The sequence below is a fragment of the Maylandia zebra genome, linkage group LG23 (genome assembly GCF_041146795.1).
Source record: "Maylandia zebra isolate NMK-2024a linkage group LG23, Mzebra_GT3a, whole genome shotgun sequence".
In the NCBI taxonomy this organism is placed as follows: Eukaryota; Metazoa; Chordata; class Actinopteri; order Cichliformes; family Cichlidae; genus Maylandia; species Maylandia zebra.
Genome location: NC_135188.1, coordinates 1,554,095 through 1,697,560, shown reverse-complemented (window position 1 = coordinate 1,697,560; position 143,466 = coordinate 1,554,095). Strand labels below are relative to the sequence as shown.

The window sequence follows — 143,466 nt, the reverse complement described above, 5'->3', positions numbered from 1 at the left end:
AAACCGTGACAACCGTAAAGACTAAAAGCAAAGAGCAGCTGTATTAAATCAGTCCAACTATGGTCGGATTTATAGCTGCAATGAGCACCTTCTCTGAAATGACGCGTCAAAGCAACAAAGTTGTTTTGGTAGTAATGTGCAATTTAAAATCAGTATATTGATTAACACTATATTTACTATTACTATTTTAAATACTGTTTATATAAAACGTAACCAGGTATCCATCCCTGATTTATTCCAACATCTTTGGCGCTTCGTTGTTGTTCTTGTATGTGTCAAACTGCTAATCTCTGCTTTTGTGGTTGTCTGTTCTGTTAAGTGCATTGAGAACAAATAAAAAACATGTGTACACATATAAGGTTGGTTCAGATTATGAACACAAGGACAATATCAGTATCTAGCGTGTGTTAGCGTGATGCTTTTTCTCATTTTTGCAGCTTGGACAATTATTGTAGTTGTCAAACCTTCTGTTCCCTGCATTTATTTAAAATAGCAACTGTTCAATATTCTTTAGATCCAAGTTCATATGCAGAAAAAAAAAGACAAGAAACAAAAGGCTGTTATTGTGAATAGGCTGCCTTTGTAACTCAAAATATTTTTAGTGAGTGGATACAGTGAACGACAAAAAGAAAAGAAAAGGGAAACACAGAATCTGGTTACACTGAATACAAAACAGAACTTCTCATGTTAGAACACAGGTGAAGAAAAAAGAAAACAAACAAAGAAATTAACAAAAAAAACACAACCCAGGAGCGCCGATTGATACTAACAAACCCTTTCCTTACAAAGCACAGAGTCAGCTGCAGCATCACTGAGCTTCATGTTCCCGTTAACACAGACACACATCAGGCCTCTGTGGAATAAGCAGAGTCAGCAGGAACATCCTTAAATCGAAGGTTAGAGAAGTTTGACAGTAAATGACCCCAGATTTGATCAAATGTGCCCTTTTGGTTCTGGATGAAGCAGTGGATCTTTTCCAGACTGAGGCACGACATGAGATCAACCACTGAACGTGGGTGGATGGGGCAGTGGCCTTCCACCTCATCAAAATGGCACGCCTAGGTAATATTCTCATCATCCTCACCCACTGTACCAAAGAGAGCAAGTAGGGGGTTGAGAGCCTTGTTCAGAGTGCAGAAAACCTCCCAAAGATTTGCCAGGGCAGAGAAAGTCCAAAACATGTGGGTAAGATTGGCACCATCAGACCTGTTACAGCGAGGGTCTAAGCCAGGATAAATCTTACTCATACTCGTACCTGCTCTGGTACTCGTAGCACAGGGGTTATATCCAGTAACCACCGTTTTCTAGCAGAGCAGAGCTTTGTCAGCAATTAAACAAAATGTTTAAGATGCAAAAAGGCTTTTTATACACGAGTCCTCACAGTGGCTCTCGTGCCTGCACATGAAAATGATAGAGGGAGGAAAATATTTACGATATGGCCTACAGCTATTTGCCATGCACTGCGTCTGCACATCCTCATGTAAGTAATGGTTTCAGTCTGGCCATCTCTATAAATACTGCCCGCCTCCACCACTCAAGACAGGGTGACACAGAGTTAGCCCTCAGATCAGCTCAGCAGAACTTCAATCAAAAGCCCGACTCAAACGTGAGACGTTAATTTGCTCCAATCAGGAAGCCCTGAACTCTGAGCTTTTGCTGCATCTGGTTTGTAATTGGGCGTGCTACTGTAAGGATGATACGAGGGGCTGAGTGGACTGCTGGAGGCTTTGTTGTCTTCTCTTCAGCCTGCCAGTGAAGGTTTATGAGGTTTATAAGTCCAATATCTGCCAGCAGCCCATCACAGCATGGCTGCTACAGCGGGGTATCTGCTTCCCGAGCCACACTCCCTGAGTTATTCTGCATCATTTTCTCCTTTGCTCTCAGAGTCATTGTTTGTTATGAATATAAATATTGGCTGGTGTTTGACAGATGCAAGAATGTGAGGGAGGAAGAAGGAAGTAATGTGGACCAGCGCACGCAGCTGAGCACGAATGGTTTCCTTCTGCTTTTATTCGCACTTTCACTGACTTTTGTGTGAAATAAGACTCGCCTCCCTCTGACTCTATCTCTCTCAGTGGATATCTCAGCACTGACCCGCAGATTATCGATCTAGCTGCTTACACAATATCAGCACGGCGCGTTAACCTGATCTCCCCACGCAAACACGAAACATCTGTGCTGCTGACTCTCATAAAGCCAGCTGACCACCTCAGTGGGAAACAGCACTCAGGATAACAGTGAGACTCTGTGGTCTGAAAGAGCTCAAAATCTGCTGGCTTTGAAGCCCTTCTCTCACTCAGCACAGATAACACCCAGGCCCCAGCCAAAACTCACATCCATCTACTTACTGCACACAGGAAATGAAGAAAATGTGATGAAATGAGTGAGGAAAGCGGAGAAAGATGAGGTTCAAACAGTAAAGTCGAAGCTGATCCTTCATGTGAGCCAAGTTAGCTGTCATATCATTTTATATATGACACACTCACCAGCCACCACACGAACTGATTATCTGCAGTATAATATTAATGAAGAAAGGTTTTATCTAACTCTGCAGCTTTACCAAACATGACATCCACCAGCCACATTATTAGGCACACCTCGCTCAGACTGGGTTGGCCCTGTTGGCTCCAGCACTGCTTTAGCTCTTCCCGACACAGATTCAAGAAGCACGCCTCGGAGACTTTGGTCCATATTGATACAATATGTGTCCATATTGACACAGTTGCTGCAGATCTGCTGGCTTCGCATCAATGATCCATGATCCTGTTACGCCACATCCCAAAGGTGCTGTACTGGAATGAGATGACAGTAAAGTCATCGTTATGTTCAAGAAACCAGTCTGAGATTATTTAACTTTGCTGTGTTATCCTGCTGGAAGCAGAGGATGGGTGCACTGTGGTCATAAAGGAACAAATATGCTCATCAACAATACCCAAAGTGTGCAGAGAAAATATCCCCATATCATGTTTATGCCAAATTCTGACGCCACCATCTGACTGCTGCAGCAGAAATGGAGATTCATCAGATGAGGCGACCTTGTGCCAATTTTCCGTCCTTTCATTTCCATGAGCCTCAGCTTCCTGCTCCTCGCTGACTGGAGCGGTGCTCATTGTGGTCTTCTGCTTCTGCTGCAGCACATCTGGGTCCATGTTTACTTGTTGTGTGTTCAGAGATGCTCTTCTCCATGCCTCGACTATAATGAGTGGTTATTTCACTTACTGTTGGATTGAAGACGTTTGGCTGTTTTCCTCTGAGGCGTTTTCACTAAAAGGATATTTTCTCTTTTCCCATCAGTCTCTGTGGACCTTAGTGTGGAAAAATCCCAGCAGATCAGCAGTTTCTGAAATACTCAGACCAGCCCATCTGGCACCAACAACCATGCCACATTCAAAGTCACTCAAAACACCTTTTTTTCCTGATGCTCAGTTTCAGCTTTCATGTCTAGAAGCCTAAATTCACTGACATGTGATTTGGATGATTAGAACTTTGCTTCACTGAGCAGTTGAACTGGTATACCTAATAAAAGGGCCAGAGACGTATAATATCTATGAACAGGTTTCTGAATATGCAGAATCAATGCTACTTTCCTGGTTTCTCCTGCAGTTCCAGTACTGCTGACGCATCATGCATGTTGCATTACAGAGGCTTGGACACCAGACGGGCTGACAAGTTAAAGCATGTAATGTGTAGTGTAAGTGTGAGGTAGGTACTTTCTTGGTGGTTAGGATGAGGCGCTGCAAAGGTATTGTTTCCACAAAGAGCGGGTTAAATGTGTTTGTAATTTCTCCGGGGTTGAAACTGTATCGCACGGTCAATTTTTTTTCAACCCAGTATTTCAGTTCAGCTGCCGTCATTAAGAGCAACAACCTCGCATCAGCATTTACACACATTATTCCCACGCAGCCTCGTGATGCAGTGTGTCAGTGATCGTTTTGTCTCAAGGCGAAGCTGCATTTTAAAGTACAATGCAGGGTGATGGTGGTGTTGCTGCTCTCTCCTTATGGCTGAATCCCAGATGAGGATGTGTTGAGGACCTGACAGGAGCCGATTCATCATCCCTCACAGCCCATCCATCACCGGCGGCAGGCAGAGGAGCAGCGCCGGGCCGGGGGTGGGGGGGACCTGGGAATGTCTGTCTGGGGAACGCTCTGCTCCGAGTACCCCACTGGGTGCTCAGTCCAACATGTGCTTCGGAGAGCCTCCTGTAGCGTAGCGCAGTGATTAGTTCAACCTGTGCAGCATCCACGTGTTGAAGTGATAGATTGGGAAAAGCAGAAAATAGGCAGAGGTTACAGAAAATCTATTAATGTCATCACACCCGCAGAAAGAGCCGGTACAATCAGAACCCAGGAAGGACTCATTCTTTACTTTCCAAAGCTCCCTAACTTTTGATTTAACAAAACGAAAAGATGTTGAGGCATTGGAGGAGGGCCCAGGTGGGGAGTTTCTGACCCATCAATGGCAGGTCAAGTCTGTTTTACTATCAAAGCTTTGTTTTATTTCTTTGCTTTTCCGATGTCATGAATCTTTTTATTGCTCCAACATACAAATAAAATACTAGATGCTCACTCAAAGAACTGGACCACAAGACCAGCCTTAAAACCAGCTCACTATTTTGGTCATGTTTAATGAAGCACTGTAAAATGTTACTATGAAACATTTTGAAATGTTACTCAAAGTACAGTGGGATGAATAAAACTGACAGCGGTTTTTAAGCCTTTATAACTGCACTACAGGTGACGGCTACGTTACATTTTTAGGGCTAAAAGACACATTTGAGCTCTGTGTCTGGCTACAGCTGTGTGAAAGAAACACAGCTGTAGCCAGACTTCAGAAATGAGTCCGTCTGTGATGTAGCATAACAAAAAAAGCATTGATCCCTCGGATCTTTGATCTGTGTTGATTTTCTGATACTTTAATGGAGAAAACTTGGAAAAGTGGTGGAGTGGGAAAATGGTTGCTAAAGCTGCAGTCACAGAGAGCTGCAGACCAGTCAGTGCCCCCCTCTGTCCTCCTCTGGCAGCTAGAGAAAAACATTTGTTCCCCACGCGGTTACCAAAAACCTGCTACGATTGTAGCTTGAATGGACTTGTCTACAAACACTGTCCAGTGAAACTGGAAAGCATGGCACAAACTAGAAATTGAGGTTTTTTGCCTTTCAAAATAAAAGGCAAAGCTTTTACTTTGAAGGCAAACCTTCTCTATTTCTGGTTTGCGGTACACTTTTCCAGGTTTTCCTGCCTCTCAGTTAGCAGTTGGCAAGTGTTTGCTGGCAGCAGTGTGGCATCTTTTGGTGCAGCACCTTCTTTGCCAACCAGTCAGAGAATAAATGTTTTGCCTGATGGCCTCTCACGTTTTATAGCCAGCCTCAAGTGGCCATTCTAGGAACTGCGGTTTTTGCATTAGCTTCATTTTCCAGGCACAGAGGCTGCTACTTGACTGAACCACCCTTCTTATGTATTTATTTAATGGCATCCACCTTCGTGTTTCACTAACTCTTCTCTTTTGTGCTCGTCTGAAGGATAAACAGGTGCAGAAGGTCGTCACATCCCATTAGAATAAAAATGTAGTGTCTGGCACAAAATTAAAAAGCTGGCAGCGTTTGTACATAAGTGTGCATGTGTACTGTATCTATATCTGTGTACAGTATGTGTGGCACACTCTTCCAGCACCTGTCTAGCTGTCCACCGCGTCCTTTCCTTTGATGCTGGGCAGTGGTGTGTCATCCAGATGTGGCAGCAGAAGAGCAAATAGTTCAGTTAGTCCCTGAGGATTTTCCCCCCTGAGCCCCTCATACAGGCAGGGCCGCTGGGAAGAGCCATGCAGCTTTTTCTCATCTGTTTCCCTGCCTGCTCACTCCTCCCTACATGGCACTTTGCTGTACACCTTTACTTCACACTATAACTACCTTTATCTCACCTCCCATTTCCTACCTCCTTCTAGTTTTTACCCTTGTCCCTTATATCTCAGTTTTTCTTTGCCCTTTCAGAGGCCTCTTAAATTCCCAACTGCTGCCGATTTATAGCTGGATCGCTAATAGAACGAGCGTATTGGTTGAAGGGTACAGAAAAGCCTCTGTGATCTGTCCCTGTGGCTAATCTGCCTCACTTCACTGCCTCTCTGTTCATTTGAAGTTTAATTTTACATGTTTACATCATCACGGAGCTCACTGTGATGACTCACTGTCATGGATAAACTGAGATGCTTAAATTTAACTGAGCCATTGTTATTGTTCTTGGTTTCACCTGTGTTTTTGCTACCATGACAAATGAAAATGTCTGTTGGCAAAAAGACAAATGAAGAAAACAGAAAAAGGTCAAAGTAAACAGAAAGTAAGTGAGGGCATTGGAAACATACACACATATGGCTGCGGTGTCTCTTATAAACTGAGCTACAGATGACCTCCTGCCTGAGAAGTATGGGAAAGAACAGAGTGAGAGGTCTGACAGCGAGCCCTCCGGGCAGCATGCATCACACACAATCCCTCTCTTTAAAGGCTTACAGCAAGAAGTCCCTGAGCTTTGGGGAACACATGTGTCGATTTTCACTCGAAACAGTTATCAGCCTCTTTCTGTTTGTGCGTGTGTGTGTGTGTGTGTGTGTGTGTGTGTGTGTGTGTGTGTGTGTGTGTGTGTGTTGGCCTCTATTCCAGTTACTTTCACTGTATCTGGCTAACAATAGAGTACAGCTGCAGAAAAGGTGCTTTAACGGTCAGTGAAATAACTGTTGCTGCAAACTGGAGCTGCACCGTGCAATATGGCCGCCTTTAACTAAACGATGTCCGTCCGATTAAAGCAAGCCTCCGCCATGCTTGAAACAACCCCAACACTCTTAGAGGTTCTGAACATCTTTAAGTTTGTACAGCCAGAAACATGCACAGGAACATACATCAACTGAAAGAGATCTGGCACAGAAGCAGAGATGATAGACTCTTTTTTAAAAATTTGATATTTCAGAGTCATTTTTCTCATGTGCTGCTGCTGCCCTGGGTGAGGAGGCGAGGTCTGGTTTGGTCTGGAAACAGGATGTGGGCTGGAGAACTGGGCATCTGCCACATGCCATGGAGCCTCTGGAGCTTATTTGCATAGGTTGTGTGTGTGTGTGTGTGTGTGTGTGTGTGTGTGTGTGTGTGTGTGTGTGTGTGTGTGTGTGTGTGTGTGTGTGTGCGCGCGCGTTCAGTGTGTAGCTGGGCGTCCACTGAAATCCTTGTATGCATGTGCCTGTTCAGTTTTTGCATTTATGCTTGCAAATTTTTGGTTCATGCCTCTGTTCAGTGAAAAGCCAGTGCGTGCATAAATATGTGTCTGTGCATGCAAGCTTGTTTCCCTCCCACGTTTCTTGCGTAGGCTTCTTTTCCTGGCACAGCAGCCTGCATGGCATCCCGGCTGGCACGTCTTCAGCCCACCCTGCTGCTGCCTGTCTCCTCTGGCCTTTCATCAGCCTCACCTCATGATCTTTCTGCCCTAAAACTGAGCAGTTCTATATCAAACCACGAAGGCAGGAAAAAACAGAAGCAAGACAATATTTTCCCTGACAAGTGAACAAATTTAAATGATGTGTCATATTTATTTTCAGCATTTGCTCAGTCACAAAACATCATAGAAAACTTGGATGTGACCTATAATTAAAATGGATTTTCCTCATTTTTAGGGATGTATGACTTGATATCTGCTACTTTATGTATTTCTTTGAAAGCAAAGACCTTAAATATTTGCTTAATTACTTAAAATAATTGTTGTTATTAACCTCTGTCTCTCTTCCACAGCATGTCTTTATCCTGTCTTCCTTCTCTCACTCCAACCAATCACAGCAGATGGCCCCGCCCCTCCCTGAGCCTGGTTCTGCCGGAGGTTTCTTCCTGTTAAAAGGGAGTTTTTCCTTCCCACTGTCGCCAAAGTGCTGCTCATAGGGGGTCATATGATTGTTGGGTTTTCTCTGTATCTATTATTGTACGATCTGCTGTACAATATAAAGCACCTCGACGCGACTGTGATTTGGTGCTGTATGAATAAAATTGAATTAAATTGTCCCACAAGGGGAAATTTGGTTGTAACAGCAGCAAAGAAAAAAGCACAAATACAAACAAACACACACAGTGTTTACAGAAACAAATATTTACATCGTGGACAACAGTTATAAAAACAGAGTACTGAACAGTTATTAAGATTAAAGTACAAATAAACAAGCCCGGGTCGTAGTGTGCAGACAGAGCAGGGTACTGGAAGATGTTTAAATAATTAAGAACATTTAGAAAAAGTACAGGTTGTGTTTTGTACCTGTGCATTAAATTTGTACCTGTGTCACATTTTAGTTAAAACATTTCTGTGTTTAATACCTTTAGTCTGGCATTATGGCCGTCTCCATTGTGGACTCTTGAATCTGAAGGAAACCCACAAAAGGTGGAGCGCTACGTTCAATTAGGTAATGCAAGCAAGCTTGATTATTATTTTTGTTTTTCTTTATTTACATGTTTTGTTTACTGTCTGGCACACAAGCTGTGTGGAAAGTAAAGAAGCTTTGAGGGTTACTTGGAGATTCAAAACTGACCATAAGTGTGAGCATGTCTGCCTGTCTGTTATTGAGTCAGCAGAGTGTTTTACTCACTGTGGAGCCTCAGTACTCAGTAGCCCCGTTTTAATTGGTCTGACACTTAATGACTGATGTTGTGCTCGCTGAATGCTTCCTCTTTGCAAACACTATATTCATGAATGGACTCGTGGCGTCCCATTGCAGTGCCACTCTCAGGGGGCTGCTTACTTGCTCAGTCCTCTTTTACACCTTGAGGAGCACACCTTCAACGGTTGGTCTCCACTTCTGTTACTGTGGCCGTCGCCCAGCAGCTCCCATCCATGTCTGTCTGCGGCATCCTCTTCTTCGCTTTCCTCGTGGATTACAGTCAACTGATTGTTGAGTGACCTTTGACTGGTTCGTCCACGTCTGTGCGATCAGCTGCCTTTGGTCCTTCTAGTCCCAGACTGCCATAAGTTCCTACTCTGCCGTCTCGCACGGATCTGTCGAATCGCTGAACGTGGAGGATCTGAGACGCGTGTTAGTGACGGTCGGTATCCTCAGGGGGTTAAACCACTCCAATTTTCAGCCAATAATGTCATCTTTGCATTAGCAGAAGTTTCTTTAAAGGCCTTAAATCTCCACAAAGAAGAGCTGTGACCAAAGATTGAGTTGGGAGATTGCCACCAACAATAAAATAAACAAAGCCCCGAGTTTTTCAGTGAAAAATTACCTTTGGAAAGAACATATCTTGATTTAAGTCACATGGGAAAACAAGAAAACTCAACTGCTTGGCACCGTGTCGTTAGCGCCCTGATATGCACGAATGTTGGTTCATGGCGTAAAAGGAAAACATTACCGTCCAATGACTTTCTTTCTAAAAGAAAACGAGACCTCATCATACAAACAATGTGAAACGTTGTGTATATACTGTAACATGGCCATGTGCAGCTAAGTGCTGCAAATCCACTCTGCTTGGTATTTCAGTAAATGTTTGGTTTCAGACTCTGAAAAAGAGATTCTGATCCCGGTCGTTCACCCTGCATCTTTGTTTTATCCTGGCTCAGTCTGCTGGAAACTCTGAATGCTTCACGTCAGTTTCAACAAACAAATAAGTCCAGTGGGAAAATATGAAACACAGAGACGACATCGGCACCTTGGCTTGAGTAACGAGCATCCATTTGTGCCCCGAAACATGTCGTTTTACGCAGAGACGTTATCGCTTCATGTATTTGTGCCACGTCTGCTTTCATCCAGTGAAGCTTTTTTCCTCAGAAATCACGATGAATGCTTCTAGTTTTCAGGCTAGATGATAATAAACTGCAGTCAGGCTTCATTTGACTTTGTCTTATAAACATTTGTACATTTTTGCCTTCACCTCAACACAGAGATTTTGTTTTACTTTTACTTTCTTTGAGCCAGTGTTTTCTTCCCTCTGAGTATCTGAAGAAAACGCTGTCCGCAGTTTGTCACCGCAGCCAGTCCTAGAGCACAGTTGGCGGCTCCTTGAATCTCTGCCCACGTGCCCTCTGATTTTTACTGAAGACTGTTTCCAAATAAGAAAATCAGCTGAGCCAAGACATTTGTAGGCAGGCATGAGGATGCAATGATCTTCCTATACTTTTGTCAGAAAGATGGAAACAGAAAAACATGCTTATCCATCTTAGGGTCACAGGGGGCTGGATGCTCTCCCAGCTGTCAAAGGGCACGATTATAGTAATAATGATGCTTAAATTGAAATATTTCTACAACCATGATCAAGTTTTCCTGTTTACGAAAAATATCATCTGAAGGCTGAAAGGCTGTGTTACTGGACTAGACTTAAATGACAACCTAAAAAAAATGAACCAGTGTGATGAGGGTCACAATAGCATGTGAGCACAATTCCCAAACATCTCTCGTGCACTTTATTGCCAGAGGTCACTCACCCATCCAAATCGTGAATTTGGGTGTTTCAGTCAATTCCATGGAGGTGGAAGTGACTGGCATTCATTCAATGCCAAGCTGCTTGAATGAAGTCAAGCAGCTTGGCATGCAGATATTTTAGCAGAAAGTTAAACTGCTAATAGATGTTTGTTGGTATTTTCGGTCACATGAGGGCAGCGAACAAAGTGATGTATTTTTTAAGTTATAGACTTGACATACTGACCTCGTTAGCAAATGCAGAGAATGACAGGCAGGCTGAGTTAACCCAGAGAAAGCCTTTATTTTGGCCGAGAAACGTCCACAATGCAAAAGTCCAACAGAAGGTAAACAGAACAGGCAGGTCAGCAGATGCTGCAACTTTCATCTGAATGCAAACCACCTCCATTAGCTTCATGTTTTCCTGTTGCTCAGCAAGTATTTGCAGACAAACATGAACAACTACAGGGAAAAACCACTTCTGTAGCAACCAGTGCTTGTATAACATGTGGTGGACAATGTGCACATCAAGTGATGTCATGTAAGAAACACACTGAGGGCTAATCAGTGTGTGTGTGCCATGAGACACAGGAAACAGGGTGAAACCAATCCCTGACAGTGAGACAAAGGACCTCCAAATTAAAACAGGAAGTAGTTTAACAGGGAGATGACGACTTTACAACAAGAGCACAAACTCATGAGAAAAATCTCTTTGTTCCAGCTGCTAAACACTGCGGCCCCCTGTGGTTAAATGGTAAATGGCCTGTATTTGTATAGCTTTACTAGTCCCTAAGGACCCCAAAGCGCTTTACACATCCAGTCATCCACCCATTCACACACACATTCACACACTGGTGATGGCAGCTACAACCACCTCCAGTAGGCAACGGGTGAAGTGTCTTGCCCAAGGACACAACGACCAAGACTGTCCAAGCCAGGGCTCAAACCGGGAACCTTCCAAGTACAAGGTGGCTGCCCAACTCTTGAGCCACGTTCGCCCCTTACTAGCTTACTACTACTTACTAGCTGGTCAAATATTAATATGGAAAAGTGCTGTATCAATGCAGGACTCACCTCAGGACGCCTCGTGGTGCTGCAGGTCAATTAAACCCTTGTTTATAGGCACCAATCACTTCAGAGTAATGTATCTCTGAAGCTAACACTGATGCACTGAAAGCCAGAAAAACATTAAAACAGCTCAGCATGTTCCTCCCATCATCGTTCAGCAGCCTTGTCTCGGGGTGCCCAAAGCCAGCGAGCAGTAGCCATTTACAGCATCGACTGTCGCAGGCCACAGAATGACAAAACGAATCACTGGTGCTCACAGATAAAATACAGACTATACTTCAATTATGAGATTGTCTCATTTTCATTGTTTCACAAAGAAAACCCAAAGTGAAGGAGTTCACGTATCTGGTGTACTTATTTCTGAGTGAGGGAGGAGGGCAGGGGGAGATGGACAGACAGATTAGAGCGATGCCCTCAGTTGTTGTACCGGTCTGTTAAGGTAAAGAGAGAGCTTTTGATTTACCTGTTAATCTACATTCCTGTTGTCACCTATGGCCCCATGGGCTGTGACACAAAGAATGAGATGGGAGATAGAAGCAGTGGGAATGTTTCCTTCCAAGGCTGGGCTCTCACTTAGATCATTTTGACATCTAACATGTCCTGGATTCCTTCTACTTGAGGTGTTTTGGGCAAGATTTGCTGGGAGGACACCCAAAGATGACCCAGGATACAGTGGAGAGATTAGGTCTCTCGACTGTCTTGGGAATACCTTAATGTTTCTCTGGAAGAGCTGAAGCAGGTGGCTGAGAAGAAGGAAGTCTTCTCCCCACAACCTGGATAAGTGGCAGAAGATGGATGGATGGCATTGTTTGGTTACTAATACAACCTTTCATAAAATTAAACGTAGAACAAAAAGTAATCCTCTACCAACTGCAACATTTCCTTGATTACTACTGTTGACTGTCCTTACGTGCTCTGCAACAGTAACGACAGCAGCCAAACCTTTGCTCGTGTCTATTTCTGATGGTGAGGGACTCCTACTGGATCACCCTGCACCAAGCACAGGAAAAATGATAAAAGGGGGTTCCCGCTGGTTTATAATGTGACTCCTGTTAAACAGTCAGTCTCCAGGTGCTGGTATAGCTCGCTGATCCAGAAGCACAGGTTTGATTGTGTCCTGAGGCAATTCCATGAGTGTCTTCCTAGTTTTCCTGTCGTATCCCAATAAAGGCTAAAAACGTCAGTCTGTGACAGCTTGAGTCAGAACATTGGTGGCGCGCACTCGAACAGCTTTACGAACCACAAACCAAATTGTTGTGTGGACGCCTGTGCAAATAAAACCTACAATGTGTGGACAGCGAGGTACAGCTGGAGGTAAATAAGAAAATATGTCTTTATGTAATTTTGAGTGACTGTCGCAGAAAACGCCATTTGGAGAAACAGAGTGCACCAGTATCCTCCTCTGCTATCAGGTCAGCACTTAGAAGAGTGAGGACTGAAAACCCCCAAACTCTGGAGTCTAATTTTGTGCAGTGAAATGACAGATTGCACTGATAAAGTATGAAATTGTGAGTTATTGTAGGAAACAGGAGAACATTGCAGGGGCTGTTCTCGTCCTCCAAACTGCTGCTGTAAGATATTATCTAACTTCAAAGGGAACACAAGAGTTTAATTAATAAATGTTATGTCTGGACACGTAATACCCTCTGAAATACTGTCTAATCTTTGCTGCTGCCCTCTAATCATTTTAGATTTACACAGGGAGCAGTTGGAGCCACTGCAAGCTGCTTCCAGCTCGGAGGGGCATCATTAGTATGTCCTTGCTGCATTTTATACAAAACGTGTTCCTTATATCTTCTTCTCAGTGGCATTAAATCCTACGTTTTAACAAAGTTGAACTATTTTGTCAAAACCTACTTTTTATGGCAGTGACTGTGCTGTAAAAACACTTCAATAAGGACAGGAAAGTTGTTTTGGACTCACTGTTTTGGGGATAAAAGTCGTGACTTTCTACTTACAAGATCTGCAGGGCCTCCTGTCACTCTGCGGTGTCAGACTGAAAGGCCACGTCCCAAACTGCTGCATCGTGCCTGCTGATGAAACACTGCCGACCCTCCGCCGGCTGAGCTGACAGAGTGATTTACTGGGTTGGACACAGAGATGCCTGGACTATAAGTGGAGGTCGTTCATTTTTTCCATGATTCTAAGTTACAAAATCGGAGATTAATTGCACATTACACATTGATTTAGGTGGATAAAGTAAACTTTGGTTTAGAGTTGGCTAGTTGTTAAATCTTTCCCTCTCAACCAATGAAAAGCTTTGTTTTCTCTGGTAGCACTTTCTATTACAGCTTGATAATAAAGGGGTAATAGTTGGGTAACAAGGTGGAAACAAGAGCGTAATAATGTGGTAATATCTAAGCAGCTGGACTCAAACCAGGAACCACTACACTATGGAGGCATCGCCTACAGCGGTAAACAAGCATTACTTTAAAAGCTAAGGGAAGGACTGTCTAAGTCACACTTTGCACAGATTCGCTCAGAGAGCAGTTAGCAGGCAAGTTGGCATCTCCTGTGGATGTGGCCACTAATCTGAAATTTGGTGGTTTGATCCCTGGATGTGCAGCAAAGGTTCGTTTTAGTTGCGTTCGTTCAGAGCGCGCAATTAGACATAGAAAGTGCTTATTTAAATGCATGTATAAGACGTGCTACATAAAGATCTTTGAGTGCTCAAGGCCCTACACATGAACTGGTCCATTCCCAAGAGAAGAAATAGCCCCGTATGCAAGAGGAGAGGCCTGACATCAAACCCATCGCTTGCTCACTACCAGTGGTTGCTGGGCCGGTGTGTAGGTGTGTGTAACAAGTTGATTTCAGTTGCAAAGCCTCAAAACCCTGTCGTTCAAGCATCTTCATATCTGGCTTCAAAGCAGCAGCCTATAACGGATTTTTTTAAAAACGTGGTCTAAAGAACTCACATTTTCACACTGTAGACTGTACGCATGCCATCAAAGCACAGTAATTGACTTCATTTTTAAATAAAATGACTTAGCATAGTCCCATTATCGAGTGAAATGAGTGGGAACAACTCATCTGATCTTTCCTTTAGAATTTGTGAAAATTTGCTTCTTAATGTTTGCGACCATAAGTGGTTAAATGGCTTTTCTGCCCATTGCTGTTTCATTGATTCAACAGACTTATCTCCTGCAAAGGCACATTAGACCATTAGTCCCGTAATAGCGGGTAAACATTGGAGACAATCGCAAGGCAAACAGAGAAACACAATCGATGCCTCTCAGCTTCCAGAAACATAATCCTGCACCTGGACTCCCTCAGAGTACCCAAGCACCTGTGTGAGGAAAAAGGAAGGAAAGAAAGACTGTGTCCCTTTAAGGGATAACTCACAGAGGAAGAAAGAAAGGCTGCAAAGAAGGAAGGAGAGGAGGTGTCTATGCATACGTGTACATGTCAAAGTGATAGACACTTGGGCGAGAGATGGAGAAGGAGAGAGAGGGGGGAGAAAGATAAGCAGAGAGATAAAGAAGGGGAGACACAACATTGCATTAGACACTAAAAGCCATACATCGCTCACTAAAGGCTAATGCAATTGCCACACAATAAGAGCGTCTCAGCGGAGGCTGTAAAAAGAAAAAAACTAGAGAGGGGAATGTAAGAGGAGAGGCAGGGAGGGAGGGGAGGAAGGAGGAGATCTGGCAGCTCTGCCTCCAGACTCTCATATGGATCTCCTGGGACAATGGTTGAAAGTCTCTCTCTACTGTAACTCCTGACTGTGTGTGTGTGAGCGGCTGAGTGGCTCGCTGTTCTTGCTGTGTCTCCAGAGTGATTTATCAGGTTTGCAGGGAGGAGAGACAGAGGGAGAGAGGGGGAGGGAGACAACTCCAGTAGCAGGCAGGCAGCAGTTACCAACCAGCTGGCCGGGTGTGTTAACTCCACATCTGACCTCTATGGGAACAGAGCGATCTCCTCTCCTCTCCTGGCTGACTGTGGGAACGAGGAGAGATCTTCATTTCCCCCACTCTCGCTGCTCCTGGCTGGGCCATCGAGCTCGGGGACAGAGGAGGACATGACAGGACAGGACAGCTTTGGGAGCGAGATCTCAAGTGGGAGAGCCGAGCTCTGAGGATTTCACCGCCGAGCAGTGACTGGACCTCGCTGGCACCGCCTGGCTGTCGGTCAGGCAGCGATGCAGTTGTCTAGTCAGTCATTAGCCAGTCAGAGGGTTAGTTAGTCAGCCGGGGAATCGGTCAGTGGGGTCCTTCCCAAAGAGTCAACTCTTAGTGCATACCCTCATCTGAACTCTGAGGTGACTCAGACTTGCCATGTAGCTAGAGCGGACCTGTGGGCATGGTGAGTGGCAAACACCCCTCTCTGTCTCTCACACACTTTTTGTCTTCCTTCCGTGACTTCGGTGCTCCTTTTCCAAATGATATTAGTTGTGCTCTCTTTGTGTTTTTCCTTCCATGCATCTTCCTTTGGCAGCTGACTTTTCACAAACGCGAGATAACACGTTTGATCAAAGCCATCGGTGTGATGTTACGGCGTTTATCCTGCCACGGTTTGATCTTTTAGGGAAGACGGTGCATCTGTCTGTGTGACAAACAAGTAGTTGGTTTTTCAGCTGGAGAGATCTCACACGGGCGGTTTAATCTGGCTGCTTGTTTCGGCTTAAATGGAAACTATCATCTCCCTTTAGTCGAGGCTACTTTAAAGCGCAACACTGTGGATTTTATGATGCTAAATCAATAAAGGCTTTTATAAAAGTTGAATAAACCTGGGTTTTATTTTTGATCCCTGCAAAGAGAAGAACAGATATTTCACACATACGTGCGTGCAGACACACACACACACCTGCATGACTTCAGGCTGCTGTAACAGCACTTTTTCTCAGAAAACTCATGACTGAGGGAGGTTTTGTACAACGCCATAATCTCAGCACTATTTGGAGAAGGAGTTTGATTTGATAAACTATCCCTAAAGCCAAGTGCACAGAACATTTTTGGACAAATAGTTCAAATATTTGAACCTGCTCCAAGGCTTTATCTGGGTCTGCTAAATCAGTCAGTTGTTCCCATGTGCAAGAGACATGTTACACAAGGGCAAGGCTAACGTGCTCAGAGAAGCTGTTTAAATGGAAATGTATAGTATTTAAATTAAATTCTGCAGTATATATGTGCGATATTGTCTTAAGTTCTTTATGGTTGATCGAGCTAATAGAAAAGAAATGAATAGAGTTAATGGAGCACTTGCAACGTTAATCGGAGCATGAATTAATACCCGACTCTGCAGCTGTAAGCATCTTTTTGTGACTTTGTGCCATTAGTTTTGTTTTCCTGCCCAGCTGAGGCGTATAATTGAGTCTCACAGCTCTCATCAGCCCTCCAGTATAAAACCAGCGACTATTTATCCAAACCAAGTGAGCAACACAGAGCCACCTGCTCAGCACGAAACAGAATATAACAACCCGGATAAATGAACATCTGGGAGAAAAAAAACACTTAAAAAATAGACATGTCTGGGAAAATGATCTCACACCAAATATTACAGATATTACAGATTTCTCACCCCCTCCGCCCGGAAACACGATCTGCTTTATGAAAGCCAAACGTTGGAAATGTATCAGGCCAGCTGTGTTGTTGCAAAAGAGTTAACTCTTAAAGCCTGCGTGACCTAAACCCGGTCAGACACAATCAAGATGCAGACGTTTTATTTTTACATGCGACGCATGGTTAAATTAAAGGACTTAAAGGGGAACCTGCTCTTATTCACAGCTCATCATTTCTTGGAAACCATCAGAGTCATCCTGATTATTCTGGGCCCTGTTCCTCCTCCTCCTCAGACATAGCCGCTAGAAAAGATGGACGTAGCTACCGTGATGTCACCCGCTGGTTTCTGGAGCCTTGAGATTGTTTTCACCATCATCATCATCTTGTTGTTTTGAAACCAGATGTGACGAGCGAGGGGCGGGACTGACAATGAAACCGCACGCTCATTTGCTAATGACTTGTCAGTCAGACGTTGTAAGGCAGCGCACGTTCCCTGAATAAAACTTTCTAAAGCAGGACTAAAACTGACCAAATGACCTCAACGTTTTATTCATTCTGCCCAAAATGAGCGACTGAGCTCATAAACCCAGCAGGAAAGTTGAAGTCTGCAGACTTTTATACGCTTTTTGAAACCGACGCGGTCGCTCAGTTCCCACCTTGGCTTCACTTTTCAGCCCTCTCCTTCTTGCGTCCTTTTTTTGTAAAGTCTGTCGACTCAAACAGGTTTCAGCTCCTCTTTTTCTAAGACCCGCCCTCCTTTTATGCCAACTTTCTTCTGATTGGTTGCACCTCAGAAACAAAAGATCGTGAACAATAAAGGGGTGGGGCTTCTGTCGTCACTGCCATAGCTGTGCCCTGAGATTACCATATTGAGGTTATCGCCTCTTTGTGATGTTAGGCCATGTTTACTCTGAGCAGCCACCTTTAACAGCTGTTTGTATACTATACATATAATTTGTATGTGTGTGATTTTAAATCCGGCCTTCAAACTCATTATCTGACTTTCATCTCCACAGACAAACGTGTCAGTAAATATTTTCATTCATCGGAGTCAGATGTGTGAGCAGATGTGTGAGTGCTCACTTAACGTTTGAGCAGCAGGAAATTAGGAGAAACCACTTGAACTGAAATTACATGCAAAATAATCGGGACTGAGATTTTTACAAAAATGCAATCAGCGCATTTTCCTCTCGTCTCTGCCTCTGAGCGCGGTTTGTGACTCATTGCCAGAATAAGGACAGAGAAGTCTGAATGATCCACGGCTCCTGGCAACATTTGGACCATATTTCTATGCTGTATTGTTCCAAATATTTCACTAGAAGCATCAAGTAAACGCCGTCCGATTGCCTTGAATGACAACTCTTGGCTTAATGTATCCATAGCATGAATTAGTATTTGTTAAAGTGCTCTGATGGGATGACGCAGAGACGCGTCAGAGATGATTGTTGGGATTGAGCCATAAAATGAAGTTATTGCTGTGAATCATCAAAAACTAGGCTAAACGTTGTATAACCTTATATTAGGCCAAGTCACCGACCTTTTAACCATTTTTATTACATTCAAACAAGCGTCTGTGTGTGTGTTATGCATGCAGCTTTACCGTTGTTCCTGCTCTTTACTTGAACATCGGCCTGGCCTGGTTAGCTGGTAACTCCCCAGGGGTGTTACAAAGGTGGCCGCTTGGTAGCCAGACTTGCCTTTGAGGTCTTAGACGGCGACGCTGTAACTCGAAAAAGGCCGAACAGCTCAGATTCCTGCTCGAGGCAGATGTTGACATGGGCATTGTCTCCTGAACAATGAGCAGATGTTTGTTATTTGGGCTCAGCTGCTAATTTTGTTGTCGTTTGATAGAGTCTGTGTGGGAGTGGGAACACGCGTGTGTGCGTGTGGTGTGTTTTCCCCTGCAAATGCACTCTGGTGTGATTCCACAGTAGTTTGTTGTGCACATGTGTGTGTGTCCGTGTGTGCAGCCACATGGTCCTTCTCTCTTCTCTGATGGTTTCCCTGCACTTTGTGTGCCCGCTGCTTCCCCTCAGATCAACTGCAGAATTTTAGAACGTACAGGACAGCATGGTTTCCCTCAGCTCTTTCAGCGCAGCCGTTCGCCACCACAGAGAATTTCTGTCTGAACCGAGGCAATTACAGCGCACATCCAAAGCCATCTTAGCCAGGAACCAAATGAAGGAGCCTTTGATAGCGCTCCGACTGATGCATATTTACATTTTATGACCAACCAAGTAGTAAACAGCTTGCCTTGTTGGCGCTGGAGCGAGACTTTAAATGCAGGCCTGTTTGCACACAAGCGCACACATCGGCGCGGATACATCAGCGCGCACACGCGTGCTTAAAAGCTTGTGCACAAACTGACAAAGACTTTTCAAAATATCAATTCAGCCATTTCCTCTTCTGCCCAACGACTTGGCGACAGCGCCAGCTCCATTTGTTTGCTGGTCACTGATTTCATAATCAGTTTTGTTGTGCTATGCCTGGCTGCTGCTGCTGCTGTTTTTTTTTCAGAGCTGCAGGCGCAGCAGCAGCGGCAGCAGTAGCCTTCAATTGAAGCCATGTGTGGTGGAAAAACAGGCCTCGGTTTGTGGAGGGATCGCATGCTTGGAGTGGGAGGGAGCTTGTCGGTTACAGAGGTCACAATCCAAACACGCCAACTCCTCCTGGCCTTCTCACACGCCATGCTGACGGATGCATCTCAGTAGTCAGTCGGGGCTCGCTCCCAAGCCTCCTTCGCAGTCGCACAAGCAGCTAGGTCAGGATTTTATTCTTCGAGCTGTCTAAAAGTACAGCGAGACCACTTCTAGGGTGTGGCACAAATTAAAATAGTGAGTGGTTTAGCTCGGAGCAGTAAGAGGCTTTATTAGAGTTAGCTTTATTAATTGCAGCGATGATAAATCCCGCCGTCCTCAGACGAACCCGGCAATCTAATGTCACCATGTCTGCGTTTATCTCCCCGAGTGCTGCGTCACCTGGCCTCTCTTCTTCCTCGAGCACCACACTGTGCCATCATTTGTGCGTCATTTTTTGTCTCAGTTTGCACCGATGCCTCCCCCAGGCTTCAGCTCCTCTCAGGTTCTTGCTGAGAGTCTTTCCCTTCCAGTCAAAATGTTATCAGTGCAGCCACAGCTATTAGCTAATAGCTGAAATAGCTACTACTATCAGATTCAGAGAGGCTTTAATGCAGCCGTGCCATTTCCGTTCATGCATTATAATCGATCATGTTCCTTTCAGAGCAGAGGACCAGATCTTTTGTCTTTTTCATTTCTGCTGTGTTCTTATGAGGTGAGTGAGCTCCTCTTTAAAGACAGCACTCATGTGCTTTAGCACCAGGTACTTTTTAACGTATAACTCCCAAATCTGTTTAGTCTCTGTCCTTTTTTGTTGCTTTTCCAAGAAAATGTCGGTAGTGATTGATTTTGCATGAAATTACATCTCTGCCAAATTGCATTAACGCTATGCAAAGTGGATTATTGTTAATGGGACATGTGAAAAAGCTCCAGCTTGATGTCTGCTCCTTTCATCAGTCACATGTGAGGGCTGGTTTATTGAGAATGAGTGATCTAATGAGCTAAATAATGAAGCCCAGACCCAACGAACACTGGTAATGACTTTTTAATGCCCGTGGGGTCTTTAGTTACCTACAGACGATAGATTGGTTGAGCTCGGAGGGGGGGTTACCTGTCAGCTGTGTCCTATATGTAAAAAGGGGTTGGAGATAATGGTGGTGGAGACTAAAAGCCAGCGGTTACTGAGAAGGACAAGTTGCGATAGGTGTTGAAACGCAAGAATAACAGCGATCTTTCCTCAGAGGCGTTCACAGGATGTGGCTCTTGTTTGTACACAAAAAACGACACCGTTTCTTTTAAAGACGGGAAAAAACCTTTGGAAAGATTTCACAGCCCGAAGCTGCTTTGCTCAGCGACGTTGACCAGTTCCTGAGTAAAACGAGGAAAGTTACCGACACCTCTAAAGCAGAGGCATACTTGAAAGGAAGTGTAACATGTCAGATTACAAGTATTTGTTCCAAACAGCGACACTTGAAAGGAGAGGGTGAAAAGCTTCGTCTCAATGTTGTCGAAAGGCGGGAGCAGCGGCATCGTTTCAATATGCTGACAGTGATACATATTTAGGTCAAGTCACTCCTTGAAGACAATGGCAGCGTTTCTCTTGGTTGCTCACACGTGAAGTCGTGTGAGGAATCGAAAAAAGAAGCTGAAATCTGTGACTGAGTGAGCTCGGTGTGGTCGTCAGTTCTGTAAAGTTGCACAAGTTTTAGATGGGGGGGGGGGGGGGGGGGGGGGGGGGCACACAGCACGCACTTTAATCATAGCTTAGTGGAGACAACAGTCATATTATAGACTGCTGCATCAAAAAGAGCAAGGGTGGAGCTTGAGCCTGACTATATGGCATCCATAAACCAAAACGTTTCTAATGCAATCTGTTTTATTTGCTTGTATAGAGAAAGCTTTGTAACATGAAGCATCCCAAGACACCGCAGCCATTAGAGCCTGAGCAATGCTTGGGAAGCCTGTCTGCAGATGGGCTGCTAAAATATGCCTTCAACACTTATGCAAAGGTTAGTTAATCTGTAGAGAGCACAGATTGAAGAGTCCTGGGAGAAACTGTAAGTGCACGACTGCATGACTGGTCTAAAACGACCCCACTCAGTTCATGTTGTGTGGCTGAATTAAAAAAGCTCTAAGAGGAAGAATGAAGTCACCGAGTACTCGGTAAAGGTGATCATGCAGGCAGTCTTTTCAGAAAATGTCAGTTACTGGCCTTCTGTCCAGCATTTTATTTGCTTGGTCGTCCACCACATGGTGCTGGATTGTTGCAGATGCTACTTGTGACCGAGTGGTTACACGATAAGGAAACTGGCAGTTTGAAGCTGTTTGCAAAATGAAATGACAGACAGTCAAAATTTAAAGCTGTTCAGCTGCTTGTTAAGAAATATCTAATCAGCCAATCACACGGCAGCAGCTCAGGAATTTGTAGACTGAGCGTCAGAATGAGGGAAAAAAGTGACTTGGAACGTGGCACAGTCGTTGGTGTCAGACGGGCTGGTTTGAGTGTTTGATGAGCTGCTGCGATTTCCCCAAACTAAGGTCTGGAGGGTTCATGGAGGACGGTCGTAGCTCTCTGGGTAAAAAGACCTTCCTGGAGTCAGAGACAGAAGAATGTCCAGACTGCTTCAAGGCCAAAGAAAGGCGACAGTAACTCAAATAACCACAAGTGACAACCAAGACACGAAGAAGAGTATTACTGAACGCAAAACACGTCCTGCCATGAAGCAGATGGGCTACAGCAGCAGAAGACCACACTGGGATATTTTCAGGCACTTTTAAAAACTTTTTTCCAGCAGTTCGAGTCTCATGGTGAAAAGTGAGCATTGTTTAAATGCCGGAGCCTTCCTGAGTATTGTTGCTGACCATCTTTATCCCTTCTTCTACTGGACAACATGCCTTTTCACAAGGCTCAGGTCATTTTAACCTGGATTCATGAACAGGACATGAGTTCAGTGCACGCTAACGCCCTCCACATTCACCAGATCTCAATAGAGAAGTGGTTGAATTAGAGATTCAAAACATGGAATCAAGAAATCTTTTTCAAACCATGTCGATATGGACCTGAAGAACGTTTCTAATAAAGGGGCAAATGTAAGTCTAATTATAAATAAAGTCACCACTATGCTGAAAGAAACAGCGATATCCAACGCTGCACTTTCTCACACGATTCTTTCTTTCTTGTTTCCATGTTTCGCTCTCAGCACTTTGTCTGCGTTTTATAAGAGAAGGCTGACAGATGACAGCGGCACCAGCGTGTGAGATGCTGGGTGACGTCAGCTCAGCGTTCACGTGTGAAACTTACACCTTTGGTCACCACATGCATCACGACATCTCCCCTGCAAAAACAAAGCCAACCGACAGAGTAGAATTACCCAACAAAGTGATTGTTTTTAGCAGATGCTGTGGATTTTTTCATGTCTGCATGTTATAGATAAAGTGTGTGTGTGTTCCTGTCTAGCTATCTTTGTGAGGACCAACAGTCACTTGTGAGGACACACAACCTGGTCCTCACAAATTTGGAGACATTTAAAGGCCTTTTTGAGGCTCAAAATCTGGTTTTAGTGTCAGGGTTACAATTTGGTTATGGTTATGGTTAGGCATTCATTTTTAATGGTTAGGGTAGGGTTAGGGAAAGCATTATGTCAATGAAGGTCCTCACTAAGATAGCTGAACGGGGTTGTGTGTGTGTGTGTCCTCACCTGGCTCTCGAGCTCAGCGTTGCCTCCTTCAGCCTTTCGCCCAACAAGCAGATCGTCTAAACTGCGTGAATGAGGTCAGTTTGTTCGGCTGAGAGTGCACACCTTGCGCTTTCTAAATGCGGTGACTGGTTCACACCTCCAGCCTCACGCACAACGAGAAGCTCCTTGAGGCTGTGAATTATGTTTGTGGACACTCACACAACGTGGAGGCATCACATTTACACAACAACGACGATGGAAAGCAGCTGTTTTTGAGCACCTTCTAATGATTATTTTTGAGGTGACATTTTATTTTCACCATTATCGCGTCTAACTTCCGCGTGCCACCCTGTGATTCGGCCCGCTTGTCAGAAAATATATCACCAGTAATTTAAAGCTGACAGTAACGTCGACAGCTATTCTCACAACTCGAGCTTCACACCCTGCAAACAAACCGTGACTCACATTTGTTAGAGGACGTGACCACTCCCTTCATTCACTCGCACTCACTGTTTTCTCCTTTTCTCTCACACAGATGCACGCAGACACACACAGATGCACGCAGACACACAGACACACAGACGCGCTGCAGCTCATGCATGCAAATGAACGGCGCGCGCGCACGCACGTGCAGAAAGACAATCCCTCATTCCACTTTACTGTTCAGTGAAGCACAACTTTATGTTCAACGTCTCACAAGCTCGACAAACATATTTATTCATGATTCCTTAGCAGGGAGGGGCAGAGTGTTAACTCTGCCTGACAGGGCAGACATATTTCTCTGTCTGGAAGGATTCGACACGCCTTCGTTAGCTGCACAGCGTGTACTCGGGCTCCGCAGGCCATTTTTAAAAATGTGTACAGAGGCCTTTGGGGTCCTGTAATGTCTTTTGTTAGCCGTGGGGTCATTCTGAGACTTGTGGCGCAGATATTTTTAACCTCTGGTTAGGCTGAGCCATTAAAACAAGTACAAAGTGCTAAAAAACTACATTCATGTTTTAAAGTTCAAAACGGTTCCCATGAAACGTGGCATTCCCAAGTGACCTGTGCAGGGCTGGACTGGTCATCGGGTGGCCGCTCGTGATTTTTCGTTTTTATGGGCTGATGGTGTTTTATTTCTTTTCTTTTTTTTAACGGTATAAATGAACGGTGGTGGATTGGCCAGTTGGTCATGGTCGACTCTGGGCTGGACCAATTACAGCCGAGGAGGTCGAACTTTAAAGTTGAGGTGAAATTCAATCATGAAACTGATTAATGATCAGCTGATCGGCTTTTCTCTCTGCACCAGAAAGAAGAAACCAGCTGATGTCGCGCTAAACAGCAGCAGCACGTTTGATCAGCTGTTGTTAGAATTGATTTAATATTAATTTCTAGTATCAGCTGATGTTTGCTGGAGCCACAGCTGTAAAGCTGCTGGTCATGATGTCGGTTTGGATATGTGGTGAGAGGGAAACATGAAGATGAAACCAGGAGATGTCCTTACTGAACCATCAGAGCTGAACAGGTGATGGAGAAACAGGTTTACCTTTTAGGTGACATGAATGAGTTGAAGTTATGAACTGTTTCTGAGAGACAAATAACACCAGGATCCTTTTTTAAGCAGCTGACATCTGGTAACTGTGCAGGGGCGGGTCTAGCAAAGTGTTGCCAGGGGGGGCAGGTAGGGCATTAACAGGGAGAGGGGGGCACAAAGAAATACTTTCTTATTCTCATTTAAAATGTCTAGCTTTTGTTAAATAATTATCTGAATCTTACAAACAAAGTTTTTATCTGATGTAAAATGAAAAATTTACCGAGTGTATTCAGTAAATATTAAGTCTAGTATATATCCTAGTAAGTTATAGTATTCTTTCCTTTGGGAACGTACCATCTGTGCAGGCTGCGATTCTGCTGAAGAAATATGTTGAATCTATTTAATTGCTGGAGAAAAATAATTGATTTCTTTGCATTTGTTTTATAAGTGCGTTAAATTAAAAACATTTTTGTCAGTTAAGCATCTCGAGGCAGAGGTGGGGGAGTGGTTCCCTATTTTTTTTCTTTTCTTTTTTTGCTGGGAGTTGGCAACCCTATTAGTGAGGTATATGTAATTATAAATTAGGTTGTTTTATAGTTTTGCTAAGTACTGTTTAGAATACCAGAATAGGGAGGATGGTGTAGGTTTAAGTTTATTATAAAGGCTTTATGGCTTTAATACCATGGTGGGCTGGTCACTAGTCAAAATGCTCGGGCTGATCTTTTGTCCCAGTCCAGCCCTGCCTGTGGGCTCATCATTTATTTATTTATTTATTTATTTATGTAGCACAAACTCACAAAACTCACCTGAAGGTGCTTTATATTCTAACATAAAGAGCCTACAATATCAGGAAGAAACCCCAACAATCACACCCCCCTCCTATGAGCAGCACTTTGGCGACAGTGGGAAGGAAAAACTCCCTTTTAACAGGAAGAAACCTCCAGCAAAACCAGGCTCAGGGAGGGGCGGGGCCATCTGCTGCGACCAGTTTCGGGTAAAGTTGAATAATTATTACTGATTAAATACAGTGGTGACGTATGAACGCAGAGTGAAGAAACGCAGTGCATCATGGGAATCACTCCGCAGCCTGAGCCTGTGATGGCGTGCCTGATCTTAAATGTAGAGAAAGTGTCCGAGGCTCTGTCTCTCATTCTGCTTTCATTGTGTCTCATACTGAGACTTATATTACACAATGTGTACTCAGCAGTGCAGGTTATCATCATCTCCAATCAAACACTGCAGCTTGTGCCCTTATCTAAACGGCGATTGCAGCATCTGACTGCGGGTGTTTTGCAAAGATTTAGAGCTTGCTGAGTGTCTGACCCCGCCTCCTCTACACAGAACAGTTTGTCTCCATACTCCATGCCAAACAAACAGTAACCTCATGCAACAGTGGCATGTGATTTCATTTAACATACTTGTGTTTATTAGTTGAAAGCATCTTGATTGGTAACTTTGGTAACACTTTTTTCTTGGTTTACCGGAGGCGGTTGGGGTTTGGGTGGGTCACCTAGCAGGATTGAGTAAAACATGTTCCACTTTTGAGTGAAGGAAGAATTAGAGACTGTAATGATTTACTTTTTTATTTCTTTTGACTCATCGCTTGTTTATTTAGTTATTTCAGAGTAACGAATTACTTAATTTGTTAGTGTTTCTTTCCCCCGCGTGTCTCTTTTGGTCTGATCAGTCACTTTATTGGTAAGTTTTACTCTGTTTCTTACTTCTTCAGCTTTTTGTCTCCATTACACATTCGAGTTCTGCTTACCTGCTTTTACTTAAACATCCATTTAACCAGGAAGTGAAACTCCTGGTTAAACAATCTCTTTTCATCAGCTGCGTTAACCTATCGTGTCGTGTCCCTGTGGTGGGAGAAAGTGGTTGGCGTGGTGCTATCATCATTTGTCATCACTGGGTAAAAGAAAACCTGCGTTTAAAAAACCCAGCAGTCCCTCAACAGTCCGCCTACTGTGAGGGAGAAATTTCTGAGAATTTTCTCCCTGAGAAAATTAATTGGACGGCAACTGTTGAAGGTGTGAAGTGTGCACTGTTCCACACTCAGGCTTTGGATCGTTACGGGTAAACCACACAGGTTCTTGTGGTGACCTTTGTGCAGCTGTGCTTGCAGTGTGCGCACATAATGGTACACAATTTGAGGCACAGCAAGTGTCTTTTATGTACCTGTGTTGGACTATTTTTCTTTTTGTGGCTCACCCTTTCACCCACCAGGTACTCCAAGAAGTTGCCAAGATGTAGTCTGACCGTAAAAGTGAGATTTAACAAACCAGCCATAACACGTTAATCAGCGAGGCTTAGAAATGCCTCTCCGTGAACTCGCTGCTTTCTTTAGCCTGAGAGTTAACGATCAGACACGAGGAGTGGCTTCAAGCTTCTCATCCAGCTAACAAAGGGAATGAGCATGAGACAATTGGGTTATATCGCTCATCTGATCTGGATTAGCATGATGGAGAAAAGTCTCCATGGTTTCGGCTCTAAAACTGAGGGAGAGGAGACGGCGGCGACGTACGAAAAGCAATAAAGCCGAAACTGTTGAGACTCTGCCCTAACCTCCCCCTCAGTGCTGCTCAACAATCCTGTCATTATTTCTTCCCCACCAGGGTGGGCCTGGAATTTTCCCTGAAAAACAGCATAAACAAGAACAACAAAGGATAATAATACACGGTGACGTTATCATTTTGCAAGAATAATAAAAAAAATGTTAAAAAAACAAGACAAAAAAACTTTTTTCTTCTCCTTTGTCTCGTAATCTGCACTTGGGGGGGGGGGGGGGACCAAACCCTCCAGTTTAATTGGACACAAAGCAGAACCGAGTCCCTTTGCTGTACTTGTTGTTGTTCTGTTTAAAAAGGAGCAGATTTCCTTCTGGTGCCTGTTATCCTGAGCTGACATTTCACGGTGTGTATACTGACTCCAGGAGGACCAAACGCTCTGTGCTGCCTTTGCCATTTCAAACAAGCGATGTTTTATTTTTGCCCTCCAGTTCCTTTAAACAAACTGACCAGGTAGCTGGCTCTGCATGTTCCGACTAGTCTCCACATCTGCTGCTTCCTGCTGATCTGTGCAGCAGAAAGTCTGCAGAGTCATTCCTCTCACCCCGCAAATGTAATCTTTATTTCTTTGTCACAGATAAGCTGCATCATCTGTCACTCCAGGGTTACAAAAGCGAGATGAAGCGAATCACAGATTATCAGATCAGTTCAAGCTCTGATATACAGCTTTTATTCCCCAGGAGTATCTCAAATCTTCTTTTTCCCTTTCTCCACCTTTCTTTTAGGTCACAGGTGCTTCACAGCTGCTGTGGGAAAAAGGCATCTGGAGCCCACGAGGACGTAACCTTACAAAGGGCAGGGGAGGGCGGATGCAGCCTCTCTATCTCGGCTGTGGTGGGGAGGGTTCCTGGCACCGTGATTTGATGCACAAAGAGAAACAAAAATCACATTGCCAGGGATTTCCACTCCTTCACAGCTCAGCTGGTGACCCACCGCACTGTTTCCATCGCGGGTTGCTTTTGTGTAGCCGTCCTAGCTGCTCTGATTGGATTCAGTTGATTTCTGATGCTGGATGTTGCTATGGAGTCAAATATGGGTGAAGTTAGATACGGCGATCAACTCTCAGCAGACTTCTCACAAGGAGAGCTGTGACATAGCACAGAAAGTGTCGAAACGCTCACGAGGCTGCCGTTAAACGTGCAGCTGTCTGAAATTCAAACTCTTCACACGTCTCGTCTTTCAAATACGACAGGAAGTTGATGTAAATGCACGTGAGGGCCGTGCAGCTTTACGTGATAGAACTAACTTTTGGAGTCAGCTCACGTTTCAGCTCTCGGATTTTAGATTTAAACACACAGGGAAGCGGCCCTGATCCTACACCGGCAGCACGCTCCGAAACACAAAAGCGAACCTCAACATCCGAAGCACCGCAGGCGCTAAAGCCACCAACTTTACCGGTGAGCAGTCACGTAAAGGTCTGCGTGAGGCTCTGGTCCCTCGAAAGCCTGCCACCCACTTGCTAAAGGCACAGAGCTTAGCTAATTGGTGAGCATTGATCCCTGCTATGTGTTGTTCACAGTGGCTAAGTTCAGTGCCTGAGGTGAAATAGTGGATTCGACGTTGGGGGATTTGTTCCGCTGAATGGAAAGAACCTGATGATCTCGGATATGAGGAAAGAAGGAGGGAGGAGAAGGGGGGAGAGATTAGGTGGGAAAGGGAGAAGCTCGGCTCACGGCTCTAATGTGGGCTCACCTGCTTCTGTGGACCAAAGGCAGCGTGCTTGTGCAATATGGTCCAGAGGTGAGACAAGCTGTACTGTTTCTTCATTTGCCTGCAGCAACAACTGTCTTCTTACCTCTAACATCTGGCAAGAATCATGGTGCATGCCAAATATATTTGAAATTGTTTGAGCGAGGCCATGTGACCCAGGTTTAATGTGTTCTTGCAAATGCCTCAGATTGCATCTGGATTAGGAATGTGGTGCTAAATGTCAACTGTACCTGGGCGTGCCACTTCACGTCCGACTGAGGTAGCTTAGGACGTCAGTGCCAGTGTTTAGCACTAACCTTCCCACACTTTATCACCCTTAGCTGAAAGTCTCCCAGCTTTTCCTACGATAAACTAGCTGATTGATTTCATGTTGGTCTGAGCTGTCGCTTAATTTTTCTTGGGTGGATTTTTAGCAAATTAACACCAGTGCAAATTAAGAAGTAAAACCCTTTTTTCCTGAAATAAAAGTGTCTTAAGTGATCACAAATTCTCCTGCTGCTCACTGTGAGCTGCGTGACTGCAGTAAATTTGCCTATTGCTGCGTAATTCACCCCGAACTTGGTGCTGCTGTTCTAACGCTGCGTGCTGCTATGATGTGAGCAAAAATAAGCTGCAGCACTCAGTTGTTTCTGGGCTTTGCCCTCCTGTGCCTACTGAACTGGTATCAGTGTTATACCTGAAAACTGGCTCAGTTCAGCAGGAACAGGAGTGGAGCCTACAGACATGCGACAGCTTCGAGCGACAGCAGCGAGACCGAGATTCAGCTGTTGTTGGTTGCTGTGTCAAACTGACGTGATGCTCGCCTCGAGTCAAAGGCGGTGATGAAATCCAAACCAGAGTCCCCGAACCTGTCAGACTGAAGCTTGACGTCTCCGTGGAAGTGCGTCCCGACTTAGACGACTGTGCTTTCCTTCGTCGACGTGTAAATGTTTCATGAGCCGATGGGTTGGTGTTTGTGAATACTCGTACATGCTAATGAACCCAATCCTGTTGTTCTGTTCAACCTTCATCTTTCTCCTGCATTCTCCTCCTGAGACGCCTGCAGACACGCCCCTCGAGCTTCACCTGTGTCGTCTCTCTGTCTGTGCCATCAAAGGCCAGACTGAGACTAGGGCTCATTGTGAGCTAATCCCAGTGAAATGTCTGCTATGTCTGTGTAATGGATTTCAACCAGCAGCCCCACATTGTGAGCGAATGGGAGTGTGTGCAACTTGGAGCCACAAAAGGAAAAGTGCTTGAAAATTTCATATCCAGAGGAAAGTGGAAGCTCATCAGTAAGCGTGATGAATTTGCTCTTATCCGGCACCTCCACTGATCCTGGCTGCCGCCATAAAATTATGTTTCCATTACTTGAAATTTCTGCAGATAAATGTTCCATTCAGACCTGGAGGAGATTACCCAGTGAAAAGGTTAGAGAGGGGTTTCTCTCTATCGGTGATGCCGACTTCAGGGCATTGTTTCAGCCCGGTGGTACCACTGACAAGTTGGCTATGATTTGTGTAAGTGTTCAATTGAACAAAGTGTTGAGTAGAAATGATGCATGAAGTGCATTCTTCTAAATGTCAGCATGTTCATTTAATGCATGATTTATTCTGATGTTGCAGGTGTTTCGTTCCAGCACAAACCCAGCACTGACTGAATGCAATAAAGTTTAAATGAGCCTGAGAAAGAATTCTGGCATTGCTTTATTTCTATTCAGTGTCAAAAGATAACATCGCTTATCCCCGGGTACAAAAAGCATGTTGCAGCAGGAAAGAACAAAGACGAAGACAATAGCGGCAATCGGGAAGGAGACGAGGCGAGACCTAAGCCTAACGGATGACAAGAAGAGGTTAATGGAAGATAATTACAGAGTTTTTAAAACAAAGAAAATAAAAAAGACGCACAATGTTTGGATCAAAGTTATTTCTGAATGACTGTGAATATGAAAGATATCATAGTCACGCTGATGCTTCTGAGCATTTTAACCACGTTGGGTTTTATAGAGAGAAAAGTGACCAAATTCTAGCAAGATGGCGAATTTTTAAGTTATTAGCTGATGATAGCATCACATGGATATCTGCTACTTAGTCCTGAGTAACGTACAAATATAACACAAGCATAAAAAGTGCAGTATGGGCTTCAGCACAGCAAAGCACCGACACCACAAACACGGTGATAATGCCTCTGGCTCCAGCCTCCTGTGTCAGCGTCGACCTGTCAGTCAAAGCAGGCCTTCCCTCAGTAATGCATGCCTTTAAAGCTTAAAAGTGTAGATCATAAAAAATATAGCTGGTCTTGTATCAGGCTGTAAGACATTTGAGTTTCCTTTCAGCCTCAAGCGGTTGTTGGAGGAACTTTTTGCCACTTCAGCACAGATATTATTTTTGTTGACACCCGGCCTTAATCTTACGCTGCTGAGTCTCCCACTCGTTCTTCTTCCTCATCAAATTGCCATGCCAGCATTAACCCACAACGCACCTCCACCACTCACAGCTCCCAGAAAGCAACGGGCCGAAAGCAGACCACATCTGCTGCTCGCTTAAGAGCCACATATGGCCTTGACTCATGGGCTGGACTCGGGGTGAGTGTAGCTGTGTCACATAAACCACAGCTTCACCTTATGTGGTCCAGATGTCAGGTGTGTCCTGACATTTGAGCCACATCTGTCCCACGCAACATTTTCCATCGTCGTGACGGCGTAGCGAGCGCCAGAAGTCACACGAACGTGTCTGCTGATTCAGTCAGAGGGTCAGAAATGTTATTCCTGTGGTGGAGCCATGAGTCGCACGCCTGAAGCAGAGATGTGTTAGTGCTCACCGAGGCCTGTGAATGAATCCACCTTTAGTGATTCAACGCTGTGTTTAGGTTGTGAATACAAACGTCGTCAGTAATCATTTTTAAACAGTACCGAGCTTTTAAACAGAGGAGAGATTCTTGATTTCGCCGTCTCAGGAAACACAATTTAAATGTAAAGTTGACTTAATAAATAACATGCTGTAAAAACAACAGTTTACATTTTAGCTCATCTTCTGTTACAACTTCCAGGCTTTTTACATTTCACATCAGTCCAGGTTCAACTTTCCGTCTGAATTAAAGCGAGTTAAAACGGCTGCTTCAAAATGAAAAACATGAAAACACACAGGAAGTCTCAGGCACCCAGACCGAAGCCGCCAGCTCTCCTCTTAGTCTCCATAGCAATGTCAATATCCCTTTTATCTTCAGGCCTCAAAGGCTGACCAGATTTCATGATGTGGCTGCTTTATTGAGCCTGATCTACTTTTCTTGCCCCCTTCGCCATTCAATCAGCGTCTGTGTGGTTCTGGCCCATGGCTGCGAGCGCGGCTGGGTAATTTGGTTTAAAGCTGAGCAGGAACATCTGTTCTACAAAGCTTTAGCTCCTTCCGTTCCTCGGGCCTCATGGAAACAAACGACGCCAGCGGTCAGCTCGCTGCTACGTAACATCAAACCTGCAAGTCACCGCTCGGAGCCTCAACCCTCTCGTGAGATGAGAGAGTGACGATTCTTTGAAACACGACACCCAAATCTATGAAGTCGCGTAGGATTTATTGTTCGACTGACTAAAAACGCTTCATTGTTTTCACATGTGCCACAGACAAAGTGACACTCAGAACACGTCTATTATGGAGCTGCAGCGCGTGCACGGTTACAAACATGTTTATCACGGATGTAAGTCCATAAAAATGAGCATACTTGTGCAGGACGTCAGCCACCTTACAACCAGTGCTGGGGTTGTTAACGCAGGATGTTTCTCGATTACTCAGCGCAGAGAATCGTTTGCTGCACTACTCGTTACATTTCATTTGACGTTACTCCATAAACCGGCCTTTGCGTTAGCGTGCAGTTTGTGTGGACGCTTGTAAAGTTGCGTTAGCAGCATAGCATGGCTGCTTATTAATTTCACCATTGTACTTTTGTCCTTTCATGCACTAAAACCAAAGTAATGCTCATATCTCCACTTGTCAAAGCTGTCGACCACTAAACCATTTCCTTCTTCGTGTGCACCAGACTGACTCTGTTTTATTTCCATTTTTTAATCCCCGTCCAGTCAGCTGACTGCAAGTTTTCACAGATCTTCAAAGCAGCCAAGGCAACAAGTTCACTGCACGTGTGCTTTCCACCATTTTCCTCAGTCTGACTGTAGTCCTAGTCTAAAAGTAAGCTTTGCTGTCAGGAAGCCAGATATACAGAAACGTTGTGTACAAGTGGTTTATGTAACTGTAACTGACCTCTGACCCTAAGTAGCGATCCTCCTCTCACAGTCGTCACATATGCACCTTTGTTTAAGGCATTAAACTCTGCACACGATTAACTCCGTAGTATCGTGTGCAGAGTTAATATTGTAAAGGAGGGGTGTTGTGAGCCAACCACAACATTTTCCTAAACCAAACCAAACAGCAGGACAGCAGAAGTTAATGTCACGTACGAGAAGGGCGACACAAAACTCAACATGAGCAACTTGCGACTCGCACGTCTGTGCATCTACGTAAGGTTCTCGTGTCAGCCTGTCAGAAGCTAAAGATTAGGATAAGGTTGCCTCCCTTCACAAGATTAATCCATGCTTACCTAGTTCTTTAAGTGTGAGCCTTTGTGAGCATCTATATGCGACGAGTTGGTTGCTGTGAGAAACTCACAGAGAAACTCAAAGCCTGTGAAACCACTTTGGCATAACAGCAGTATCTGTGCCAGCGTGTAGCTCATATCCAAGGTTTTTGGATGGTGTTTGGAGTACCACGATATGTAGATCACACACTGATGAGGAGGAGGAATTGCAAGCCTCATCATCAAATCAGTATTTGCCTAAATCTGCTGCATTAGAGCAAAAATGGTAGCTATTCAGCGATGGATCGCTAAGGTTACCTACTCGACATCGACATGTTGAGCACGTTAGCCTCACTAAGCCTCAGATTGTTTTCCACATTTCCAAAGGAGTCTCCCGCAGAGCCCTCTTCACGTCCTCTCTTTGGAAACTTTAGGAAACCGAAGCCAAATCATCACCCTTGGAACATCTTGCACAGCACAATTAGTTAAGTGGTCACGCTACTCCGCCACAGCACAGCGAGGCCGAGAGAGAGGATTAAGAAAAGGGAGTAAACACGCTCACATATATTCCCAAGGTTGACGACAAAGTCAGCGCAGATGGCCGACATCCAGCACCTGAAGAGAGAACGGTTGTCTTTGGTCATTTTATTCCACACTAAACAAAGAAGGAAATTTTTGTCTGAAATTATCAAATTAAAAAGAAAAAAGTTGCTTAATAATTGCCTCTGTGTTGTCAGTGTGTGTGTCTGCATTCATTCATATCTCATAACCTGGAGCCAGTCTCCTTTGTGTCCGCTGTCCAGCTATCCAGAGTCTGATAAAGAGGAAACAGCTGGTCTCGGAGCGCCGTCCACATGTTGCCCATATTGGCATCAGATTAGATCTCTCCACAATGGCCTTTTCTCTTACTTATTATTTTGTTATGATACAGCGTAAAATGCACAATGAAGACAACATGCAGCGCATTCCCCTATAATTAGGAAGCAACTGAACACAATTTGTTGTTTAGGCGTCTCTTTGTTCTCCCTTGTTCCTCTTCGTCTGCTTTCTTTCCCAGTTTATAGTGTGTGGATGAGCTACAGTATGTTTGTGCTCAGCTACAGACATGATTCATTAAAAAAAGAAAGAAAGTTGAGCGCATTATCATTGCAAGATCCAAAAGTGTTCCCGGATTCCTCCGAAAAGAATTCCTCAGCCAGGTGCAGTCAACAGAAACCACCATGTGAGGATAAAGAGGGCTGTATGCAAATGTTTGAGTTTTCCATCCGGACATGCAAAGAATACGCCCGTCGTCTTTGTTCTACTTGTTGACATGCCAAAAGGAAAATGGCAAGCACCACTGATTGATTGATAGCTTTACTTTGTTGTGTGGGTCAACTTTTCTTGCGAGAGACAGAGAGAGGCGTTGAAAGGCTGCTCCAACGGAACTTATTGTTTTCGGGGGGAAACAGGAACACGGTGTACAGTCGAGTCTTAACAGCTTACTTACAGCTGGGCTCGTCAGGCTCTCTTCTTGGCTGCAGTGGTTATTATTATATTTACATGCTTCCAGCTCCCGTTTTTCCTCGATGACAACTCGTACCTTTCCACTCCCCTTTTTCTCCCTCCTCGCGCTCACAGACCCATAACGTGTATGGCAGTCCATTCTCCCTGCAGCACGGACTACACTGCCCGTGATGCTACATTCTTTAGAGCTATGCTTGTAGCATTCTGCCTGTTAGCTTAGCACAACAACAACAACAACAACAACAACGAAAAGGCGCTCTCTCACCCAGGAAACACGCAGTCGCAGAGAGAGAGAGCGTCGCCCTGTAACCATGGCAACCGTAACGCTGCCGCCTGGAACAACAGACCGTAGCTGTCAAACAAAACCCAAACAGTCCTGACCCGCGACAATATGAAACAGGAAAGTACCGCAGTGTAATCCATTTATTTCAACAAAGTAACTGTATTCTGAATACCACCTTTTTAAACGGTAACTGTAACTGACTTTGGCAGCGCTGCTTCGCTTCATTGAGGTTTGTGGGCATTTGCACAGCTCATTTCAACCTGGCTGCTGTCAGGACTTTGACAGGGTCATTGCAGCACCTCGATTCTTCTTTTTTCAGTTATTCTGGTGTCGATTTGCTGCTGTGATGATCATTGTCCTGTTGTGTGACCCAAATTTGGGCTAAGCTTTAGCTGTCGGACCGATGACCTCACATGCGATGTACTTTGCTATATAAAGGAGTTTATGGTTAACTCAGTGATTGTAAGGTGGCCAGCTCCTCCACCCTCCTCCTTTGGACATCCCATTTCATTAGGAGCAGCTGACTGAAGCAGTCAGGGTGTGTTTAGTTTATCCTGTAAAAACTTTCTTTTCACAGTGCAAATACATGCACTTTGACAATCCATCAAGCACAGCAGACAGGCATGCTGCTTTCAGGGATGCTGTGTTTGTAGCTGAATATCTCCTTTGTACTGGTTGGTGTGTGGATGCGGAGCTGGGAGCTTTCAGACCGTGTGGCACAGAGATCCAGTGGAACGAACATAGAAACTCTTTTGAATCATAAAAATTATTGAAGCCATAATAAATGATAAGAATATTTTAGAAAGTGTGTCACAGATAAAGGAAACGCTATAGGCACCATAAACCCAGATAGAGCCATTAAAAAGTATTCCTCTATAAAGTATAATGGGCACATAAATGATTTCGGTGCAGCATGTGCGATACTCCAGCCACTGTCTCCTGTTCTAAAATGACTTACAGTTTATTTGTCAGCAATAAAGCTCAAACTGTTCTGATGTGAGTACAGAAGTGGGTTAAAAAAGCTGAACGTGTTCTGCTGCTTAAATCGACTGCCAGGTTGCGATTATGCAAATGTGTTACGATAGCAAAACAATGAGACAGTTTGACCGTCTCCAACTGGATTATCTCGAGTATTCTGATGTGATTTCCCTCCATATTCAGCCAGAAGGAAACAGAACAAGATTTTGTGGGTGTGCATGACAACATATCAGCACAACAGGAATGATAATCCTTCCCCCTCTCAACAGTGAGTCAGTTCGTTCCTGTAATTTCAGACATTTATTACATTAGAGGCGGATCCCACCCTGTCTTTAAACAATGTGCAGTGCTTACATGCTGCTGTCTGGACCGAAGCATCAATACGTCCTCATGTTTCTCTGAACAGCAGTGAAATCATATCTCTGAAGATCCTTTTCTGTAGCTTTGAAACAGCTGCTACACGTTTTTTTTATCCATTATGGGCTGAAATTATGGGCTGTAGGACGACAGAGAGAAACCGGACGGTGCAGAATGTGAACCTAAACTCTGACTTCATGTACAGATTGGGTTCGTCGCACGAACACAAAGACCACCTCTGTTTCAGTCACACTCACTGATCACTCTATTAGGTGCACCTTGCATGCGTTTGAGGACGGTGAACTCATCGTCATGTTCAAGAAACCAGTCACATGGTGTGTTGTCCTGCAGGAAGCAGGTAAACATATCTTACATATCTATACTATTGCTAATATATATTGTAATATATCTATATCACTAAAGCACTTCTGGATGCATGCAAACTGCATTTCGTTGCCCTGTACCTGTGCATGTGCAATGACAATAAAGTTGAATTCTAATTCTAATTCTAAACAGGTGAACACCAGCAAAGTTACACAGGAAGGCTGTGACATTTAAACCATGCTCAGCTGATACTAAAGGGGTCCAGAAGTGTTGCTACAGACATGGATCCTTGCCTTTGTTACCTGGGCCAGCATGCACGCAGCTCTATCATCACTAGCTTAGCGTTAGCATGCTGTCAGAACAGATGCTTGCAAAGAGTTGCATTCACTGTATAATGCAGTTATTTCTGTCCTGGGTGCAGTTTGCACTTTACCATCGTGCTCGTGTCCTTTTGTGAAATAAAAATAACAGTAACATCCACATTTCCTCCCCTCAAAAGCTGCACCACTCCACCAGTTTATTTTTATTTATTATTATTATCATTATTTGTTTTTATTTGTTTGGCATGGACTTGCTGCCATGTCATTGGCCGATAGTGTATGCTGCTGTTTTTCAGGACTGAACTAAACTCCAAACTTTGTCTTGCTGGGGCAGAATGCATGAACTGTGCATTTCATCATATTTGGGCAAAAATGCAGGACTGGTTTAAGAGTCGATAAAGATATTTTGGATAATATGAAACTGGACTGATCTGCAACGTATCTTAAAAAGCGCTGACCTAGTGGAGCATGCTGCACACTTCTTAGATCCACCCTTGAATTCTATATATGACCTGTGACTCACTTTCAGAAGACGGGCCTTTGGGTGGAGTATTCCTTGATATTGATTTCTGTATTAGTCAGCCACGCATCTCTGCAAGGAAACTAGAAACGTGTCACAGAAATGACGTCAAGGCTGAAAATGAAAGACAGTTTATAAAACGGTGTCATTTCCCTTCAGCAGTACGGCTGTACGGACATGTAGCAGGATTGTCTTTACGAGCACATCCCGAGTGAGTTCCTGTTTTTCTTTTCTTTTCTGGGCTCTTCTTACACCCAGTCCTTCTGCACCACATGTGCCACCGAGTTGTCGCAGTGCTGATAGCAACCAATCACAAGCTCCCCCGTGTAGCTTTTTTGCCTCACCCGCTGCCTTCCCCTCTCCTCAGACAGTACATCATTAGCTGTCTGCTGAACACCTGGAGGCAAAGCCAGCAAGGTAATTATTGAGGGCATAGCCACGTCTGCACGCAACCGTCATTAACCCATCGTACCTCATTTAGAAGAGTGAAAAGGCCTTGTTGTTGTAAGAGGAGAACGAGAGAGCAGCAGCATGGATTGGTGATCAGCCCGTGACACGTTACAGAAATGATACAACAAATGTCTCTCAGGCTCGAGCTAATAAAGCCTGGAATTTGCTGTTGCTTTTTCATCAGGCAGCCAGACCTGGAGCCATGCCAGGACCAAGGATGAGGGAGTTTTATCCCCTGCACTTAACGGCAGAGATGCAGGATTTCATGAAGAGGGGGGAATCACACAGACACACACACACAACTAGCTATAACTTGCTCGGTTCCCCAGCCACAAAAACAAAGCAGACGAGAGAGCTTAGGGTATCTGTGCATGTTTAACCTTGAGCGTGTGCACGTGCATCTTTTATGTGCACGACTACATGTCATTATTGGTCATTTTACATTGATTTAACGCTGAATAATGAGCGTGTGTGTGTGTGTGTGCATGCTTCCTGCATATTTTGCCACAACACAATCACCTCAAGCTCTGCGTGGGCGAAAGCAGGATTCTTCCTTCCTCACCTTCACCACTACATTTCCAGTCGACGCTGACGAGCCCGTGCAGCTTTCAGATGTCATGAACGGGAATGCCTGCATGACAGACTGCCAGGAGCCTGGAACATCTCTGAAATCGTTATCGATAAGCAAATGTTTTTAACTTCAGGAAGTCGTGCCAGGTGTGTGAAACAAAGAAAGACGAGGCAATAACTCCTGATCGGCCTAATATCACCCAGCATGAAATGTCTTTGAAAGACCGTGTGCTGGTGCAGTAACTACTTCAGGTCATTATTAGACAATAGACAGAAAATCCCAGTATCATGTTTGAGCTTTTAAACACACTTCCTGGGGAGCCTAATGGAACTGAGGCTAACTCTCGGGGTATAAGGCTTTATTGCTCTGGCCTACGGGGACACTTTGAGGCATTTAATGTCTGCAAAATCTAGCTTGGAAATTCTAGGAAAGGGATTAAGCCTATTTGCCATCTTGCCTAATCTTTTTTTTATCGCCAACACGGGTTTGTGACTCACTTACCACACTGGCTCTTATCAGTGCACCAATCCACTTGCAGTAATTTGTAATAATCCATCGTTCCTACTGTTTCAATAAGTCGTTCACTTTCTAACGCTGTACCCGTTCCATTTTTAAAGAGGTTTTTTAAATGCAATTTTCGTTTTAGCGTTGCAGGCAGACGGGACATGCTTCCCAGCTGCACCAAGAATGTCATTTTCGTGCAACAGTTGAGTCACAGCGTGATGACTGCATGTAGTCTGTGCCTGCTCAAACAACACCAGCCTTCAAACGATTAGCAGAGAATTGCTTGATAAATAATAACTGGAGATGCTTCTTTCCTGGTCATTAACTTTAAGAGGACTTATCATGTAAACAGGTCTTTCTTTTAGGATATACTTCAAAAACCTGAGAGAATTAACCATGATCTTATATTAAGAGTGGGAACTTCCAAATCTTTTGAACCACAGATCGCTTTGAGTTTTACAGCTAGTGAGAAACCCCCTGTCGCTTGGAGTGATTGCACTGATTCTTTTGTAAAAACAAATAAAGCACTTGCTGGCATGCTGCGCCTTTGCAGGACGGCAGACGACTACTTTTGATTTGTAAAAATACTTTCCTCCATCTCAGATCAGTGTGCGTCAGCAGGAGAAATACAGTACAGTACAGTAGCCTGTATAATTTAAGGGTACATACTATCTGCTGAACCTTATCTCCTCGTGCTGCCAGACAGTCATAATGAATTTATCAATTAGCCCTGGCTGCGTATGCCCTTGGGGCTGCAGTCCCAGCCCTCACCTCCTCCACTGAACTCCAATCAGTCATCCTGTCAGAAACGCAGGAAATGGCGAGCAGGCTGGAAATGGCCTCTTGAAAAGCCTGTTAGGAAAAGCTTTTGAAACTACAGAAAGAAGCATTACATGTACAGCGACATGCCTGCAGAATACAGATTAAGCCTTCTTTAGGCAGACTAAAATAATCATTTAAACGAGCTGGAATTTGTATATTTGGTATATTTAGTAAATCTAGAATTGATATTAAGGTCTGTATAATGTCCGCTTTCAGTCTATGAAGGTTTAAGTGATACTGAATCATCTGATCATTTGCAGGAGGGGGTCAAAGCTCTGATGAGGTGCCTCCCTCCAGAGGTAAGCAGAGGTACTATCCTACTGAAAAGAGCAGGCACGCATGGATAAAGCAAAATAAACTTTATTTATATTTCTTACACAGAAGAAGTACAAAAAACAACTTAAACATACATATTTTATATTCACATAAACAATAAGTGCAATAATAGAAAAGTACGGTGAATGTAAAATATCATTTACAGTTACAAAAGAATGCATTGTTATGCAAAAAAAATAAAATTTCTTGTAACATTGTTGCAAACTGGAATATTTTGAGGATATTACTGGAGCGTTTAGTCAGCAGTGCATGTGCATTTCATGAAGCAGTGAACATTCAAACCAAAACTGTGAGGAAACGGTTAGATGTGTATCAGTGCACACAGGTTGGTTTACTTGGGAGGGGAACGTTGTGGTTTAACCACTTGAAACTGACAGGCAGCTGGTGGTGGTGCTCAGCCTATATTTTCTAGGTGCCCTGCGAGTTTTGCTTGGGGTGGATGGCGGGGAGGCCACACTCAGGTTCCTGACCTTATTAAAACTGTTCCTCAGACTGTCCCTCCTGCTCTCTGAGGTGCTGCTGGTCTCCTTTGATGTGAATGTGTCTGGGTGGCAGAAGCCAACCCTCAGGCAGCAGCAGCAGAGCAGCTCAGCGATGGCTTTTCTCATCTCGCTGCTGCCCAGGGCGTAGATGATGGGGTTCAGGCCCGAGTTGAAGACGGCCAGGGAGATGCAAAATTCAGCGCTGAACAGCAGTGCGCACTGGCGGGAGACACAGAAGAAATCTACCAGTAACAGCATGAAGAGCGGCCCCCAGCAGAGCATAAAGACCCCGACAATGGTGATAACAGTCTTCAGCAGAGCTAAGGAGCGCTTCCGACTGCGCTGGGGCGCTAGCTGAGCACTCTTGTGCACGTGGCAGTAGATGGCACCATACAGCACACCGATAGCCAGAAGGATGAGGAAAAAAATAATGAGAGAAAAAAAGATGTAAGTCTTGGAGTAGAGAGGAAGCAGGGTGGAGCATCCATCCAGGCTGCACACACAGTTCCAGCCCAGCAAGGGGAGAAAGCCAATAACCAGCGCCAAACCCCAACAAAGCGCCACCAAGCCATAGATTCGATAGTAGGTCTTTCTGGTTGACTTCTGGGGAAGTGGCTTCATCATAGTGGTGTAACGCTCCACAGCAATCAGCAGCAAACTGAATATGGAGGCTGCCAGGGCCACAAACAGCATGCCCTCTCTGAAGAGCCACAGAGCAGGCGTCAGGCGAAAGGTCTGGCTGCCAGACAAGCAGATGTTCACCAGGTAAGCGGCTCCGGTGAGGAGATCGCTGAGTGTGATGTTGGCAATGCAAACATATACCCAACGACGGCTGCGGCGGATGCGGGAGATGACGGCCACCAGCACCAGGAGATTCTCCAGGATGATGATAATGCTGAAGAACAGTAAGACGGCCACGGAGGCACTGATCTGGTTCTGGGAGTTCGCGATGGTCCTGTTCTGCAGACGGCCGGTGTAGTTGTAATGCCTCAGGATCACGTGGTTGATCCCAGTTGCAGCGCTGGTGGCATTTGGTGCCGTGCTGTTGCTCTGGTAGGTGGGGATGTTGTACATGTGAGGGCAGGAGGAAGGGGACGTGAGGGAGGCCAAGGCACACATGATGGGAAAACTGAGCCGGCCGGTCGGATGAAGGTTTTGGGTGAGAACAGGCTGAACCGAGCTGCACGGGAATTAGTGCGAAACTCCTGTGAATAAACAGGCTATGGGCGCACTCTAACCACTGGAGCTCGCTGCCTGTGAGCAACAAACACCTGAGAATAAAAGCAGAAGAAAACAAAGAAACAATAGTGATTTCTGTATGAAAATCAAAGCCATGAACGAAATTTCCCTCACTCTCAGTACTGCACTCTGAGACGCTTCATTGCAAAGTTTCAGTCAGTTTAAAAGGCCTCATTTAAATGTCTCCCGAACGCTACAGTCTCCACCTATCTGCGGTTAACACAGGATGAGTGAGAAATGGGGGCATTTAAATCACCACATGAAGGAAAAACATGGTTTTTCTTATCAAGAATGCAAAACAATAATTGCTTAAAATTCCCACGTTTAAAATTAGCGAAATTATAATAAATAATTACCAACAAAAAAAAAGTTTTTTTTCTTTATATATATATATATGTGAATATATTCAAAAATATTTGAAGAAATGCAGCTTTGCCGTTGTGTTGAAATTGTATTCAATAATATCTGAGTGGAAAAAATATATATTTGAACATTTTACACCAAGTTTAATCTTTATAGCAAATGTTATAATTAATGAATTGACTGGCGTTTAATTGGAATTAATGTTTAAAAGTTATGGGTGTAAATTGATTTTTTTTTCCTGTTATAATATAAATTTGATTCGATTTGAATTTGACTTCACTGCAGAGCTGCAGTGAGGTGAAGGTGCAGTGGTGAGTGCTTACCTCTGGCCGTTCTTGGTGATGCTGAGTGTGTGATAGTGCAGCTGCTGTCGCTGACTAAAGAGTTTTTTGCAGTACAGTCTTACTTACATGGGGAAGTAAGCCCGACACACCCAACACACACACACACACACACACACACACACACACACACACACACACACACACACACACACACACACATTCACACACACATTCACACATGCATAACAGAGAGGCTGCACATGTTCCATCACTGTGTAATGAGAAAAAACAAGTGATCATTTACTCGTCTCCAACATTTTTTTCTGGTTTATTAACCTTCTTATTTATTGTTTCCCAGGACGTCGCACATTGTTACCGCTACTGCCAATCAAATCTATTGCTTAAGTCGCTCTATGGCCTGTAACGGGAAAGACGGTTTCAAAACCCGTGCCAGTTGTAAACTAGTTGTAAATTTTTGCTATGCAATAAGGATATGGGGAAAGACCCACTTGCACTGGCCTCTTGCTGAGTTATGACAATTTCTTTTCTCAAATATAAGTAAGTAAAATAAAAGGGAAAATACAAGAGAAAAACAGGAACTCAGGTGCCCCTCCCTGTAGATAGTGAGGTTTCATACTATATATCTTCTCTTGCAGCTGGGGCTGTTGGCTTGGGTGTGCAGGCCGCACTTGCATTGTTCACACATAGCCACCACGCATGAAACCCTTGTCTTCAGCAAACCCCCTACCATGCACCAGTGGGCCCCCAACCACATGCCACGAGGCAGACATTACTGCTGAAGCTGTGACCATTTTCAAACCATAAACACACAAACACAAGAGACGCCCTGCAAGAAGCAGAAAGCAGAGGCAGACCCCAGAATTAAGAAACCAAATTTCAGATATGAGCAAAACCAGAGCTCGTGGCCGAACACGAGTGACGTTTTCAAAGAGCTGTTGTTGTACATTTAATGCTCCAGAGCCAAGCAGGCTGTAATTGTGCTGCCAAAAAAAGTCAAATGATACCAATCATACTGGCGCCCAATTATTCTTATAAGCAGATATCTCTTTTCATTCTCGCAGTCGCCTGCGTCTGCATGAATTATTCCAGTTTGCACGGTTTCTTTAACAAACGGCGAGACAAGGTCGCCCATGCATATATATTTGACCTACATTGTGTGTACTGTAATTAACTACATCATTTCTGTGCTGTCCCCCTGCGAGACTAACACAACTTCTCCTTTTTTAGTGTTGAAGACATGTCCTCCATCATGGTGGATAGAGGACTTGTGTTACTCTGTATAGATCTAAAGGTGGTGGCGAAACTGTTATTGTGAATAAACTGAGGAAAAAGAAAAACACCCGGAAAATGTACAACAAGCTACAACATCCTGAGGTGTCAACAACACCCACGACTGTTGAAAACGCCCTTACTCTGAAAATACAACTTCAAAGCACTCCATAACCACAATGTGCATATCTGGCCACAACTGCATGAGTGTGTGTTTTTTCTTCTTCACTCATAAGCAGTCCAGCTCTGCAGGTCTCCACTTCAAGGGATTTAAACAAAAGTGCGTCCTCAACTATGACCAGCGATATTACTGTGTTTCCAGTGACAGCCACCAAATTACTGCCAAGCATCTTTTACTTGTGTGTGTGCTGCCTGTGCAGCAGACTCAGGCCTGCAGAGGAAAACCTATACCAGCATGCAAACTAAAGCTAAGGTGAAAATGCATGAATGCAGAGGAGAGCAGCTGATAGGGAATCAGTTATTCTAAAGAACAAGTCACCATGTTGCTACAATATCGTACTCACGAAATTTGTTCTTGCCAGGTCTTTGTTTACGGATTTCAGACTTCCTCTCTTTCTTCATGAGAAAATATAATCGACGGTGAGCACTTTCATGCCTTAAACACTTTGCAGAGTTAGGAAATCCACAACGTCCTGAAGGCCTATTTTTCTATGGTGAACTTTTGTGCATTTTTCAAGTTTTCTGTTGAAATTAACACAAATGTGGAGTTGTGCACTTTGGCTTGTTTTTGTTGTTGTTTTTTTCCTGCAGTGGTTAACCAATGAAAGATTAAAAAACCCAGAAAATTGCTGTTGTGCCAGTTTTTACATCAGATTATTGACTGTTTTCACCACAGCCAGTGTCACTGACATCACTAACCTTTGATGAGTGATACGAGTGATTGAAAACACCTGCGCTTTCTTTGCTGAAGGCGTCATCACACGTGAAGCATTCTTAAAAGCAAAGTAGTGATAACAGCAGTATTCGTTAGTAAGATGCAAGTTCACCCAAGGAAGGACTTGGAGTGCAGTTTCAAGACAAGCAATGCAGTGTTTCCATTTTATTTAAGTCCAAGTTCTTTTGACAGAAACCGACAGTAGAAAAGTCGTTTATAGAGTCACTGCACAAAGGAAGACAGACTGGTCCACAACACGCACCCTGTGAAAGATGTTTCTGTAACCGGCTGACGTCACCTGCTGATTTGAGAACACCTGTTGTGAAAGCTCGAGCTGAACATTTTACCATCAACATTTCGGTATTTCTAAAGTGGACCTGATGAGGAAGGAGCACATCTGCCTGTGAAAGCAGTGACACTCCATGCTTATTGGCTAACAACTTCTAATCAACAAGTCACAGCTGATGGACGAAGCCTTGACAGTCTCCCGTTTTGACTCCATTTATAACCAGAATATAAAAACTTATATTCACTGTTCCCTGAAACTAGTGACAGAGTCCAGCAATACATCAGGTTTATTGAAGTCACGGGTGGAGGGGTGGGGGCTCCCATCGATTCCTGTGCAACTACTAATCTTTTTGCAACCAGTCGCTCGCCTGCTGACCATTTAATAGAATGCAGGGGAAACGGGCAGTGCACACAGGAAGAGATTCACAGTGACGTGACCACCAGACACTATAGTGAGTCGATGACACTCGGCAGCTAAAATAACCACCTGTGATACAAACTGGGCAGGTTCCAAGTTAAGTGGATAGACAGTCTGTTGTCTAGCTGTTTATGTCACCCATCTCATTAAGTCCTGATTTGACCCTGATATTTGCTTCATCACCATTTTGGCTGTAAAAAAAAAAAAGGGGGGGGGGGGGGGGCATTTCTTTATATTTTGCTAGGAAATAATAAAACCTGTTCTTTTATAGCACTTTTCTACTCATCTGAGCACTCACAGCACAACTTGTTCATTCACCCATTTGCACAAGCACTTTGTCCTAACTAACATTCACACATCATTCATACTACGATGGATATTTGGCAGGTAGACTGGAGCAGACTAGGATCAGACCACCAGCAGTAGGTGAGCTGATCGACCACCTGAGCTACAGCCAGCCCACAATGGGAAACAGGTGCAAAAATACATGGAAATGCAGTGTATGAGGCAAAAATATAGTGTGAACACTTCGACTGATCTTGAAAGTCAGTGGATTGGGTCAACTGCAGGGCTAGATGCACGTCTCAGGTAGAGATGGACCGATCCGATATTACGTATCGGTCTGATACTGACCTAAATCACTGGATCGGATATCGGGGAGAAATAAAAAATGTAATCCGATCCATTAAATATCAGAAAAGCACCTCACAAAACTTGCAACACGGCGTAACTCGGCTCATAACCGTAGCACGTTGGAGCAGTGTGGTCACGTGATAGAGCGGCTGTGTGTATTTGTAGTCTCGCTACCAAACCAGCATTTCATCTCTGAGGACGTGATCCCAGAGAGAAGTAAAGCAAGTGTGCAAGTTCATCTCTGAATGTTTGTAAAGCCCCACGTTAAGCTTAACAACCGATATATGGAGCGACTGCCTCTCTCTCTCTCCTGCTGCTACTTCAATCATGAAACTGATCAATGATCAGCTGATCGGCTTTTCTGTCGCGAGTCCGTCTCTCTTCTTTGTTTTTGGCTCACTTTGCGCCAGAAAGAGGAAACCAGCGGCTGAACAACAGCAGCACGTTTAAGCTTGATCAGCTGTTGTTAGAATGTATTACTTTCTACTCCAGGATCTTTTTCTACAGCTGACGGCTGTAACTGTGCAGGGGCGCATCTAGCAAAGTTTAGCCAGGGGGGCCGATAGGGCATTAACAGGGAAAAGGGGGCACAAAGACATACTTTTCTTTCTTATTCTCATTTAAAATGTTGAGCTTTTAATAAATAATTATCTGAATCTTACACCCAAAGTTTTAATCTGATGTATAGAAGTCCATTACTGTATATAAGTCTAATATACCCTAGTAAGCTATAGTACTTTTTCCTTTGGGAACCATCTGTGCAGTCTGCAGTTCTGTTGAAAAAAGATGTTGAATCTATTTAATTATTCTTGAAAAATAATTTATTTCTGTGCATTTTTTTCACACTGCATCAAATTAAAGTTGATTACGTCGAGTAAGCATCATGAGGTGGAGGGAGGTTCCCTATTTTTTTTGCTGGGAGTTTGCAACCCTATTAGTTAGGTTGCTTAATATTTCTGCTAAGTACTCTTTAAAATACCAGAATAGGGAGGATGGAGCAGGTTTAAGTTTATTAGATTGATCAGTTTTGCTGAACTATGAAATATTTTGTTGTATTTTTTGCATACAGGTATAACAGAATAGCTTTAGTGTTGTTGTTTATTTAAACTTGAGTATGAACTTATACAAAATGCAGCAAGATATAAAAAAAAAACAGTTTTATTGATTAAAAAACACCATATCATATCGGTATCGGCAGATATCAAAATTTATGATATCGGTATCGGACATAAAAAAGTGGTATCGTGCCATCTCTAGTCTCAGGTCCCGCGTCAGGTCTTTTTCATACTTCCTTGGAACACGACTCTCATGTGCTGTTTTCTGCCTCTGTAAAGCACTTTGTGGTTTTATCTTGAAAGGTGCTATATAAATAAAATTTTACTTCACTTTTACTTTATCTGCTGTTGATCATTTTTAGGGCTGACACCTCTTTTCTTCTCCACTTGTCCTGTTTCCTCAGTTTCTGTAAGAACACACTGCATCAACATATGCTGAGTTTTCAGCAAACAGCTGATTGGGAATCACCTTGTTGGTGCAAAAATACCATTTTGCGCCTGTCAGACTGTTTTGGCATTTTCCATAGATTCAGCCAGAGAAATGGAGACACATCATGTGTTTTTGCAATAAACAGTCTAAACATTTTAAAATGTGTTCTTTGCAAAGTTGTCTGTTATGTGCACTCACAACACTGATTTATCCCTTCAGTTAGGTATTCACAGTTACTCACGGCAAACATTTCTTTGAAGATAGTCAGGTCCAAAGACTGTCTAAAGAAAACTTCTCCAGAAAGCTGAAGAGCACTGTAAAAAGATTAGCAAAATATAAAGACATTGGGTGGCTCAAGACTTTTGCACATTAGTGTAAATCTGCACAAGATAAAGCGCCTTGAGGCGACTGCTGTTGTGATTTGGCGCTGTGTAAATTAAATTGAAGTGACTTGAACACGAAAACTTCACACCGTACTGCAAATTTGGATTAGCTTAGATATTGGTTAACACTTGCCTGTAACCTGTAGCACTCCACCAGCTAGTTCAGATCACATACTTGAATCATTGTTAGACTCTACAAACTGACTGAGACCTGCCATCCTTCTAATTGTTGGGTCTTTGATGTCACCTTTGACATCTACGAGATAAACGTAGAAACAGCTTGATGGTGCAAAGAGCCTGAAGGAGCAGAACGGTGAGTGTAATGACTCATGGCCTTTATTTGTCACCATAGATTATGAAGGTGACACCAGCTGGTGTCACAACAGATGTTTCAGAAGGTGAACATGACTGTTTGGTGTTGAGAGAGCAACATCTGGTGGTGGAAAAGCAATGTTCCTGCTAAGAATAAAAGAATCCAGGAAACGGCTGGACTGTGTGAAGAACTCTTATCTTAAAATCTAATTTTATCATCTCAGAATTTTGACTTACTTACTCAAACATCTGAGAAAAAAAACTCAAAACTGAGAAAATAACAGAAAAGTTTGAATTACCAAGTTCAAATTTTCAGATAATGAGCCACAAATTTGGCTTTTTGTTGTTGACAGAAGCAGGTTAGCACTGGACTGTTTTAGGATGCTGGAGTTATTTAAGCTGTGGATGGCAGATTTGGTTTTGTTTTTTAAAAAGGTCAATTTTAACTCACAGTTTCACATCTGTATATTTGGAGCAGTGGTTTCATAGTAAACTCAGCACACTTTCTATCACACTGTGGGAAAATCCCCCCACAAACCGCCACACTCTGACAAATAAAACAAAAAAACAATTAAAACAAATGCACAATAGAGCTATGCTAAGCATATTCCCCCATAAAGACTTAAGGTTTGTGTTTAAAATCTTTGTTAGAGACAGCGATAAAATGGTAAAAGAAAGGATGGTCACAAGTTTGAACAAGTTCAAAATGGGCCTGTGGAACGGGGACAATACATCTGCTTTAACTTACTCAAACGAAGTCTGTGCATTTTTCATTTTGTCATTTAAGTGAGGAAAACGTGTATTTTGTGCTTTTTTTTCTCGTGTGCATTTTTATTCTGGTGATTTTCCTTAATCTGGAAAATCTCTGTGCTAATAAGAATGAGGTGCCTGCCAAGTAAGCTAAAGCAATGAATAAAGGAAAATAAAAATAAATGAGTTTTGTTGTCCCTCCTACCAGGAAGTAGCAAGCAGAACAGAACGTACACAACACTGTGTTTAATGTCAGTCTGTTGTGAGTTGGGTTTTCAAGCTCTTCTCTAAGTCTTCTCCAGCTTCTGGTGTTCCTTCTTCCTGATGTTGCTATCACTTGGTATAGCTGCACCTTGGTAGATCCCACACTTGATGGTGACGTCTGCTATTGGCTTGAAGTCTGAACAATTGCTCTACCAGCAGCTGGTTTTGGCCCCTCTGGTATTCCTGCAAATTCCTTTCTGTGCTGAGAACTGAGCCACGTCCGTCTTAGCTCGGGTCCTATGCAGAATACAGTGAACCTGGGCTCTCAAACATTAGGCCTGGGAGCCTGTGTCATTAGACTCAAAATGTGTTTTTCAAGAGATATCTGGCCAAGAGAGCAGCAGGAACTGAAACAAATATAGCATAACAGTTTATTAAAGATCATTTAAGTGGACTGAACACAGAGTAGGTACAATAACCTACATGTGATAATCTAAAAATAAATTTATTATAGCCACTTAGCCATGTTGTCCTGTTCAGCCCTCTTATCACTTTTAATTAAATAGTCATAAAAGTTTTTCTTAACTCACAAGAATTGAATACAGCACCTTTGCATAAGTGTGAATTATTATATGAATAGTGTATTTGGGCAAATATATGAAAATAATTTTTTAAAACTAAAGTGTGTGGTTATTGAAAAGATAGAGTTTAATATTTAAAGTAAAATGTAATATAGAATAAAGAAATTGTATTATTTATGTTTTATTTTTATTTTATTTTCTCATTTTGTAACCGGAAGGTCGCCGGTTCGATCCCCCGGCTCTCTGTCCTGGTCGTTGTGTCCTTGGGCAAGACACTTCACCTACCACCTACTGGTGATGGCCAGAGGGGCCGATGGCGCAATATGGCAGCTTCGCTTCTGTCAGTCTGCCCCAGGGCAGCTGTGGCTACAACTGTAGCTGCCTCCACCAGTGTGTGAATGTGAGAGTGGATGAATAGTGGTATTGTAAAGCGCTTTGAGGGTCTCAAAAAGCGCTATATAAATGCAATCCATTATTATTATTATTATTATTATTATTATTATTATTATTATTATTATTATTTAACATTGATATTATCCTATCTCTCTCCATATATGTTTATATATATGTTTGATGGATTTATCATTAAAATTATAAAATAGAGGCTCAGTTCAATTGTATTACTATTATTTATTTATTTAATAAAATTTTTGAAGCCTAAATTGTCCTCTTGATCCTTGAAAGGTTCTGCTATGTGAGCAGTGGCGGTCCTAGCCTGTTTGGCGCCCCGGGCAAATAAAATAAAATAAAATTCAATAAAATTCAAATAAAAATAAATAAATAAATTTTTTTTAAAAATCAGTTAAAATGACAATCAATCTAATTGAAACAGTTGCATGTTATGGACTTGGCCTCAAGGATTCGTAGTTTAGATTTAAAAGCACTTAATGAAATAAATTCAGTCATTTTCCTTCTGCAGTTTGTTCCAAGCCGAGGGTGCTAAATGGACAAAAGCTCTTTTACCAAATGGAACAGAAAGCAACAAGTAACCATGCGGACGAAGAGAATACCGACCAGCATGTTTCATTACAAGCAGGGAACATAGATAAGAAGGCAGCGACCCAAGAATCGCCTTATATTTAAAACTGTATAAATGAGAGTTCCTCCGACTTACCAAAGCAGACCGTCCTACCTGAGAGTATAACTCACAGTGGTGAGTCTGAAATTTACGGTTAGTGATGAACGTCAGAGAAGCCGTGATGCCGCCCCCCACCACGACCGTGTCGCCCCTATCAAAACCCGCTACTGTATGTGAGGCCAGGTGTAAAGGTTTTGGAATAATAGTAAACGAAAGATCACCCAGCAGCAGATACATACGGACTGTACAGAGATGACGTCCAAAGAATCCTGAGTATATTTATTGGGTAAAAAAAATCTGACGCTGTTGCTAGGACAACGGAACGCTCCACTAAAACTAGTGGTGTCAGAATACAAATAATACAAAACAAAGTGGAGATTAGCTATTTTAGCTGCTATTTAGCTGCTATTTGCTATATAGCTGCTATTTTATGTAGCTTACGTGAACTAGTCAATTGTGCCTCCTCCCACTGAGGCGGAAAAAACAAACAAACAACAAGAAAACGCGGGTGAAACACAAAGCCTTTGTGTGACACCTGTAGTACCACCGCTAACCCAGCAGGGGGCGCTGCTCTCCTACAAACCCCTGTGAGCAACAGGGTGTCTTTATTGTATAGAATCTGGTGTGTGTGCCTTTTCCCTCAACTTTTTCAGCTCAGCCTGCCGCTGCTGTTATTTAGGCACAGAGAAAGGAAGTAGCGACAGGCTAGCTGGTTAGCCGGTCTGAAATCACACCGCCTGCGAGGAAGGAGGAATTTTTATCCCCCCAAACGATTCTTTGCTGTTTAATGAGCGCGTTTAAGTGGTCTTCGCGTTCCCCTCTCTTTCATTTCAGGTTCTTTTCTCCTCGGATTGAAACCTTCAAACTGATTGAGCTTTGTCTGTTTGGGACTTCACCGTTCTTAGCCTGCGTGCTGTAAATCAGCCTTATTTTCACCAGAGGAGAAAGGAGAGGGGGAAGAAGAGTAGATTATTATTTTTGTTTTATTATTATTATTTGTCAGCAGTTGGTTGAATCGCGGGGAATGCTTTTGAGGATTACACCGCGACGATGAGAAAAACAGACGGCAAAGGTACGTTAAAGTCAGTTTGCTTGAGCTCGTAGCTTTTTACGAGCTCCTTCTTTCATTTTGTTTAATGAGAACGTTTTTACAGTAAAGTCCTAAATGTGTTGTAGTGTTTTTACTTTAGTTGCTGTTGCTATGTGTTTTATTTTTAGGGTTACCAGGAACATCATTGACGGAGCTGTTATAGGAAGTTAATGTGAGGCGGCTCATAATGCGTTAACCCTTTCACCGTCCCCCTTCAAAGCCCCATTTTAAGACACGCTATCAGGCAGTATTCCCAGTTTTTGGACCGGTTGTGGTGATAGCAGCATGTCTGTTTGTCAAAGCATGTCAGTGACACCCAGTAGCGGAGCTGCATCCGTTGTGTGAACGTCCGAGAATCGAGGCAGACTCGTTGCAGTGCAGTGTCCGCGGGCCCGGTTAGGTTTCTGTCACCGGGCTTCTCACAATGAAAGGATCCCACTTGTTTTGTGTTGGGTGACATAAATCTAGCCAGAATTATCCAGGAAGTGTCAGCTGTTGTTGCAAACTGTCGTGCATGTGGCACATGAAGACATGAGAGATTGTAGCCCTAATTCATTATTGTTGCACAATCAAAGGTGACGTCTACTCGTACACAGAGCTGTGCTAAAGCTCGAGTCGACCCTCGTTTCTTGTATTTTGGTAGGAAAACGAAGGAAAAGTTGCAGCGATTTATGGAAAAGTGCAACTGTAAATCTAAGTCCGTTATACAGGGCAAACCACAGATGGCCCAATTTTCTAATGAGCCTGAAAACCAGTGTTTGGTATGATTTCTTTAAAGTAGTTTCAGGAATAGTTCTGGAGGCTTGTTCAGAGTTCGTCCTTGGATGCTGATCGCTTTTTATTCCGTTTTTGTCCCGCGGTGTTTCAGTAATGTTCAGGTTCGGGCTCTGGGGTGGTGATAGTGGTTTTTGTGACTCACCTTGTTGGTACAAAAATACTACTTCATGCTTGAAGAAATGGGACCAAATGACATGTTTTTGCAACAGGCTGCTATCAACAAGTGCCTAAAGACACAAACGGCTTCTTTGCCAGGTTTGCTGTGTGGGGATGATACTGATTCATCTTTTGAGTTATGTACCTTTTTTATGCTTTAGTGATTCATAGGTCAGTGACACAACAAAGAAACAATAAGAAGATGGTCTGGTATGAAGGCTGCAGGCAGCTCCAGAAAACTTTTATTTATTTATTTATTTATTTAGAAATTGAAAGTCTAGCTCCTTGGAGACAAAATATAAAGAAATGGGAGATGACCGCATACTTTTTCTGTAGTATTAAAGTATTCTGTGGTACTTTTATTTTCATATCAAGCTTAAATATTGCCTTTATCTCAGGACTGCATTGCAGCGAGCCAAGATTCAAACAGTTAACTGACTGTCTGGCTTAGTAATATCACTAATCACAACCCCTGCATAACTTTCCCACCTCTCATTTGCATCTGCTTTGGGGAACTACTGTTAACTCAGTTTAAAGGAAATGCCTGGTGGTGTTATCTGGGTAACATTTATAAAGAGGTTTCCCAGTATTGTTTAAGTATAGTCATGTCCAAATGTGTGCAGAACCTTAATGAATCCTTTCAGATCACTGCCTCTGTGACGACTGCTACCGTCTCAGTGGTGGGAAAAAGTAATCATACAGCGCAGTATTTACTCCCTCCTTGTTTCTGTCTTTCCATTTCTCATTTACTGAATTGTGGTTTAACTAGAAAGTCCTTTGCTGCAATTTTGCATTCACACTTCCTTTTGACACGCTGGTAATCACATGCTCAGGAATGGGTTGAAATAAGGGGACAGACCAGAAAGTGGAAAATTATAGCTGTCAGCTGGTGTAGGGGTGCACAGCTTCAAGTTGTTACCTTGTGACCCAGGCGTTATAGAAGTGGGTGGGGGAAAAACTTGTTGACAGGAGGCTTTCAGTGCTTTCATTGCATGAGCAGGTGTGTCACAATTTTCACATGTTGTTAATTAAAAGGTTTAGTATAGAAATATTAATAATGTTGCTGTACGTGTTAAATGACACATTTGGAAATGGTCCCAATGACATGTGTGAGTAGCTTTTACTCGCTTGTATAGTATCATTAGTATAGAAGTATGAAGCTTCTGCATGCAAAAAGAAAGTGTCAGAACAGCTCTTGGACCCTTTAAGAATAGACTTTATATTTATTATTAGTTTTATTATTTAGATAAATATCTGTCTGAAGTACAGACTGTGTGGGAACTGCGGGGTCTTGGATCATTATATTTGAAAATTATTTGGGGATAGAAGGAATCATGACTGGAAGATGAGCTTTGTATGAACATGTGGATTTAAAAAGAGAAATGGAGCCCTTTCTTTATCTCGTATTGGCTGATCCCACATAGACCTGTGACATTATCTCCAGTGAATTATTAAAACAGGTCCAACATGCAGGGGACTAGTGCTTGTTTGTGTTAGTCTGCATCACCTGGTTAGCTGAAAATATAAACTATAATATTGAAGCTCAAAATTGATTACAGTGCAGTTTTTTAACCCTGTAAATTTCATCTGGTTAGGTCCTTTACGAGGCCACAAAAATGCTTTAGTGACAGCCTGTAACCAGTTTTCAGAGTAAGATTACAACAATGTGCACGACTTCATTAGATTTAATGTTGTTTATTGTGCCGCTCAGCCGATAAACATCACCTCATAATTTTATTCTGTGCACAGTCACTGCATGTGTAATATTTTGCTGAAACAAGGTGTTAACCACATTCTCCAGCTGTAATGGGAAGCTTTTGTGGGTGTGTACAGCAGATCTGATTATATGGGACCTGCTGACCGCGCAGCGATGCCAGTTAAACATCAGGATATCGTCGGTGTCCCCGTCTGTCGCGTTCAAAATTAAATGAACCCCCCGATCCCCGAGAGAAAGCTCAAAGATTCGATTTGCATTTATTAAAAATGCTTCCTGTTTTATAGCTATTCATAGAAATGTTGGCTATTTCCAGAAATGGGATGAATGCCATTGTGACTCAGATGTGAACACACCGTGCTCTTTATTCTCACATAAATCCAAAGCAGAGATGCAGTATTACTCGGACTCTTCCCCCACTTTACCCAAATTCCCACCAACTTAAATTTTTGCAAACGGCCAAACCCCCCAAAATTATACAGACCTCCTTAAAATGCATGTAAACGTTCAGCCAGTCCACAGAATGGCCCTCTGCCATCCTTTGAAAGAAAAGAGCCATATGGCCCCCACTAATGGTTTGTTGTCTCCAAACCCCGCTGCAGATCTGACAGTGGTTCAAAGATGGGGGAGGGGACCTAAAGCCAGCCACATCTCCAGATCAGCCTTCAATTTTAATTGTCTAAACATCCTGTTGGATGTAATTGCGTAAAATTGTGAATGTAAAAGATTTGCTTCTATATCGCTGAGCTGTTATTTCTCACGGACTGCGGGAGAGCTAGCTTTCATATTCGGCTTTGACTGATTAAATGTCACTCGGTGTGTTAGTTCTTCCCACAGATATCAGTTTGTAAACCGATAGAGCTGTACAAAGTCATTGGCCTACTTATTTTAAATGTATGTAAAATAAATGCAGAGCTGTGGCTGATTGGGATCATTAAAGTGAACCACATTACAGGAACTTTTGTTGTTTCTAAACGCTGCGCTTATCAAGCTGTTTTCTGCAGCGACACCACAGCCAGGAAGTTGTTTTTCAAGGTTACGAAGGGGTAGAAAGCAAATACAAATATACTGGTATATTTTTACATTGATGTGATGTAAGATTACTTGTGGTTAGCTAGTTACTCATAATCATCTTATTTTGAACTGGTGACTTGAGACGTGTGAGGCTATTTTCTCTTGGCACTCGGCTAAAGCGGCAGTGTAGCTTGCAGAGGATCGGCCAGCACCTCTGCCTAGTATATCTTATCTCAACTGTTTTCATGGTCACATGTTTTGGGGGAGGGTTTCTAAAAGTGAATTACTCAGAAGCTATTTGGTTTCTCACACTACTCATGATCAGAGTGAGAAATTGGGTTAAAATGGCCACTGCATCCACTGCGTTTTCAGTTTTTCAGAGTGTGTCTGCATCCTTCTTTTACTTTTAAAGTTTTCTGACAGAATGAGGACAGGAGAACAGGTTGAGCTATAGCGGGCTGTGGTACCGCTGTGTTTGCTAACAAGTCACTGTTGCAGCATGCGTCGTCTGTGCATGCAGCTGGTGTACTGGCATATACAGGCTACCTGTGAAATGATGCAGACACCTGCAGTCCCGTGACACTGCAGAGCAGCCTCAGTAGGTCGAATAGATCAGCCACCGCGGCGATCTCTATATCCTGTAAGCAGTGGGCAAACTTGAATTGAACCGAAAGAATCACAGATTTATTTTGGGGACTTTTACTGTGGATAATAAAACTGTACTGTACAAACTGTGATTATATATAGAGGAAGTTGTTGCACCCACAGCAGATGTTCCTCACAGGAAAATCCCTTACTCTCTCCTCATAAGTCGTAATCAAATCTCATTACTGGTTTTGTTAGCAGGGATTTGATTTGTTTGAGTATAATATCTGTTCATCAACAGGTCATGAATAAAAGGAAAATGCACAGATTTCTGTTAAATGCGCTCACACAATCACTCTTATTCTCTAGCTGTTGAACATGCTCGTGCTGTGTGTTGTCACCCGGTCTACATACTGCAGCATAGTCACGCAGTATAAAACCTGAATGTTTTATACTGCGTGAGGTGTAGAAGGCACTGGTAAGGGCTTGGCCAGGAGAGCCTGACATGTAGAGACGTGCGTGCGCGGGCGTGCGTGCGTGCGCGGGCGTGCGTGCGTGCACATACAATGCTACTGAAGAGGACGGGCTTCACTCTGACTCTTTGTGGGCTCAGGCAGTTTTATAGCATCATCACTCAAAGATGACATACCAATCAGCTGATTGTGATGAGTCCGACTTTCTGATTCCCTTTAGTGTTACTTTTTCACTTGGTAAAGCAAACTGGGAGTACGAATCCATGCAGAAAGAAGAACTGGGACACCAGCATGTGCCCATATTTGTGCTTTCTGTGCATTGCAGTCTGTTACAGAAAAGCTCCGGCCTCTCTGTGGCAAACATCAGGCAAAAAGCTTTGCTTTCTGCAGAAACTGTTAGCTGACATTTGTAGCATGCAGTCATGGTTTTGTTGAGACTGAACTAGGGAGTGAGTGAACAAGTTGGTTTATGTAAGCAGCCGAAGAGACGCAAAATGAAGGCGAGTGGTGGAGTGTTTCAATTCCAAAAAGTCCTTGGTAACTCTCCTAGTCTGCTCTTTCAATGTGGTAAGCTCAATTTATGGGCTTTATAAATAGTCCCAGCTGTAATGATAGGGTACAAGTGAGGAAAAGGCAGGCTGATCGTTTATGGATGGCCTACTTACAGTGCATTTGTTTGCTGCGACTTATTCTTCTCTCAGTCATCACTGCAGCTGTCAAACACATCACGTCAAGATGAGAAGTCTAATTTGGATTATTATGATTATGACGAATGTGCCAGTTTATGTTCTAAGTGTAGGCGCAGTAATAATCTGTTGGTTTATCCAAAATATACAAATCAATTTTCCATAGTAAAAGTGCAAATTGGTCTAAAAGGTGCACTTAAACCTCCAGCAGTTCAAGTACAGTGATTTCGTATGCCATTGGGTTCAAGTCAACGTGCTGCATCACGATTGTTTACATTCAGAGACTGTTTGCGTCACCATGGCAACCATGCGACCAGGCTTTTAGAGACGCGTCAGCTTTTTAGCCCAAACCCGGATCGTTGTCTTAACAAACTTCGTAAATTTTAATGACAATTTGTTAAGTTCATAAGGTGATAAAAGTGATGCAACTAAGGAAAATAAAACCCTGTGGCTTCTGGTGTGAGCAGAGAAATGATTCATGCCATCAAATGTGGATCTTTTCACTCTCTGAGTAGAAAACATACAAATCAATAGATTAGAGGCTGTGTTTCTCTCACAAACTGCTGTGAGGCTGTTTTGTTATATTAGCCGGCTTTCTGATTTCCAGTCTGACATGTCTGGCTGGAGTCTTTCTGTCACTCCTTCCTGTGTAGGAGGTTACTGTCAGCCTGACTGGTTGATGGCTGCGGCGAGCTGTAACCTCTCCCTCCATCCTCTGCGTGGTCACTGATCCCGTCCCTTGGCTCTGGATTATGGGCGACAGGGACACACCCTGAGGCTTTATTTGCTGTTGCTCTGCGCCTGAGTGTCAAATGTTATGGTTAAGCACGGTTAATAAAAGCCAGTCGCATTCTGTGTTGAGTGAATCTATGGTGTGTTCACAGTAGGGCTGCCACAAACGATTATTCTGATAGTCGACTAGTCACCGATTATTCGACTAATCAGATCATCATCCATTGGACGTACAGCATACACCAGCAGCATCTGCTCTTATCTAACTATCATTAGCTTACAGCTTTAAGTGTTTACGGTGCTAACTAACAATAAAGACAAGATGATAGTTTATTAAATTTTAATGAAATTTGCAGATTGTTTCGGTGAAGTTTAATAAACTCCTTGCTATCTAAAATATAACAGGACACCGGAGTAAATTCTGGAGCATCTCACACTTCTGATGATCAGCTGTCTGCTTGACGTTTATTCAGCTGTGTAAAAACTATAACTTTAATCTCAGCCAAACCGATTTACTCAGGAACAAATAAAATACTAAAAAAAAGCCAAACAATAACATTTTAAAGTTATCTAAGTGACTCATATGTCATGTTTAACCTGAATAGCGAAAGACGGCGGTGGGTTTGAAAACGATTTGCTGGGAGTCCGGTGTTCTCACGGCGCTAGTGACCTAGCCCCCGGCTAGCTATCGAGCTAGTGGGTAACAGACGTCTCCGAAAACGTCGGAGCGCTTTTGAAAATATGCGGTGTCTTGATAAACTGAGCAGATATTTGAGGTTTACACAGCTACATTCTCGCCTGAAAATATGTTAAACGTTTATTTTGTGACCCAGAAAGAATAATAAGAGTAATATTAAAACTAACTAGCTGCCGCCATTGTTGGAAGCTGAGCTGGGCTGCGCTATGAATTCTGGGACACAGCTTCTTCTTCTTTGGTGTTTAACGGCAGCTGGCATCCTTGTACATGCAGTGCTGCCATCTTCTGTTTCAGTCCGTTATTACACTCTTAAATCCTGCTACTTATTCCTGCGTCTTTTGTGATCTTACAAAGCTTCAAACGACGCGTCGACTATTAAATCAGTCGTCGACGATTTTGATAGTCGACGTAATCGTGACTAGTCGACTAATCGTGGCAGCCCTAGTTCACAAGGTGAAATCTTAGTTTTTCTACCCGTTTGGTTCTCCTGTATGCTCACCAGCAGGATCACCTTTGTCACAGATACATTTGACTTAAAAATAATACTTAAATAATCTTAATTGCTGTTTCCAAAAAGCACGTTTGTCCCTTATCTCAAGTGCTAAATGTGTGTCTATTGCCCCTGTTGTACTGAAGGCACCTCTGTAGTTTAGCTACCACGAAAGGTCAGTTTAAATTGTTTTTCTTTTAGTTTACCATTTTAAAAAAAGCTCATTTTAAACAACTTCACTCAGATTCTTCAAGTTTCAAAGAGCAAAAAGCAGAAACTGGGTTGGACTTGTTTATATGTTGGTGGAAGAGGACGTTAGCATCATTCCTTAGTCATTCCTTTTGGAATGACCTGAGGGGAAAAAGAAAAGGATTATTTCATCCAGGCTGGGCAGTCTAGGTGACAAATCATTCCTGTTGCCTGTGCCAGGGTAGAAAGAAGCCAGTGTTACAGAGGACATTGGGAAAAGTGGCACAGATTGAGACTTTTGCTTACAGCTTTCCTTACAGCACCAGGTGAAGCACGGGGAATTTTACACAAGTAAAATCCCGTTTGTTCAGTTTGAGCAGATGTCCATTTAAACATGACGTAGTTTGATCTTTGGAAAATGCAATACCACATATCAGAACTGCATTTATTTTTTGGTACAGCTTTTCTTACGTTTGTTAGCTTTTTATTTCATTTTCGTGTGTGTAGCGTGGACGTGTTGGCACAGCTTTGTAGTTTAAGGGTTGAACTGTGTGTCCCATTGTGCCGACTGCAGCTTAGTCTCACCACTGGATGCCTGAAGGGCTGTGGAGAGTAACAAGAGAGGGGAAAGAGAAAAAACCAAAGACAGAAGAGCACAGACGAGGGAGGCATAGAAGAGCCAAGAGATGGAAAGAAAGAGCCGAGCCGAGGGCAGGAACAGTAGACCTCGGCTACGCTATTGGCTGAACTCCAGTCTGCCGTGTTTGTTTTTGCTCTATTTTTACCGTGCAGTCTGACACTGGTCACTGATGAATGGCTCTATATGTAAGTTGCATTTCATCTCACAGAAATCATTCAGGATGTCTGGCTCAGGTGGGAGTGTTAGGAGACATGATGCGGTCCATTAAGGATGGAAGACGAGGACTGGAGAAGAACATGTGCTGTTTGGAAAATAGCTTTAGTGTCTCGTCAGTTGAGCGTAATCCGGGGTTCTTGTGGCAGTGGTCATAAATTTATGTCGTTTTGCTCTTACGTTTGTGTTCGTTAAGCTTTGCGGAAATGTACGTGGGTTGTGTTTGAACAACACGATTCTCGAAGTTGAAACTGAGGTCAAAGCGTGTACGAGACACTGGATGAGTACTGTTAGTGGCTTTAAGGTGCATCCAAATGGTTTAAACATGCTGTTGTGAACCACAGACACTACATCTCACTTTCTTTCCTGCTGTGTTGTTTCTACTATGATCAGCTTTGTAGTACGTGGCATTGTTCCCACCTGTCTGGCTGTTTAAATTTCACCTGATGAACAAAGGCATGCGTCTTGAGTGTGGCATGTGAACTGGCTGTGGGAGTAAGGGATTGTACATATAGTTGGTGCAGAGCAGCGACTATTCTGGTGTTACAATGGAGTCATGTGTTTGGGAGGTGTTTTTAGTGCTGGTAGCCCACATGAGTGAGCGTGTACAATAATCCCCTCTGTTTGCCGCCTTCCCTTTGCTTCCTTTTCTCTCCTTCCTGATTTCTGTCTGCAGCTGCCCCACATCTCCAGATGACATACTGTAGGTTTGTGCTTGCGATAGCAGTTTATTGCGCTAAGAAGGGGCGAAGCATTTCCTATCTAATAAACACAAGCGAAATGGTCTTGTGTAAACCAGGTTGCATCCAGAAGGTGGACACAGCAACACAAAGCAGCATATTTCACACCAGAAAGCCCCTCAGAAAGATGCTAATGATGACTTCCTATTTTAAATGCGGAAAAAGTCCAAATAGAAACTTTTATTGTGAACTCTGGTGAACTCGGGGTTTTTCTAAGTAAATCTCATTAAATGCTCAAACCTTATAAACCGGTCCATGACATGGGACACAGTACAGTAAATTCATGGAGGTCAGCAGATATTTTCATGAATGATTCGGAGTAATCAGATTATTAATCACTTGGTGATTCAAATGTCAGCAAATGGTGAATAATAGCTTCTGAAATCAAAGTTGCATCTGATCAAATGAAGCGAGTGTTTGTTTTTTAATAAATCACTAAAAATGTAACAGAGTGGAAACATTTTAGCGCGATCTTACTTCATTATTAGTTATTGACCATTTTGTCAAATGTAGAATATATTCAAGGATTAAAGGAGGTTATGCTGGTATTTGTTGTTCTCTTCACCGTAATAAACTTTTTTAGTCTAGGAAGGAGAAACAGCCAGCATCCTGGAAGAGTTCACTGCCGACCAAAACTGGTTTATTAGTCGTACGTGGCTCCAATGACTTGTCCGGAAAGCCCTCCGGAGTAACGTGTCGCCACCAGCCAGCGTGGTTCCCACAGCAAGCCAATCGCACCGAGCAGCAGCTCCTGGGTTGCATTATGTCAGACATGCAACAGCCTCATTGCTCTGGTGTACTTCATGTGCATGCTGCTGCTTTGAATCTAACGTTTCGGCTCATCGCGCTGATCGGAAACATATTTCTCCATCCTTTCCTTGGATTAATCTCTAGGTGAAACATCCTTGGGATTGGAGGCTGTGCAGTGCACACGTCGAAAGCTGGGATACTCTTTGCATGTTTATTTGCATTAAGATCACGTTTTCGCTGTTGCAACTCAATGCCCGAGGTTTGAAAAATAAAAAACACTCCTAATATTTTGTGTTACATTCGTAACTGTTTTGTTGACCTTTCTGCTTCACTCGCTGGTGCTTGCCCTCTGGTCTGACCCGCCCGGGTTACAGACTAGTAAAGAGGCATTACATGTAAATCAGAAACACCTGAACACTGGCTTTTTATAGTCCGGAGCGCTTCCTCAAGCTCGTCCGCTCTCCTCTACTCGAGGAGACTTTGCATCTGGACCGAGTTAAACCAGCAGCACCAAATATTAGACGGTGGGGAGCAGAGGGGGTGACCAGCAGGGGGTCGAATGGGAGGAGCTGGAGGTAACTCTCTGACAGACAATGATAGGACGGAGGCAAAGGGGCACAGCAAAGGGAGCGGTTACAAACCCAGCAGTGCAGATCAGGCTGACGGTTGGTGAGACGAGGGGGAGTGTAAGGCCGTGGCCTGGGCCTCCTGGATTATTGCGGCGCTGTGAAATGTACATGAAGTAATAGTTTACAAATGTCAGCTCTCCTCCACAGCACAGGACGAGAGACGAGGAACACAGCAAAGACTGTAACGTTGTTTTTAAACCTCTGTGGGGGATTTGGGGTCATACCTTCCTCCGAGGGATGTCAAATGAACAGCTGCCCGTTTGTCAATACATGACTCAGACACATGATATTGGGAGTAGCAGATCAATGCGGTGCACTCAGATGACCATGTTATAATTGATTAGCACCGTCCATCACAGCTGTGGACTGCTGGCTAACTCTCATTTGGTTATGGTTTTGAAGAACTGGGCGCTCGCTGTCATGTTAAATATTTATCATCTCTCAGCGGAGTTTGAGTTTATCATCTCTAATAATGTCTTCCTCTTCTCTTCCGTGTAGCGGGGAAGATGACTGTGACCGTGAGCTCTGTTGAATGAATGGGATAATATCATCAAGTCAAAGACTGGATCCCTGTGGCTCCTCTCTCCTTTATCCTCCTCTTTAGACGAGCAGCAGATGCTCCTCGGCTCTGGTTTTATTGTTTGTGGCTGGCCAGCCTGGGAGCTTAAAGACGGAGGGGGAGGAGATGAGCTTTCAGTGCCCTTTTCTTCTTCTTCCTCCACTCTCTCCACAGTTCTCTCTCTATATCTGTGCTTGTCTTATTCAGCCCAGTTGGTGACTGTTGGATGAGTTAATTCCCTGATTGAGGTTTTTGGTCCCTTTAAACAAAAGGCTGTGTCTTTGAATAGACCACATGGCTCTAATAGGAGCCATTCACTGCCATTTTGGGTGCAACTGCACCTCCTATAGAGCCTCAGCCCTGAGGCTGATTTACCACCACTCAGCAGCAGCAGGAGCAATCTCTGTCTGTCTTTCTGAGTGCGTCTGTGAGCATTAGCCAGAAACCACATTCAAAGTTACAAACGCACACACACACAGTGAATCTGAGCTTCCTTTTCGTCGGTGTCACAGAGCACAATGCTGCCTCGCTTTGGCAAAGAGCCAGATCCTCTCATCCCCGTTAGGTCATGCAGAGACAGCGTAGCGGTGATGGATACCTCGGCGGCCCCAGCTCCGCTTTCCCTCGGGACAGCAAAGGCACTTTTCTCGACAGCATGGAGGCCAGCCGCGCAGATGCTCCCCGTAACGGCTGCACGTAGACTCGAGAAGATAAAGTCATTAGAAAATCATCGTAAAACTAATGATTACATTTAAGTTCAACACAGATGTTCAGATTGTTCAACAATTTCCTCCACTTCACAAACACATCTAAAAAAAAAACAAAACAAAATGCAAAGCTTTATTTAACGTTTTGTCGAGGTTTGGGGATTGTCAGGATATCTGTATCAGAATTATAGATGTCAAAAATAAAGTGGTCGAAGTAAGAAATCAATGAACCTGAAAGGAGAAAAAAACTCCCACCAGCAAACTATACAAACCTAAAGTACACAGTCACGGTTTTGTGGAGGGGGTGTAAACGTGTGCAGAGCTGTATGCAACGTTTTTACAAAACTGCAGAAAACGTTTCATTGTGCTTTGATTGTTTGAACCTCTCCGACCTTTCATGAGTTTGGTTCCACTCTGAAACGTAGACGTATGAATCTGCCAAAGTCTCGTTACACTGTCACTTGGTGAGTCACATCCACAAGCGTCTGCTTTTGACACTCACGATGAGCAGTGTAATCTTCGCTCATTGCAACAATCACTCAGTACGTTTTATGAAGCCAGTAGGTGTAGTGTGAGCAACTCATGGGTCTGCACACGGTGCGTTCGAGCGCAGCACTGAGCTGTAGGTCTCGTATGTTCTGGTCATCATACATATAAGATGTATGGAGTGCAAATCTGTTACAGCGCCACTGAAGCGTGGCGTCACTACATCTGTATAAGAAGATGCTAAATCTCATGGGTGTGTGTGTGTGTGTGTGTGTGTGTGTGTATTTAAAAAAACAAAAATCCCAGATATGTAAAGCAAATATCTTCTCAACAAACAAGAATAGCAATAGTAAAGTGCTATGTGTGATAGACCAGCATAAAAAAGATAACGGAGACGATGTAATATAAATATAATGTAAACAACCTGGTTGTTCCAGCTCTGAAAAAGAATCCTAAGGCTCAGCTTCAGTTCAGTCTCCTCTAACGGTCATGTCCGTGGAGCGTCATGTCTGAGGTGGGAGCTGCTTGCAGCTATGACTCATGGGAAGCATCAGGCATCTTCTCATGGCGCTGCAGAGGAATGTTGGGAGTCCACACACACACACTGCTGACATCATAGCCTGCGTCCTTGTGAGTCCCATAGTATTTGAAGTTCATGAGCCTTCTGCCTCATCATATGTGTCATTAAACCATTCACTTCCTGTCAGCTCGTGTGTTGTTACTAATTGGCTGAGATGTGTGTGTCCTGTGAGGGTGTGTGTTGGTGTTTGGAGCTCCATTAGGGGTCAGGTTTACCGTCTGTAGCGCAAAGAGCACAATGTCCACAAGTTTCCAAGTAGGATTATAAAGGCTACACTAACTTTCCATATAAAGGCAAAATATTTATTTTCTCTCTTCACTAATCAGCGTCGTTCCTCGTCTTCTCTGGGTGGACCTTTCTTTGAATGTGGCTGAAGTGGATGGAGGCAGGCGAGGGACTAAGACCTGGATGGCTTACTTCACTTTTCCAGCAAAAATTCTTGTTTTACTGCCAAGTCTTGCTTCTGTTATGATGAAGTGCTTGTTTTATTAAGCTATTTGGTCTCTGTGCAGTCTGTCACAGGGGTAATCGACTTCTTCTGTACTCTTTCCTGGATCGTGTTTATCATCGCTCTTTTAAAATCGTCTGAAACATGACGTATTAGAAGAACCGAAATATTTAGTATAAACAGCGTAGCTCAATGAAATGTTAACCACACAACTGACTTGAATAGTTGTGCAAGCTGTGCATGAACATGTAATGAGTGGGCGAGGAAAATAAATATATCAACATTAGAAAGCCTCTTGGCTTGAGATACTGTAATATCTGCAGGAGGTGGTTTATTAAATAGATGTTCCCCTGGATGTCCAAACCTTTGCACCTGCTACAATTACTTATGAATTTCTATTTGTTATTTTCCCATGAAATGAAGATTATTGGGCTCCTTCAGTTTTTAATATGATACTGATACCTTGGCTGTGAGTATCTGCAGATACCAGGGTTAAATGAATGACTTAACCACTGCTTTCATAATCTTTGTTTAAAATTAAACAAAAGATAAATGCATTGAAAATTAGAAAATGTAGAGTTGTTTCATTGGTCTAGTCATAAGGCGGTTGTGTACTGCTGTCATTTACAGACATGATAGCTTCTGCTTTTGGATGTGACAAGAGATGGCTGAGGTGAAATCCTTTTAATCGTCTTGACAACCGAGGCTTCGATTCCACTTATGTTACCATAAGTGGAATCGAAGCTTCCTGAAAAGCATGTAAAGGAGCAATTGAGCAAGAGGGAAGTGTTTTTGAGTACAAAGCTGCTGCAAACAACCAAAGAGCTCTTTGTGTAGCAGCCTGAAATGTCTGCTTTGCTGTTGGCTTCCTCCGCTGCTACTGTAGCTCCTGCTAACACCTGAGGTAGTAACCACAGGGCCCACGTTAGCCTGCCTAGCCTTCTGAGTCAGGAGGGCTGCATCCCTATTATCAGCATTTGATGCGAGCCTCCACTTAAATGTCTGCCGGCTTCTTTTCACTAAAAAAATGGGTCACTTCTCCTGGGTTTCTCATGCTTTTGCATGCAAACAAATCAGCTCAGTCACATTTTGCTCGTGCAGCTGAGTCAATTTACTGCAAGCCCATTTTCAAATTTTATTTGTGACATACACAGTCATACACAGTACTGTATGCAGTGAAATGCTTACACTTAAAGTTAAAAATAAAATAACTGTACAACAAAATACACAATATAGAAATATATAAGAATATATGAAGAAATATAGAACAATAACAGCAGCTGTACGAGTAATAAATGGAAATGAAGAAATATACTGTCCAGGGTTGTGCAGTCCACATGTGTGTCTTGTGCAGTGCAAATATGCTTAAAGTGATTTATTTAAGTGACTTAAGTGATAAAGGGATTCAATCAGATGACCACGCAGTGTAGTTGTGCAGCAGCCACTAGTGTAAACAAAGTCCAGAAAGTCCAGTGTGTGTGTAAGAACCACATGTGTGGGTCAGTACTGTGTGGTGGTGTGATTGAGAGACCGTATCGCCTGCGGGAAGAAGCTCCTCCTCAGTCTCTCTGTGTTGGTCTTCAGGGAGCGGAATCGCTTTCCTGACCTCAGCAGAGAGAACAGTCTGTTGTTGGGATGGCTGAGGTCCTTCACCATCTTCCTGGCCTTGGTCCAGCACCGTCTGCTGTAGATTGAGTGCAGGTCAGGGAGCTCGGAGCGGATGGTGCGCTCAGCTGACCGCACAACCCTCTGTAGAGCTCGTCTGTCCTGCATGGTGCTGTTCCCGAACCAGGTTAAGATGTTTCCCGTCAGGATGCTCTCTATGGTGCACGAGTAAAAGTTCCTGAGCACCTTGGAGGGCAGTCTGAAGTCTCTCAAGCGTCTGAGGTGGTAGAGACGCTGTCGGGCCTTTTTCACCACGGTGTTGATGTGACAGGACCATGACAGGTCCTGCGTGATGTGAACTCCGAGGTATTTGAAGCTGTATTTGGTATTTGGCTGGACAATGCAGAGGTGGGGGTGAGCGGTGTCTGATTTTAATTAGCAGCAGAGCTTGTTATTACTGTGTTCTGCTGCCCACAGTAAGCAGGTAAAAAGCCCCTCTCTATCAGCCCCTCGTAAGCAGCTGAAGTGCCAGGCTAAGCCTACGCAAAGCAGACGCCCCACAGTCTTATCTGAGGAATGCGTGGCATCGTCACCGAGGATCTCCTCTGCAGGGAGGAAGCTTTATTATCTCAAAGCCTCTTTCTCCTTTGATTGTACCCTGAGACCACTCGTAGATGTTTACTTTTTCCTGCCTGTGTCTGCAGATTTTTTTCTTCTCTTTTTTCTGTCACTACCTTTTTATTTTAAGATATATTTGATTTTCCTTCTGTGCACTGCTGCTCAAATTGAGCTGCAAATCTTCGTGCCTTGCATACGGATACTGTAGCCGTGTGCTTTCTCTGTTAAAGCTAGCGTAGAGAGAGCCGCTCAGGAGTTATTGAAAGATTCAAACCAGACGGAGCTCATGATGGAGGATAATGATTGTGCTGTCCTTTGTGGTCTCTAAAGTTTTGCATGCCTTGGCATTTTACAGGCTTGCATGTTTTTGGGACTGTGGTCAGCAAGCCTGGCAGAGCCACAAGCTCATGAGTCTGAAGTTGCTCTCCTTTTCCTCTAATTCTCAACTGTGGCCTCGATAATTACAGACTTGGCTTCATGAAGATGTCTTTGTTGTTGCATTTTTGTATTTCTCCATTTTATATTATGTAGTTTCTTTTGTACGTGTTATAGAGTTAATCCCTGCTGTATGTTTTTTTTCCAGTTAAACTTAAAGTGAACAGATGATGCTCATTTATCACAGAGGCAAAAGAAAACTGCAGGAAACACAAACGACCAATGAAGGCTCCAGATTAACTGGTTAGAACACATCAGTTGCTGGGTAGCCTCGTGTGGTTTGCTTTGCTTTCTTAGTTAATCCAAAACATGAATTTCTTCATGAGATGCTAATTGTTGTGTAATTATTCTTTCTTCAGCAGATACTCCTGCAATTAACGAGTCAGGGAAAAGCCAGAACATTGGCTTTGCTACCGTTGCACAACTGGATTTTTGTGCACATGAAATGCGATGTCATCTTATCTGAGCTAGCCAACTATCTGCAGACTGACTCTGTATTCACAATTTTTGTCATTCACCAAAGAGTTTAATTGAAAACAAACTTTATGATGGGGAAATTAATCATTCATAATTGAGAAACCTCATGTGTCAGTGCCTCCTTTCTGTAGCGGTGCTTAATTTGGGGATTTCTGTGAGTAAAACTTTCCCTTTTTTTGCGTCTGCTTCAATGACAGAAATGATAAACTATCCGTCTTGGTACTTACAGGACTCGAGCCAGGATCGGTTTACCAAAGCCGGCTGTTCACCCTGCAGCGATTTAAGCCAGGTTCACGTTTCCCCAAGAGGGGGCTCGCAGCGAGCGCAGCGTGCATTACTGATGCACAGCCACGCTACGTGATCCATCACCTGCAAACTTTACCCAGCTGCTTCTCCTGTGATTCACACTCAGCTGACCTGTAGATCACTGTTCTGCATTACGTTTGTGATAGACAGCATTAACTTGGATTATATTCTTTGGCTGTGACCCAGCTGGATGTTACAGTGAATCAGTGCTCAGCACTACTTCAGTTCTGCTCCAGGTGACTTCTAATGAATCTGCAATAACAGCCAGACTTTGAGTCAGTGATGTAAAGCTGTCATCGTGCCAGCCTGAGATACTCATACATCTCCAGAGTTGTTTTAGTCTAAAGTAAACAGATTCAAAGAAGTGACACTTTACAATGATTCGGATGCAGTTAGGCTCTGCATGAGTCTGTAACGATGCTGTTGGGGCGTGGGCGCTGTTGACTTTAACAGGGGAACCGCCAATAGAAAACCCGGGTGGCAGCACGTGTGGTCCACCAACTGGAGAAGTGCTTAACTTGGGGGTGGGGTTAAAATAATGTCCCAGCTGATGTCATACAATTCACTTCAAGATACAGCTAAACACACACAAATAGATTTAAAGCCATACAAAGTTTATTTAAAAGACATCAAGGAACCAATAAAAACTCTGACTGAAAACCTCAAACTTTAAAGAAACTTTATTTCTGAGAGAATTCAGATCACCATCTTTTCTTTTCTTTTTTTTATGATGGTCACAGCGATGTTTGTCTCCAGCAGCAGGAGTAATAATGTTGTTTTTCTCCTGTTCCTGTTTGCAGTCACGCCTCCCTTCATATAGTCTCACACATGGACACTATGTCACTTAAATAGTATTTCTTTGCTTTACGGGCGATAAAGCCCATGATGGAGACAGAGTTTCCATTAAAAGACTTAAACTGCCAGAGCACTAAAATCATCATCATCACTTCATGGTGCAACAAGAAGTTGCAGAAAGTTCCTCTCAGGGTCTGCTGTGTGGGCAAAGCTGTTGCTTTTAAATAGATTTTAGATTGAAACATGTTAATGCAGGTAATAACCTACCTCCCATACTTACAGCCTAAATACACATATCTTCTGCTGTGATAAAAATAGGCAGGTTTCACTGGTTAATATACTGGTAACCTGAAATGAGAGCGTGGTTTCTTCTTTTCTTTTTAAATAAACCTTTGGAACGATGAGATGATGCTGTTGAACTGCAATATTACATCTAAACGGTTTAGCCGATGCTTTGAAAGAGCCGGTGTCTGACTGTGTTGCAGTTTAACTGCAGTAAATGTTACTGCAGTTGTGCCAATCATGTGATTCGTCATGAAGACGTTTGTCCCTTACAGCATGAGGGCGAGTCTGGGAGCTTCCCCGTGGTGATGAAGTCAGTCAAGTCCATAGTAAGGAGTGAACAGCTCTCGGTGATCTGCTGGAAGTTGTGCAAAGACTGTTTTGTGTTGGCAACATGTCAGCAGTGAAAATCAAGTCATTGGCAGATAGAGATGAGTCGTTGTGGTCCAGAGTTGCTTAACTTAATTAGACCTGAACCAAGTGGTGCAGCATACATTACTGTAGTTGTTTTTTAAGACTGAATCATGTGCAGTCATTAGCCCAGTTGTGGCTTGCCCTAAGTGCTCTCAGCATTTGTGTCTTTGTTGCTATCACTAAGCGGAAGGGTTGAATTCCTGTGCAGCGTCTGCAGCTGCAACTTATGGTTTCCCTAGCAAGGCCGTGTGATGTAAGTGATGTGACAATAATATGCATCTGATGCTTGACAAACGCGTCGTTTTCTCTCTCGTTGAAATGGATGTGTCTGACCTACTTAGATGACTGAGCTGTTTTTAAAGACCGCAAACATGGAAGGGCTTTTTTTTTTCAGTCAAATATATTTAAATCAACATATATTGACCTACCAAACTCTTACATTTACTTATATAGAGCTGTCTGCTAGGTTAATCAGCAGGATACTTGGAGTGAAATTCTGTGGGTGAAATTCCACAGATGAAATCTGATACTGAAGAGAAACTATTTCACTTTGTGCTTGATTCATTGTTTAGACCTGTGAAACGCTAAAACGATTTAAATTGGAATTCAAAAAGTCATGTTCGTAAATAAGCTCTGGACAATGTGAGAAGAGTTTTTATTTTAACATGTCACGTGTGGGAGGAGGTGGCCTCTTTCACATACTTTGTGACTATACTGGAAATACTTTGACTCCTGTGTGAAGGTGTGCAGGAGGCAAACTGAAGATATTTGCCTGCCACACTCAGATTGAGGCAAATGGATGCGTGCAGTTGTGACCATATGATTGGGTTGGACACATGCACCATCACCTGTTAATGTCTGCAAAGGTAGTGTCACTCCTTTCATCCTTGCACTGGAACATGCCTCAGCTGCACAAGTGTAGTCTTATTCTGTGGGAAACTCAGCACTGTCTTCTTTAGGCTTGACACCAATGTTTATCTGTAATCTGTCTTCTTCAGGTGCTGCGTAGTGAGAGAGAAGCGGTGTGTGCGGCATGCTGAGGCCACACCCCCTGGCTCAGAATGAGTGTCAGAGATGGCGCTGCCAACATGGCAACGACTGCAGGTGGGGGAGGCGGGGGAGGCGGGCAAGCTAACCCTGTCGATCAGGATGGCCGCTCATACACGCTCCAGATCTATCCGAGGTTGGCTGCTTACCCATCCACCTGCTGCAACCTCAAGTGAGTATCTCACCTGGAAAATAAACATCAGCATCAACGGTTTAGTTAGTTTGTCGTTGCTTCATTTATTTTTATGCGCACAAACTTATTGCACAACTTATTTATAGTTGTTTTTTTTAATCTGCCCTGCTTCTATCAGAGTGCAGAAGGATGCAACGGCTGCTTCGGTGATCGCGGACGCCGCTACGGCACTGGGGCTGGACCCCAGACGCCTGTACGTGCTGGCAGAGGTGAAGGAATGTGGTGGGGAAGAGTGGGTGCTGGAGGCCGGAGACCTGCCGGTACAGAGGTTCCTGCTGTGGCCTCGAAAAGCACAGGAGCAACACCCTCAGAGCCTTGGCTTTTACTTCTTACTACAGGTAGAGTTGACAGCACACGACACGTTACAGTCAGCTCAGTCAACGTGCTTCTACTCTCTGTTTCTCCTTTAGTGAGAAAAAACAGCAAGTTGTTAAACCCTAGATACAAGTTTGCAGACTATTTATGGAAAATGTAACAGAAAAGGCGAGAAAATCATTTTTCCAGCACATGTAACAGCAGCATGTGTGAGACGAGTGCTGTTTGGCCCTGGCCTTGATGATTTTGGCCGGTTTGAAGGAATGCAAACAGCCCGGAATATTTTTAACAGTCTCAAGAAATCAGTGTGTCAGTTTGACGAGTAGACGGCTAATACGTGCTGTTTTTGTCTTTATAATTTAATCCAGGAGAGGAATCGTGATGGCTCAATCCGTTATGTCCACCTCCCGATGTTGTCCAAGGAACAGGAGGCACAGCGGCTCGCTGCCAGGGGCTTCCTTCCCCCTCCCCAGGATGATTTTGCAGACCTCTGCAACCTCCCCGTCCTCAATGAGGACAGCATATTAAACAACTTGCGCACACGGTTTCACAAGAAAAAGATCTATACCTATGCAGGGAGCATCCTCATCGCCATCAACCCCTTTAAGTTCCTGCCCATCTACAACCCTAAGTACGTCAAGATGTACGAGAACCACCAGCTGGGCAAACTGGAGCCTCATATTTTTGCTATCGCAGATGTGGCCTACTATGCTATGCTCAGGAAGAAGGTCAACCAATGCATTGTCATCTCTGGGGAGAGTGGCTCAGGCAAGACCCAAAGTACCAACTTCCTGATCCACTGTCTGACTGCTCTCAGCCAGAAGGGCTACGCCAGCGGGGTGGAGAGGACCATCCTGGGTGCTGGACCAGTTCTGGAGGTAAGATGCTATGTGTGATGGCTGGGTCTGTCTCTACTCCAGTGGACAATTTAATTGAACTGTAGCTCAGCTAATTTGAATTAGCCTAGCCTTGCCATGCCTTAAACCTTAGCTGATCCAGCTGCAGGGACTAAAGAAAGTATATTAAAAATGTTTACATAGACCCACGGGTGCAGAAAAAAGATGGTTTGGACTGAGAGCTGAAGTCCACACAGGTTGCCACATCATTAGGCATACGCTTCTTTGTCATTTTTTAATCTATATTGGACCATAATTTACAAAATGAGCATCAGTCTGTATTGAAGAAGACCTGAAATTAGTAATCGAGACTATAAACTCGTTAGGAAAGTGTTTACCGAAGTAATGGGTCACATAAGTTTTCCCATAGACTTCTACACGATCTCACTTCCACTTCCTTAGAACCACTGCAGGTTTAAGGTGCCTCCACATGGGCGTCGCTCCTCAGAGTGCCATACTTATTTACTGCACTGGTTTCAGTCAGTTGCTCTCTTGATTAGGTCACATCGAGTGGTGAGAGCACTTCCTCAGAAGTGACTCATGATTTTGCTTAGACGTACAAAAGCACAGACACGAGATGAAAAAACTGCAGCGAGCTACATTTGGAGATATTTCACAGGTTTATATGTCTGTAGTTATGAATGGTGAAAACATCTGAGCTCATGTCGAACTGAGGAAATCTATTTTCAGGCTGCTGCGTGGGCTAACATGACAGAGCCTGTTTTTGTACAGTGTAAATGTCTGTGGCATAAAGAAAGAAGCAGGTAAAGAAAGAAGAAATGAAAAAAAGGGAAGTTGCTTTATTAACACCATCATGTTGCTTCATTGCCTTTGAAAATGCTGTGGGAAGCCAGGCAAGATAAAAGGCTTTGTATTGGTTTCCTATCTGCTTTTGAGCGCACAGATGATTTTGATTACATTTGCAGTGCTGGTTTACGTGGCTGAAGGTAAAACACAGCTTTTCTCTGACTTCTGTCTTTGACAGGAGAAATATGTGCCCGTTTAATTTGGACCTAAACGTTTAACCAAACGGACTTTTGTCAAAGTTTCGGTCAGGTGACCGTACGTGTTCCTGCTTTCTGCTGTGAGAAACTGGATACTTGTACTGACTCGCTCTACAACCGCTGACAGCTGAGACTGAACCAAAACGATAAACAAAGTGAAACGTAGCACTTGGTGTAAGTCGCTGGTGGGTAATTACGAATGATTAAAAAAAAGAATTTTCCATAGTATAAAAACAGCACAGAGGCGTGGCCGGGTCTTTGAACAGCGTGTCTCAGGACAGGAAAGGGCGGTGCTAATCAGATGAACTGCACGACATGCATGCACATATTCAAATGTCCACTTTGGAGCTCATTACACGAAGTCTTCTGTCCGTCAGGCTGCTATCACAGTTTAAAAAAACAACATAAAAAACATAAATCGTGCAAATATGTAGGTAAACGCTAACAGCTGCCTACTTTTACATTGTTTTAACAAAGCGCTGCAGCATAACGTGCAGCTGTTGCCTCTGCTCGAGCTGAAACTCGGAGCTACGTGGCAAAGAACAGAGTCGACTTGGTTTTGTTTATTTTTCATCGGCGTAATGAGAAACGGGGTCTCCTCCACTTTCACATATGGAAGAATTTACCTCTGGTCAGACCTCGAGCAGCATTATTATTGTCAAGTCATTTTCAGCATTCACATCATCGTCTCTTTGTACTCTCTTATAAGCAGTGAGTGTTGTCTTACATTGTATTTTGTAGATTAAGTCAGCTTTGAATATTTTCCACAGTGTGTTAGCCCTGCAGCATCGACTGAATTCACCATGATGCTGTGTGCAGATGATGACAGATAAAAAGCTTCTGTCTGCGGCTGCAATGAGATTTCAGGCTGGAAAGCCCTGCTGCACATTCACCTAAATGCCAAGTAGACAAAAAGCAGAAATCCCACTACTTGTTTTTAGTTTGATAGCCTTCGTCAGAGTGGGGAAGCGATTACTCTCGGTCCTGATTTGGAAGTAAATCTCTACATATTTTTCAGTTTTAATGTTGCAGAAGTGGGGCTAAAAATAAACCTCTAGTCAGAACAGCCGCATGTGGAATGTGGTTTATTCAGAGCACAAAATGGTGCAGAGAAGCGAACCCCCCACCCCGATCTCTGAAAGTAAGTCTGTAGAGCACGCACTGCTTGGAAACAGAACTAAGTAAAAAAAGAAGTTTAACAAGAACTGGCCACAAGCTGTTGGCTGAATGGCAAGAACAGAGGGTTTGCCATAACTTGCAGTAACTCAGTGTGTTCATCTATCATCTGTCCCATCTCTGACACCACCCCTGACTCAGTATTCGAGCTCTTCCTCACAGAACTGCTGCTGCTTTATTCAGATGCATTTGAATGAGCGCAGCCTGGGTCCCTTGATGTGTGTCACTCTGTCAGAGTCTTTGGTTCTGGATGGCAGGTTGAGGGAAGAAGGGGAGGAGGCAGCAGAGGCTTTTCCCCTTCAATCAGCAGAGTTCTGGTCCCTCTGGCAAACACAGTGCCTCTCTGCCGTTTACTCCCAGAATGCAATGGGTGTGTGCTATGTCAGTCCAGAGCTGTGGTTGCAGGGCCAGACAGGGAGACGAGTTTGGCCTTTACTGGCCTGGTCAGCGGAGGAAATGGCGATCGGGTTGGGTTGCATCTGGGACCGGTCACACAATCGCCCGGGATATTGACCAGCTGTGCATTTCCTCTTGGCATCATTACAGCAGCTAAAGATGGGTTTTACTTAGAGACGTGGAAACTTTAGTGTTTTTAAGGTTTGCTCCTTAGCGTTAGCCTGCTGAAAGACTCTTCATGTGAAAACGGCTGAGATGGCTGACATGAGGCAAATGTTCTTTACTCAGAAATCAAATGTTCCCTGTATACCAATACCACACAAATGTAATGGGAACCCTTTGAATTTCTGCAGTATTTACTTATTAAATATGGGCCAAATGCCATGCATCCATTTTTCTCCTGCTTATCAAATTCAGGGCAGGTGGCAGGATATGAGGCTAATAGAGGAAGGCGGCCAGTTTCAGATCACCTGTTACCTTAATGTGTGCGTCTATAGGTTGCAGGCGTACCAGGCACATGGCGAACATGCAGTCCAGGCTGAATTGTTGAGTTGATCTCTGTGCTAACGACTTCTCTAAAAGCTTCTTGTAGTTGTTTGTTCCAATTAAGGACATGAGGTTGAATGTGTGAGGTGTGCTGGCGCAACAACTTAGGAAGGGTCTTAGAAAAAGTGTTACAACGATAGCTGAAACTTTTCTGTAGAAAATACAGTTAATTTGTAAGAAGGTGTTCTTTAAACATGAAAAACCTCATGAATAAAAATATCTGCAGCTTGCTGAAATACTTGTTGGTCTGGCCAGTATGGAAAAAACACTGGTGTTAGGAGACCACAAAGGAAACCACCGTGGCACAAACGGCCACCTGGCTGTCCCGCATCACAATTCTCTTTGGACAGATGAGACAAAAGTCGAACTTGTGGCAAAAATGTACAAAGATGTTTGGAGGATCTCACCCAGCTGTGAAGCACGGCGGAGGCAGCATTGTGGTTTGGCTACTCGGGCTCTCCTTCTACAGACTTGATGTCTCGCCGTCTTTCAAGGAATAAGTATTAAAAATTGCATCCAAACTAGAGCTGGGCGATATGAGATTTTTTCATATCGCGATATGTTTTTTTCATTTCAGGCGATAACGATATCTATCACGATATAAGCCAAATAACTATATTTGTAAGATCTAAATGTGCCGTTGCTCACAAGTAAAATGTGAAATAACCAGCAGCTTGTTTTTATTAAAATATTTATTTCCCATAATAAGTTCAACAGGGTAGATGTACTTAAGGAACATGAGACTTTTTCAGATAAATAAAGGCAAATATTGCAAACTATACAAAAGGCAGCCGCTAAAGCGTTTAAGTTTCAAAATAGAACAAACGAAACAGACTAAACTGTCAATTCCACTTAGAAACAAAATATTAATTCTAAAAATAAATCTTAGTTTGTTTTACAGAAGAACAGACAAAACTGACTAACTTTTGTCAATATCAAATAAACTGAGAACTAAAAGGAAATTCTCAATCTCTCCTTGTTGTATAGCTGAGCTTTTCAAACAGTTTTAACAGTTACGTTAGTCTGACAAAAGCCGAATGACGAATCAGCGCTTCCAGTCAGAGACTGAGCTGCACCGCCTTATTGTATTTCCAGACTTGCTTTCGGCACATTTACAGTGCACGCTGCTCTGTTTTTTGTCAGACTTGAAATAGCCGAAACACCTTCACACTACGGGACTTCTGTGGCTCTTCCGTTCGACAATCTCTCCGGCGTTGGAACCATCATCTGTTTTCTCTTCGGTAACCTTAAATCAACCGAGAGCGTGACCGTTCTCTAGTCGGCGCACTCATTTCCTCCATTACCCGGACGCCACGGCGGCTGGCTGCTTCCCAAACAAATACGCATGTGCGGCTTGGCACTTGTCCTGTACGTAACAAATCACGTGACGTGACGCTGCGGCTGTGATTGGTTCGGCTCTGCGCTACTTAATTTGGATTGGCTGTTCTTCTTTTTAAGAGGACAAGAGCGATGAGGCCTATCGCAATAGTTACATTTTTCTATCGAGAAAAAGTTATTTCGCAATGCATATCGTTATCGTTCTATCGCCCAGCTCTAATCCAAACATTTACAGATTGTCAGAGCAGCAGTCCAAACCCAGAAGCTTAGGAGTGTTTGGGTGAGTCACCAACATAATGACACAAAGCACAGAAGTAAATCAATAAGGTGATTTTTGACAAAGAAGGCGACCCAAAGACGACCGTTCATCCAAGAATTCTTAATAACTAAACTGTCATAGCATAATAGTTCCTCCTCTTTATTGTTTTACAAGAAGAATCTGGCCTCAGTAATCTGACTGGTCACTCACCCTTTCAGCCTGAGTGATTATTCATCATCTCTTTTACTTTAGTCAGGTTGTGTTTGAGCTGGATGAACCTCCTAAGTAATGAGTGTAGAAGTTCTGGTCGTTTTAAGGTTCGTAGCGCTCACGGCTCTGTCGACGTCGTTAGAGGGTTCTATACTATTTTTAGTGTTTTTGCCCAAATGGAGGAATTTTTACAAAAGGATTTAATTTGGTTCCTTTTTTGGAGGCTGGTCAGGTTACAGCAGTGGAAAGTGTGTGACTGTGTATCTGAACACGTGTGTGTCATCGAGCTATAGGGGAGGCCTAAAGGTCCGGCCCACATTTTGACGAGGTGAGATCATCATGTGTGGTGCTGGCTGCGTGCTGTTGCTGGCAGAATGAATGGCCACAACCTGAAACCATCTGCAAAGCTCCTGTCCTACTTAGCGCCCCCCTTTTTCTATATGCTGCTCTGTTCTTTAATTTTTCAGCCTCTGTCCTGAAAATAATGGAACAAATAAAAGCTTCAAGCTGCAGAAAAGCAATAAAGCTGTGCTTCCACTCGTGAACCGGTTCGACTGGTTGAGCCTCTCTTACGTGGTTCTTTTGGCTTCTTTGTTTTCTTTTGCCAGACTTTAAAGCCATCTTTTTCTTTTTTTGCCAGTAGGGCCTGGCTCTGTTTAAGCAAGATGGCTTTCATATAGGAGAACTGTGCGTTTGAAAGCTGTGGTTAAGAATGATCTTATACTCCTGAGAGGGTGAAATATGCAGCTTTAAACTTTAGAACAGACAAAATATTTTGATTATATTCTGGTGCAGATTCATGCATGCTGGAAAGAGAATTAAAGTCTCTCAGTTATTTAAAAAAAAAGTGATAATACAAACAGTTTCTAGTCCATTGCAACACTTTGCTGAATACTTTTCATTTCAACAACACAAGCATATTAGCAGTTAAGCAGCTTGCTCAGGATAAAAGCATGATTGAGTCAATCGTGGTCCCGCAGACGGATGCAGAGAAAGCCAGGCAACGCTGTGCAAACAGTTTGTTTTCTCATGCAGATGAAAGCTCCTGATATGAGAGACTCCATTATTCCTTAGTTATGTCATAAATGTTGTTTCTCTAATGGTCAGTCCACTAGTGAGTGCAAGATCCTAATTTTTAATGCTAAAATAGAATTGTTGCCATCTGTGAATTTATAGAAAAATAGTAAAGCACATTGTTATTTTTAGATACCAAATCAGTTATTTACTTGCATTCCTAAACAGAAAAATGTGTTTTTATGGCAGGTGGTCTAATGAATATGTTCAGCACTGTAAGTAGCAACAGGATGTGTGCCTGCTGTAACACACAATGGATAATGAAACCAGCAGAACTTCAGTTCTTCTAATTGAAGCTGCCTCTGAAAGTGAGTGAATTCCTACAGACGCACAATGCTGCACCGCTCTGTCATCACACTAATAATCATACAGTTATTATCGTGGAATATGTGCTGGCTTAGCTTGTATTGGACCGTACGGTGTGGACAACAACTGGCAGTTATGGCAAATAGCTGTCTTTTTGTGGCCTCGGTGTCTTTTGATGCAATTATGTGATGAGTAATGTGGGTCGTTGTGCGATTAATCGCACAATCAGCCCGTCTAAGAAGGGCACAGATCGGCGTTCGAGTGGAATTCTAGTTTTTTATTTATTTTAAGTGAAAGTACCAGCTGAACGTTTCACCTGTCACTCTCTCTTCTAAATGTGGTCGTTTTAAAATGTGACACATATTCAAAGAAATTAGTTGAGAAATGTTGAACAGTTTGAATAAAGGCGTGAATATAGGTGGCCTGTTGGTTATGTAATATAAAGCTCTGTGCTGGAAGCTTAACATCTTACTCAAGCACATATGCCTTTTTCAGATCCTAAGCCTCCTCCTGCCACGCTCACTCTTTCAGACAGGAAGTTCCTGTTATCCCGAAGCACCAAACAGGAAGTCGCTACGACATGGGAAGTAGCAGCAGTAACTCTGTCTACTGTTAGCTCAGAGTCTTGAGGGGTGTGGGCAGGCCAGAGTATTGTATTGTAGTTCAGGAAGTGCAGAGGAGGCCATAGCATCTGCTGATCCATTGTTTATCTCTTGCTTATGAGTAGTTATTCAGGCTGGGTGGCATTGTGTGTGAGTCTGGGGAAAGCTGGCATTACTGTGATTAAGTCACAGTGCCAGCCCATGAGTCAGCCGTCCTATAAACGCACACGTATGCAGAGGCCTCCTGTAATCATACCGTTCAGCATCTTGCTGAAAAGCAGAACATGCTTCGCCCTGCAGTCCGCACACAGCTGACATGTAGCAGTACATGTCAGCTGTGCCACTTCAGGGTCTATTCGTGTGTTGTGACCACACCACAGGCTGGGGTTTGATGTGGTCCCCATCTAGACATGGGTGGAGTGGCTTAAAATGACTCCAATCTGGTAAAACACCAAACCACAAGAGGAGCAAAACTGGTGCATGAAAACTTTAACATACCTCTTGAACCTTTTCACTTCATGTCCTGCTTAATGTTACTTTTCAGTCCGATGAATCAGCCTTGCCGACTCACATCTATTGTTTTAGATGGACCCAAAAAGGCTCTGAGGTGGGAGCAGCACTTTGGCTTTAGCAACATTTTTTTTCTGCAGAGTGCAACACTGGAAAAAGTTTTATGACCATCAAAGATGATCATCAAAAATTATTCAGCCTGAAAAAATAAGGCATGTCAGAAATCTGATGGCTGCAGTGGGAGGTTCCTCTTGAACTCGGCGCCGAGGCTCTGGACCAAAGGCCTTCCTTCAGAAGCTGCAGATGCGTTATCAGTTATGACAGCAGGCTTGATACCTTCTGTGCAAGGTCATCACACAGACTGGACTGACTGTGGCATATCGGCCGTGATTATCAGAATGAACTGCTGTGGGTTTAGATTGTCTCGTTAAATAAAAGAGGAAATAGTTCTGAAGTCTGTGAACCCTAAAAGCGCTTTAACTTACATCCTGGATCCAGGATCCGGCTCTGTGCAGATCTTTGCGTCTGCCGTCCAGGACTGTAGCTCTGTGATGGTGGAGCTGTCATGGATTTCAATATAACCTTCTGCAAAGGGCTGATAGGTTTCTGTGCTCATCAGTCATTGTACCCTTCAGAGGTTTGAGAACCTTAATTAGGTTCTCCAGTATCCTTGACATAGTTTCTGTGCATGAGACTCTCCTGCTGTTCTACATAGCGCTCCAGCATGTCACGTGCTTGTGAACAGGCCATTCCAGCTTCTCCTGCTCGGTTTTCAGGGCACGGCTGGCTGCTGTGCTTCAGTGGACAAACAGGAGCCTGTTTTACTGAGACACACAATCTGACGCCCCAGTTCAGCTGCTGCATTGATTGCATTTGTTGTGTTGTTGTTTCGTCTGTAATAACAGGGATGTGCTTTTGCCCTTCATTTCCATTCCGTCACCGTTTGTCGGCGCGTCAGCGAGACGCTAACGTGTGTGGCCGAGCCTGCAGAGTGACACGGTCCATCTCCGCTGCGATGTAAACAGAAAACTCAGTGGTTCTGCAGGTTAGGGTCAGAGGTTGCTTTAGTAAGAGCTCCACGTGGTGTGGTAAAAATTCCTCATTGTGTCTTTTCTGAAGCGTCATCTGGAGGGGATATTGTTACTTCATTGATACCCTGAAATCCTGAATGCTTTGCAGCAGCTTTAGGCTGCATCCTCAGCTGTGAAACCTCCCACACTCCTGCTTTGGTTGTAGCTTTTAGCCCTGACTGTTTAAAAGCTGCAGGGAGTAGACGTTGTTCTTTCCTACCCGGCTGTCTTCCTTGCGCTGCCAGTAAACACACCGTGGCGATGTCTCCGTAGGTGCCGTGCCGCCAATAGCATGAGCCCCACGTGTTGCACAGTGGTAGCGCGCTCAGTTTATCCGCCGTCATCTTTGGAGAGCACAAAATGCTCCCGCGCAGCAGACTGAAACGATGTTCCTGCTGATGCATCCTTTAACTCTGCGCCTCCTTCATCACCACCGCTTGTTGCCGTTTCCACGACCGACTCGGCAGCTGCGCTCGTCACTTAACCCTAGTTCAGACTAAACACACTTCACAAAGATCAGAATTGCTGACATTCTTGCACTAAATGAGAATCGGAGAAAAAGTCGTGTGTGCCCGTTTCCTCCTTCATGGATTGTGCAGAATGACTCCTCGTGACCCCGCCGGTTGGTTCCTCTCGTGGTAGCTGTTCCTGCTTGCAGATTCAGTATGCCTGTGCTTCTGCGGAGGTGCCAGTATTTTTAGATCCTGTTCCTAAAATATAGACAATTGTGCAGTTTATTGTGAAACTTAAGTTGGGCGCAGATGGTTTAGAGTTAAAAACGACTTTTTACACCAGAGCAAAACTCCATCATTTAGCTTTTAAGTTGGTTTCTGTCAGTTTCTGATTTGCTTTCCAGGCTTTGCTAATAATAGGGAGAATTTGTTACAATCAGCCTTTGCATACTGAAGCGATTACTTTTTCCCCTCGACCACGACTACCACCACCGCTTTATTACCACCATGCATCCAGGAATTGATTTAGTGCTGTGTAGCTGCCAGGTGATAATTGCCCTACTTTTTAAAAGCATAAGTTGCCATTTCTGTGTGTGATTGTTGTAATAATCAATAAATCTAATTAGAAAACTCCCCAAAAATTACTTCTACAACTTTTCTCTGTCCAAACCGGCATCATTGTGTTTGTTTTGTCTAGAAAGATTACAGGAGATGGAAGTATTTGTTTCTGACGTCGACGGCGTTGTGATGCTTGAAAGAATCCGTTCGTTGTCGGCGGTTCAGACGAGCTCGAAGGGTTTAAGCGTAGTCAGTGGGATATATTGGCAGCCTGAAGCCAAGCTTAGAGCAAGAACTGTGCAGAGATGTGGTTGGATTCAATCGCTGCCAACATCATGTGATCTCTCCAAAGCATTTCTCACATTCATGTCAACAACAAAGCGATTATTTTGTCTCTAAGCACCGATCAGCCTCGCCTCAGCGTTATGCCAGCGATGATATAGATCCCTGCTGCTTGGTTTTCCAATGTAACCGGTAATAGATGAGTGTGTCTAAGGCTTCAAAAACATGACAGATATAGTTTTTAGTTTAAACTTTCTGCTGCCAAACGAGTAAACATGTCCACCTAGCACTTTGAGTCATTTCTGCATGAGTGACTGCCGTTGTCCGCTGTGAATGTGGGAACTGGCAGTTGCTGTAGCGAGGTGTCGGTGTCAGGGCCTTGGCAGCGCCTGTGGAAACTTTAACTGAAGCTCTTTTGAACTGTAAAACCTGAAAGGATGCAGCGATGCTCCGGGACACATCTTCACTGATTACAAAGTTGTCTTAACGTTCCGCTTTGGCGTCAGTGTGCACGCTAAAACTATGCAGAAAATGGGGAAATACAACAACTTTCAGGGCAGCAAAGTCACAAAACATCCAATCTTGTGCAAAATCAAACTTTCCCTCCACGCTGGGTTTTCTTTTGTTTTGGTTTCTTCATGTTTATGCAGGCTTTCACTACATCTCATGTTTAAGCTGTGTTTAAATTATATCATGTCACACTCGCTTGTTGAGACAAACTGCTCATAAACTGCACAGTGAAAGACACTCCCCCAGTGTTCTTTGTAAGGGTGTGTGTGTGTGTGTGTGTGTGTGTGTGTGTGTGTGTGTGTGTGTGTGTGTGTGTGTGTGTGTGTGTGTGTGTGTGTGTGTGTGTGTGTGTGTGTGGGGGGGAGGAGCTTGTCTAAATAGGGATGTGAGTCTTCAGACTGGTAGATCTGGCTCTCTGATAAAGTGGGAATGTACGGGGAGTTGGATACCAGTGAAACCGGCTCTCTGCAGGTCGAAATCAGTGAGAAATGTGCGCTGTGTGATGACACGGTCTCCCGCGTATGTTTTTCATTTTTGAGGGACTGTTTTAAAATTCCATTCCTTATGGAGCTGATTAACCTTTAAAGGTACCTGTCTGGCTCTGCTGAAGCTAACATAGGATAAGTCCCAAAGATATTTGATGTCCAGTCACTGACAGCAGATTTTGCGGCCTGTCGAAACCACATGTTTTTAAACGGTTCATATCAGGTGGATCGTTTCACCAATATTAAAGCTTGAATGTGAGAAAGGACAAAAACACATCACAACCACTCTGAATGCTTATCTAAATGTCTGTCTGCTTCGTCTATTCACATTTGGAGTTCATACTTTGGATGTGGGCTCATTTAAAATAAATGACTAAACACACAGAAGTGGGCTGAAAGCTCTCTGTATGCAGCGCGTGCACTCGCTGTAGATTGCCAAGGTCCCTTTCACCTAGTTGTGCCTTTTTTCCACCTCGTTCTTTTTCTGCTTCTTTTATGAACTTGTTGAGGGCAAACCATATTGCGTAAGAGTTCCTATTAGGCCTCGTCTTTCCATAGACAACGTGCACCGAAACGGCTGCTGTATTTCCTCATACCTGCTGCGCTTCAAACCAATCAGACGAGCTGATGAAGGGCATGTTTGAATACGAATGATGCTGCAACATGTTTAGAATTCCCTCCGTGCAGCAGCCTGGGTCCTGCACAGATTTCCCAGGGTTTGGTGCTGGACACCGAACACATTTACTGACCTTCATATAGGGAATAGAAGAAATAGAAAGAAAACCATTTAAGCAAACAGAATAAAAACAACTGCATGGTTGATCTGAACAAGCAGACAGCTTGGATAAATTGTGTGCAGAAAAAAAGGGGAAAAACCTTCGTGAGTGGGTGAGTGGAGGCCCCGTCTGAGCAAGTTCAGAGCTGCAGACTGTTCTGGTCTCTCACACACACACACACTCACGTGCACACACACACACACGCACGCACGCACGTGCACACACACACACACACACCTCATGTGAGCATCTTTCATCATCCATCAACAAGTAACAACTCTTCCCTCACTTCCTTCAAGGCAATATTAAAATCACATTTTGAGTTCTTTTTTTGCACTAAAACATAAAAATTGATCAAAGTTGTTCTTGCTTAAAGAACAAAAAAGAGCAGATGAGCGTGCACGGACAGAGCTGAAGCACAAGGGGTGTAAATATGCAGGAGAAAAGAAAATGGGTCAACGGTTCATCCTAAGGAATCTCAGTCGTGTTTGTGCGTGCGTGTGTGTGTGCGTGCGTGCGTGCGTGTGCGTGCGTGTGTGTGCGTGCGTGCGTGCGTGCGTGTGTGTGCGTGCGTGTGTGTGCGTGCGTGCGCGTGCGTGCGTGTGTGTGTGTGCGTGCGTGCGTGTGTGTGTGCACTTGCAGTCTTTTTTCCAATCTTCCCCGACACCAGTGTATCAAATTCACCCTGCGACCGCCTTACAAAACAGAATGTACTTCCTATTTAACATGCATTGAGTCAACTTCCCCTGTGGTGGCCTTGTTTTGTGTTTGTGTGTGACCATGTGAACATCTCATCATGAAGAGGGGGAAAACGTGCTATTCTCGTAACGTATCCGTGCAATAAACAAGGCACCTCAGAGAGGCTGGGTGAGCCTGGGGTCGTTGCGCCTCTGGCTGGGTTGCAATTGGCCCGAGACCTGGAGAGAAACGTTGGTGTGACACGGCCGTACAGAGGGTCTGCCCCAGCCTCATTTATCATTTCTGACCTAAGCTTTCTCACACACATTGACCCCGAGGAGGTGCAAAGAGCGATTCAATGAGAGTAAGAAAAGGGCAAATTCAGATGAGTTGCAGATGCTTACCCCACTCACTCCCACCCGCTTCTACAGTTTCAGCTTCAAAACAAGGTTTAACCCAGGACTGTGCAGCCTCTTTGTAGTTACGGAGGGTTGTTGTGACTTCAGCAAAGGTCCTGATTCCACTGATGGCTTGAAGGTTAACAGTTTAAAGAAAAGCTGCAGAGGTTTAAATGACTTTGGTAGTGCTGTGTGTTCTGATGTCTTCTCCTGTACACAAGCCCGACTGCAGTTTTAACCACTTAAATTCATTTTTTCTCATTATTTGACCAGAACATTGGGCTAAATTGTTGATTGGTTAGATCGATGCGCTCTGTGTAGTTGACTTTAATCCTCTTCTCTCTTCCAGGCCTTTGGGAACGCCAAGACAGCCCACAACAACAACTCCAGCCGCTTTGGCAAATTCATCCAGGTTAATTATCTGGAGAGCGGCGTGGTCAGAGGGTAAGTAACACCGTGTGTGTGTGTGTGTGTGTGTGTGTGTGTGTGTGTGTGTGTGTGTGTGTGTGTGTGTGTGTGTTCTCTACAGTGCTGCGTCTTCCTCTTTACTTTTCTACCGCGTCACATGGGCCTTCCTATGTTCACTGTGTGTATATGGACTGAAACTTGCAACCACTAGCATGTCCTTCCTTTTTCTCAGCAGCCAGACTCTGGTTAGGAGCTGCATCAAAGTCTGGTCAGCCGTGTCACTTCCTCATTTCCTCATCAAGGCAGAGGAACAGATGCTCAGCGTCTTTAAAAAAAAAAGGCAACACGTCGAGCTTTAACAGGGCTCTAGACTAACTTTTTGCCATGGGCGTGCCGGTACGCCTAACTTTTTAAAGTTAGGCGTACCGGCACAAAAGTTAGGCGCACACAAATTTTCTAATAATTTATGTAATATAATGTGTTTGTCTGGATACACTGTGCTTTTTCAGCATTCAAAGATTGATGACACCGTGTCAGAGCACTGGCTATGAATTTCAGAAGGATCAGGCCTTAACAGAAAAGTGATCAATAGTTCTTTTCCTATTACAGCTACATCCACGTCTGTCGTGCCTAGGCTGCTCACTAGGGCTGGGTATCATCACTGATTTCTATAATCCATTCGATTCTGGTTTTCAAAGTCCCGATTCGATTCAACTTAGCCAGAAGAGTCAGAAATATTATAATTCTGATCATTTATCAGCACTGACTTCATCAGAATTGTGAACATCACAGCAGATGCCTTTGTGTGAAAGTAACTGAGAATAAAACACAGAAAAACATGAAGGAGATTTTCCTGGTCTGGCTTTTTATAGCAGAAAACCTTAAAAATATTCTACAATGTTCTGCATATAAAGTTTAAATTTCTTCAGTATTGAACAACAGAAAAATAGGCTTTCTTGTCCGAGGTCATTTAAGTGAAAAAGAAAAGAAAAAGACAGCAGCCACAGCGCTGTAAACAACGGTAGACTGGTGGGTAATAAGCCAATGAATAATACAGAAAACAGAGATTGGAGACGGAAACTGTTCTTGAAGTACAGAGAGAGAGAGAGAGAGAGCTAGCTGTGCATGAAGTGTGATTTTAATAGTCGTGGAAGCAAAACAGCAAAATTCATGACGACATTGATCAAATGTGAAGCGCAGTTTGCTGCTTCTTTTGCTGCTGGCTCGGTGAATTTTGGCTGGAGAGACAAAACCTGCAGCTCAGAATCAGCGCAAAAAGACGTGAACACAGCGCGGACCGGACGCATCAGGATCGCTGAGCTCCGACAGCGTGTCCGTCTACGTCGGGTGAGAAAGCCGAGAAAGACAAAGTTGATTCTGATGCGTCGGTCTGTGTTTACGTCTTTGTGTGGAGTCCGTGTACCTGCTCTCATCTGCTGTTTGGTTGTTGTTGAAATGGTTTTGTGAGCTTTAATCTGAGAATCTGGCGTTTCTGGCAAAACACAGTTATATTTAAAAGTCAGGATTTAATGAATTGATATCGCTTTATTCAAGCTACTCACCTCCCACTTCCACCTGCACTTTCAACTGGACCACGGCCAATCAGAGAGGTCCCGCCCCTTACTATCTCTGATTGGTTTAGTCCACGATAGGGGCAAAATGTGTGTCTGTTGACCACAGGGAAGGTTACAGATTTTTATTTATTTATTTATTTATTTATTTTTTGCTACCCGAACATTTGGTCGCACAGGTGCAACCAAATATTTTTTTTTTAGTCGCACCACTGAAAAATTTGGTCGCATTTGCGACCAAATTGGTCGCACTCTAGAGCCCTGTTTAACTGCAGCGAACATTTAGTACAGTGTTCAGACTAATGACTGACACAGTGATTAATTCTCTGGTCCTAAAAATAGGCGGTGAATAAACACGTTGATGCCTGTGCTGACGATGTTCAGCTCCACACTAGGTGGGTATCCCCAGCCTGATAGCACCAGCTCTCGTTGCTCAGCCTCAGCTCTGTAATTCGATCCGAGGAGTCGATTTTAGCAGGCTGAGGCTTTTCTGTGATTCCCACCAAAGATCGTTATCTTGCAGAACATATCATATCTACTCAAAGCACACCGCCCAGCATATTTCACCACCATTATTCTTTCTAGTGTAGACTCTTCTAGGCGGTTAAGGACTCAGGAGGCCACCACAGCTCTGCTCTGTAGACTTGACAAAGGCTGTGTGTCTCTCCGTCTCCAGTGGAGTGGATCAGCAAAGAGGAAGCTGCTGCTCGCCTCGGCTCTCTGAACTGACCGACAGTCTGCATGTTTTTATGCTCTCCGTCTCTCAACCTTCTTCAGCTCACGTTCAGCAAACATCAGCTGTTCTCAGATCAGCTAATGAGTAGGGATTGTTATTGATGCAGCATCTGTTGTATTGCTTGGACACCCCTGCATGCCTGTGCACATTCAGACGTTTGCAGAAGCCTCTAACAGGTTCAAGTGCAACTTACCTCAGTATCTGTGGGCAGCGTGATCAGGATTCCCGTCAGACGATCTTGTTTGTTACAATAATAATGATAAACAGTTTTTTGTGGTCATGATGGGCACAACTGATTACACCCCGACGTCACAGAGCACGTAAGCTAGCGTTTGAACTTTACGTTGTCTGTCTCTAGTCGAAGCTGCAAGCCGGTTTCTCACAGCACAGCTCTATTCTTAGTGTCAGGACTGGCGTCAGTGCTGTTTTTGCTTGGCTACTGAAAAACCAACTTTGACTTATAAAATCTGATTTGGCAAACTTTATGGCCTTGGCCTGGTGCAGCAGGTAAATAAAGCTGCGTATCTGTCGACTGCAGTGAAAACACAGCCTGCTTTTTCACTGCCCTCCGTCTCCTATTCAGTCAAATACATGAATCCTAAGCTGTCTGCGGCTGGCGTGTTGCTGTGTGATGACACACGTCCAACCATATCTGAGAGCTTTGTTCCCTCTTTGATTGTTCTGACCATCTGCCCTCACTTCCCCTGCTCCTCCCCTCAGTCTTTATTAGCAGCCCACTTTCACAAGTGACCTGGGAGACACAGACACAGCCGAGTGACCTTTTTTAGATCAGATGATTCATCCTCCTTCTGCTTTTTCTCATCCTTCCCCCCTCACTGTGTTTTTCTCCATCTTGCAGGGCAGTGGTGGAGAAGTACCTCCTGGAGAAGTCTCGTCTGGTCTCTAGGGAGAAGAATGAGAGGTGAGGAATGACGGGGTCTTGACCCTCATGAGGTCGTCTTATATAACCAGGACCTGCAGTTGTGTTTATTTGCAGATAATAAACACTGAAAAGCAAGTTTTGACCAACAGTTAAGAAGATTCGTTGCTGCACATTGAAACCAACTCGTCGCCTTGACGCTGCCTCTCGTGTTGCTCACTGCACTGTTTCCTACCAACTAGACTGCTAGTCTGTCGCTGCTTGTGTGACTAATATGCAAACAGTTATTTCACTTTGGTAACTTAGAAACGCAGTCAGAGCGACGTAATCCTGCTTCATCATTCTGTTTTCTCTGTGGGATCTATCAGTGAGTCAAAGGAAGAGGCCGACTGTCACAGATAAACTGACATTAACATCAGTGGTTCCTGCTGAATGCTGATGATGATCTTTAAAAGAAACACAAGATTAAAAGAGTATAATCTAAAAAGTGGGACTGACACTAGTTTATCCTTTGTGTATATGTGTGTCTGCCACATGGAGGTGTGCGTATCTGTCCTTAAAAACACACTTTAAACTCTGGAGCTCAGCTGATGCTTCGTGTGTGTAGAAAAGCCTCCAGTAGCTGTTTTTAGGTGGGAGACGAGCTTCCTGTCGAGGTTTTCACAGCTAGTTTTGGAAAATCTGTTCACCTACTGCTGCCGATTACGTCACGTTACCCCCCGCCCACTGCCGCCTGCTCCGTGTGCGCCGTTAATCACATAGTTGCAGTTGCAGTTGACGGTGCGTCTGCTGGGTGGTGTTATTGTTTCTTAGTGATAAGTGTGGAAACTCATTACTCCCGTGTGCTCATACAACAAAGCTACCTGCTCGCTGATAGCGCCAGTGGAAAACTTCTGTAAACAGCACCGAGCTTCAGACTTTATAAAGTGTGTTGACTCAGTCTGTTTGTGGCCATAAGCTCGTACATCTACTAATGAACAGCAATGGTATAAAAATGAAGGGAACTTTTTCCCTCAGTAATAACTTGGTGTAAAGTTCATGTTTTTTTTTCCTTTTCCAGGAACTATCACGTGTTTTACTACCTGCTGCTGGGCGCTTCAGAGGAAGAACGAAAGGAGTTCAAATTGCTGCCGCCTGAAGACTATTTCTACCTCAAGCAGGTACAGAGTCGCTGCTCCGGCGCCACAGGGGCCTCAGTCGCCCTCCTCCAGGGCCGCCTGTGACAAATGTGATAAATATGGAAATGAACAACATTTATTTATTTAAAATATTTGTCTGGTGTTTTGGCCCACAGCATCTGCTCGATCTGCAGCTGGGCTTTAGCTAAGATAACATTTAAAGCAGGTTTTATTTAGGAAGCTGCCTGCATCATTTTAATGTTTCATAGCAGGCTCACGTTTTGCTTTTGGTTTTTTCCACCAGCAATGGAAATGTTTCTTAAGTATTAAGGAATCAGATTTGAGTTACACTCATCAGGACGGCTGATGAGCTCATTTATACCTAAAATGAAGCATTTTCAGATAAAGTGTGACGTCTCTTTTGATAGATCAGGAATCAGCAAGCTTTCCTATCTAAACTATTTTCTCCATTTAATTTCAGTCTCCTGTTTTCGGCCCACCAAATAACTTTCCTGTTGATTTTTAACCTTTGAACCTGGTCATGGGCGTGGCCTTTACAGCAGGGGTCGGCCACCCTGAGCACTCGAGTTAATCTGAGAAGGTGCATCAAAAATAAATGGCCGGGCCAGCGGTGCACATCGCAGATTAGCTCGCGTAGACACGTTAGTTGTGCCGCTTCTTAATGACGCTATCTCAGCTAACAACCCCAACTACCAGATTCAGCTTGTAATTGGCTAAAAATCACTCCGCCTACCGGTGACAGAGGCGTTGCTAGCTGGCAGTTTTTACGCTTCAAACGCATCAGGGATCTGTCTGCTCAGCATCAGCACCATGGAAATACACACAAACACAACCACTGATATAGAGCGTTATTACATGTATTGCTAATGCCACGGTTGCTATGGCGCAGTGACGTCTGAGGGAACTTTAGACGCCACTCGTCATCAGAAAGGTGGCCGACCCCTGCACTACAGTCACACCGTGCTTCCCTTTGAGTGACCTGATATATTCATGAATGCAGCCAAGCTGCAGTCCGTGTGTCCTGCATGTTAATGAGCCGCTCTTTGTTCTCTCTCGTTGTTATTCCCCTCTCCTCCACCTGCTTTTCACACGCCTCCGTCCTTCACCCATGTGTCCGTTTTGCGCTTCACCTTTTTATTTCCATCTCCAAACACTCGATAACTGCCTCGTTCTTGTTCCTCGCAGCAAAATTTTAAGATTGAAGATGAGGAAGATTTGCGTCACGATTTTGAACGGCTGCAGCAGGCGATGGAAATGGTCGGCTTCCTTCCCGCCACCAAGAAACAGTAAGTGAAGTGAAAGCCTCGCTGTTCCACGCAGAAGCATCTTTGCCTTCAGTCCTGTAAACACGAGTTATGTTAGTGTGAGCACTGAGTCACATTACCAGCCCCAGATTACAACAAAGATACTTTTCAGAGCCTGGCAGTCTCTGCAGCTAATGAGCCAATCAGCCAGTTTATTAGAGACGGCGTGCAGCTACTACAATGGCTCTATTCAGTTCACAGCTCAAAGGGACGCTCGGGCTGAAGACCAGCACCACACGTGTCTCATGTTTGTCTTCTTTCTAAAGTGTGTCATTGTTATTATTGTGTCGCAGGATCTTTTCTGTGCTCTCCGCCATCCTGTACCTTGGCAACGTGACCTACACGAAGAAGGCAACGGGCCGAGATGAAGGCTTGGACGTGGGCCCACCAGAGGTCCTGGCAACCCTCTCTGACCTACTAAAGGTAACTTGAATGTGTGTTTGTGACTCCGTGCTTCAGTTTGTGTAGGTGTGTGCGGCTGCCACTGTTAAACTGCTGATGTCACTCAGGTTAAAGAGGAGCTGCTGGTGGAGGCGCTGACTAAGAGGAAGACGGTGACGGTCAACGACAAGCTGATCCTGCCCTACAGACACTCTGAGGTGGGCTCAGGAGCATCAGTGCAGTCTCTCATTAGCGTCTACTTCCTCTTTATTCGTGCTTTGGATTTCTTCTTCCTGTTGGTGTGTTCTGGGTTTTTCTGCCTCTAACGCTCTGTGCATCGCCCCCTCTTTTATCTCCTATCAGGCCATCACAGCACGAGACTCTATGGCCAAATCTCTGTACAGCGCCTTATTTGACTGGATTGTCCTGCGTATCAATCACGCACTGCTCAATAAGAAAGACATGGAGGAGTCTGTTCCAGTAAGAAACACACACATCAGAAAGTGCAAAGACATGAAAAGTCCAGTTAGGTCGCCTCCCTTTGTTCGCTTGGCGCTGGCGTTCACTTGGCGTTCTGGTTGTTTTCCAGTGCTTATCCATCGGTGTCCTGGACATTTTTGGCTTCGAGGACTTTGAGACCAACAGCTTCGAGCAGTTTTGCATCAACTATGCAAACGAGCAGCTGCAGTATTACTTCAACCATCACATCTTCAATCTGGAGCAGGTGAGACGTGCAGTGGACGCTGCACTGTCAGGAGGTTTGCCTTCGAGCGCCTCAGACTCTCTGTTTATAATAACGAGCGTGTGAAGGATGACTCATCCAAACATTACCCGATCTCCGCGGAGGAGAACCGTTATGTGGGAGTTCGTGCTGGTTTATAAATCAAGTTATTGTAATAATATTGCATTTTTGTAGTCAAACATAACTTTGCAGTCACACGATGGTGCAGTTTGTTTCTTTTTGAGACTAAAAATCCAGATATTTGGGTTAAAAGAGCAGCGGTGACACGTTTAACCTCTTAATGCTCTGTCCTGTCGCATCCAGGAGGAGTACCAAGCAGAGGGCATCACCTGGCACAACATCGACTACATAGACAACGTGGGCTGCATCCATCTCATCAGCAAGAAACCCACTGGCCTGCTCTACCTCCTGGATGAGGAGAGCAAGTAAGAAAAGTTTATTTTAATCGACGTCGATTTATCCTGATTTTCTTTTTCCCTAATCTGTGCTTCTCTCATCGTTCCTTCTTCTCTGTGTCTGTGACCCAGCTTTCCACATGCCACAGATGAGACTTTATTAGCCAAATTCAAGCAGCAGCACCAGTGCAACAAATACTTTGTCCCCACGCCGGTCATGGAGCCCGCCTTCGTCATCCAGCACTTTGCTGGGAAAGTAAAATATCACATCAAGGTAGGGAGTGGAGACAAAAGGACGATTGGACCTCGGTTTGAGTGCGAGGGTTTGTGTCTCACTCGTAACTGCCTCTCACCTCACCAGGATTTCCGGGAGAAGAACACAGACCACATGCGCCCGGACATTGTGGCGCTGCTGCGGAGCAGCGACAGAGCGTACGTGCGGCAGCTCATAGGCATGGACCCGGTGGCCATGTTTCGATGGGGCATCCTGAGAGCTACGATCAGGGGCCTCGCTGCTTTCAACGAGGCCGGTCGCACCTGGGCAGCAAAAACTGCAGGTGTGTTATTAGTGTGAAGACATGCCAGATTAATTATTTAGCACATGATTAATCTTAATAACTGAAATGAATCGTCTGCAAAATAATCTGAATTCTGCAGATGAATTAATTGTTAAGCTGATAATTATAAAAGACTGCATTGGTTTCAGTGAAAGTAAGCGATCTGATGACTTTCACTGCTGCAGTGTCTCTGCTCCGTCATTGTGCACATAGAAGTAATGCAGCCTGCAGAGTTGAGGCTAAAGTTTCTCCAAAACTGTTCCCACAAGTCTGATTTGCTGCCTTTTTATTTGCATTATCAGGATTAAATATACTAAACACACAAAAAAGAGTCATGTGACTTTGATAACACCTTTTTCCTGCCAGAAACTTTGAAATCGAACGGCTTTCCCGATGTTAATAATGATTTTTCTCTCTTGTGTTTGTTCGGGGTGTCAGGTGTTATCCGTCCAGTCACCAGAACTCCTTTAGGAGAGCTTCAGCGGTGCAATACCGCAATAGAAAGAATGTACAAGTAAGTAACGTAATTCAACACGAAACTATGAAACTCGCCTTCTGGGTGTCGTGCTCGGGCTGGTTTTTTAACCTTCAGGCTCTTCTGGAGGAAATCTGTGCCTGTGGACGTGGCAGCTAATAACGGTGTTATTGTCACGAAGCACAGACTGATTATTTTAAACGGGATCAACATAATGTTCACCCTTCATGAAGCTGCCACACACACACACCAGCTTCCTGTTGGAGGTGAAAGATCTGGACCTCCACATTGATCCTTTCTGCTTTGTTACTGTCTAATTTGAATTGAATCCTCAGCACTGGCACAGACGCATCTCTCACCAGCGCCAAGATAAATCCTCCTTCACTTTACCTCCGTCACCCATATCCTCTGTGTGTGCGGTTCTCTCCTCTCCGTTTCCCCTCCACAGACGAGCTTCTATGCTCGATTTCTACTTTGATCACTCAGAGGAGCGCCCTCTAGAGGCCTTTGAAGACATCTTTGCTAGCTTTGACAGTAAGAAGTAAGTGAATTTGTTTGGCCAGGGGAGAGACGTGAGACACCAGAGAGCACGAGGCCAAACACGAAGGAACTGCGTTTTGTTTTGTGCCGTTTTCTGAGTTTGCTCTCGTTTACAAACAAAGCGATCATCCGAGCTGTCCAACCACAGCACTCGGATACGTTACATGCTAAAATGTCTGCTCCCTTAAATATGGAGTCAGCCCAGCACAGCAGCCGAACTGAGCTCAGCAGAGTCGTGCTTCGTCTTCCCTCACTGTAAACCCCCAGCTGCAATAATCCCTCTTCCTCGTATTTATTCTTGCTGTAGAGCGCAGGACAGTGTTTGAGCTGGTCCGCTCTGATTAGCCACCTGGATTACTTGCATCAGGAAGCGCTCGCAGACACTGGTGCAGGTGCCGACAGCCCTGCTCTCACACACAAAGACGACTGAGAGCTTTCAGAGACTGGAACAAAACCATAACAGATATTTTGGTCTGCTGAGACCTCTGCCTCCTGCTTGCAGGTCTGAAATTATGTTTCAAAAACACCCTAAATTCAGTTTTCACCAACATTCAATCGCCCGACGCTTTCCAGATGTGCAGCAGTGAGCTGCAGAGGTTATGTTTCACTGGCACATTAATTGTTGTTCCTTCACTGTCTGACCTCCTGTTCTCATGTCCAGTCGTGGTAAGTACTGCAAAAGTAATGCATGGACTAGATCTGAGGCACGGAAAAGCCCCGTGTACCATTAACCTCACCGGCCTCTGTTGAAGTACCAGAGGACGTCCAGCAGCCACACAGCCAGTAACAGCCGCAGCATGGAGACAGAGGGAACAGCAGCTCTGCATGTGATCTCACCACAGTGTGTGTCCCCGTGTGTTTGTGCGTGCGTGCATGTGCATGCGTGAGTGTGTGTCTGTGTGCGTGCGTGCGTGCGTGTGCGTGCGTGCGTGCGTGCGTGTGTGTCTGTGTCTGTGTGTGTCTGTGTCTGTGTGTGTGTGTGTGTGTGCGTGCGTGTGTGTGTGTGTCTGTGTGTGTGTGTGTCTGTGTGTGCGTGCGTGTGCGTGCGTGCGTGCGTGTGTGTCTGTGTCTGTGTGTGTGTGTGTCTGTGTGTGTGTGTGTGTGTGCGTGCGTGTGTGTGTGTGTCTGTGTGTGTGTCTGTGTGTGTGCGTGCGTGCGTGTGTGTGTGTCTGTGTGTGTGTGTGTGTCTGTGTGTGTGTCTGTGTGTGTGTCTGTGTGTGCGTGCGTGTGTGTGTGCGTGCGTGTGTGTGTGCGTGCGTGTGTGTGTCTGTGTGTGTGTCTGTGTGTGTGTGTCTGTGTGTGCGTGCGTGTCTGTGTGTGTGTCTGTGTGTGCGTGCGTGTGTCTGTGTGTGCGTGCGTGTGTCTGTGTGTGTGTGTGTGTGTGTGTGTGTGTGTCTGTGTGTGCGTGCGTGCGTGCGTGCGTGCGTGTGTGTGCGCGTGTGTGCGTGTGTGTCTGTGTGCGTGCGTGTGTGTGTGTGTGCGTGCGTGTGTGTGTGTGTGCGTGTGTGTGTGTGTGTGTGTGCGTGCGTGTGTGTGTGTGCGTGTGTGTGCGTGTGTGTGTCCGACGCTGTATCTCCCGACCTCTGTGTCCTTTTTTTTGCTCTTATAGGGCTTCATAGCTTCCTGGTTGTGTGTCTGTGTGTTGTGGTTTCCTTCTACATGAACACTAAAGGTTTTGTGGGTCATTCTTCACAGTGTGAAAGCTGACGTTTCTCCTGAGTGTGTGTTTTTGGTGGTTTGTTTTCCTAACAGAGATGTTTTGTCACACCCCGCTTTACTTCTTTTCCTTCCCTCCTTCTTTGCCCCTTCTCTGTTTCCCCCCCACCTCTCCTGCTTCCCCTCCCTCCCCCCCTGTTTACGCCGATTGTGCGTGTGCGTGTGCGTGCGGTGTGATCAGAAACATGCATGCAGAGATCATCAGCTCCATTAAGAACTTGCAGCTGGATGGTGAGGACCCTCGCAAACTGCTGCAGTCCTGGGGTCGCCTCCGCTTCCCGCGACACGTCCTTCAGTGAGTCTGCAGACAGACCTGGCATCAGCTCCTGCTCAGATCAGTGCAGCTCAGGCAGACCATGCTCATGTTAAACTTTATTTAAATAATAAAGTAGATCACACGTGTTTGGAGCTGGAGTCGATATTTCCAGCAGTGACTAGTTTCCGCGGTCACATTTAAAGCCAGATGATTCCAGTCTGATGTGATTTGATCAAATAAAATATTCATTATTGCGTTTTCATATTGTTAGCTCTGGTGTGTAGGTGCCGAGGTTTCTTGAAGGCTGAAACGCCATGAATACTTTTGCTGCTGCATGAATTTCTAGACTGTTGGCATGCAAGGTCCTTCAGAGCATCTTGTGACGTAATGGCCCAGCAGCCTTGCAGCATGTTACATTTTACAGCAGAAGCAGCGGCGAGGATTTGAAGTTTAGGGTTTTGTTTTTATGCAGTGATGAAAGAGAGAGTACGTCTGAGTACGAGCCTCTGCTGGGCTCATTGTGTAGAGTTACATCCCGTCTCCTGCAGCATACATCCTCTTCCTCTGTCTGTCGTCCTTCCCTCGTCACTCACCTTCTCTTCAGTCTTGCTTCTCGCGCTCGTCATTCATCCGATTCAGGTCCAAGCCTAATGTTCATCACTGTCTGCGCATGAAGGAGTCACCCATCCATACTAACCTGGCCTTCACGTACATCATCCGCTTCCTCATTAAGTCGTCAGGCGTTCAGCACTTCTGTCCGTCAGACTCAAAGTTTGTTTCTTCACTTTTTGCAGGAAAAACAAGGGCATCAAAATAAGGCAACCCATCCCAAAGGTAAAGTGTAAAGGCAGATAAACCTGAGATTGTGCTCTTCCTCAGTTTGAAGATTGCAAGCAAAGGAATTCATCTTCCATTTATTGCTCTGCAGAGTTTGCTGGATTCTCGATCTCTAAAGTTCATCGTGAGCCTGACGTTGCAGGATCGCACTACCAAGTCTCTGCTCCACCTGCACAAGAAGAAGAAGCCTCCCAGCATCAGTGCCCAGTTCCAGGTAACTTTACCTGTAACCTTATCTGCACATTGTGCTTGCAAACAATCGCCTCTGCGAAGCTTCGGCAAACCGCTGTTTTTGTTGTCCTCAGACTTCTCTGACCAAACTCTTAGAGACTCTAAACAGAGCCGAGCCTTTCTTCATTCGGTGTATCCGCTCCAATGCTGAGAAGGTAAGCGCGATTCTTTAGTCGTTGATGTTTTCTTTCCTTTTAAATGCAATAACAGCGTAAATTCTTGGTGCTTTTAATAACAAGAACTCGTCACATTGTTACCACTTTGTAAATGAGGATCGTGGGTATTTATGTCAAACTGAGCAGAAGGAGATGCATCTGGATGAAGCCTTGGTGCTGCAGCAGCTGCGATACACGGGTATGCTGGAGACCGTTCGCATCAGGAGGTCCGGCTACGGAGCCAAGTACACATTCCAGGTATTGCAAACGTGCCCTTCCTTTGGGAAATTTACTTCAGGCGCGGAGTTCATATTTTCATGTTGATTAGATGTTAATATTCTGGTCTGCGTCAGGGCACATGTGAAAAACAGAAGTGGAAACTGCTCCACCTGCTGTATTCATATGCTTTTCTGTTCCTGCAGGACTTCATGGAGCAGTTCAGGGTTTTGCTGCCAAAGAACGCGACTGCCTGCAAAGAGGACATCTCAGCGCTGCTTGAGAAGAAGATGGGCCTCAACCCGACCACATACCAGATAGGCAAAACAAAGGTACAACCTGTTACGCTCCTATAAACGTGATCCTGCAGACACCAGCATCCACATTCGTGATGCCACCCTGGTGTGTTTTGTCCTTTCAGGTGTTCTTGAAAGAGCTCGAGCGACAGCAGCTGCAGGACGTGCTGCACAAGGACGTAATGCGCAAGATCATCTTCCTGCAGCGCTGGGTCAGAGCTCACCTGCAGAGGAAAGAGTTTCTAGAAATGAGGCAGGCGGCTGTCACGATCCAGGTAAACACAGACCCGATTCCAAACTCTGGGAGGTATTTTAAGAACGGTGCTGATTGTTTTCACCGTCGCCCTCTCTCTCAGCGTTCATGGCGTCGGTACCGCAGAGAGGAGCAAAGACGGCAGGCGGCCACTCTGATCCAGGCGGTGTGGAGAGGCCACAGACAGAGATCGGCGTACGCCAAGCAAAGACGAGGCGCTACCAAAATCCAGGCCCTGGTCAGAGGACACTCTGCACGCAGAAGGTAGAAAACACACTCGGCAGGGCTGCCTGTGTAATCTGCTGCGTGAGAGGTGACGCTGACAGTCTGGTGTCGCATTATCTGCTGTGCATTTCAGGTGCCTTTCAATCCGTGAGGAGAAACGGAAGAAAGAGGAGGAGGAAGAAGAGGCTCGGAGGAGGGCTGCAGAAGAAGAGAGGATGCGAAGGGAAGAGGAGGAAGAGGCAAGAAGAAAAGCAGAAGAGGAGCAAAGGCGAAGAATGGAAGAAGCAGCAAGGAGAAGGGCAGAAGAGGCAGCCAGGAAAGCAAAGGAGCAACGACTTGCAGAGGAACCTCAAACGAGAGAGGACTCGGATATAGAGCTGGTCACTGAGGAGATGCTGGATAAAAACCTCAATGCACAGGGTTTAGAGGAGGAAGAGGAGGGTGAAGATGTTAATAGAAGTTCAAATTCAGAGGAAGAACGTGGCAAAGAGAAAGAGCTGGAGCGTGAGGCAATGCATTCGGAAGCTTGCAGTAACCAAGCTGAGGCTGGACCCCAGCTGGATGAGGAGGAGGAGGATCTGGAGAGCCAAACACTAGAAGAGTCAAAGGCTGATCTGCCCTCTGATAGGCTCATCTCCAGTGCACTTACGCCCACATCTCCAGCTGAGGGCGAGGATAAAGAAGCTAGCACAACCTCCACACCTCCAAACGCTGAACAAAAGAGACCACAATCTTCGACTGTTAACAGGGGCCTGTCAACCAGGAGCCAGGAGAAGAGGGAGCAGAGGAGGCAAAGAGGGCTGGAACACAGCCGCAGAGAGTCCGAGCGAGTCGCTTCGTCTTCATCCACCAACAAGGATCCCACGACCACGCCGAAGAGCAAAAACCAGGAGCCATCGAAGCTAAAAGAGCGCTCAGACAGCAAGGAGCTGGACCAGTACACCTTTGTGAACTGGAAAGTGAAGGAAGACAAGGGAGCGAAGAAGGAGGCAAAAAGTTCTCCTCCCTCCGCCGGTCCTGTCCGTCCGTCTTCATTACCTCTGGCGCCCGCCGACTCTTTGTCGGAGAGAAACGGCCTCAGCGAGAATGTCGGCGCGGTAAATCTGCAGCGTCGGCCTGGGGCGATAAAGGAGAAGCCGGAAAAGTGGAGGGGGAGGAGGAGTAACGGGGAGCTCTCTGAGAACATCAGCCCTTCTCCACCTCAAAGCAGAGAACAGACCAAAAAGCTGTACGTCTCATTCTGCTGGCTGAAGCTACTTTACAACAGTTGGTTCAGTTCGGCTTTTCTTTAATCGATCTTCCTCTTCTGTCTGCGTTTCAGGAATGAAACATTCTCGTCGATCGACAGCTTGTCTCCCGGCTCTGATGCCGGCGCTTCCATCAAAGAGGTATTTTCCGTCGATTCAATGTAAAGTGACCGTTATAGAGAAACGTTTGTCAGTTTGTGGAAACATCTGCGCTCTGATGTCGTGTAAGTAACTGGATATTCTCTGCTGAACAGCTTTCCCCGACTGACAGCTCTGGTGATGTTTCAAAGGGAGGCTCCGTGAGAAAGAGACAGCAGGAGGCTGCCGGGTACCAGGATTCAGCCCACTCAGTCGCATCCACACCTGACAGGTACCACAGCTGCTGATGGAGTGCAAACACATGTTCTGGTTGCATAAAAAGAAACGAATGAATGTCAGGCGTGTCTGTGACGTGAACTAATGTGTGGTCGTTCTTATGTGTTTTGCTTCTGTGGATCGCAGGCCCAGCGGTTTCTTCAGCAAAATCTTTAAAAAAGGCAAAGATGCCCAGACTCCAGACAACGGGGAGCTGACCTTCGCTCAGACTCTCAACGAGAAGTCGACCGCATGGGAAGGTAAATCGCACAAGAGGAGTAGCTGAAGCTGCTTTGCTCACCTGCTGTAGTTTCTGGCCTTAACGACTCGGGACGCATTCTCTCTTTCAGCCCCGATATCCGGACACGCGCCCCGATCTCAATCCGGTGACCGCGGCGGCAAAGCTATAGGCAGAAATCCCAGCATTAAAATCAGCCGAGCCACACGAGTCTCTGAACAGTGGAACGCCTCGCTGGATCGAGAAATCACCAACGCCAACGAGCTGCGGCACCTCGACGAGTTTCTGGGCAACCAGGTGAGCGAAAGGCGACAAGATGACGGACTCGATGAAGGAAATGAGATTCGCACGTTTCTAAAAGGGTTTTATTCCTCTGCAGGTGAACGATTTCCGCTCCAGGAGCAAGACGCTGTCAGAGACGGAAAACATCTTTGTGACAGCCACCATGCAGTTCAGAGAGAACATCAAAGCCATGTATTCTCTTCCTGTAAGTCTCTGAGCTGCCATCAAAGCAGCTTCATCACACGATCAACGTTCACCCTCACCATCGTCTCTTCTTCCTCGTTTTCCCTCCCGTCTCCTAACAGAAACCCACCATCGGCTACAAAGGTCTAATGTCAGGCTACCAGAACAAAGTGATGCACCTGGCAGGGAGCAAAAGGAAGGAAGAAGTCCAACTGGTGGTGAACCTGTTCCAGTCGGTGCTGGATGGTTTCATCAGAGGAGAGATGAAGAAGGAGGAGGCTGAACCTGCAAAGGTAAAAACAAAGCAACTCGACTTGTTCAGCCTCGTCACTGCGAATAAGAAAAGCAGTGTTCACACCTGTGATTTGTGCCTGTCTGTCGTCAGCCCGCCAAAGCGAGAAAGAAGAGGAGGAAGAAAGACAAAAGTGTAAGTGATGCAGCGTTTGACGTCTTTTATCACAGTAATGATTTTGTCTTTAATTGATTGGTTGTCTTTTCAGGTGGAAAATCCGCTGGATCACATTTTCAGTAACTATCAGGTCAACATTATGCAGTCATGTGACCAGTGTACTTCCTACATCTGGGGCATGGAGAAGGCCTACATGTGCAGCAGTGAGTGAGCCCGACGAAGCGTTTTCAGCACAGCATGCTGTAAAAGACTCAAGTTCAGCTTCGACTGAGTTCAATTCTTAATCTTTTCTCACAGATTGTAAAATGGTGTGCCACAAGAAGTGCATCTCCAAGATAAACATCGACTGCTCCACCTTCTCTGCCAAAAAGGTGGGTTTTCATCATAGACTGTAAGTAAAGGATGGCTGGTTTGCATTTGCCCACCAAAGGTTAGACCTGCACACTCCTGCAGCATGTCGGTGCAGTGGTTCTCCTCCTCCCACCGTCTGCTAACATTCACATCTGGTTAATCCGTGATTTGAAGTCGTGGATGAGAGGAAGACGAAGTGTTTAAAGTTTGTGGAATACTGTAAACGAGTTAATCCAGTGTTTTAAATGATTCTCATCTACTTAAAATTACCTGCTGTTCCTGTTAACTCAATTTAAAAAACACAAACATAATAAAAATGATGTGCTAGTTGACATTGTGTGTAAATGTATGTTTAAAGGTGGTGTGTAGTCTAACCTGCACGGAGAGGTCAGGAAGACTACGAAATGTCACTCCCTTTCATGTCATAGCCACAAAGTAGCCACGCCCAGAATCAAACCTCACTTTGTTTTTAAATGTAACCATAATTTCCTATCATCATGAAGAAGTTTGAAACTCATGTTTGGGACCATGAACTCATCACGAGACGTTCACTGAACTAAAGTCGAGTCATTTTTCTCTCCAGTTGAGGTTTGTTACCATCAGCGTTGCCCTCTACTGGCCATTGGAGAGAATGCAGTTTTAAGAACATTGGCTTCGATTTGCAGTGGTATCCATCTTTTATATACAGTCTGTGTTGTGCATTAAATAAAATACAGGGCTGGGTTAGTGATTAGTCATAAACACTGTGCATAAAAAGTTTTCTAATCCAGCCCCTGTTCCACTAGCTTTGAATAAAAAATAAAATTTTCTAATCAAGTAATTTTTTTTCTGCTGGTCTTTTTAAGAAGCATTTTTGCACTGTCGCCGTCGGCTGCATATTTATCTTTGATCATAGACACGCAGTGTTTGAAAACGTTAAATAAAGTTAATGAAAGCGGCCCTTCGGGAGGAAGCAGCTGCCTGGGAAGCACGCTTCCACGTGTTCAATAATATTTGGGAACATGTTTTTATATATAACAGCGCAGTGAAGTTTGTAGTGAAGAATGTGTGATTCGGATGTTGTGGGTGGATCATGGCGAGGTCCGACTGACCGCTGCCGTCTGGTGACTCCACAGAATGATGACGAGTTTACCGGGCAGCACTTCGGGGTGCGTGTGTGTCACCTGCTCAATGAAAAGAATCCGGTACCGATGGTGCTGGAAATGATGCTGGAGCACGTGGAGATGCACGGCCTCTACACGGAGGGCATCTATCGCAAATCGGGCTCTGCCAACCGGATGAAAGAGCTTCACCAGAAACTGGACACAGGTCAGACATCAACTTGGTTTCTGCTTTTTCTGACTCCTAAAACGACATCGCTGAGCTGACGACGACTTTGTGTTTAGACCCCAACTCGGCCTGCCTCGAAGACTATCCCATCCACACAGTGACAGGCTTGGTAAAGCAGTGGCTGAGGGAGCTGCCAGACCCACTGATGACCTTCACACATTACAACGACTTCCTGCATGCAGTCGGTGAGGAGGACGTTTCTCACTAGTGCGCTCGTGTCTTTGCATTTTTGTCTGTTTTTGAAGAATTGATTTTTGTTGCATTTTCCTCTCGTCAGACCTTCCAGAGAAGCAGGAGCAGCTTCATGCCATCTATAAAGTGCTGGACGAGCTCCCGACTGCAAATTACAACACCTTGGAGAGGCTCGTCTTCCACCTCGTCAGGCAGGGATCCTCGTTTGTTTGATTCTGATCACTTCTCCTGCGCTGAGATGGCTCATTGCGTCCCGTCTTATTTGTTATGCGTGTATTCAGTTAAACGGCGAGGTGATCATTTACAGCAGTGTGTGATTCTCCTGCAGGGTGTGCAAAGAAGAGGCTCACAACCGCATGTCTCCCAACTCACTGGCCATAGTGTTTGCACCGTGCATCCTCCGCTGCCCGGACAGCGCAGACCCACTGCTCAGCATGAAAGACGTTGCCAAGACAACCACGTAAGACCGCCAAGAAATCTCATGAATGTAATATGAGGGTTGAATTGGGTGGGTGTGGGGTCTTTGTGTTCACTTGGACTCTGAAAGAGGAAATATTTACATTTTAATTTGTTCGGTTAAGTCAGTTTATTTTATATAGAACCAATCCTCAAGATGCTTTGTATTGTAATGTTAAGCCGCTAAAATAGTAGAAAGAAGCCCCACCAATCACATGAGCCCCTCCCGTGAGCCGTCTAATCGGTCCAAAACCTCCCAAAGGCTGGAAGGAGTGTGGGTCCTGATCGCTCTTTTGTTTGCAGATGTGTGGAGATGCTCATCAACGAGCAGATCCGGCGCTACAACGAGAAGATGGAGGAAATCGAGCAGCTGGAGTACGCCGAGGCTCTAGCCGTTAACCAGCTGAAGCTCAAGAGGCAGAACACGGTGAGGAAGAGAGCGCCGCTCGCCTCTGTCCGCGTCCTTGTCCATTTAGACAAATTAAGTCGACACTAAGAAGCTGGATGAAGGTCACGTAATAAAGTCGACCCCACTGTCAGAATCTGATATCTTTAGCTTCCGTGCGTAACGTGTCCAATGTTCCTTGTCTCTCTTTAGCACTACTGGCGTTTACCGCTCAGGCTACCAGCTCCTTACAAAGGAGCGGTGGTACGTATCATCGATTTCTCTTGGTAGAGTCGACCTTGTAGTTGTAGTTTGTAGTGGTCTGCCATGTCGAGGCGCCTGTGCATGGCATGTAAGATGTGGGTCAAACTTTGGCTGTCGTGTGTGTGTTTGGGGGTTTTTCTTTCCTTAATACTGTTTATTCTTCCATACTAACTGGGAATAGACTGCATGTTGCTGTTAACTGGTTTGTGCCCTGCTTGTGATGTGAGAGCACACCGTGGTTCTGGGTTTAAAGGACTGTTACTACCTAAGAACAGCTGTTTTGTGACTGATTTGTTCAACCTTAAGAGGAAAGAAGGCCACAGAGCTCTGAAGGTGGTGTTGTCTACAGAGCAATCACTCGGCAGCACATTTTGGTGAAAAGAGTAAAAGTGTGTATTCACTTGGATCTCTTTGAATACTTTCTGTAAGAATTCATATGCAGGTGCATGAAAACCTCCCCATCGACCTCACTAACACCTTTTGGTTCAGTTTCAGGTTTGGGTTAAAGTCCTGTGTGTCTGTTTCTTTAGCGTTTGTTATACTGTGGACGTTTTCAGTTTGGGTGAAGGTGTGATCCTCTGTCTTGTGCAGATGCACGAGAAGGTCAGCACTGATCTGAGCGTGGTCCCCGAGAACGAGCCTCTGGATTCGGACACGGAGGCCGAGAAGAACCTGATGGAACGTATCAAGTCCATCAAACAGGAGAAGTAAGATTGCGCTCTCAGCACTTTTCAGTTCCTCAGGTGTGCTGTCTTCATTGTCCAGTTCCTAATGCATGTGATTTCCTCTTCATCTCACCTTCAGAGAGGATCTTGCCTGTCGCCTGCCAGAGATGGAGCAGCCTGGTTCAGACCAGGAGAATCTCGACTCCGAAGCCTCGCTGAGCTCTGAGAGCCTCTTGGACGAGCAGCAGCGCTCGGCTCACAGCTCGGAGCCTGAAGGTCAGTAGTAAGGTACAGTCTGGACTTCCTACCTGTTTCTGTCTCCTGCGGGTTTCTGACCAGACCGCGGGGCCTGCTGGGCGGGGCCCTTCCTGTCTTTTGTGGCACAGGTCTGGACCAGTGATGGTGAAGGTGGGCGGTGACGTCTGCTCTGTAGCAAAGCAGGTCGGAGGAACGGCAACCGTGTTTTTGTGTGTTTGTGTGCATGTAAATGCATGTGTGGCACGGCTACATGCTCACGTTTCACCCAAAGTTGATTTGCTGAACATTTGGCGTCCACATCAGATCAGATGCTTGTAATTGTAACTCACTGGGTGCATTTTGATTTTTCTTCTTGCCTAACATGGTTGCATGATCTTCCTTTTGGCTTTCACTCTGCTGTGAGCCTCTTGGTTAAATATTCCTCATCCTTCCTCTATCCTCTTCTCTTCCAGGACGCGGTGCTCATCAGCTGAGGAGATCCAAAGCGCTTTGTCTTCCCAAACCTTCAGATCTGACCCAGAGGCCTAAAGTCCCCGGTGGACGCATCTCAGTGTCGACCCTCACCCCTGCTAGCTCCACCTCTTCTTTGGCTAGCTGCACTTCTTCAACTTCTGAATCCTCCAATGCCTCCTTCAGGCATCCGCTTCAGCGTCGCAACCCCATCATCCCAAACACGGTTAAACTCCCGCAGGGAGTCTGCTCCCAGGCGCCAACCTCGAGTCCACCTCAGTCTCACGCCCCTCCCGGAAGCCGAGCGCCTGCCTTCTCGGCCAAGAGACGAGAGCAGCCTGGCCGCCGTAAAGACAGCACCCAGTCCCTTTACCTCGACGGGTCAGAGTGCGACTTGCTGCTGCGTTTTTCTTCCTGTCCTCCTTCAGCCGCCTCTTCCTCTTCTTCCGTCTCCACGGCTGCGCCCACTCCTCAGCTCCAGCACAGCGACATGAAAGTCTCAAACGTCCACAGACGGTTTTCTGACCCAGACATCCCGTACATGGATGATGAAGTCTGAGCGGGGAGGAGCACAAACGACTGGAACGGTGAAGAGGATTAAGGACGGCGACCCGCAAGCAGACAAACAAAAGGAATTCAACCGCTCTCGGATTCGACGCAGCAGAGCGCTCGGACAGGCTGGAACTTGATGTGTGTAAAGGAAAGGAGAGACGCGACGCAGGCGCAGCTGCTGCGGCTCCACATGCATGAACCCAGCTCGCACAAACTGCAGCTGCTGCTGTCTGAGGGAACTAACGTGTCGTTAGTCAAAAGGACTGGACCACATGTTGCCAAGCACCTTTTCAATCTTTTTAATATGTTGTCCTCACTGTTGATTACTTCAGTGGGACCAGAGGCAGTTTCCTCCCGTAGCCTCATAATGATTTTTTTATTAATTTGTGCTAATTCAAGAAAATATTGCAGGTTTCAGTCGCACTTTTCATTTCTTAGTTCTCCCAGTGAGTGAAACCCGCTCGCTGAAACGTTAGCTAGTGCCTTGATGTTGTACATTGACTTGTTAAAAAGCTCATTCTCATGTCACGATGATGGAACGGTGCTCGCAGAGGGAGGGATGTGTTTGTCGTGGAAAACAAGGACCTAAACCTGCACATTGTGACTGTTGCACACACACAGCATTCTCTGTTCGCCTTCATGTTTTACCCACCGCACAACACACCAAATAGGAAGTCATTGCATTCACGCAGCAAAGGGAACGGGAGCAGCACACGCCACTTTCTCCACGGAAACCCACACAAACCCAGCCACGATCCAAGAGCGGTGCCACCGCGTGTCCTTGAACTTCCCCTCCTCTAAAATCACTCGGTCCCATTATTAGAAAAGTCTGCTGAAGCACAGCTCCGGCCAACTTTGTATGAGATGTAATACTAATGTTCCTCTCTGACTGCTGATGATGATGATGTATGATGATGTTAGTTCGTCTGGATTATGAGGAAGATGTTCTGATGTGTAACAGAGTGCATGGTGACTTTGACTGAATGAGCTGTAATGTTTCTTAGTATTAACATGAAAATACAGTACATGATGCTTGTAACGTGCACTGCTCTGTGTTTCCATCACGCACAATTAGAACGATTTTCTTTTACGCTGGAAACAGAAGCTGGTGATAAACAAGAGTTATTAAAATAAAACTGTAGGACGTTTATAAACTCTCCAGGAGTTAGTCTGCTCCAAATTAGGTTCATAGGTTGACTTGGACCTTCAGCACAGACAATATGTAGTAACATGAAACTAGAAATACTGCACATCATGGCATTACATTAGGTACATGTTGCTAGTACTGGGTACAGACCACCTGGTGTGGTCTCCTGCTGGTGTAGCTCATCTGCTTCAGGGTTTAACATGTTCAGAGATGATCTTCTGCACTCCTATAAGCTCCAAGCCGTCAGGCCAGCCTCTGATCTTTAGCATCAAACTGCCGCTTGCTGGATATTTTCTCTTATTTGGATCTTTATCTGTAATCCCCAGAGATGGTTGTGTGGGACAATCCCAGCAGATCAGCAGTCTTTGAAATCCTCACACCAACAACCAGCCCTGTTCAGTATCACTTAAATCCCCTTTCTTGCTCATTTTGATGCTCATTTTGAGCTTCAGCAGGTCGTCTTGATTATATCTGCGTGTTTAAAAGCACTGACTCGGCTGATTTGATATTTGCATTAACCACTAGGTGAACAGGTGTACCTAATAAAGTGGCCGGAGTGTGTATGTTTAACATTTTGCTTTAAGATGGCTAAAACTCCCAGAGGTGGGTATAATTTTACAGTCTCACGGAGCCATTCCTGCCTTAAACAGTCATTACAACTCGGGTCAGGTCTTCTTAAATGAGCCGCTTCTTTGTCACAGTAAACTGCAGCCGTCTGCACAGACCTCGCTGCTTTTGATTTTGTGTGGAGTGGAATTAATGCACCTTGAGCACACAAAGGCTCCACAGTTCAGGATCAGCTGCCACAATGCAAGATCTGTTTTTCAAGTGATGTCATACGAGTCATTTCTTCAGACTTCATAAAGCTGCACCAGAGCCGCGCACAGGAAATTACACCAACATGAGTTTTAACAGTGTCACGCAAGCGCCCCTTGAAGTGGTTACATTTATTTTTGCCGTTTTTACGCCCTGAGCTGTGGTCAGCATTTTCCTTCCTGGTCATGGGTGATTTACCAGCCTCGCACACCATCCACTGTTAAGCAAATTAAAGTTTATGTTGTTTCACGTACCTCCATGCGGGTTGGGATACGTGAGTCTGATAGATGATTGTTCTCCTCTCTGCACCACCCACACAGCTGGGCATGCTCAGGTGGAAGGGCGCTGCAGTGATAGGTATGTGGGGTCTTTGAACTAGGTTAACAAATCATTAAACAAAGTCCTGAACAGACTGGGACTATTTTTTTGACATGAAGACTAAAATTGTTGCTCTGAAGATTTGAACAGGCTGTGTCATGTGACCTGCCGGATGACCTCCTTCTTGGACTTGATCCACAGATGCCTCATATCTGGAAAACGCAGCTCCAACTTCAGCCCGTTGGTGGTGCAGAAGTTTCCGGCTACAGATTAAAACTTTGGTGAGAAGATTCAGTCAACTGTCTCCAATCGGTGCTCCACGTTGCAAAAATAGTTATGATTCTAGGAGCTGTAGATGATGTAGACCATAAGAAAAGGTCTAAACACTGAGTGCCCTGACTCATCTTTGCTGCGCCACTAAATAAAGTGATGCAGACCGTGCACTAAATGGGCTATTATACTTTACGCACTGTAGTGTAGTGATAAGCACAACATGACTTTATATCCAGTGCTAATCTTTCATTCCATCTGTTTACATGTAAAGCAGTTTGAGTGTCATAGATACCGTACAGCAAAATAACCCATGTATTATAAAACAAAACATAATCAATACAGTCAATATAGGCATACATGGATACTTGATAAACTATCAGGCCACCACCCAGTGTAATGTTTATGCCACAATTACCCTAAATTAACAGTACTGAAAATATCAAACTCATTTTCTATGTTTCTGTAACGACTGAGACGCCAGTTTGTCCAAGCTTGTCAGTCAAAACTCATATTTTTAATTTTATTTATGTAATCTTTTACAAAAAAGCAGAAAAAATAGGAAAGCACATTATTATTATTATTATTATTATTTACTGGCATTGCGTAAAATAAAAAATCGTTGTGCTTGACTCTCAGAGAAGTCCAGTATGGCGCCTCAAATTGGCGTATAAAAAAGTGAATTTAGTGTTTTATTTGCCCAATAAATAAAATTTACAAACAATATTTTTAACTTTGTTTTCTTTTAGTGTTTTTATGGCAGTATTTTTTTTTTAAGAACTGTATATAAACACATGCAAAACATACATAAATAAAAAAGTACTACATACAGACATGTTGTGGGTTTCGTGCCAGAATGATGTGTTTTATATTTATTTTATTATTTTATTTCTCTCGAATAGAGAGAAATCGATTAAGATAAAACTTTGGGATCTGGCGAGATTATTATTATTAATATAATTAATATAATAATTAATGTATTATTATTATTATCATTATTATTATTATTATTATAATGCAATTATTATTATTTTTAAAGTAAAATTTTCATTGACAACGTAAAAAAAAAGAGGCGGGGCGACGCTCCGCCCATAACGTCTGCGCCGCTCGGCTTGACGTCAAACTGCTGCGCCGCTGTGTCGGCTTCAAACCAAACATGGCTTCCAGACTAGAAATCAATTTCATCAGGTTATTGTCTCGCTGTGAGTCTTTGGCGTCGGAGAAACGGGGAGAGACGGAGTGGAGGCTTGAAAAGGTAACCCGGCACGGCTCGGAGCGGCTGTAACGACCGTGTCGTGATGACGTTAGCCTGACTGTTGTTGTTGTGAGCCGCTGTTAGCCACGTCGTCGCGCAAACCGCTTTCTGTTTTTGTCGGGAGGCACATTTAAGCTGTTCGCCCCTCAGGCACAGGTTCAATCACAGCCGAGATGTCACTGTAGCGACACACGGCGAGTCTGCTGCAGCAGATTTGCTGTATTTTAGTGTTTAATCTCGTTTCCGAAGCTTTCCTTTCACCCATGTTCCTCACAGAAGATCCTCCATGTGTTCATATCTTTAACAGTAACTGTATTTATTTATAGCTTCTTCTTTTTTTAATAAGAACGATCGGCTGAGAATCAGCTGCAACCCGAGTTTTCCTCCAGCCGTCCAACCCCTGCTGCCTCATAGACAGTTAACCTAGTCAGGAGCTGCAGACTCAGCTTATGCGCACCAGCGGGGTGTGATGCAGCCTTTAAATTACATCGCGATATTTCAGAGAAATATTTGCGACAATATTTATTATGCTATGGAAAATAGTGCGCATCATGTTGGGTGAAGGACATCCATCCAGCCATCCTTTCTTCCTTTCCAGTGAGCTGGTGACCTTAAAGTGTGACTAAGCAGCAGTGACACAGCAAAAGTCAAATGTAAGCACACAGGTGCTCTAGCTAGTCCCAGAAAGCTGTTTCTGTTCATCTGTTTGTTTTCAGTGGGAGAAACATTTCATCACTCACCTGTGACTTCCTCATTCTCAGCTCACTGCAGTTTCCCAGCCTTTTAAACATTTGCATATCAGCCAAAACTAGCACCAGCCAAGTTTCATGATCTTCAATATACTGTTGTCATACTCATTGATGGTGGGCATGAGAACCATTCAGAGGTCACAGGGGAATGGCTGCAATCACAGCATTGTAAGAAAGTGAAAGACGTGCTCTTAGGCCCCCTCCTCGGTTCAGAGATGGACTTTCCCTTTTCACATAAATGACCTCCTTTCCTCCTCACTCCTTTGAAAGCCGCAGAGTTGCAGTGAGATACTCTGGGTCGAGTTTTCTCTGGAAGTGTAGTTTTAGTTTTTGTTAAACTAAAGTAACTTAAACTTGTAATTCTTAAGTATCTGCACAATCCATCAATATTCCTCGGGGGGGGGGGGCGCTAACCTTAACTGTCAAAGGATGAGGGGGAGGGTACATCCTGGCCAGGTGAGGTGTGTCACAGGGCTTACATGGAGAGACAGATAACCACTCACACCCACACTGTTGATCTGTGGAACCAGCACCCCCAGTACAGGAAGTCTGGATCGACTCCCTGTCTAACTAATCTGATCTCTGAGTCTTAACCAGTAGGCAGTGGAGATCTTAGAGCCGATGGGTGAGGGGACTGGCCCGATTTAGAATCACCAGTTAACCACAGATGCATGTCTTTGTGCTGTGTAAACTCCACACAGAAAGGCCCCACACTGGATTCCAACCCGAGACACCAGCTCCTGGCGTCTCCTCCTTCGGAGTATTTGTGCCTCTAGAGGTGAAACATGTTTGTTGTTGCCATTTTCATCAGGAACAGCTCTTTCATGTTTTGCAGAGCAGTGAGGTTGTTGAGTAGCTCCCTCATTAAGTCCTCACACTGCTCTCGTACTCAGATATGCTTGGGCGGGGCCTCAAATCAAAACAATTGAACATTTTACCTCGATTAACATTAACGAAGGAGTTTCCTTTATGTACTTGTTCTTGCCCCGACAGTTTGCTGGCAGGGTTTGACCTGTAAATGCGCTCGTCTGTAAAGCTGCGATATTGTGATTGTGCTCCAGCTGTTGAAACAGATTGGTGGTATTACGTTTGGACGCTGAAACTGTGTTGAGGTCTTTTTACATCATGCTTCATGTCATGGAGACACGTTACTGTGTGAACTCTCATTGGGTGAAATGTTAACAGAATTTAAATTTAAAACAAAGATGACATGGACCAGATCACATCTGTTGAGAGTTCAGAACATCAGTTTTGATTTATTTTCAATTAATTACGCGGCTCTCTGTGCGGCTTATGTGCTAGGAAACACAAATGCATAGAGTTGCTATATGATCGATGTCGTGATGTGACACTTCTGTAACGTAGAGATTTGTACCACCGTTTTCATGGACGATTGTGGTTGTTCGGTGATGGGAAATTACGGCTAACTTTTGTTACTAAAACTTTGACCACCAGGGGGCAGCACTGCTAACAGTTTTCTTTTTAGTAAAGAGCCTCGTGAGATCTCGTCTTTTGCCAGGCTGTCATATAAAACAGCGCTCTCCAACCTTTTCTGCGCCATGGACCGGTTTATGCCCGACAATATTTTCACGGACCGGCCTTTAAGGTGTCGCGGATAAATACAACAAAATAAAACTAGTACCGGTACCGAAAAAAAGAAGATTTATTCATAACACACGTGTTACCAAGTTAACGATAAAAACCCTGAAAACCACACATTTCACACCCGAGCCTCAACTCTCGCGGCCCGGTACCAAACAACTCACGGACCGGTACCGGTCCGAGGCCCGGGGGTTGGGGACCGCTGATTTAAAATACACAGGTTACGGTGACACACTGCACTGCACCCTCTTGTGGCGCAAAGTGGTCTTACAACAAAGTGCAGCTTTTATCTTTGACACACACGTGTTTGGTTAAATTCAGAGCATTTGCCTGTTTAAATTCCACTGAAAGCTTTAATTTAGTTTATGAGGTTTAATATTTTTTACACCCAAGAATGAACAATAAGCAGCTTTAAAGGAACAGTCGCTGAGTTAAACGTGTGACCTGTAGCTTTAACGCAAACGAGTAACAACAGGCGTCGCCAGGCCACTTGGGACTGAATAAATCAAGACGCCTCTTCTCAGTGACCTCGTGTCACGCTGTACCGAGTGGCTCCCTACAGCTGAGCAGTGAAGACCCTTTAATCTGAACCAGCAGGATGAACCAATCAGCTGCATGGTTTTTACTTTTAGAGTAAATGAAAGGTTAGAGTAACTAAAGTAAGAACAGTCAGTGCGACTCTGACAGCTGTCAAACACGTTCATCTTGCACTGCTTCCTCCTTATTACATTTGTCATTAGACCACATGCACACTTGGTCTGATGTGGTGAGAGTCTGTTTTGTTTCTCTCAGTGAGCCGACTCGCTGTGACAGCAGACGTCACCAAATCAACAATTTGACTCATCCGTGCCAGCGTGGCTGGAAACTGCAGCTTGACTGGTTGGTGGAGATCAGCAACCACTGGGCGTTGGTGGGAGTTTGAGATACGGTGCATTTTGCCGTGACTTATTTTCTAACAGCTGCAAACTGAAGGTGTGTTCAGTGTGTGTGTTAGTGTAACCTCAACGATGCTTTGCTACAAACAGGAACTATTAAAGATAAATTTAAGGAGCCTCCACTTGATGCTGTTTACTGCACAGAGTCATTTGCTTTTCTCAGGAACCGTCTCTGCAGCGTCACAGCTGTTTTTCCGCATTATCTGTGTGTGTGTGTGTGTGTCGATGAAGACTACACTAGTGTCCACCTGCAGCAGTGAGTGTGTGCTGTCATCAGTCATCCTAAGCTGGTCTCAGTGGCTTCTGTGTGGCTTTGTGACCCACCCTCTGTAAGAAACTCAGCCTACTTTTACAAGAACCTCGTCAGTTAAACTCTGTTATTTGGCCCAGTGTAGTCTATGATATACAGATGTTTATTTAACATTTGTTACTTTGAAATAAAGATGTGATTGATGAGATGAACGAGAGCATGTGAGCAGCATCACTGTTTCTGTTTGGTCTCCTCCAGTATGTGGGCGCCCTGGAAGAGATGCTGGTGGCTCTGAGGAAAAGCCCGAGGTAACACCAGCCTCCACTTTTCTGTCTCAGTGTTTTTCTTTTTTTGCCTGAAATGTACATATATTACTAAGAACCTATTTTAAACATGTTTGGTGTTTAGGGAAAAGAGTATATCTTCTAACAGGTCACATCAGGCTTACGTGTTATGAGCGCAGATGTTTGATCTGCTCGTTGCAGCTTAATAACACAAAGCTTTGTCAGTAAGCGGTTGTGTGTCCTTGCAGCAAACCAACACCAGAGGTCCTGGCTGAATACACGAGAAAAGTCAACTTTCTGAAAGGAACTCTAGAAGCAGAGAAGCTGGTCAGTTTTTCCTGTTTTTAACACGACACAACTGTGTTTTCTTTATTTTGAAGTGAAGCTTTGAGTTTTCTGACTTCCTGTCCCTCCCGCTCTGCTTCAGTCTTCACCAACAGAAAAAGCTTTAGCTAATCAGTTCCTCGCCCCCGGTCGGACGGCCACGATGGCCAACGAGAGGATGTCTGTCACTAAAAAAGTCCACACGCAGACGAAGGCGCGGTGCACGGGAGAGATGAGGGACGAGCTGCTCGGCACGGTAGGACGCTCTGACCGTACTGCAGACGTGACCTCTTTGTACGAACTGCAGCGCGCCTCCTAAACTACCACAGTGTGGTAGAAACATCTAAATAAAACGTTTCCCACATTTTGTCTTGAACTCATAAATGTTCTTTTCTGTCACTGCAGGGGTCGTCGGGAAAAGGTACGAAGTACTCGGCCTCTTGGATTTAATAACATCAGATGGAAATATGACGAATTATATTTCGATAGGATTGTATTTGTTTGTTTTTAAGACGAGGTGATTTTATTTTTCTTTTCTCTTCTCACGTTAGACGGAGACTTGAGGAACCGAAGGTAAAGTCGAGCTTTTCTAAATGATCTCGTGTGTTGGACTTGTTTTTGGGTGTAAAAGCTTCAACCTGTGTCACCTCTGCGCAGATGTTTTCCTCTGGACGAGCGTCAGTCTGCCGCAGAGCTGGACGCCGTCCTGCAGCATCACCACAACCTGCAGGAGAAGCTGGCTGAAGACATGCTGAACCTGGCCAGAAATCTGAAGAACAACACTTTGGCTGCGCAGAACATCATCAAACAAGACAACCAGGTAAGCGGACAGATATATGGAATAAATAACTCACAGATTTGATGCAAAACTGTTTTTGAGTCTGTGTTTGTGGAAAAAAAAAAGTTTAATGGCAGATTTGTTTCCAGATGAAGAAGTTGAAAAAATTCACCTTTTAATTTGCATCTTTAAACCGAATGCATGCACAAATCTAAACGCACAAAATAGTTAGCAGTTCAAATAGACGCTTTTCAGACCACAACGAGCTCTTGCACCTGGCTAATCGAGCCAAAGCCCGCCCCCAAGCTGCAGCGCGTTCAGCCGAAACAGTGCGAGTCCTCCAAGAAGGAAATGCAACACATGTTGTTTGCTCCCAGTCAGCTGTGTCTAAACTCAGGAGCAAAATGGGAAGACTGTGGGAACATATGGTCAGAACAGTGAGTCAGTGTGGCGCTGAAGCTAAACAGGAAGTCAGCTCCCACACTTAACAGTAGAAAACGCACAGTGGGCTAAAGAGAAGCGTCCTGAATGTGCAGATGATTCTGGAACTTTAGCTGTGTCGAGGTGAAGCACAACCAGCACAGTTCTCATTTAAATATATATTAAACTCGCCGATCGTGACCAGTTCTGACACTTTGAGCTGCTTCTGTCGATTTCTGTAGGACACGGGGGCGACACATTCAAAGCCTTTCTTCCTGATTCACTTCTGACTCTGGGAACAAACTTTTATGATGGTTGGGTCGGTAAAAGATATGGGAATGATTAGCTGAGGTTTGGCCACTTTCCTCAAGTTGTTTCAGGGTGATCATGCATCCTGCCCAATATAAATACAAGCTGAAAGTGAGAAATTAAATCCAAATAAAGTGAAGTCAGAGTATACAAAGCCCAAGCAGAGGGGTGTGCTATGAGGGGAGGTTAATGGTCAGAAGGACCTTTCTTTTTACTAAATCACAGAGATCACTTGTGATGAAAATCTCTGTGGGAGCAGAGGATGCTGGAAGGGCCAGATTTCCACTGACTTATTATTTACAACAGCCATTTAGTGCAGTATAGACCCTCTGCTGTACCCATATACATTTTGTGTAGGTAGGCTGTTAAGCCAAAAACTGTCTCTAATCTGCTGCCGAATCTCTTTTACGCTGCTGGAATTGCAGCTGCTGCATCAGGTTGCAGGACAGGAGCAACGTTTAAGCTGTAATGCTACAAATAAGCAGCAGCACTAAAAGCGCACTCAGAATAAATCTATTAAGAAGAACAGCTTTTGGGCTTTTTTTTTAATGTTTGACATAGATTTTTATCATAATTATCCGCTAGCTTCCCTGATTGCAGTAGGGAACACTCGTAGGGATCGTTTTGTGCAGAGGAGTCACATGATGTTTCATGTGAGCACGCCCAGAGCCTGAAGAAGAAAGAGGCGGGCTTCCAGCTGCTCCCAGGTCCTCCTGCAGAGTCTCTCAGCAGCTGGGGATCAAAGCTAAAAGCTGCCCTTTCCAAACCTTTAGTTACGTTAATAAGAAGATTTGTGCTGAAGGACCTGATGTGGCCGCCAACCGGCCCAAATCTGAGTCTTATGATGGAAACTTGGAAAAAACTTGGTCCATAACAAAACTTGTTTTAACTGCTTATCGGGAAAACTCGAACCAGCTTAAATAAAAAATAGTTTTCCATGAGTGAAGCCCACACTTAACGAATTCAGGGCATCATAAAAAGGTGACAAAGTGCTAATTGTGATATTTTTATTGAAGATCCTTTTTTCCCTCCTCTCGTGCTGGCAGTATTTACATTTATTAAATCTTTGAAATCATTTATTTTAAGATTTATTTATTTATTTGTTAGAAAGAAAAAAAGTTGTGCCACCTCTAGAGCTATTTCTGCCTCTCTTTGAGAAACTTGGAGGAGTTTAACTGATTCTGGCCACAAGGGGGCAGTATAGGCCAGCTAACAGCCTTTGGAGCCACACTGTGCATAAAGACTCCGAGTGTTCCCGTCAGCGGGCTTGTTTGTCTGTGGTTTTGATGTTTATATCGGCGACGTCTCCCTCTGCCTCCAGACTCTGAGCCAGTCCATGCGTCAGGCGGACCTGAACTTCGAGAAGCTGAAGACGGAGTCCGAGCGGTTGGAGCAGCACACGAAGAAGTCTGTGAACTGGCTGCTGTGGCTGATGCTCATCCTAGTCTCCTTCACCTTTATCAGCATGATCCTCTTCATCAGAATCTTCCCCAGACTCAGATGATGACCGTGATCATCCTCTGAACTCTTAGTCCCGACACGCTCCCGTGTTTACAAGAGCAGAGTCTTCACAGGCCTCCGTAGAGCTACAGCGATACAGATCAGTAGCTGTCAGCACCAAAACAAATCAGTTTCACGGACTGTCACTTTACACTTTTGAAACTGAAATCTTTCTCCTCCACATTAAAGTTTAAATCACGACTCGAAGCGCCAGAATTCTCTTTTTTGACACAGCAGAATCTGCTGGGAGCAACAGCAAAGTCTTAATGCACGGACGGCAGGACCTGAGCCTTAACTATTTTAACCCTCATCAGGACGGCTGCGAGCCAATCAACACATGTATGCACTTTGTCACCAAGTGAAACTACAAACACACACACTCGTCTTTGGTGGAGCATCTGTTTAGTACCCGTGCACACTGAAAGGCGTTCATGGACCGTCGCCGTCAGCTGTAACTCAGTTTGTAACAAATGTGCCATCGTTTGCTAATGCTTTACCTTAAATCCCCAGTTTAGTATATTTGATTTAAACATCAAGTTTGCTCTCACATGTGGTGGCTTCCAGTCCAAAAAACAACAACGTAGTGATGACCAAAATCACAAACCACAGGGTGATGTTCTTTAAAGTAAAGCATCACCAGCTGTTCACTGAAAGCAGCTCGGTAAACTCGCACTGGTGTTTATCACTTAAATGTTTAAACGTCGTTAAGGGTCAGAGCCAGCGTCGTCAGCCCTGTTATAGTCGGTTTCCTGCGTCAGGTGATCCTGTTTGTTCACGTCCTGTTTGACGGCTCACGTGTTGTGCGTAGTATCACTAAAATGTCATCAAGAGAGAAATAAAATAATTTAATTTCCCTCCGTCGTTGTCATTGTGAGTCCAGAGTGCGTTTTCCTGATAGATGCCTGAAGGCGTCCTCTTGTCAGTGTGGAACTAACTAATGCAGTGGCATCACACGGCCAGTGTGCGTCAGTCACGAGCTTTGAGTATCAACGCACACAATGACCTCTGTGACCCCGGTGGCCCGAGCGAGCGGTGATTCCCAAATTAAACCTGCTACTCATTTAGGAGTGCCCCAAGGATGAAGTAAAGCTAAATAAGAGCCGCTGGCTGCGGAGGGGAAAGCACACGGCGATCGTGTGTGAGTCTGTGCGTTGTCAGCTTTTGTTCCTCCTTAATTTAGCCTGACAGCAGCTTCAAGTCTGAACGTTTCTCACAGGTTAAAGTTGCTCTTGTCAGCCTGACTCTTGTTTGAGGTCTGTGAGGCTGCAGCTCTGCCCCTAGCCCTTCCTCTCTTCCCCTCCCAGCCTGCTGCTGAGACCTGGCCTGCTGTGTATTTTAGGATCCCTGGGGGGCATTTCGCCTGCTGGAAGCCAAGGTATGCAGGCCACCGGGAGACCAAATGAGGCTGTGTCTCAGCAGAGGATCGTCATCCCTCAGTTTAATCACAGCTGTTTGCGCCTCCATTCTCAGGCCTTCGCTAATGCTCTTGGCCGTGTGATCAGCCCTGCGAGCGCGCGGTGCCGCTTTTGAACCGAAACGGCAGCGCATGACTTCATCCTTGGTGCGGTTTCCCATGTTCATTATGGTTTTACCCCGACGGCCGAACGAGACCGGAGGCTACGTAGAAAACCAAAGTTCAGCAGGGACCGAGACGTGTGAAGTTCCTAAAGTCAGAAAATGTATCTCCTGTGACGCCTGTTGAGGGCGCTTTTAACCTCTGACCCAGGAAAGCTGAATGGGTTCCTTCCTGGAGTCTTTTCCCACAGGGATGAGCTGAAAATAGTGTTGGACTGCCTGCACTCACACATGTTTAGTAAATTTAGCTTAATTCAGTGCCATTTCCTAATAGGGTGCTCATTACAGGGGCTTAACCAGCAATCCTTTAAAAAAAAAGCTACAAAACACAACTGCTTCACTTTTCACCCTAATTTATATACTTCCCTTTCAAACTCTACAAAGTTCATTTACAAGTGCAGATAAGCATCGACGGCTGCAGAAGCACTGAGTGATTTAATGGCCACGCGCTACCAGCAAAAGCTACTTTCTTCATGGGTGTTAATGGGTCACGCATTTCAGACTTCATTTCAAATGACTGTTTCCAGTCAGCTTCCAGCAGAAGGAGAAAAGCAAACGACAGTGAGCACAGCTTCTAACCCTGCAGTTACTTTCTGATATAAACTCTCCAGTCATTTGATTACTCGTTATTTTATTTTGTTAGTCGCTGGTAACGTGTTGGACCCTTTGTGCCCCTGGAAATGCTTTGAATCAAAGGTTCAACAAGGTGCTGGAAACATTTCTCAGAGATTTTGGACCAGTTGACTCAACAGCATCACACAGATGCAAATCTCCTGTTCTCTACTAATCTGTTGGAATGACATCCGGTGAGTTCATAAAGGGACAGACACGGTTACCAACAGTAGTCAGGTAGTGTGTAAATGATGCTTAACCCCCCCCCCCCCAATTATTACATCATCACCAGCAACATGAACCAATAAAACAGGCAGGATGGATCCAATCTTTCTAATCAGATTCTGACCGCACCATCCAAATGTTGCTACGGAAACCAGGACTCATCAGATCAGGAAGCGTTTTTGTGATCTGTAGCTCAGATTCCTGTTCCTAGCTGACAGGACCCAGTGTGGTCTTCTGCTGCTGTGGCACATCTGCTTAAAGGTTTGCCGTGTGATGAGAGATGCTCTCCTGCAGCCTGGTTGTGATGTGTGGATTCTCAGCCAGAGCTGCTGCTCACTGGATATTTCTTCCAGGGTGATTCACAGATCACGCTGCGCTCTGGCAGCGACGGTGTTACTGTCCAGTTGATTTTGGACTCTGCTGGTGGGTCTATGACGATGTTTTCTTATCAAAATCTGTATCTGAGGTTTACTTTGTGTTGCAGTATGGTTGTCGTGTTGCACGGCCGATGAATTGTGGCTTTTATTTTGGCCATTACATATTTTACAAGCGCTTTATAAACCTTGACGCCAACAATAACTCCTGAGCCGCCGAAATTAAAACGAAAGCTGCTTGAGCTCAAACAAAAGCTTCACACCCTTCAAAGGGCTGATTGATATCTGTGACTCGGTTCTGGGTTAAGGTTGGAATTAGCTGGGAATGCGTCAGCGAAAGTCCTCACGGAGACACGAAAAACGTGTGTGCGCTCGTTTTTCTTTTAATTGGTGTGAAGCCCCTAAAAGCCGGAGAGCACGGGGACAAATGGCGGGACAACCTCCGGCCGCTCAGCTCAGGGCTGCGCCTGTCAAACATCCCAACACTCCGGTCTTTTTAATTTGGCTTTTGGCCGCAGCCTCGGCGAGGATTTGGGTTGCCTACAGAGATGAAGGAGCTTTTTATTTCATTCTCTCTTTTCTTTTTTCCATGCACTTCCTTTGAGGGAGCAAAAGAGGTTAAGAGGGATTTTTCTCCCCCCTCCCACCAGCACCACCACCACCCTCCTCCTCCTTTCTGCCAATGCTTTGAATGTGCTGTAACGTTAATGAGCTAATGGGAGCGCAGAAAGCTGCACTTATTAAGCTTATAAACTGACTCACTGCCTTGAACACACACACTCAGCTCCAGGCCTCGGAGCTGCAGAATTTATACATTTTATAGCGGAACCTCCACCAGTCAATAAAGCCCTTCAATGTGTGTTTTAGTGATTGTTTGTTTTTATGGTTTCATTTCCCAGCTATTAGCGTTAATTTAGTTGTATGTATTTCTTAGATCAGACATGGGAAGCCTGTGTGAGTGTTGATAAAGGCTGGTGTTAAAACCATGACAGTAGTTTTCATCGTTCTGTGGCAGAAAAACAAGTTGCACGAAACAAATCTGTCAAAAAGCCTGAATTTGGTAAACGTGCATTTTTGTAGAACAACTTTTCTTTTCCACACCGTGTCTTCTGATGTGAGGCGCGCTGATTACAATCTCATAATCTCTCGTCTACACAGGTGTCGTGGAAGTTTGTGTGCTTTCATTTTGCCGTTACTGTTTCCCTCGGCAGCACCCGTCTGACTGTGTGGTTGTGTTGTGTCTGTGGCTCTTCCTCAGTCTTAACAGCCTAATGAGGGTTCCTCTCTGAGCGAGCGCGCGCACACACACACACAAAGCTGTGTTGTGGGTTTAGTACAGAAAACATCTAGAAGGACACTTTCACCTACAGTAAGAGTTCCACAAGATCACCCAGACAGACATAACCTTTCTGCTTTTGGTCTGTTTCCGTGCATATGCACATATGAATTGCAGCCACACGTCCTTCCCTGCAGCCACCTATCGCCCTCCGTCTCTCTGCTGCCAGCGTCAACATGTGGGTTAAAGCGCTGAACCTGGCAGCGCTGAGCAGGGAGGTTTTTCCTTCCCGGCTGGTTTCAGCCTTTGATGTAAGGAGCTCAGGTAGTGCTGCTGCTGGGAGGCTTAATTTCTTGTTTCTTTGCTCCTTCTCCTTTTAGTGATTCGGGATCTCCCAGTGGGAGTGCGGCTGCTGGTATTACTGGTGGCTTTGAGGCTTGAAGCAGGCAAGACAAGCTTGTTGGCCACAAAACAGCAGATTTCATTGTTAACTATCCAGGGAGAGAGATTATTATCAACTTGCCAAAACAAAGAGATGAACTAATACAATTTAATAGGGGACTACTTTAGATTAGCCTAGCAAAAAAACCAAATCACAAAGGGAAACTGCTAGCTTAAGTTAAAGCTTATTTATTAACACGTCTCTCATTTATTCATTCATTTTGAACCAAAGTGTAAACACAGCAGGTTTGTTATCTTCACTAAGCTAGTCGTTTCCCACTTTGTCCAGTCTGCAAGCTAAAGTAAGCTAACAAGTCAACCGGTGGACCAAAACGTCAACCTCCAGACCAGAAAATGAAGCTGAACGTACCAAATGTACACAATATAGACACAATATCAACACAGACACGTGTTAAAAAGCAGAAACCCACACATAAATAACAAAGGCTCGAAATTTTGACTTATGATTCGCATGAACTGTTTACGTATTGCTATGTAAGGATAAAAGGATCTAACAATGTACTGTGTCTGAAAAATAACGAGTAACTAAAGCTTTACAGTAATAAATATGGTGGAGTAGAAGTAGAAAGTAAAATATTACTCTGTAAAGTATTCCTGGTCCATCCATGCTCTCATCCAGTCCGTGGTTTGGGGTCAGTCATATTTGGGGGGGGGTCAGCCTTGGAAAGTAGCATAAAGTGTAAAATAACAAAAACAAGTTTAGTTTTTTGTTTCCAACATTCGATGGTACCAAGTTTACACAAAACGAAAACGTTAGCCTTCCTCTGTAACTCTCGTAGGAAAAAGACGCTGTTTCACAATCTGGTGATTTTTTTCCTTCAAATCTAGAAGTAAATGCGGCAGGAAGTTGCAGTTGGCTCAGAGTTATGGGGCGCCATTTGTAAAGTGAAACATGCTGAAATTAACGGCAACATTTTTCCACATTTAGCTCAAAACCTTACAAAAACATATTTTTTCGAGTAATTTTTTACAACATTTAGTAAAATATTTGTAACTTTTCATCAAATGTTAAATCCATCCATCCATCTTCATCCGCTTTATCCGAGGCCGGGTCGCGGGGGCAGCAGCCTAAGCAAATGTTAAATATTAAATCTAAATGTTAAATGTTAAACCTAAATGTTTAGGCTAATATGCAAATTTATTGTACGGATCAACGGAAATACCAAAATAAAAGCTTCCCGAAAACCTCCGGTGCAAAATTGTGTCTGTTCTCCTCCTCACTTCTTCCCGCCATGTGCTGCTTCACTTCTTGCCTACGAGCATGTCCAGCGATTTTGCTGGACATGTGCTGCAGCGATTGTGAAGTGGAGACTGCAGCTGCTAAGAGTGCACTACTGCTAAACCTTTGGATGGCCGACAAAACGGATCTTCCGATGTTTTCAGCTAAATCGCCGGACGTGCTTTTTCATGGCCGGGTTATGGCTGAATTCCAGTGGAATGACGGTCCCGCCATAATAGACGTTCCAGCCAGTGGCGTGTCTAGAAAATTTTTGTTGGGGGGGCCAGGTAGGGGCACAGATTTGGAGAAGGGTGGCAGATGTAATTGGCAGATAATGTTAAAAACAATTCTACCAACCGTTAACCATAATTCAATAACCCTGTAAACCTAATAACCGTAACCTTATTAGAATGAGATTTTAACCACTACGGTGCAAAGTGTTTAGATACTGTGTTGATTAAGTACAAGAGATACAATCAGTCAGTGTTTATTCAGCATTCAAGGACATCAATATTTGCATAGTATTTTTACTGACATGTAGTGCACATGTGTTTTGGGCAAAAACATTTTTGAATATTAAAATACGAACATTTTTAACATACAATTGGCAAATTAGCCAATGCCAATGCAAAACCAATGCCTGTTAAAAAAAAAAAAAAGAAGATAATCTTCTCACAAACTGGTGTTTGATTTTGAAACAGGAAAAAAGTGGGGAAACAAATGAAAAGACTAACATTTGAATGAAACCTGAAAGCAAGTAAATACTTTCTATGCTGCCTTACTTTGGTAATATTGAGAACAACACTGGCTGATGATGAAATACATTCAGCTGGCATGGTGACACTGCCAGTATTAACCTGCAGGGCTGGACTGGGACAGAAAATCGGGCATTTTGACTACAGACCGACCCACCAGGTATTAAAGCCATAAAGCCTTTGAATGAAAACAAACCCTGTTGTGACAGTGATGTACAGTCTTTTTGGTATATGTATGATTTCTATACATTTTACGTCAGATAAAAACTTTCTTCGCAAGATTCAGATAATTATTTAATAAAAGCGAGATATTTTAAATGAGAATAAAAAAGAAAAGTATTTCTTTGTGCCCCCCTCTCCCTGTTAATGCCCTACCTGGCCCCCTGGCAACACTTTGCTAGACCCGCCCCTGCACAGTTACCAGCTGTCAGCTACATAAAAAAAGGATCCTGGTGTTATTTGTCTCTCAGAAACAGTTCATAACTTCAACTCATTCATGTCACCTAAAAGGTAAACCTGTTTCTCCATCACCTGTTCAGCTCTGATGATTCAGTAAGGACATCTCCTGGTTTCATCTTCATGTTTCCCTCTCACCACATATCTAAACCGACATCATGACCAGCAGCTTTACAGCTGTGGCTCCAGCAAACATCAGCTGATACTAGAAATTAATATTAAATAAATTCTAACAACAGCTGATCAAGCTTAAACGTGCTGCTGCTGTTTAGCGCGACATCTGCTGGTTTCCTCTTTCTGGCTCAAAGTGGGTGATAAACAAACAAGAGAGACGATCAGCTGATCATTGATCAGTTTCATGATTGAAGTAGCAACAGGAGAGAGAGGAGAGATAATGAGAGGAGAAGAGGCAGCTGTGCAGCGTAAACACACAGAATAACTCCAGTTTTGTGTCTTTTTCCATTCTAGCTGAAGTCCGGGACAAACTGCGTCTCTTCTCAGCTCAATATGAAACGCGTAATATTTTCTCTGAATGAGGGACCATTCCATTTTTAAGGAGCTGTTGGCAACTCTACTAACTAACCTTATGAATAAAATAAAGTTCACTATCAGTAACATCATAGCAACCGAACATCTGTATAAACTTGTCATGCTAGCTCACACAGTATGAGGTATTGTAACTGACTGTAAAAAGTCAGCACAACGAAAATAAACTACACCTAAACTTAGTTTATATCTGACCCAGATAGACTGCAGGTCATAACTTCTTACCTGAAGTTCAGTTCACCTGACACTCGGACTGGTGGCTGCCTCGGGTCTCTCCTCCTGCCTCCCCTTCCCTCATCCACCTGCTGGCCTCTGTGGAAGCCCCGCCATAGCCACCACCAAACAACGGAGTTATTTCTACACATCGACCTGCATCTTATAACTCATAACCAATGGCGTGTCCAGCGGGGTGGCCTGGGGGGGCACAGGCCACCCCCCAAACCAGACTGGCCACCCCAGGTGCCACCCCAAAGGCAAAACAATAAAATTCAATCAAATATCAAATGTCCGATTATGTTTTCACGGTGACGCTCAGATATCCGAGTGTAAGTGAATGCAGCATGCGCATCACGTTAGCAAAGGTAGGAGAGCCAAGCGCGAAAGACGGCACTGCAGGAAACAATTTTTCGGTGAAAGAAAATGAGGACAGAATAAATGTCCCGGTAAGTAATATTAAGTTTGTTGAGTTTAGTAAACTTCGGTGAAATTAGAATACCAAGGAAAAAATAACACTTAAAGAATTATTGCAGCTGTGGAATATTTCAGACAGTATGCTACTGAGGGCAGCTAACATAAGAGTTATGAGTTATAAGATATAATCTAAGTCGTAACGTTGCTGTATGGAGCTGCAGATTTGGTTGCAGGTTAACATAGCTGGACTGGCCATCGGGCATATCCCCAGTGACTTATTTTTTATTTTTTTTGTAATGGCATGAACAATGAGAGGTGGTGGATTGGCCAGATGCAGGTCGATGTGTAGAAATAACTCCGTTGTTTGGTGGTGGCTATGACGGGACTTCCACAGAGGCAACAGGTGGATGAGGGAAGGGGAGGCAGGAGGAGAGCCCCGAAGCAGCCGCCAGTCCGAGTGTCAGGTGAACTGAACTTCAGGTAAGAAGTTATGACCTGCAGTCTATCTGGGTCAGATATAAACCAAGTTTAGGTGGAGTTTATTTTCATGTTGCTGACTTTTTACTGTCAGTTGCAATAACTCATACTGCGTTCTAGCCAGCTTGGAGTTTTTATACAGCTGGGTGGGTGCTATGATGTTACTGATAGTGAACTTTATTTTATTCATAAGGTTAGTAGAGTTGCCAACGGCTCCTTAAAAAAATGGAATGGTCCCTCATTCAGAGAAAATATTACGCGTTTCATATTGAGCTGAGAAGAGACGCAGTTTGTCCCGGACTTTAGCTAGAATGGAAAAAGACACAAAACTGGATTTATTCTGTCTTTATGCTGCACAGCTGCCTCTTCTCTCATTCTCTCCCCCTCCCTCTCCTGTTGCTACTTCAATCATGAAACTGATCAATGATCAGCTGATCGGCTTTTCTCTCTTGTTTGTTTATCACCCACTTTGCGCCAGAAAGAGGAAACCAGCAGATGTTGCGCTAAACAGCAGCAGCACGTTTAAGCTTGATCAGCTGTTGTTAGAATTTATTTAATATTAATTTCTAGTATCAGCTGATGTTTGCTGGAGCCACAGCTGTAAAGCTGCTGGTCATGATGTCTGTTTAGATATGTGGTGAGAGGGAAACATGAAACCAGGAGATGTCCTTACTGAATCATCAGAGCTGAACAGGTGATGGAGAAACAGGTTTACCTTTTAGGTGACATGAATGAGTTGAAGTTATCAACTGTTTCTGAGAGATAAATAACACCAGGATCCTTTTTTATGTAGCTGACAGCTGGTAACTGTGCAGGGGCGGGTCTAGCAAAGTTTTGCCAGGGGGGCATGTAGGGCATTAACCCTCCTGCCATCCTTTAAAAAACTCACACCCATCACCCTAGGGACCATTCTCAGCCACGCCATAAAAAGACCATATATCCATATCTTATTCCACTTTAAATTAGCCAACCTTGTAAAACTACTTCTCCCTGAAATATTCATGTAAAGTTTTAATTATATTTTCGTTGTTTTAACCCTTCAAATCCCAGTGTTATTACATGAGCGCCCTGTGTTATAAGCCCCAAAAACCAAAAAACGAAACTAAATATTTCCACAAAAAACCAGTTGAAGTAATATGTGATTGTCATTATAAGTAGGCCTTTAGATGGACCAAAGATTGGCACCAACATACATTTTGACCTGCCATTATTTTTTTGCATTTTTTTTGCAATTTAAAAATTAAAACTTCAAGGCCCTGAGTCTTCATTGACATCCAAGAAAAGAAAAAAAAATAAAATCATATGATGATAATTTGGGGTTGAAAAATAGCATTTATAATGGAAGTCAATGGGCAGAAAATGGTCCCCAGGGTGATGGGTGTGGGGATTTCTGCTGCTCAGCCATTTTAGGCTGATTTAAGGAATTCACACTGGAATATTAACATTGACAGGTAAAAACTATCCTGTGGCAAGTTTGGTTATATTCCACTGAACACAGTGGAAATGGCAGCCATTTAACACATAGCAGTGGCACAAAAAGGTCCCAAGAAGGCAGGAAGGTTAACAGGGAAAGGAGGGCACAAAGAAATACTTTTCTTTCTTATTCTCATTTAAAATACCTAGTTTTTATTAAATAATTATCTAAATCTTACAACCAAAGTTTTTATCTGACGTAAAATGTATAGAAATCATACATATACCAACAAGACTGTACATCACTGTCACAACAGCATTTGTTTTCATTCAAAGGCTTTATGGCTTTAATACCTGGTGGGCCGGTCTGTAGTCAAAATGCCCGATTTTCTGTCCCAGTCCAGCCCTGCAGGTTAATACTGGCAGTGTCACCATGCCAGCTGACTGTATTTTATCATCAGCCAGTGTTGTTCTTTATCAATATTACCAAAGTTTACCATAAGGCAGCATAGAAAGTATTTACTTGCTTTCAGGTTTTATTCAAATGTTAGTCTTTTCATTTGTTTCCCCACTTTTTTCCTGTTTCAAAATCAAACACCAGTTTGTGAGAAGATTATCTTCTTTTTTTAACAGGCAGAGAAAGTTTTGCATTGGCTAATTTGTCAATTGTTTGTTACAAATGTTCGTATTTTAATTTTCAAAAATGTTTTTGCCCAAAACATATGTGCAGTATATGTCAGTAAAAATACTATGCAAATATTGCTGTCCTTGACTGCTGAGTAAACACTGACAAAGCACTGATTGTATCTCTTGTACTTTATCAACGCAGTATCTAAAAACTTTGCACCGTAGTGGTTAAAATCTCATTCTAATAAGAGTTAAAAGTGCATTTGGTTATTAGGTTTATAGGATTATTGAATTATGGTTAATGGTTGGTAGAATTTTTTTTTTAAACATTATCTGCCAATTAAATCTGCCACCCTTCTCCAAATCTGTGCCCCTACCTGGCCCCCCCAACAAAAATTTTCTAGACACGCCACTGCTCATAACTCTTATGTTAGCTGCCCTCAGTAGCATACTGTCTGAAATATTCGATGGTTGCAAAAATTCTTTAAGTGTTATTTTTTTCCTTGGTATTCTAATTTTACCGAAGTTTACTAAACTCAACAAACTTGATATTACTTACCGGGACATTTATTCTGTCCTCATTTTCTTTCACCGAAAAATTGTTTCCTGCAGTGTTGTCCTTCGTGCTTGGCTCTCCTACCTTTGCTAACGTGATGCATAGCGCAGAAGCCGATGCTGCATTCACTTACACTCGGATATCTGAGCTTCACCGTGAAAACATAATCGTACATTTGATATTTGATTGAATTTTATTGTTTTACCTTTGGGGTGGCACCTGGGGTGGCCAGTCTGGTTGGGGGGGTGGCCTGTGCCCCCCCAGGCCACCCTGCTGGACACGCCATTGGTTCCAGCCATGTGTTCCAGCCCTAAACCTAACCTTATCTAACTATAACCTTATTCCTAACCTTTACTAGCAGTTAAATGACGTAAAATAGTGTTTTCCAAAGCGATTTTTAGAAAATGAACGACCGTGTAGATTGAGTCCAAACGGTTCTCACGTGCTCTCCTTTTTCCGTTACCGTAATTTAGGAACGTGTTGGGTACCCGAAAGCATAAAATGTTGACAATTTGTCACCTAGCGAAAATTATTACGCTTTGGGAGTGAGAACGTGTCTGACCACTACCGGCACACTTTGGCACCGGAGGTTTTCGGAAAGCTTTTATTTTGGTATTTCCGCTGATCCGTGCAATAAATTTGCATGTTAGCCTAAACATTTAGATTTAACGTTTAGATTTAAATATAATATTTAGATTTAACATTTAAAATTCTGTTTTAAATATGAAAAGTTACAAATATTTTTACTAAATGTTGTGAAAAATGACTTGTTTTGAGCTAAATGTGGAAAAATGTTGCCATTAATTTCAGCATGTTTCACTTTACAAACGGCGCCCCATACAGATGCCACTCTCATTTGTTTGTGGGTACACTGGGCCTCGGACTGGGGATTTGTGCTCAGACAGGGAGACGACCTTGAGGATAAAATCTATCAAATGTGCTACAGATGGGACGAGGTGGGGTAGGAGGAGACGGCTGTGTATGCTGTGGGGTGGCGCTGAGGCCTCAGCCAGACTGGGCTGTGTGCAGACACACCTGCGCTGGGCCCCCTTTTCCGAAACCCCCAGTGCCCCAGTCTACCACAGTAGGTGCTCCTCCTGACATGAGGGAGGCTGCTGATTAGGCAGCTTTCTGTTTTTGTTTTCATCTGTCAGGTTTTGGTTCCCAGCAGAAAAAGACCAAATTTGTTCGGAAACAAATGTTTGACATAGAAACACTAAAACTGACGTCTTTGCATGGATGCAAAACACTTTGTTGATACAAGGACCAAATCCTTGGCTGTGCTGTTATTTGTGAGGATGTTTTCAAGCCAAGGTTTCTTTCAAGGTTAGCGTGAGCGTCATTCATCAGACGTGGTATGTCGAGGCCGGCCAAACGATCCACGATTAAATACAAACATGCTACATTTTCACAAAATTCTTCTCCAAGGTTTTCAACAACTTGTCTCTTTCTCATGTGAAGCCTTCGAGAAAGCACAGATCGAATCATGAATGTCATTTCAAACTCAACAGTTCTATTTTACAAAGCTCAAATGTTGTACTTGGTCATATTCTCAGCTTTTCTATCCGTTCGTACCCCAGCGAGTGGAGTGGGCAGCACAGTGTTCACCACAGTGAGGTGACTTGTTCAAACGTTAGACAAAAACCAGCTCTTGTAGTCTGGTTTTTATTCTTCTCTCTAAGTATTATCAAATGACTGGATGTATCAGAAGCAAATGTCACAGGTGCAGTCATGTCAAAGAGGAAGTCTGCCCTTTTGTGTTTAGCAAAGACAATAAAAAAAATCATCTGGGCCTTACCGGGTTAGTACCAGGCAACAGGACCGAAAACCTAAATGAGAGGATGAGAGCGACAATAACAGCAAAGAAAACATGACGGTCTGTCAGCGAACTCACAAAGTGATTTGGGAATGAGGAAGAGGTGCTCATCTCTTCCTCATTCCCACAGAGTGGGTGTGGGAGTTACCCAAAAATCCCGCTGAGGTGCTAGTTTGGCCGAAGGCTTTCCTGGAGGCAATAACGACATCTTCAGCTCGTGTCGAAAACACCTCTGCTGAAAATGTAAATGCATGTAAAGCAGCAAATACTTGAAATACAAATTTCTGTTTGTAGTATTTTGATGTCGAAGTTGGAGTATTTTAAGCTCTTTCACCACAGACTTTATTAAGTGTCTTTTTGGGGGCTTTCCTGCACAGCCTGGTGAGAAATTCTCAGTAAATGTCACGCTGACCTCGACCACTGCTGCCACTGATCTTTCATCATCTCTCCACCTGCGTCTCCTCCACCTATGCCGTGCTCACGTCTCCCTGCGTACTTTTACTCTCTACACCGTTTGTCTTCATCTATCTCACATCGCCGCACAGCAAGAAGGGAAATGTTAAAGCTAAATAGAACTTCAAAGGATGAGTGAAGGAGGCTGGAAGAAGCCAAACAGAGTGGAGTGTTTTTAAATGTAGAGACTGAGAGATCTTCAGGTTAAATCCTTACCAGGGCTGATAGCTGAGCACATACAGACTAACTGCACTCCTGCCACGATATCAAATATTCAGAGCAACTGAAACAGGCAGCTGATCACGGCTCAAACATGCCATCAAACATCACCTTGCGGTGGAATATTGAGGTGAAGGAGGTTTTACTGCGTGTCCAGTATTCGTCAGACACTTGATATTTTCTCCCATTTAAAACAAGAACAATATAAACAAAGTTGAAATGTTTTTTCCCCACTGTGTGTACGAATGTTCCTCAAATGGAAACACAGGTGAGTTTGTTCTAAAGAGAAGCCTCAGGAGCTGCAAATGCAACGTGGAAGTAACAACAACTTCCTCCTGACGCCGGCTCCTGTTAACATCTGTAAAGTGTTAAAAAGCAAACGACACACAGTTTTCACCTCCACAGGAAGTTTCTGCCTGTGTCACAACTCGTTACTCTTTCCTGTGCGCTATCGGAGCCTTTGGAGTATTTCTGACTAATGTCACGGCTTAGTGTTCAGTTCAGTTCAGTTCATTTTTATTTCAAACATTTCAAACATGTGCCTTCACAATCATTACAAAATATCATTCCATTATTTGTTTGAAAAGGAGTAGGCTGAAGTATTTACTTATTTGTCCCTACCCCCTCAAGTTTTACCTCTCATTCATTACATTTTTTTTTTGTCTTAAATTAAACAAACAACATATGAAACATATGAAACATATGAAGTAAAACAAAACATAACATACATAAATCAAAAACAAGAAATTAGCAAGCCCCACCACAGTATAGTTTCTTTCATATGAAAAATACAGAATGTGTATATTTGCAGATACACAAGTTATGGAAAAACAACAAACCAAAACAAAACAAAAAAACAAAAAACCAACCAAAAAAGAACCACAACACCATTACCAGCAACATTACCATCCTGGGTTAACCCCGTTTTCTTCATTCTTATACTTATTTAAAATTAGGTTTTTATATTTTACTTTAAACTGTTTTATGTTTTGACTGTCTTTTATTTCTTCTGTTAGACTGTTCCATAATTTAACTCCTGCAATTGAGATAGACATAGTTCTTAAAGTTGTTCTAGCACTTTGTATTTTTAAATTCCACTTCCCTCTTAAGTTATACCCACCTTCTCTTTCTATGAACAATTTACAGATTTCTTTGGGAAGCAATTTATTTCTTACTTTATACATTATTTGCGCTGTTTTAAGCTTCACCAAGTCTTGGAATTTAATAGCTTGCATTTTGACAAAGAGTGCATTTGTATGGTCCCTGTACCCTACATTATTTATTAATCTAATGGCCCTTTTCTGTATTATAGTTATTGTTTGTGTGTTACTTGATAGACGAGCCAGCTAGCGCGTACTTCAGCGCTGGTGAGGTATCTAATAGCTTTATTGTTTACGTGGCACCGAGGAGCAAATACACATGCAGCTGACATCAGACGTTTATCTCCATAAACATGTTCTTGCTGAGTTTATCGTCTCACTCGATTGGGTCATACTGCGAAAAAGTCCATGTTGTAAATTTTGGTAATTGCAGGTGTCCGAAAGGAGGAAATGACCCACGCCTCGTTGCCACGCCCAGTCCCAAACCTGCGGGTGGTAGCTTTGTCCAGCCTCGTGCGTGTAAGTGTCCGTGCACTGGACTCTTAAACCTGAAGAAAGCACCTTTCTGACCGAGTTTGGTAGAATTACTGGCTAACACAGCCTTCTTGCTGTCAGTTTGGGCTCCAAAATGTTAATATTCAGGATATTCAGGCTTCACAAACCAACAGGTGAAGTCGTGGTGGCTACGTCCGTCTTTTCTACACAGTCTATGGGCAGTAGTCAATGTTTTTGTGACGGTGACTCTGTTTTGGCCACTGCAAAAGCCATTTGGGTGTTATTTGATAGCACTCTGGCTAAAATGTAACCGTAGAATCTGGACTTGTGTGTCGTATGCGTCGGGAGCACTGCAGGGAGGTGTGACCTTTGGGCGTAATCAGGGCGCATTTTGTTTCAGACAAATAAGTGAATTTCACAATCACTGTGTCACAGAAAAAAGTTGCCTAACGCGTCAGTATTTAATGAACGCGGCGACGCCACACTCGTGTCGTAACAGCGCGCTCCTCAGCCTGCACGCTTGGTCAAAGCGCTCGTTTTTGCACACTCTGAATACTTATGTCCTAATTTGAGCTATTTTTCTCTAATGTTTTCAAACGGAGGTTTATTTATAGTTGAGCAGACACACTATACTCACGCAGGCGGCCTCTTTCAGGCATGCGAGCACCACTGCCATTGCATTACAATAATTCCAGCTTGCGTAAGTCTGCAGCCGCAGCTTGTTTGTTGACTCTCAGACCTCTCGCTGAACTTTTACACTCACCCTACTTCCCTGATCCCCAACTTCCTCACGTCTCTTCCTCTCCTTGTGAGAACATAAACAAACAGTGTTTTTATTATAGTCATTCTTGGAAGTTTCAAGACCCCCCCCCCCATCCGTACCGTGGTCCCTCCCTGTTCCCAGTGTGCGGCGTGCTGGCCCTGGGGGTCATAGAGCAGCGCTGTGGTCAGTCAGGCCTGAGTCGCAGGATGTTGAAGTAAGTTGCCTCCAGGCTGTGTCTACAAATAGGACCTGAGAAAAGTGAACAGTTAAAGCCTCGATGCCTGGCTTCACCTCTTCTGTGGGTCAGAGGATAACAGACCCCCCCCCCCCCCCCTCTCCGTCAAAGAAGTGACGTGAGCTCAGGGCCAGCACTTAGGCTTCATTCCTCAATGTCAGTAACAACAGTAAAAGGCAAACTGGAGGAACTAATCAAAGACTTTGGCCGATAGTTTGGTGATTGAGTTTCTTCTAACTCTGTTTGTGGAACAGAGTCCGTGGAGGAAGTAGCTTTGCAGCCACTGGGCCCATGTTACAATCCAGAGTAGCAGTTAGTCTCCCGCTGCCCTGTAATTGATGCTGTCGTGAATGCTGCAATCTGTCTTTGATCCTCGGAGAAGTACAAGTTCTCACCTTCGATGTGGCGTTTGCAACGTCCACGATGGGTGGTGTGCGCTGGGTCTGTTTCCTCTGTAAACACTAATACAATGCTGCTGCATTTATCCCATAACCATGCCTCTGTCACTCAGGAAGCAATTAAGTGTTTCCCCTTTCTCTCATTTGGACTCGATCGTGTGAGAGAAAACTCCCACCGTGCTCAGACCTGCAAACGCCCGCCGGCTTTGTTTTTGTAAATACATTTCAAGGAAAACTTGACTTTTTGTATTATTGTTATTATAGTTCTTTCACGACACATCTCTGCAGTACACAGTGCAGTTTGCTGTCAGGAGCAAGCTGTGCTATATTCCTTTTATTATTATTAGATGAAGGATTTTAAAAGATCTTCTTAACTTCCTACTCAGGTCGTGGATCAGGAAAACACACTGATAAAAATGCTTTTTAATGAATATTTAGATCTTTGTCAGTGTTATTGCTGCTGCATGAAGTGATTAAAAGAAAACAGAAAACTGCTGCCACATGAGAGCAGCTGCCCATAGACTGTACATGGAAGATGGCCACAGATAGCCCACTGGTTTTAGTGTCTGTGTTCTGAAAACTCAAAGCTAGCACTGTGTATGCACACTGCATGATTCCAGTTCACAGACATATATAACAGACATGTAAGGGAGGAGAGCCCCTCGCTGTCCCCCCAAAGCCTGGGGAGAACACAGAGCTCTCACACAGACACGTGGGGAGAGAAGTCAAGAGAAAGAGCTCTCAGGTGGACTGGCCAAGATAGACCAGAGCCAGCTCACCGGCAAGTGTAAGTTATGGAGCTACAAGTTCATCCTCGTTCAAAGAGGGATGTGGCCTCTGAAGATGAGCAAAGTCAGAAGATACAGAAGATGGGCTGTTACATCCAGAAGTGTCTGGGGCTGCTGAGATGTTTCTCTGACGTTGGCCTGGACTGTAGGGAAACCACAGATCAGTTGGTAAGAGCATCTAGCAGCCAGGTATGAACAGGGAGGACATGGAAAGCTGAGGAAGTTGTTGACCAAGCAACCAGTAGTCGTCAGTCCCAGGAGGTTGTCGGAAGAGTCCAAAGAGTACCCACCAGAGGTTGTAGTTCAGTGAATTGAATTAGAGGATATATTGGTACACCTATCACCCAAGCCAAAAAATCAACGACTGAACAGATGTTACAAAGAGATATTTTAAATTATCCAGAAATAACACACTTTTTAAGCTGGTTTAGCTGTCCATCTGTGGGGACTGACTTTTGGAGTCTCAACCCTGGAATCTGTCACTTGGTACTTCCTGAAATACTACAGGTAGCCGTGTGCCGCTTAAGACGTCAGCCACACAGGCCTAGACTGGTCTGCGGCCCCTTGGGAATCTCCTGTGAGGGGAAAACTGATTTGCAAGTGGCTGCTGGCAGTCATCGACTGAAATCGGTTGCAAAGAATGTGCTCCACCAAAAACCTCTTTATCATTGGTTTGGCTGCTTGGAGCGTGCTGGTGGCCACAGATAATGCCGACTTCTCTGCAAACATTCACCAACTAATCACCAAGTGAAAAAGTGCTACACAAACTGGAAACAGAATGTTCACTTTCAAAGTAAAAGTTGTCCCTTGGAGCTGAAATGTACTTCAAAAAGCTTTTACTTTGAAAGCACATGGTCTCTATTTCCAGTTTGTGTGACACACTTCACAGTTTGGTGCAGGTTGGCAGACAAGTCAACATCCTAACTACCAACTAACTACTAACTTTAGGCAGTGGCGTCAGTCTGGTCGTATACCTTGTTGTGACCAGTTTCACCTAATGATTGCCACCAACCTCTAGCGACCAGTCAGTCAAGGAGTACACATTTTTCCCTGGCGACCAATGAAATGCTGGAAAAGCTGAAAAGGTGTTGGACATGGAAATGAAATTCCTACCCTGATCATCAGGGACTTGTTGTATTTTCTAACGTCATATATACTCTTATCGTAGTGGATGCTCATACATAACAATGGCAAAAGTTTTGTATGATAAGGTCGGTGTTTGTCTTTAGTAAAGCTCAGATGTCAAACTGCTCCAAACACACAAACTCAGAGGTGTTGTGTCCTCTTAGATGTCATCGAGAACATGTATCCTTAACATGGTCACTTCCAGCACACCCATGTTCATATCTCCTGTTTGTACGAAGCAACCAATCACAAAATAGGAAGAGGAAAAAAATATTGGTGTTTGCACCAAGGCTCAATATAAGGTAAATAAGGATTTTTAAAAACTGTGAATCATGCAGAGCTACTTGGTGCTGGAAATGAGCACGATGTGTTTTTTGGTTTGAGATTTCTTTCTGCAAATAAACACCAGCTTCAATTTGCGTTTGCATGCTAAGACATTTATTTAAGACCTTGAAGTGCAGGATCTGTCCATTTAGCGAGGAGACAGTGGGTCATTGTCAGGTCCCCACGTCACTGGAATCCTGGGAATTTTTATCCCCACTCTGATCTGCACTCACAAGTCTCCACACTGCTAATTTCAAATGCAGTTGAGGAAAGAGACTGAGGGGGGAAATGACACAACAGACGTTTGATCACTGGACTTAATGCAATGAAAAAATCAATTCAATTCAATTTTAATTATACAGCAGTCACCCCAAGGAGCTTTGTATTATAAGGAAAAGACCCTACAATAATACAGGGAAACCCCAACAAGCAGACAACAGCCTCTGAGCAGGCATTTGGTGACAGTGGGAAGGAAAAACTCCCTTTTCTGAAGAACAGGAACAGGATGAAATGTCTGGTAGAACCAGGCTCAAGGCAGCTGTGTCCAAATTCATAGGCTGCACCCTCCAGAGGACCCGGCCTTTGAGGTCTATGTGGGCTGGGTCCTCCGAAGGCCGGGTAGGCTGGAAGTGATCAGCGTGAAATGGGACTAGCCTTCAGATTTACGTCACCGCTGTCTCGGTGGAGTTTAATAAACTCCTTGCTATCGAAAATATAACAGGACACTGGCGTAAACTCTCGGCCGTCTCACACTTCTGATGATCAGCTGTCTGTTTGATGTTTATTCAGCTGTGTAAAAACTATAACTTTAATCTCAGCCAAACCGATTTACTCAGGAACAAATAAAATACTAAAAAAAGCCAAACAATAACATTTTTAAGTGACTCATACATCATGTTTAACCTGAGTAGCGAAAGACCGCGGAAAACGATTTGCCGGGAGTTCACTGTTCTCGCTGGTGTTCTGAGAAACCATCCTACTCTGACAAAACGTCCTACCCGTATTATAGTTTGACGGTGACTTGTGACTAACCCTAAACCTACCCCTACCCCTAACCTAACCTTAAGAAGTATTCCGGATGGGTGAGAGATAAAGAAGTTAATTCGGCGTTGGTTTTGTGCGCATGCACCGCGTCTGCGCAGAAACATTGGGTAGGATGTTTTTTCAGGTAGGATGGATTCCCAGAACACCGGCTCTAGTGAGCCTTGAACCCCGGCTAGCTATCGAGCTGTTGACGTCTCCGAAAACGTCAGAGCGCTTTTACAAATATGGGGTGTCTTGATAAACCGAGCAGCTACATTCTGGTCTGAAAATATGTTAAAGTTTATTTTGTGTAATAAGAGTAATATTAAAACTTAGTAGCTGCTGCCATTGTTGGAAACTGGAAGTGGCTGAGCTGCGCTATGAATCCTGTAGGATTACATCGCTGTGAAGTAATCCTATGGTGGCCCTGCAAAAACGAACCAAAACATGCTGGTAAGTGTGTTTTAATCTCATGAGTCATATAATACTGATGACGGATGTTTAGGCTAGTTAGGTTAGCACACTTACCTCTCATCTTTTCTTTCCTCACAAACCGATAGATCCTCCACTTCTTTTAAGTGTCTCCCAGCGCAATTCTTAGAATATTTTGGTTCCTTCAACTGGTCCGTCGGATTATTGTCTCCCCAGAAACACTTCCCTTGTGCTTTTGGAAATCAGTTTTTTCCTATTTCTGTTGTGTTTTGTGTGCTTTTGCAGCGTTTTTCTTATTGCTGGTGTTTTCTTAAGCTCCAGTCTGTTTGGCCTCTGTAGTAATCGGCCTACAAATGCGGCCTGAGGAGGATGCAGCCTATGAATGTGGACACAACTAGTGTGTGAAAAACTCACTGCACCCTTCCTGCATACATAGAGATTATAAGAGGGTAAGCAGCATAAGCAGCAACCAGGTGCTGTTAATCAAATGCTCTTTATTAACCAATTATCAGCAAGTGTGAGGATCTCTATAAAAATTGAGGTTTTGGCAGTTTGTCATGTGTTTGTTAACATGATGCCTGGACCCTGGTGGGTCTGAAGTCCATCATTGTGCTGTGTGAAGAGAAGAGCTCCATCTCGGATATCTGGTGAAAACAAAACACCAAACAACACAAACACCTCACAGCAGCTGTCAAGCACTCTGGTGAAGAGCTGATGGTTTGGGCTTGTTTTTCAGCCACAGGACGTGGATATTTTGGAGCCACTGAGTCAACCATGAACTGCTCTGTGTGCCAAAGTATTCTAGAGTCAATATGGAGGAAAGACAAAAGAGTCAAGGTGCTTCAACGGCCAGAAAAAGTCCCGGACCTTCAGAGGGCTGTGCATAAACAAATGTCTGCGAACTTCATTAAAAGAAGCCAAAATGTGTCCGCTGATGAAGTCAAACAGGAAACAGTGCTGCTAATCTGGTTCTAATACTGACTGAATCCTGGGGTGTACATGGTTTTTCACATGCGTGCATGGAGTCCTGTGTAAACCTTCATTTTCACATGACCGTCTCATTTTCTTTTTCATCACAGACAACTCTCCTCTTCACCTCTTTGTGCCTCTTCTGACTATCTCAACTCTTTCCGGAGGAAACGTTTCCAAGAACTGAGCTTGCATGCATATTCACACGTGGCAAGGAAGTAACAAAACAACACTGTCCACAGATTCCCAGTGCGCGAGGAAGTACATGGCCATACGTTGATGTTGTGCAGCACATACTAGTTTCCTGCAGCCAACACACATTTTCCACTCAAGCCTATGCTGGACCTGTAACTCTGAACTGACCTTGACTGCGCTACGCATTTTCTCTGCCTCTTACCCTGGATGTGCTGCTCTTAATGTCACTGTGACAATACCTGGATAAAGCTGTCGCTGACACATCCTCTAAGGAAAGGTATCGAGGCGCTGCTCCCCAGTTCCTTATCTATGTTCAAGCCTGCGCACTGCTGAACTGCCCGTCAGTGTGAGACCGTTTTTCCTCTTGTGAGTAGGAGGAGGGAGCGAAGAGACAAGGAAGAGAGATGAAGGAGCAAAAGAAAAAAACAGAAGACAAAAAATAATTCAGTCTTGGCAGTACGACCGGAAAGAGCAGGTGATAAGAGCTGGAATGGGGAACTGCAGAGGAGTGGACAGCAGAAGTGACCTTGACAGTCTAATCTGTTTATAGATAAGTGTGTTGTGATGCATGTGTGGGAAAACAAGGCACTCTGGAACAAGCGCGTGACCCAGGGTTAAGTGTCTTACACACAGACGGGCCTCTATAGACACAGGAACATGCAACACACATGATGGAGCAGGTTATAATCAGAGTGAGGCCGGTGACACTGTCAGAGACAACTGTGTGAAACAGGAAGTAAAGTCTTTGCTTTAGAAAATAAAACTCTTCTTTTCTTACCTCCAGAGGGATTTGACAATTCACTTGTTCAGCATGACACGTTGAGCGATGGGAGGTTGGGACTAATTTCAAATTAGAACCTACTGAACCCGGAATAACCACAAAGACAGTTTTGGCTGTGATAGTGTCACAACTCTGGAACAGTCACTAAGCCTCACCAGTGTGAATCCAGTCTAAGCCACGAGTACTAAATAAAGGGCGTATTTGTGACTTCCCATATAAAGTATCTTCACTCTTACCAACCGCGGCAGCATAGCAGACATTGTTTTCACCTTGTGAGTCTTCGTGTGTGTCATCGTGGCAAAATGTGGCGCTAATGTATGTGTTTGTCTGCGGACAGATTTTGGCATCGGGTTGGTGTCACAACTGTGCGAGATACATTGACGACACTTCGCAGGTGTGTAGCTGACACCACAAACTAGGCTTAACTTAACAAACGGTGTAATCTCATTCGGGTCCAAGAAGGTCTCCAGTTACCACGTTGTAAACCGACGTCCATCATAAATTTGGCAAACGTTCGGACTGAAGCACAGCCGAGGGTGATGGGAATGGTTTTGTAGGTTATACATCCTGACAGTGGACTAATTTTCAGCCTCACGATGGCACCAGTAAGAGGTGATCGAGGTCAGTATTGATTCTGAGCAAAACATGAATGAATGGGAAGTTTACAGTCACAAAAGTCCGGATCTACTCAAAGTACAGCAAAGATATTTCAGTCTGGATGAAAGCGGTTGGCCATTCAACCCAGTGATAATTCCATCCTAACCTCTGGAGATTTGCTTAACCTGTACAGGTCTGTGCCTCCCTGGACAATCACTGACCCAGCACGACGTTCTCAGATCTGTCACGTGGGCTCTGGTGAACCTGCTCACATCTGTGGAAAGCCCACGGTGCCAGTGGTGGACCTGCCACTTCTGGCATTATATGGCAAATGCCCATCAGGGTCCACAGTGCTTGGCAGTGAGCACAGGGCCCACTAGTTTCTGATTGTTTGGCAGAGACATTCACATGCTGGAGGTCATTTGTTAGGACTTGCAGTGGTCGTCTTGTTCCTTTTTGCACAAAGGAGCAGATACAGGTCCTGCTGATGGGTTAGCTCTCCTGTTCAGCTCTTCTAGAGGACCTGCCTGTCTCCTGGAATCAACTCCATGCTCTTCAGACTGTGCTGGGAAACCTTCTGCCATTCTGGAGAAGTTGGACTACCTGCGCAGCCTCTGTAGTGTAGAGCTGATTATGTATTCTCCAACATGAGTGTAATAACACAGCTCATTGTTTTTACGTGCTGACAACAGCCGAACCTCAGTTACTTCACTTGTGCTATGAAACAAATGGAAATCCACTCGTTTGATGCACATCTGTTCTGCAGATGCATGAAAACCCACCGCATCCTATTTGAACTGATAATGTGCATGCACAGTGTCAGGCATATATTATGTTGTATTTACTTTTGGAAGCACACTCTCTCCACATCACAGGAGTTTTCTCGTGTGAAGTGGACATAAGAGGGAAAGGTGTGGACTATTTGGCTTGAATGATAGTAAACTGTGTGTGATTATGCTGTGTTTGTGTGAAACGACATGTGAATCAGATGGTGAGAAATCCTGCTGTTTGTCTGTTTTGTGTTGGTTGCAAGCTGCAAGGCCTGAAAAACTAAACAATCCGAATAAATAATAGTGCAGGGAGCCATTCGAAGACGATTCTCCAGGAACACTTTGTCCGTTTAAGCTCATGACCCCTCTCCTTTGCGGTCACAGCCTATCTCACACGCAGAGCCAGATGCCCTTTTGCATAAACTCTCTGACACGCCGAGGCTGAATGGAGGCTCATGCTTCCTGGCTCCTTATGTAGCCGATTACTGAGCCCTCCACGCCAACAAAAAGAAAAAGCCACTCTCCGTTCAAACACCACTCTGTTTGCATGCTGCAGCAGAGGCGGCTGCTGCCAGAATAAGAGGAAGTTTGTTTTGCCTTCTTCATCTGCATCTGTGACCAAATGACAGCCCAGTTCAGTTTTTATTGTCATAGATTAAAAAGATTTTAAATTAGTAAGAAATAATAATCAAAGTGTTTTTATTGAGTTTTCAGAAAGCATATCATTCATACAGAAAAGCTCGAACTCAAGTCCTACCGCACAGTGTAAGACAAAACTATACCCAGACAGAGGAAGAAAAGAAAAGGGGGAAAAAAAAAAAAAAAAAAAGGGGGGGGGGGGGGGGGGGGGGGGGGGAGTTGCCAGTTATGGAGTGGAAGGAAACTCATCTTCAAAATAGGAAATGAAAGGCTGCCAGACCTTAAAGAATTTCTTGGTGTTGCCCTGTATAGTAAATCTGAGATGTTCTAATTTGAGGTGTGCCATCACCTCCTCCACCCAGCGTTTATGGGATGGCGGTGTTGCCTTTATCCAGTTAAGTAGAATCAATCTCCTAGCCAGCAATGAGGCGAATGCTATTGCCTTCCTCTGAGAGGCTGTTAGTTGAGTTTCCCTCGGTGCCACACCAAAGATGGCTGTCAGAGGCATTGGTTCCATATCCTTATTAGAAATGAATGAGAATGTTCTAAAGATGTTAGCCCAAAAGTCTTTCAGCCTGGAACAAGACCAGAACATGTGGCATAAGTTGGCTGGTACCTGTTTACATCTGGGGCAGGTCGGATCGGCCCCCTGGTACATTCTTGCCAGTTTCTCCCTTGACAAATGCAGTCTGTGCAACACCTTGAACTGTATCAATCCGTGTGTCACACATATAGAAGCAGAGTGTACTAGATCTACAGCCCCCCCCCAGTCAACCTCTGAAATGTCCAGCCCCAATTCTTCCTCCCATTTCCGTCTTACATTGTCCAGGGAGGGGGAAGCCACATTCTGAATATGTGTATATAGCGTGGAGATTGTCCCCTTAGCAGTCGGATCTGTGTCCATCAACTCGTCTGTCCATCCGCTTTGTGGAAGCTCGAGGGAGGGGCTGAATGACTTTTTCACAAAGTCCCGAACCTGGAAATATCTAAAGTAATTAGTCTTGGAGGAGATTCCATAGTCCTTTTCCAGTTGAGCAGCAGACATAAAAGTACCATTTTTAAAAAGATGTTTGACACATTCCACCCCAGCTCTATGCCATTCCCTAAAGGCTGTTCCCCCGAGGGCTGGGGGAAACAAGTGATTTCCATAGATGGGAGCAGACAGGAGGGCGGTTCTGTTTTTAAAATGTGATCTGAATTGAGTCCAAATTTTCAGAGAATGAGATACCACCGGGTTGTTTGTGTAAAGATGTTTGCTCAAGGGTAGAGGAGCGCAGACCAGGGAGCGCAGGGACACTGGACTAGAGACATACCTTTCCATATGAACCCATATTGGGGTTTCATCCTCATCCAACTCTTTGACCCAAAATAACAACTTATGTATATTAGCAGCAAAATAGTAGTGCATATAGTTCGGCAGAGCCAGGCCTCCCTCTTCTTTCTGTCTCTCAAGAAACTCCCGTCTTATCCTGGGGACAGTTTTTTTCCAAATAAAGGCAGACGTACATTTGTTCAATTCCTTAAAAAATGATTTAGGAATGAAAATCGGTATCGTCTGAAATAAATAGAGGAGCCGCGGCAGTATAATCATTTTAACAGAATTTACCTTCCCTGCTAATGATAAGGGGAGCGACGCCCACCTTTCCATATCTAATTTCGCTTTGT

The 143,466-nt window shown here is 44.2% G+C and overlaps 3 protein-coding genes and 1 long non-coding RNA gene across 11 annotated transcripts; 3 read left to right on the top strand and 1 right to left on the bottom strand.

The window, feature by feature from the left end:
- Nucleotides 1–15,128: 15,128 nt before the first annotated feature.
- LOC101468944 (uncharacterized) lies at nt 15,129–30,697 on the top strand. Its single transcript, XR_001167979.3, has 2 exons — nt 15,129–15,786; nt 28,041–30,697. It is a non-coding gene; the product is annotated as an uncharacterized LOC101468944 (long non-coding RNA).
- A 9,849-nt stretch (nt 30,698–40,546) lies between these two features.
- Nucleotides 40,547–43,019, bottom strand: s1pr4 (sphingosine-1-phosphate receptor 4). Its single transcript, XM_004570180.5, has 2 exons — nt 42,946–43,019; nt 40,547–42,291 (listed from the first exon to the last, which is right to left on the bottom strand). The coding sequence occupies exon 2, from the start codon at nt 42,137–42,139 to the stop codon at nt 40,895–40,897; it is 1,245 nt and encodes a 414-aa protein (XP_004570237.1). The 5' UTR covers nt 42,140–42,291; nt 42,946–43,019; the 3' UTR covers nt 40,547–40,894.
- Nucleotides 43,020–51,863: 8,844 nt separating this feature from the next.
- Nucleotides 51,864–107,558, top strand: LOC101469450 (myosin IXB). Of its 8 annotated transcripts, XM_076880517.1 has the most exons (45): nt 51,864–52,295; nt 71,509–71,729; nt 71,869–72,088; nt 72,434–72,943; nt 85,941–86,035; nt 89,166–89,228; nt 90,247–90,346; nt 91,511–91,611; nt 91,923–92,052; nt 92,139–92,228; nt 92,374–92,490; nt 92,600–92,734; nt 93,056–93,177; nt 93,280–93,421; nt 93,509–93,704; nt 94,143–94,218; nt 94,628–94,720; nt 96,617–96,730; nt 97,486–97,525; nt 97,620–97,742; nt 97,834–97,914; nt 98,062–98,172; nt 98,337–98,462; nt 98,552–98,701; nt 98,783–98,943; nt 99,038–100,132; nt 100,226–100,292; nt 100,406–100,521; nt 100,653–100,765; nt 100,856–101,040; nt 101,123–101,230; nt 101,331–101,501; nt 101,594–101,635; nt 101,709–101,820; nt 101,915–101,988; nt 103,084–103,276; nt 103,354–103,482; nt 103,575–103,680; nt 103,818–103,949; nt 104,249–104,372; nt 104,544–104,594; nt 105,186–105,301; nt 105,399–105,535; nt 105,646–105,700; nt 105,970–106,106. In XM_076880517.1, the coding sequence occupies exons 2-44, from the start codon at nt 71,572–71,574 to the stop codon at nt 105,657–105,659; spliced, it is 6,339 nt and encodes a 2,112-aa protein (XP_076736632.1). In that variant the 5' UTR covers nt 51,864–52,295; nt 71,509–71,571; the 3' UTR covers nt 105,660–105,700; nt 105,970–106,106. The 8 variants fall into 8 exon arrangements, with proteins under 8 accessions (XP_076736632.1, XP_076736633.1, XP_076736634.1 ...); XM_076880518.1 differs by lacking the exon at nt 105,646–105,700 and having other exon boundaries at nt 105,399–105,547; nt 105,970–106,095; XM_004570181.2 differs by lacking the exon at nt 105,646–105,700 and having other exon boundaries at nt 51,865–52,295; nt 105,970–107,558.
- A 2,607-nt stretch (nt 107,559–110,165) lies between these two features.
- On the top strand, nt 110,166–117,677 carry use1 (unconventional SNARE in the ER 1 homolog (S. cerevisiae)). The gene is made up of 8 exons (XM_012924386.3): nt 110,166–110,325; nt 114,120–114,169; nt 114,394–114,472; nt 114,573–114,725; nt 114,875–114,890; nt 115,021–115,042; nt 115,127–115,289; nt 117,298–117,677. The coding sequence occupies exons 1-8, from the start codon at nt 110,227–110,229 to the stop codon at nt 117,478–117,480; spliced, it is 765 nt and encodes a 254-aa protein (XP_012779840.1). The 5' UTR covers nt 110,166–110,226; the 3' UTR covers nt 117,481–117,677.
- The last annotated feature ends 25,789 nt before the right edge of the window (nt 117,678–143,466 follow it).

Excerpts from the sequence above, each read along its gene's own strand:
- s1pr4 (XM_004570180.5), bottom strand. The coding sequence starts at position 42,139 with ATGTGTGCCTTGGCCTCCCTCACGTCCCCTTCCTCCTGCCCTCACATG.
- LOC101469450 (XM_004570181.2), top strand. The coding sequence starts at position 71,572 with ATGAGTGTCAGAGATGGCGCTGCCAACATGGCAACGACTGCAGGTGGG. Across the intron at positions 89,229-90,246 it reads TCTAGGGAGAAGAATGAGAG|GAACTATCACGTGTTTTACT; the intron begins GTGAGGAATGAC and ends TTCCTTTTCCAG. Across the intron at positions 97,526-97,619 it reads TAAGGCAACCCATCCCAAAG|AGTTTGCTGGATTCTCGATC; the intron begins GTAAAGTGTAAA and ends ATTGCTCTGCAG.
- use1 (XM_012924386.3), top strand. The coding sequence starts at position 110,227 with ATGGCTTCCAGACTAGAAATCAATTTCATCAGGTTATTGTCTCGCTGT. Across the intron at positions 110,326-114,119 it reads CGGAGTGGAGGCTTGAAAAG|TATGTGGGCGCCCTGGAAGA; the intron begins GTAACCCGGCAC and ends GGTCTCCTCCAG. Across the intron at positions 115,290-117,297 it reads TCATCAAACAAGACAACCAG|ACTCTGAGCCAGTCCATGCG; the intron begins GTAAGCGGACAG and ends CTCTGCCTCCAG.